This window comes from Centroberyx gerrardi, chromosome 2 (genome assembly GCF_048128805.1).
Source record: "Centroberyx gerrardi isolate f3 chromosome 2, fCenGer3.hap1.cur.20231027, whole genome shotgun sequence".
Classification (NCBI taxonomy): Eukaryota; Metazoa; Chordata; class Actinopteri; order Beryciformes; family Berycidae; genus Centroberyx; species Centroberyx gerrardi.
The window spans coordinates 22379274-22523452 of NC_135998.1; the positions used below are offsets into that span (position 1 = coordinate 22379274).

At 42.4% G+C, this 144179-nt stretch overlaps 1 protein-coding gene and 1 long non-coding RNA gene across 2 annotated transcripts; both read left to right on the forward strand.

Moving 5' to 3' along the window:
* Nucleotides 1-19566: 19566 nt before the first annotated feature.
* col27a1a (collagen, type XXVII, alpha 1a) lies at nucleotides 19567-95340 on the forward strand. Its single transcript, XM_071895804.2, has 61 exons — nucleotides 19567-19954; nucleotides 25246-25316; nucleotides 31037-32562; nucleotides 37718-37771; nucleotides 44466-44519; nucleotides 46318-46371; nucleotides 46506-46559; nucleotides 53447-53491; nucleotides 55736-55789; nucleotides 56278-56322; nucleotides 57596-57649; nucleotides 58436-58480; nucleotides 62494-62547; nucleotides 64689-64733; nucleotides 67236-67289; nucleotides 67634-67678; nucleotides 68303-68356; nucleotides 68801-68854; nucleotides 69049-69102; nucleotides 69216-69269; nucleotides 69576-69629; nucleotides 69767-69811; nucleotides 72164-72217; nucleotides 72325-72369; nucleotides 72516-72569; nucleotides 72702-72755; nucleotides 75264-75317; nucleotides 76090-76143; nucleotides 80508-80561; nucleotides 81088-81132; nucleotides 81484-81528; nucleotides 81853-81906; nucleotides 83754-83807; nucleotides 84229-84282; nucleotides 84866-84919; nucleotides 85075-85128; nucleotides 85304-85411; nucleotides 85537-85590; nucleotides 85700-85807; nucleotides 85958-86011; nucleotides 86323-86376; nucleotides 86856-86912; nucleotides 87011-87064; nucleotides 87146-87199; nucleotides 87304-87357; nucleotides 87999-88052; nucleotides 88400-88507; nucleotides 88636-88743; nucleotides 88965-89072; nucleotides 89252-89305; nucleotides 90546-90608; nucleotides 90728-90781; nucleotides 90872-90907; nucleotides 91062-91079; nucleotides 91197-91232; nucleotides 91344-91370; nucleotides 91520-91573; nucleotides 91718-91886; nucleotides 92010-92119; nucleotides 92285-92503; nucleotides 92723-95340. The coding sequence occupies exons 1-61, from the start codon at nucleotides 19902-19904 to the stop codon at nucleotides 92867-92869; spliced, it is 5313 nt and encodes a 1770-aa protein (XP_071751905.2). The 5' UTR covers nucleotides 19567-19901; the 3' UTR covers nucleotides 92870-95340.
* Nucleotides 95341-96817: 1477 nt separating this feature from the next.
* On the forward strand, nucleotides 96818-97419 carry LOC144539816 (uncharacterized). The gene is made up of 3 exons (XR_013505109.1): nucleotides 96818-96943; nucleotides 97108-97197; nucleotides 97327-97419. It is a non-coding gene; the product is annotated as an uncharacterized LOC144539816 (long non-coding RNA).
* The last annotated feature ends 46760 nt before the right edge of the window (nucleotides 97420-144179 follow it).

Sequence of the window (144179 nt, forward strand, 5' to 3'; positions counted from 1 at the left end):
GAGGAAAGGAAGTGAGTGAGATATTACAAAGACAAAAAAAAAATGATGGTAAGAGACAGCTATACAAGACCGTCATATAGGAGAGACAAAGAGCACAAGTGAGGCAGCACTGTGCCCTTCTTCCCCTCCTCTACACCTTGGAGCAACTTACCATGAATTCAGCTTTTGTGATGTAACAGGGTATTGACCCTTGGAGGGGCCCCAGACCAAAAGAGGGTGTTTACTCGAACACGCAAGGAGCTCCAAGCGTTTCACAGCCTCCTGTGCTATGAGAGGGCCGGCGTTCGTTGACTGCCACTGGAAATGGCACTGGAATGACTTGTCTCTCCTTGCTTTCCCTTCCTCCCACAGAAATAACAGAGGCACATAGAGACTGTATTCAATACAAATGTAGCCAGTAGCCACTACAGCTACAGTCAGTCACATGTGCCAGAGCCACAGATTTACATGGCTCCACATACAGTAGGAGCCAGTCCAACACAAAACAACATATATGCACTGTAGCACGAGACATTTCTGCTGTTCGTGGGAGAGAAACACATGCTCTGTAATTTGCATTGGCACTGCTTTTCTAAAGACTTTTGCTTTTGTAGCGTAGATACAGTATCACCACATGTTGATGCCTTTAAAAAGCAGCTGAAGACTAATTTATTCAAACTGGCCTTTGTCTCGCCTCGTGCTGTCTAGTGTTTGTATTTTGTGTTATGTTTTATTGTTTTCTTTTTACTGTATTTATGGTCTTATTTTTATTTTTTAACAATTTTACTCTTGTGAAGCATTTTGTGACCTTGCTCTGCGAAAGGTGCTATACTAAATAAACTTTTACTTACTTTTTACTTACATTGAGGATCATATTGGAAGCTGATTTCATGCGTTGAGGGCCAAAGTATTCTAAAGTTTAGACAAGCAGGCCAGTGATCAGAATGTTCAAATCCCCAGACAATCTGGGTTGGGAAAGGGAAAGGGAAAGGGAAGCACTTTCACCTCCCTCAGTCAATACTATTGATACATATTTGAGCAAGGTACTCAACCCCCCGATGCACCAGTGGAGCTAGTCAGAGGGCAACAGATGAAGATGGTGGATGTGCTGCAGCAGTTCCCAGGTGTGGACGTGTGTGATTGTATGAATATGAAGCAGGGCGCTGCTGAAAAAGAACACTTGTGGTCAGTTAATTTTCTCTGGTTTATAAAATATCTTTGAATTTTAATGTACCTAGTATATTGAAACAGAACAATGTCACTTAAAGGCACAATTCTTCAAAGTAAATCAAGAAAGTCTCATTTAGAAGGACGCTAAGACTAACCCAGACCATTATTAGGGTGAATGCAGAGGATGTCATAAATCTACTCATGTGTCCTTCACTGGATGAGAAAGTGGAAACAAGCAGAAAAATATAATGAAGACAATGTGTGGAGAGACGTGGTGGAAATGTACAATAAAAGCAGTTGCAGTTAGTGATGTTATGGAACAAGCTCATTGAGGGTTCTGTCCAAGAAAGGCAGTTATTCAGGCTGTGATGTAATTATTTCCTAAATTTTTTGATGATGTACTAGTCACCTTCAAGCTCACGTCTTTCTTAATGCTAAGTTTAAAAAAAAAATGGTCATCTGCAGATTCTAACACTCTTTAGAGTCATAAAACCATTCAACATTGTTTTATGAGAAGGAAATTATGCTGATTTAATTTGCTGCCTGTGAGCGCAGACAAACAGTCTTTGTCTTGCACATCATTATGCTTTCAGTTGGAACAAAAATTACCTCACACCTGACACTAGTTATTTGTTTATCAGACGTGGGATGATGAAACATTTGGAATAGGTGCTATTGGAAAGCCAACATAGATGCAATTAAAAGTTTTCGACATCAGCACAATTATTTTAATGAACTAAATAATGACATTTTGTCATCCTCCTATCCCATAGCCCTCGGTCCTATACACAGATGTCTTTGTGGGCACATCGTGCTGCGTTTAATGCTCCACACCCAGCAATTCTCTCTCAGTTCTCACAGTGAAGTCTCCACATCCTAAAGGTCGGAATCTGCTGTATCATTATCATTTATATGAGCTCACACAGACGGCCCTCTCTGCATTCCACTGGCAACATGAAAAGACAGTTCTTCTTTTACAACAAACGTTCAAAAAACAAAGGGGTTTTAGTACAGAGGAGTGGTGCCTCTAAAAAGAGAAAAAGAAAAACACTGAAAAAATTACAAGTTGCATTCTGTGAAAGAAGTTAGGTTCTGAGGAGCGGTGCAATTGGATATAAAACGATGATGTAAGTAAGCACCGCTAACTCAATTCAACATTCAGAGTAGGACCTTGGAGAGGGGAGTAGAAAACCACCGCGGGTAAGAGGCAGGCCTCAGATTAGAAACACTGAGAGAAATAGGGGGTGAGAACAGCAAGGGTGCTTATTTGTCCAGGAGGAAATAAGCATGCAGTCTGATGGAAACATCATATTCCCCTAATCCTGCTGCCGTCCCATGATGCTTTAGCAGCAGCATGGAATAGGTCTGTCCTACATAGCTAAATACACTACAGGTATAAACAGGAAGGCCAAGTGTTATCATTACTACTATTTATTTTGGCTATGGGGAGGAAATGATGATGGTGTGTTGGGTGTAGAAGACTGTTACAGTAATTGCACTAGAAAGAGAGTAGAAGAGATTGCTACGCACTTCAGTCGCTGTGCCAGTCTAGCCACAGAGGGGCAAAGTAGTAGTTCCTGATCCATATATAACCTGCTCCATAACTTGATTTATCACTCCGATTATTAAATACATTTTATTTGACCACTAATCGTTCCTTCTGTTTACCCTTAAAAGTTCAATTGAAAATGAAGAAGCTGAACATCTGTCATTTTTTCACTGATTATCTGTCATTTTTACAGTGATTATGGGCTCTATTTTTGCGAATCACTGGCACACCACGCAAAGCGCAGTCAAAGCCGCACAGCGCAAGCCCACAGGGCGTAGCAACTGATTTTTGGTAATTCCATGGCCAGAGGCGTGCAATGCACCTGTGCCGCAGTTGGAAACAGGGTTAGATTAGGAGGAATACATTATCAGTAGGTGTGGTGGGCCTGGCTTCAATCATGATCAATCAGATCACCTCTTGTCCTTTCCTTTAAATGTGGCGTGCTCTGCGCCACAGCGCTCTGACAATTTGGTGATGGAAGAAAACAGTCTGGAGCGGTTCCGCCGCAAAAGCTTCTCCCAGAGGAAACTGACGTCCTTGTGTGGGAGGTGCAGCATTGCCACGAGCAAATATACAGCACCTTACATAAACTGCTGAGGGCAGATGATGTTAAGTTAGTTTGGGAGGAGGGACAGTTTGGCACCCAGTCCCGCACATCTATAGGGGATGCAGCCGCCTCCACAATCCCCACTCTGTGCGTCATGGCACCTACTGACAGATCTATGTTGGATGACAATCATTCACACCACAGCCACGTGTATATAGTTAGAAATAAAAATATTGTAGCCTATTTTATTTTTCTGAGACACATTAAAAGCCCATATAGCCTCCAACCGACCAAAGGAAGACAAACAGTCAGTCAGATCACTATGAGTCTCACTGTGTTCTCAGAGTATTTCAATAACAATTCCAATCATCAACAGAAAGACTTTCAAAGAAAGATTACAGGTATGAATGACTATGTCATTGGTTGATACTAAATTTCAATTTCTCAGGAAACAAGTTATTTTGTCATCATTACCATGCACTATACTTTAACACAGGTAGTACAGAGAGATGATCAGAAAGACAGACTGCTGGCATGTTTTTAAAAGTCACTCCACTCCAGAAAGTGAAAGAAACAGTTTCATAGACATAGCAATTATTATGGCTTGCCTAGAGATGGTAAATTTGAGGTCTCCATGGTCTCTCTGCCTCTACCACCACAAGGCTTCTGTTGGAGTCATGATGGAGAGATGATGGCGTCCAGAATGTCACACCACCAACCAGCCATGTTCCTCATCGCCTGCCAAGGGCTTCACTGCTGGAGTAAACAACTTCCAATAAGACTCTGCCACCCCAGGAGCCACAGATAACACAGCCGACTTTATTTTGGGTTTACTTTGGATTGCTTAATAGGAGAAGCTGGCTTCATTTGAACCTCAGATTGCTTTGACAAATCACTGTTGAGTGAGGAAGGTGCAACCCAAAACCTTTGTCTCATGTCATTCCCCTCTCTCTCCCAATCTTTCCTCTGTACTTTGGACTGCCTAATAAAGGCAAAAATGCCAAAAAATAATCTTAAAAAAAAAAAAGGAGACATCACAGCTTTCTTTTTCAGTACACAGGAAATTATGTAACAAACCTTTGTGCTTCTTGGAGTGAGTGTATATGTGCTTAGTTTGGATGTTAGAGGAAAAGGGGGGTGGGCAAGAATGGGTATTTCACCGGGGTTATCAAGTGGGCACCTCAACTGTAAGAAATTCTGATGTACCAGAATGACCTGATGCCACACCCTAAAAAAACACATGGTGATTTCCAACCATACCACTGATCTCAACAACATGAGGCTAACGGCATAGCCGACCCTTCTGGCTTGAACTGGCCAACAATTCAGTAACATTTTTAAAATTGAACATTGCTTATAACGAGCTGGTAGTAATAAAATATGAATATAAAAAAACTCAAGGGAGGAGCCAAGCTAGTTTTAAAAAATGAAAAGCTACAGAATGGACCAGGAGGAGCTTCGTCCTGGAGCGAAATTTGACAACATGCTTTAGAAAATAGGTGAAAACAGCAACACAGCTGGCTCGCGTGTGTGAATATTGGTTTATATCATTATGTCCAAATGAAATCTCCACATAGCACACATTAGTTTCAGGATTGGTTATAAGATCTGATATCGCTTATTGCAGGTTTAAGGAATCTGGTACAGTGAACTAGGAACGCTTCATGTGATGGTCTCTCTTCTTGTACAGCATGCCACTGCAGGTGGTGAGCTGGTTGCACTGACTAGATTGATCACACCAGAAGCCTCAGATGTACGCTCACATTTGATAGGTCTCTGGTGTCTCTGGACATAACACTCTCCTGACTCCACTGTCATTCTCTCGAAGGCTCTTAAGTTTACTCTGGAGGGGAGCGGCGGTCTGGTCTCCCTGCTGAAGCTGAGGAGTAGCTGCTCCAGCTCCCATTACTCAACTCACACCACCTGTGCAATGAGCATCCAGGACAGCAGAAATATACTCAGAGGTAAGGGCATCCTGTGGTGATACTGAAGCGACCTGGTCAGCATCCTCTTCCACTGGCTCATGGTCACTATATGCAGGCGAGTCTGCAGTCACCACAGCGTGACATTTGGTAGTGTATCTGAATGCATCTTGCACTGTATCACGCCATGAACTTGCTTAAGCAGTCATGCGTAAAACTGTAAGAAGGCAGTGGTGATGCATGGCTGATGAACAAATGGCTAAATTGGTCACAGAAGAAACTCCTAAGAGCAAGACGTCAATATGATATTGCAGCTAATATGTTTCACTAAGATTGGGCTCTGCTGGGGAAGACCGCCGGCCTATCAATCTTCTCACCTGGTGGTATCTGAGAAAGATGCCCCAAGTCCATTAAATGAAGCATCAATAGCCAAAATGTAGGGTGTCTTGAAGTCTGGATGAGCCAGTGTGACCCTTGTCAGTTCACGCTTGAATGTCTCAAACATCTCTCTGCATGCCTTGGTCTAGTCAAAGGGTGAGAGCTTCACATACATGTTTTTCTTTTTAGGCTTTCAGCCCCTCCTACCTCGGTGTTGAGTATTGGGCTCAGCTGTGAGCCTGAATAGGCTTAGCTTTGGCAGAGCAGCCGTCTATAAAGTACTGGTCATAGAGAGCCTTTCCCAACAAGGATCTAATCTTTGCATATTATGTTTTCTCATCAGATTCTATGAGGTCAGCTTCCTATGATTCCTATGTCCCTCACTTTCACTGGGTTTGTCTGGACAGTTTTCTCACATATGATGTTGCCAAAAAAACATTGACAGAGGAACATAGTGACCTGGAGTCACTCCTATGTTCTCCTATATTCAGGAACAAAGGAGACATAGGAATTGACACTTTGTTGGTGAGAGCTTCAGTTTGTTGACAGCGAAACAAGAACACTATCTGTAGTTGATCGAAAGGAAATTGCTCATTGGGTGCAAAAAACATCAAGGCATCCAGATAGCACAAGAGATGCAGAAAGTTTTCATCTCCAAAGAAAGACATAATCATGTGCTTGAATGTAGTCGGATATAACAGGCCCTGAGGCATGCAGTAGTCATGTAGCAGAAAAAGGAATGTCCAGTGCAGTGTATTTCCTGTCCTCCAGGTATAGGACAAAAGCAAAAAGAAAAAAAGATGCCAAGTACAGCAAGGGTTTCAGCCTAGTCTGGCAATGGATGGGAATCTGTCCAGGTGTTGAGCCTACTGAAATTAGTGACAAGACAGAAGTCACCATTTTTCTTCCACAAAACCTTCCATCTTGCGATCTGCCTTGGTATGTACTGCCATTGGAGGCATTACTTTATGTAATGCATACTTTGCAACTTATTTGTTGAGTGTGTTGTATAAAGTTTTACATTGTGTTGTCCCTTTGTACTTCAATGTTTTCGGCATTATTATTTGTAAGTCCTCACTCAGCTGTACTCCTACTGGTTACTGGTTACTGCTAATGCCATTTGAGGTACTTGGAAGACCATTGGGAGGCTACTATATATAAGGACTTGTTTGCTGTGCAGTTCTGTTTCACTCTCTGACGAACGCTATGATGCAGAGTTTTTAATAGTTCATTTGTACATGCTGGTAAAATAAAGGCAAATATAAATATCCTTTTGGGTGAATGCCTTGGATCTTTTCTTTGTTGGTAAATATAAGATAGTTAGTTGTACTAATTTCACACATCTCATGAGTTTCACTGAACCCACCTTGTCAGGCACACCTCCCCATCTCTCAGTGTGAGACAGGAGTGACAGGAATTCAATGTGTTCAGTATTTTCAATGCCTGATGGTATAGACATTAATTTCCTGTAATTGAATATTCCTTTCAAAAGTCAGAAAAAGTTCCTTTCAACTTTTACCAGTGTCTTGATAGCATTGCTAGCTAGGCTCATGTCATTGGTGTGGCCTGGCACCAGGGATGGGAACTCGAGTTTGTGACTCACACTTGAGTTGCATACAAATTGACTTGAATAAACACAACACAGTTATGCCTAAACTACACAGCATGCGTAACATTTGTGTATCCAAACTTGTTGCGACCCAGTTACAGCACAGCATTTTAAGATGCTACACCAAATCTCTAAGCAGAACTATCTCCTCCACAAGGTCTGACTCCAGGTCACTTGAATACTTCTTTTGAGTTTGGCTGCAGTTGTGTGTGATTGTTGTGGGGAAATAACAGAGAGATTGTTGAGGAAAACAGTTCCTAATGTCATTATATGACATTAGGAACCTGTGATCAATTTCTGTCAATGACCTGTCCATCACAACCATGAACACATCACTAGAGAATTTTGTGTAGCCTGACAAGTGACACTTAGATGATGTGGATGTGGATTCATCAGGCTGTTTCTGCTCTGTCTGTGTATCTTCTTTGTAAACATGTGATACTGTTGGGGACATGTTTTTCACTTCTGCCTCAAATACATCAAACTGATTGCGCAAGCTTGTTACATAAATAAACAGCATTGCACAGGTCCTGTTCTAATGGCTGAAGGGCAACGCTTGTCTTGAAATTGCTGGAGAACACAGTTCAACATGTTGCATAGAAAAGCCACTTCATGTTTATCAATTTTTTTTGTACTTTGACCTACTGTAGCTTCATCTTGAGTGGTTAAATTCTGGTTAGTGTCATCTGCAATCTTCTTCAGACACTCTTGAATATTGGTATAATTTATGCAAACGCCTGGGTAGCTTGTGAGTGTGCAGTCCATCTCATGTCAGAAAGAGTTTTCAAAGTCTCTAGTGTTTGTTTTTGTTTGACTGCAACCCTGCAGCAATCACCTGCCATTGTGATGTTGATTTAGAGCAAAAAATAAAAAGGGTTTTAACAAAATTAAAGAATTCCGCTGTGTCTGTGAAAAATTGACACTGTAGACCCCAACCAAATTGAGTGTGTGTGTTGCACAAGGAACCCACTTGAAGACCTTTGTAGACGCAGATAGGAGTTTTGCTTATTGAAACAGCTTCTCAGGGCAGAAACTGTTATGATTGGTTCAATCAGGCGACCAATCAAAACAGAGAGGAGGCCAATTTGAAACGTAAAGCGGAACTGTGACGGGCAGAGCTGGCATTGTCAAAGACAGAGGTAAGTTAGCTAACGCAAATGTTTTTTATTTGTAGGTAGAAAGAGACAAGTGCTCAGGTGCAACAGTTTGCTGACTATGTAAACAAGTTACCTGTTAGCTAGTAGTTACTAAAGTTAGCTGGTATGGGCACGGCCATAGAGATCAGTTAGACATAGCCAGCTACTTGGTCACGGCTTGTGTGCTAGCTAACATTAGCTGGCTACATAGCATAGTTAGTTTTATTTAACTTGTTTTAGGCAGAAATGAACACATTCACCTTGCTTTTAAACCATGTGTAGGCATTGTGCTATCTGCCCCGAGCACACTAGGCTATAAGACTCATGCCTGTTCTGGGAACAGATTTATTTACAGTAGGCTGTAAGACTAATGCTTGTTCTGGGGGCAGATTTATTTACAGTAGGTTATAAAACTCATGCCTGCTCTGGGGGCAGATTTATTTACAGGAGGCTATACGACTCATGCTTGTTCAGGGGGCAGATTTATTTACAGGAGGCTATAAAACTTATGCTTGTTCTGGGGGCAGATTTATTTACAGTAGGTTATAAAACTCATGCCTGCTCTGGGGGCAGATTTATTTACAGTAGGCTGTAAGACTGATACTTGTTCTGGGGGTAGATGTACTCATGTCTGTTCTGGGGTAAGATTTGTTTACAGTAGGCTATAAGACTCATGCTTGTTCTGGGGGCAGATTTATTTACAGTAGGCTATAAGACTCATGCTTGTTCTGGGGGAAGATTTTTTTACAGTAGGTTATAAGACTCATGCCTGTTCTGGGGGCAGATGAGAATTTAACTAGTTCTGGGGGCAGAGAAGAATCTTTGCTTTTCTATTCAGTCTTTAGCTAGTCTTGTCCTATCTGCCCAGTGCACAGTAGGCTATAAGACTCATGCTTGTTCTGGGGGCAGATTTATTTACAGTAGGCTATAAGTCTAACTCGCCATAGGGACATCCCCATGAGAAGTAAGCCAGAAAAATTCGGGAGATATACTAGCAAGGAGGACCAACTCCCCACCCCTCAGCTAGGACACACGACCAAAAGAGGTCCCAGCTTGCAAATAGAAATGACAGTGAATGACCTACCCATTCAGGCAGTCATTGATACTGGTGCAGAAGCCACAGTGATATCTGAAGAGGTTTATAACATGCTCCCAATAGAAGGATGGAAACATCTCAGCGCGACCTCTCTCCGGAATGCTGGAGTTGGAAGAAGAATGTCTGCCATGGGTGGATTGGAGGTGACACTGGAAATTGGGAGCCGGAAATTCAACTGGATGGCACGTGTGCTCCAGAAAGACAACATTACCCTACCAACTGAAAGTGAGTGCCTTGTTTGGGGTAAAGTTGATAAGCCAAGACCTGGCCTTCCAGCAGTTCTGGAGCCACTGAACATAACAGAGGCTGTCTCATTGGGAAGTGTTGCCATTTACATGGACCCCCGAGTTCCTCTCAGGTGCCAAAGCATCCCTGCCCCGTGGAGTCTGTGTTGGTATTTTGATCGAGACCCTCCCTGATGATCCCCTTGTCATATCTGACTCAGAGAGTGACCAGTAGAAAAGCATGTCAGAGGAGGAAAGCAGCAATATAGCTAAGCCAATGGTTGGAAGAGTAGCAAGAAATGTGACAGATCCAGAACACCTGCAAGCTCTATACACAGCATCAAGCGAGGCTCTCAGTAGAGATCAGCAGGAGGTCACTGATTGAGCTCCTCCTAAAGTACAAGTCTCTCTTTACAGCCAGTGATACAGACCTCTCTGCTGTCACCCATACGATCGACACCAGAGGGTCTGCCAGACCAGTACGCCAACCAGTCAGGCGGACACCTCTGGGATTCCAGGGAGAGGAAGAACAGCAACTCAAGTAAATGCTGGAGGCTGGAGTAGTCGCACCGTCCTCCTCCGAGTGGGCATCGCCGGTCGCCCTTGTTCATAAAAAGGATGGCGGTGTCCGCTGGTGTGTCCACTATCGGTGTCTGAATGGCCTTACAGTGAGGGACTCTTATCCGCTGCCTAAAATAGATGAGTGTCTTGGCCAATCAGCTTCCTGGGGAAGCCACTGTCTTCTCCACCCTGGATCTCCAGTGCGGATACTGGCAGATTGCTGTGGACCCAAAAGACTGTGATAAGACAGCATTCATTACCTGCTACAGTTTTTACGAATACACCAGGATGCCATTCGGCCTCTGTAACACGCCTGGTACGTTTCAGAGAGCCATGGAACTGGTCCTCTGTGGGTATCAGTGGAAGATGCTTCTCATCTACCTGGACAATATAATCAGTGTATCAACTGTAACAGTTTTGCCACCTTCTCCTCGGCAATGACCAATGACATTCATCACCAGGATCCCTTGGTCAGGCCCCATGCAGTCATCCTCAACAACTACTATCCCTTTAGCTGGGACTGGTATCCCTGCCACAACAATAGCATAGCCAAGGTAGCTTTCAGTGTGAGCCAATGGAGGCGGGATGAATCATGCAGGAGGAAATGGCCGAGCCACTTCTGAAAAAAACTGAGATTGAACATGGTTACTTGAGATCCTGTATCCAACATGCATGGTATTTTGACTCCACTCACCTCTACCTCCACTTGAGGGCAGGTTCCCACAAAGGCATTCTTTTAAGGGCTTTCCTTCCTGCTGGTGCCTGCATTCCCAACCACTTGCCCTACAGTGGCTGGGGATTCCTCTTTAACGATACAGGTTTGTCTCTTTGGGTGAGGATTGGTGTAGGAGTGAGGCTGCCAAACCGGCCTTGTAGCCCACAAAGCAGCAGGTGAGTGTCTCTGTTCTTGACTAAACATGGCTTCCCTTTTTGCACAGCCATCTATTGCCCCCATGATGAGGTCAACTTGCTGTAGGTCCACTAGTGCTCGTGCCCTTAATATAGCCTCTATCTGTGCCCGCCCCTCCCCAAAACTACCCCACTACTATCATCAGTGAATTTTGGGACCCATGATGTGCACAAAAACCAAGGCATTGCTAATGGAGTATATTGGGGAACAGAACTTGAAGCAGATAAACTAGGTGTCCCTGATGCTGATGCGCTAGAGTCCCTTGACCCTCTGCCTGGTTGTTCATGTCAGGAGTGCCCCAAGAGAAGATTCTGCTGACAACGCCAGAAAGAGGTGTCATAGCTTGAGACCTCAACTCCACCCAACACAGGACTACATTTTCTCTGCACCAACTCCAACACAGAAGACCAGGACAAGCAGGAATACAAAAATATCCTTTATTAGAAATATCTTAAAAACAATTATTTGCTCCCCAAAAATTGAAATACTTGGCGGATAAATGTATTCTGGAATCTGACAGGAATGACACCCCCCTCAGTAATTTATAGGAGTAATAAAGTAATATTTATGCTGTCCAGATCGTTCATTAAAATTACTAAGATGCAATGTAACGTTACAAAATTACTTTACCAATGTTGTCCAAAACTTGTCCAATACCCCGTCTGGATAGGGAATGTTCATTCAGGACATGATAAAATTCTGGTGGTCCTGAGGTAATACTACCATTCACTAGACCTCCCCTGGTAATACTAATTCCATCCAGAGAGGGGGAAATCTGTCGAAAAAGGACAAATCTGGGGACTGTTCACGGAAAACCAGGACTTTGGGTCACCCTAAACTAGCATGGTAATGATAGTTACCATATACTAGTATAGTAAGACTGTAACTAGCTCTTTGTCACTGGAAAACCCCTTCTAGTTTTTAATAGTATCCATTTGAAGAATGCTAAACCAATATTAATCTGGTGCTGGGAATGGTGATGCACAAGTTTCTTTCCTGTGCACTGTTTCTTTGTTGTAGATGGAGGATCAGTATATGTAGTCTGACAGTCCTGACAGATACATAATTACCATTAACGTTATCTTTTTAGATAGTCAGTTGTCAACGTTGCCATCTCCAATCCACCTCCAACCTAGTTGCCACTACAGGCACCCTTACTATACACACACACACGACACAGACCATCACCTCCGCCCTATAATGGGGATTAATATTGAAGGAAAATATGAATCCCCAGTATTTGATGAATTGTTCATCATTAGTCATGACCTGACCTAAAGTAAAATATTCCTTGTAGCAATTCTTTTTCTTTCATCATTAACTGCCACGTTGACCACTTGGAACCAAGTCCCCCAATCTCCTTTGAATAAAACATGACCCTCATTTATTTGCTTTATTTAAGATAAGGCTGTTCTATCCTTCTGCAATAAGATAACTAAATGTCTCTCAGAATGAAAAGCCTCTTCATCGAATGATCCAGCCCTTCAACTGCAGGAATGAACCCAGCCCCAGATACACAGAATGACAAGCATTTTTCAGTCCCTATTTCTGCTCTTTTACATCATATAAGCCTTCCTATTGCTTGCCAGGGGAAATGAAATGTTTATTATATAGCCCTGAGGGTTTTTGCAGAGAGAGTTTTGGTGGACTTAAAGAAAGGATAAGCTTTTCCTCTCTCCCCTCCAAACTTGGCTTCCTCCCATGGCATATGAGAGGCAGGAGGTAGAGGTAGGGTCACAGCAGTAGTAAAGGAGAACCAGCAGGAGGAATGAAAGAGAGAGGGAAAGAGAGAGCATAGGGAGTTAAGATTGGCAGTCCTGCCGATCTCCTGGGCCTTGGTCTATGTGTTCCGCTGGACAGGACAAAGCTGAGCAGGAGTACATCTGCCCCTACTAAGACCTTCCAAAGACCTGGGACAGCTTATGAGTACTGAGTGTAGCACATAAAAGCCTCCTCATAACCTCTCCACTGAGAAGCTTTAGTTTGGATGGATGGATCCTAAATCTGTCCAATCTCCTTCCTCCTTTCTGATGCAGCATAAGATAGATGGAGGCTAAGTGGACAGATTTAGAGATGAATGGGCGTTTATGCATATAATGTGAGTGAAGCGGGAAACTTTCCCTGTGCCCGTAGGGCACATAATGTAGCATCTATGGGTTCACTGGTTCGATAGGGAACTCAATGTGATTTTTTTTTAAATAGCAGAAATATACAGTGCTCCCACCTGTACGCCAAGGAGATATGCTACACATATCATTAATGGGATGCTTTATGCTTCAGGCTAAAAGTGGTAAGCCACATTTTGCTGTGAGAGGAATCCTCCAATTTAGAGTCTCCTTTATTAGAAGGAAGACCATTCTTTTCTATGGTATGGCCATATTAATGGTGATGGCTAGTGTCTCTGTCCGGAAGAGGAAGTTATCTCATTTGTGTGGACAGGACCCAGGGTCACATGGCTCCATGACTCCTGTCTGTAGGAAAATCCTCCAATTTCCTGCAGTCACTGCGGCCACAATGAGTAGGATAATATCTCACTATCAGAACCAGCTGAGACTGATTCCCAGGCAGAGCCAATGGCTTGGAATGGTTTTGGTTTACAGGACAGTTATACATGCAAGCAAACATTTTTGCATAGTGTGGATGCATGTGTACACAAAAACACTAAGTATGCCAATGAGGTATACACACAAACACTAGCAATTTCCTATAATTAGTCATATGCACACATCACTACTACTTCTGCACTCACTTCTACTGCACATACAAACTTATATGAAGAGCTCAGCTGGTGTTCCCTATGTCACATTCAAAATCTAACACCTAGAGAGGCTACATCAAAGATAAATACAGGGCCTCGCTTAGTGTGAAGGGGAAACAGCCCAGGTAGGAAAAAAGATGACTCCAACTGGCCATGGGTGGAAGCTGGGATAGTAGCGTGTGTGTGTGTGTGTGTGTGTGTGTGTGTGTCTCAGAGAGAGGAGGATGGAGAGGAAGGTGGGAGTGAGGGCAGAGAAGGGAGTAGCATAGCAGTAGCTGAGAATTCTGAGTGAATGACCATCTGTTTGGAGGGGTCTGGGGGTCTGGGGGAGTGACACTTCCTGACCACTACTGAATTATGTCAGAATGATCATGACAGAGGAGCTACGGGGCTGAGTGACTCTCTCTCAAGAACCCCTAATCCCTAACCCTTCCCCATGGTTTAGCACCAGCCTTCACTGACCATCAAAAACAGAGTAAAAACGTTTTATGCCCCCTCATTTTCTTTAATATCTCTGTGTCTCTCTGTTTCTTTTTTTTTTTTCAAAACTCTGTTCCTGTGATATTGATATAGAAGAATGGTGTTTCCAGCAGCATGTTGTTATGCTTTTCCTTTCTTGCTATTTGCCTTGTGTCAGGCAGGAGACAGAAAGAGGCTGACGGGGGGTAGGTGGGCCATCCCTGGGATGCAGAACACTGGGCCCGGTGTAGCAACTGGTTCCATTGGGGGAGTGGATACAGCATCATAATGACCAAGCCAAATATTTGTCTAGTCCATATTCTGAGAGCATAATGAAGTCCTTTTAGAGAAGGCATCATTGGAATCTGGACAGTGATTTTATGCCAGAGAGAGGGCAGGTTTCACTGGGCCCTGCTGTTTCCACTTAGGCTAACCTGGTCTCTGGTGGCCCAATCCAAATTCAATACAGAGCCTTGTGTCCAGAATAAGAATGAATTATAGCTCTGTTTGGCAGATGATAGGTAGTGAATCGGAAATTGAAGTTGGATTTAATCATATAATCAGGAGATGAATTACACACTAAGGTGGGATTTAATTACACTGTGAATTGAATAAGAACTTGCTCAGAATTTGAATTAGGGTTATTTTAGCAGACTTCTCTCCTACTGTATAGTGTCAGAGTCCTCTGTTTATGGAGGGCGAAGCTTGCTGAGCGGAATTTCACAGCATCTGACCCGGCAATCTCTCTCTCTCTCTCTCTCTCACACACACACACACACACACACACACAAACATCTAAGACCTGCATACCAACACACATATGTATACTATATACAGTACATCTTCTATGCCCATGCTCATACAGGTGTGGACTAACTTCATAGTCCATTGGGCCTTTCTGATGGTGCCAAGTTCAGCCTGAGTCAATACTCCCTCTGGCTGCCAAAAAGTGTGTCAGGAGTGAAAAGAGGAAAGAAAAAAAAAAAAGATACCATAGTGAGTTATACTACCCAGGACCACTCTGCCCCACTTTTACAACCTCTGCTCCACTGTCAGCCCATACAGGTTGTAGATATAGCGTGATATTTCCCTTTTGCAGGCTAGCTAACCATACCTGCCACCTGTGTGTGTCCACTAAGTTCCTGAAAGTCATGCTGCTGAAAGTGAGAAAACCCTCTCTATAGGAGGACAGTGTCCACTGTTGGTGGTGTGAGAGCCTTGGTGTCAGAGATTATATATAGCATAGATGTGTATAGTTTCAGTGCCCTAGAACATCTGATTAAATGGTGGGATCTGTCCGTCAACTCTGAACCGCAGTCAAACAATTAAACAAATATCCCGAAATATGAGTAGAAAAACATGAGAGATAGTAAACAATTACAGAAAACAATCTAAAAACAGCACGTAGTGTGTCAACACAACTCCATATTTCACACGTAACAAGTGCTGCTCTGCGTGGTGTTGACACATTTAATCTGGGGTAGTCAGGTCTGAGATCCTGCACTAAAAGAGCTTGCCTCCCCCAGCAGGTTATTCTGGTGTTATTATGAGAACACAACATGCTCATTATGGTTGTGGCACTGCATTCAGGGTGGCTGTCTGCTCTGGTGTGCCAGCACTGGAAATGCTTGTGGCGAAGGAATGACAGGGAGAGAGAGAGAGAGAAAGAGAAAGAGAGAGAGAGAGAGTAAAGGGGGATGGAGAGCAAAGGAAGCATAGAGTGGATGGAGGGGATTTAGAAGACCAAAGAAAAGAGGACAGATGAGACAGTAAAGGGTGTGACAGATGAAAAGAGAAAGGAATAGAAAGAGGGGGTTTATACATACCATCTTCTGAAGAGATAAATTAAATATAGTAGAGACAGAGAAAGACAGAGAGAGAGAGACAGAAAGATAAAGGCATCGACAGGGACTGAGAGAGACATTAATCCTAGCAGACAGAGACCTGTTTGAGAACCTTCCACATCCTGGTTCATCACCAAACCAGACCTGCACAGGAACACGACAGAACCGGCAACCAGGAACATAAACAGCTGGATAGAGCCACCTGTAAAGGAAAAACACACGCCACAGAGACACTCCACACTCACACTCACACACACACACACACACACACACACAGTCCTTGTATGAACAGTCTACTTGTGTGCAGTGGGGCTGAGAGAGACAGCACTGTCTGGTTCACCACTACCACCTCCATAACCTCTGCCATTGCCCAACGTGAAAACACATCAACACAGAGGTGTCTGTCTTTACAACCTATTTATTTGTTGGATGACATTAGGTTGTTTTATTTCCAGACATGCCCTGAAAACGCCACTGTTCAAGTTCTTTAGTGGACACCTCTCCTAAGGTGTTTTACATTAAGTTATATACAGTCATTGTCAGAGTAAATCAGTTGAAAACTTGAGTCAGTTAAATAAAATCGCAATTCTTATTTTTACATACTTTTCATACTTAAGATCAAATTGGCATCATGAATCTATCATGAATCCGCTGGACTTAGTGCTTATTGTCACTTCTGTACGGTACGGTAACTTGGACAAACTTCTACGAAACATGCTATTTATGTAAAAGCAATGGCATCTGGATTCACATAAACTACAAACAACATGTGAACACCCAACCAAGCCTGGTGCCCAATTTTGTTAGCTTTCAGTCTGCAAAGCCCTGTATTGGTTGCATATGTGTAGGTACAGTACCCAGCTCACTGTAAACATTGATATCTAAACAGCCTGTGTTGCTGTTACTGTTGCTGTGCATCAAAGAACAGTCTTGTGTCCTCACTAGGCCCAGGCTGCAATTTGGGCTCAAGGCGTGGTCCGGCACCCGTTGGGCTGTGTCCGCCCTGCGCACCAGTAATGACCCCTTCCCTATGGGGAGCGTTTGATCTGGGCTGCCTCTGTGCCTCGGCGGGGCCTATTTCTGGAGCGTGGGGGGGATAAAGGGAGCTTTCAGACCTGGTGCCAATGACCATAATTAAGCAGCTTTAAGGGGTGGCAGTGAGCGCGCTAGCGAGCGCAGAGTTTGTAATTTGGAAGAAGGGGGCAGAGTCGCTGTGGCTCATTGGAAGTACATGGGAGGGTCGGGTGGCACCCAGCACTGAAACACAAGGGACAGAGTGTGTGAAGGGGACTGTAAAGAGGATGTTAATGACTTGGGTCCATTAGCACCCACCTCTGGGGCTGGCTGACCAATGGCCTTAGGCAGAAACACAGAGAGGTCGCCATGACTGACACGCTCAGTCAGCCCCACCCTAATAGTGTGTCATTCATGGTGACCTCTCTGTGCTTCTGCCTAAGGTCAGCCAGCCCCAGGGATGGGTGCTAGTGCACCCAAGTCATTAACATTATCTTTATATCCTCTAGACTCCTCAGCTAGTTTGTCCATTGATGTTGTCCACTGATGTTGGTGTGTACAGTATTCATCTGAACTGGCTGTTTGCTGTATTATTGACTCAAAGTGTGTATGACTATTCATTCAGAAGTAGTGAATTTGAGGTGGAGTATAGGTGATAAGGTCCTGCTATCAGATAATAACTCACCTAATTATCCACTTTAAAATATTTTTTTAAGGCCAAAACAAGATTGCTGACAATTATTAATTATTCCTAACATAATTAAGAGAATTAACCAAGAGTTGATAGGCTGAGGCCCAGGCCAGAGGTTTGGGTTTCTCAGCAACTGAAAAAGCTTTAGTTCAGCTGATATGGGAGAGGTTAGTACCATTCATTCATTAGTCCCGTTCTTTCATTCAGTATAGGCAACTGCTATGCTTACCTGTGTCATGTTCCAAATAATTTTATATATCATGCTGTTTCATGATTAAATGCCTACTAAATAACATAATTAAATTAAAGGATTTTTAAAGAATCTTTACGTCTGACCATACTTTTGTTCTCTTTGTATACATTTCCCTTTCTCTCTTTTTCTTTCTCTCTCTCTCTCTCTCCCATCTCCGTTCTGTCAGTGAACTTTTGAACACCTTTTCCAGTCCTTTAACACCCATGAATGCATGTTGTTTCTCCACTGACGGTGAGAGGGGAAGATGGATACGCCTGTTGTCCACCTACAAAGCCTCTGGCGACCCACTCCCACTCTACAGGAGGTGAAGCACAATTTCTCAAGCAAAGACAAATATCTTATCACCACCTAAGTGTACATGTTCGTGAAAGCTCAAACAGATGTCAGGTTGTAATTACTGTCTCTCGTGGCTGTGCGGAGGCCTTTGGTAGGTCCGATCCTGCACCAGGCCATGACCCCTGTTGAGGTTAATGGGAGCTGGTCCAGGTGTGGCTCCCTCTCCATGACAGAGAGTGCCTCCATTAACACTTCTCTAACAAAAAGGGTGATACTTCTGTTGACATTAATGCTGCACATTAGAGAACGGTGCATGATTGATCTGTATGAACAGAGAGGTTTACATGAGGTTCACACTACCTCACAATTGTGTGTGTGTGTGTGTGTGTGTGTGTGTGTGTGTGTATGTGTGACAAAAGAGAAGGAGAGATCTTTCACATAAATCTTCAATTTAAACATCTTCAGTTAAAGCATCATGCTATATAAAGATGGATCTTCATACTGTGCCTTAGCCTCTTGTCTGTATAAGCATTACTGTATTTCAACATTCTGTAAAGGCGAGAGTTACCAAAGAATGTTCCCTTATCTGACTAAATCCACCCTCATTACCATCAATCTCTGTATCGGTGTGCTTTGCAACATACCAGATGCCCATGTCTTTATAAAGCATCACCACAGATCCTTCACGTTGTTTACACCAATATTGTGTAAGGGAGAGGAGACACACCTGCCAAGTTTACAGTAAAGTCATAAAATGTCATGTTGCTGGGAAGTTGTCTAAACACCCCCTCCAAAAAAAAAAAACGACCCAGTTCATCTCCTGAGAAAATCCAAAGAAGTCAAGTGGTTTGAACGCTTAATGGCTCCAGGCTATCATGGGTAATGATCTCTTGGAATTACCCCAATTATTCCACCTATTGACGGATAATAAGGTGGACAAACAAGGAGAGACCCTGTAGCTGTAGGCGTCCCTTGTTTGGCAGTTTCTGTCTATGAAGTGCTGCCCACCATATGACACCGTGGTTTATGGTTTACCGGGGCAGGGGTTTGAGTGGGTCCGTGTGGCCACCCCCTGGAGAAGGCGTGTAGTTGCTCGGCACAACCGCTGGGCTTGTAACTTGACACCTGACTGTGCGGTGCGTTTGCCATCGCTTTACCCACAGAAAGCCTATTTAAAAAGGAAAGGGATGAGTCCTGCGCTCCTGACTCCGTAACCCCCTCCAAGAACCCAGCTTTCTCTCTGGCTGCGCGTCCCTAAATCTGGATCGGCATAAATGAATGAAACACAAGGGAATATCGAAAGACAATCACACAGGAAAACTCTCTGTCAAACCATCCAACAGAACGACCCAGGGAGTTTATGTCGGGCTTGATAGGCAAATCAATATGAGTTTTTTCCTCTGGAACTTCATCTCAAGCTTCTCAAATGTGTAAGACGGCGACTGGTGCCTTCTGCCCCCCTTGCAAAGGAGTCACGCTGTGATTAACGGATCAGGTTTTTGACTGCCAGGACAAATGAATACAAATGAATTTAGGCACCCGAAGGAGAGATTGCAGAACCTCTCATCTCGACACAAAGTAAGTGGTCTTTCACTCTCATGCTTCTGTGTGGTTTGATGATAGGATGTTGGAAGTGGGAATGGTGAGATCGATCAATGGCAGAGATGGAGTTAGAAAAGAAACTCAAAGTAGAACCGACAGCAGCAAGAGGGTTTGAATGGACCTTATCAGAGTAGGCTACTAGTCGACCTCCATGTGCTTACCTGTGTTGTGCCGGCTGGCAGTGGTCCAGCTCACCATGCAGGAATGGTGTCCGCTGGTGACCATTGACGCTCTGACGTCTGTTTGGACCATGGGCGGCAATTTATTATTCTAAGGTATGACACTCGCCATATACCTTAGCATAAATGAGTCCAAATGTGATCTTGTAGTTTTTGTTTTTATAATGGAGAGAAAAGACCAAGCAAAATCGCCAGATAGCCTATTTATTTGGAAGCCATATAAAATATAGAATATAAATATATATAATATAAATCACATCAAACTGTACATCTGTGCAAGGTTGTTTGGTGACCTATGTCCACTAATTTATCACACTGACCAGATAATATGTTGTCATTGGTGATTGCTCCACTTGTCCATAGAAATGTAGCCCAGTTGATCTAAGCGGGTTTTGAAGTTTTGGTGGCAAAATATTGGTTATTAGATGCAGGACTTTGCCATACCTTAGGCTACTAAATTGACTCATCTGATTTGGACGACAACTACAAATATTATGTAGTAGACCTATCAAGTTTCAGTGGCTGATCAGCATCCACTGCTGCGTTTGTTGCACATATAGCCAATTTTGTTGGGATAATTTCCATTTTGGCCCTTTACGCACGAAGTGCGCAAAGTTCACAATTAATGGCATTAGGAGCCATATGAACCTTTGAGTAAATTAGTAGAGTCAAATATTAAAGTCATTTTTTGCTGTCGGATTGCTCATTCCCACGACAGCATAAAGCGAGACTGCTGCTTTTTAATTTACGCAAAGAGACATCTTAAGCATGTGAGTGATTTTACCACTCAGTGCCACAAAATACAGACGTTTTATGCGTAGCTATATTTGCTGCATGGGGTTTCGCGGAGAGTGAAAGTAAGTTATGAATGAACTAAAACATTTGGTCTTGACTACGTTGTTGTGATAAACATCTAGGCTATGTTTTGAGGAAATATGCAGCTGCTCTGTTCCCCAGATTCATTCATTCATTCATCCATGCACTAAATCATCATCGTCTGTTTACATTGGCCAAGCTCACCCTTATTTAAAAAGAGAGTAAATTAGACCGGACGGAGTATCACAATTAGAAGTGCTTTATTCCCCAACTGAAGTAACTAGCTTAACAAAACTTCTCTTGACATTCAAATCATAATAGTGTGCAGGATGAAGTAGCAGTGATGGATAGTGACCCGTGCGCTACAGGCTGGAGTCGGGGGAGAGGGGGGGAGGGGGGTAGTCAGTTCAAATGCTGGTCTGTTATCCCCTTCATTCTTACCTTAGATTTCTGTTTGGGTTTACTACGCCTGAACATCTGGTTAGGCTACTGTTCAACATCTCAACGAATGAATGGATCAGTCATAGCGAGGAGGAGGGGATACAGAAATCTAGGAAGTAGTCCAAGGAATGTCCGGAGATATGACCTAAGACCGGCGTTTTCCCCCACAACTTTGCTCTTCATTGAAAACAAGTTGGCCAAATGGCATGAGCCTGATTTATCATAGCCTATCTGGATGTTCTTCAGGAAATTGTCTGTCATGAGTTAAAGAGAAAAGTGGGTCTCAGATTTCTTTCTACATTCATTAAGCAACAGTTCGTCAATGCCTATAAATTTTATTCAAACAGCAAAGGTATGCAGGGATTGCTATCTAGAAATGAAACTCTACCTGTGAAGTGCCAATTGCATGGAGCATGATTCACCATTTGTCCACATGGTGTCGCCCTCTATGTCTCACTTCAGGGCAAACCAGTGCTTCAGTATTTTCTCCTGCATTAATGCTGAGGCAAGGGAAAAAAATTAAATTAATGCTTATAATGATAAAATGATGAATACGATTTTCATACATTTTCAAAGTGAACAAGTCTCACTCTAGTGAGTTTTAGCTTGGTTCATTGATTAAATAGTTTCAGTAATCTCTAAATCCAGGGAGAGCAAATTATCATGATGAGCCATATAACATTTTACATTTCAACATTTCAACTTCAATGTCCTCTCAGACATTATAGAGTGAAATGTGAAACGGTCAGGAGATAAACTAGTCTGAAGTGAGAGACGGCTGGACAGTGGAGAATAGAAGATGTAGGTGCGCCACTGGTATAGGAGACGTTAGTTGCACCCTCCTCCTCATCAACCCCTGTCAGTGTCTCTTCACACCTAGGAATGTTCCACTGTGTGTGTGTGTGTGTGTGTGTGTGTGTGTGTGTTCAGGGCAGGGTTGCCTTTGAAATCCTTTCAGGGAATGAATGAGTAGGCCAAGTCAGTGAAAAGGAAAGGAAACCATACTAACTCCCAATGACATTTGGTTAAAGTGGCTCTTTCTCAATCTTTGACTGGCTGCCGGCCTCAAGACATCGGGCTGCTGTTTGTGTACATATGAATGGCTGTGTGGGGGGAGGGGGGGTCGAGAGTTAGAATCGGAGAGCTTACATAGGTGTAATGCAGTTAAGGTTAATGAACAAAGAGGATGATGGCAAAATTATTAGAGGGAGAGAGATGAATGAAAGAAATACAACAGGGAAAGAGAGAGATGGGTTTGAGGAAATGTTATTACATGGAAGAGTGAGAGAAGTCTCATCTGACAACACCATTATATCCTTGTTCAAAATGTCTTGTGACTGAATGTCTTTGCCGCTTGACATGTAGACATAGGACAGCAAAAGGTATTAACTTATGAAATCTTTTTGTGAATTAAACATTGTAAGTAGCAGACAGATATTCCAAAGTGTGTTGGCCATAGGATGTATGTATTCATCTGACTAGCAGGCAATAGTGATCAAATTCACAGAAATGGCCATCTCTGTTTTTCTAACTCTCTGACTCTCACTCTCCATCTCTCTCTCTCCATCTCTCTCTCTCTCTCTCCCTCTGTCTTGCTCTCTCTCTCTCTCTCTCTCTCTCTCTCTCTCTCTATCTGTCTGTCTATCTCAGTGTCTATTTATCTATTGCTCTATCACTCTATTGCTTTATCAATCACTCTATCTCTCTATCTGTCCATCTCTTCCCTATTTATTCTAATTTGATGACTTGGCTGTTTTATTTATTTGTTATTTAGTGTGCTAATTACTCAGTTTCCCAACAGCTTTGGAAAGCAAAGATCAGCTGAAGTTCAATGTGTAGGTGTCCTGTAAAAGATGATCTCAGCAGTGCAGAGTATTTGCAGGACCTTTCCCCCGTCTGCCTTTGAAGTGTGAGTTCAGTGGCTGACTGTACAGTATATAGGTTAGGTCGTCTGGCTGGTAATTGATGAGTTAGGAGGAGGTGTCGTTTTGCTGGCCTGTATTTTGTCCACTCAGCTCAGCTGAGGATTCCCCTGAGGAGTCATGTCATGGCTTGGTGTTGCAGTGTGAAAACCGCAACAGACAGGGTCGATGTGCCGATGTCAGCCCAGCCCTATTGATTCAAATCTCCATTGCAGAGTTTGGCTCCTAGCCACCTCTGCTTCACTTCAAAGCAACACCCCTCACTGCTCCATAGATGGAAAACCCTAACCTGCCACACACACTTCAAAAGCACCTCAAAGAAAACCAAAACAAACTACTGAGAACTTTTTAAAAAATATGAAATGCCAAGGAAAACAGCGATGTTTCCCAGGCAACTAGGCCCAGTTCACACAGAAGTAAACAGCCAGGGGGGCAGATTTGTCATTTGCGCTGCAGGAAAATTCTCAGCGTTTATGACTCATTTTCAACACCGGATCCCTGTCCAGCTGATAAGATACCAAATGAGACTACCCAGCTGGCTGACTGGGTGACACACACACACACACACACGCACACACACACACACACACACAGACAATACACAATACATGAACACACCCACAAGACTTGTCTCCCTCATTCACAAATTTCCTTGAATTGGTTCGACACACACACACACACCCACACACACACTTGAGTAACCGCAGCCAGCTGCACGTGGTGTTTGGTTGATGGTGATGAAGCTGTGTTGTGTTGCTAACTAGGAGGTGGGAGAGTGATTTTCCAGCCTTGAGTGGCTGTTACTGGACCGCAGTCAGACTGAATTCTAACTAGACACCACACACACACATATATGTAATCACGCCCTCACACACATACACATATGCATATGCCCCACATGCTCTTTTGAAAGTCAATAGGGGACGTTGCCGTTGGTTGATGCAGAGGTTGTTTGGAGAAATATTTGTGTTTGCAAGATAGAGAGAGAGAGAGAATACCTCTTTCTTCTGGTATTTATGCACATTTTCACATAGGATAATGCAGGTAAATATGTTTATACAGTAGTTAAATACTTTTTCTGTCTTTCCCACGTTTCTGTATTTGGGGCCTCTGGCCCACCCCCACCTATCTGCCTGCTTGTCTGTAGCCCTCCATCCACAGCTGCTTTACACATTTCCTCCTCCAATGTGTGTGTGTGTGTGTGTGTGTGTGTGTGTCTGGGTGACCTCCAGCGGTAAACAGTGGCTGCCCTGCCTGTCACCAGATCTTGGTCCCCCACTGAGCTACCAGTCCACTTGCCAGTCACTCTCCTCAGCTCTGCTGCACACCTGGTGGTGGTGAGGGCAGTGAGAGGGTCTGTTTTGTTTTGTGTGCGTGTGTGCTGGAGCATATGCATGTTGGTTTTGGGAAGAGGGTTGATGGATAAGGCTGTTATTGTATTTCAATACTACAAGCCACAAGTTGGAGACTGTGTGTGTGTGTGTGTGTTTTGGAGAGAGGACCCTTCTTCACTCTGAGCTGTAAGTGCTTCTGCAGAGTCCAGTGCCCAGTTGTGATCCACATGGTAGATATAGCTTAACTACAAAGCATATGGGCTTGTTTGAGTCCGTTCTTTGTTGTGGTGGCAATGTAAACCTCTGATGAAAACTCTAGACAATCGACATTTGGAAAATTAGAAAATAACCTACAGGATGCATTAGACATCAATCATTTTGCTCCTGTGATCTTTGTCTATTACTACAAGAACATGCTGTTTATTCCCTAACGACAGCATTTTTGTCTTCATTGAAACATACCTTGAGATGCAAGCTCCTGAAATTATTTTAATGGTTACAGATTAGAAAATGTTTGAGTTAATGTTTGTGGGAGTGCTGCCTCTTTCTAATGTCCTCTCTTCTCTTCCCCACAGGAGAGCCCTATTGCTCTGTACCGTTTTATATTGTACTTGTTACCTGGGACTTGCACAAGTACACTCTGAAGGTAAGACATGGCATTCAGTCATTTCCATTCATCTCCGTTCACTCGCCACCATTCTTTCCACACTCTTCACCACTGCATATTTACCAGCGGAAAAACTGTAAAACTTATTGGAGCATTGGGAGTATTTGGGGGTTATTCTGTGCCTGTTGGTCATAGCACAAGCATGTAAACACATTGCTTTGAGATTTGGACCAACCGTTTCCATGACAACCAGTGCTGAGTCAGCCAGTTCAGTGAGCGAAGGAGTGATCAGATCACAGGTTCAAAGTTAGCCATTAGGCATTAAAGAGAAAAGCCACTCTAAAAGAAATCACGTCTTATTCCTATGACTTGCGACATTCAGTAGATGGAACATGAACAAGTCTCTAAACCACTGTGGTCACAACTAGCCACTCTAAATGTCAGGGTATGTTAGTGTGGCAGGAGCCTAATGATGACAAATGGAAGCTTGTGACTAGAAGACAAATCCTGACTGAGATAATCTAACCCTCACTATTGCTGAGGTTCCTTTTAGCAAGGCATTTAAAAATTAACTGCTAACCAATTAACTTCCATTAAGGAGGAGCAGGGGAGGCTAGTTAACTGTTATGGGTAATTAATTAATAATTATGTAATAATAAGACAACACATGAATCCATTTAGAAACCTTCAGTCTTCAGTTCAAATGTAAAGTGTAAATCAAGTATATGGCCAAGATTGTATGCAGGCCCAATCACATGTAATGTACAATTAAAATAACTAACTCTGTTGGGTGTTTGGACAACTAACACAAATGTTACTTTTGCCAAGAATTACATCATGGTTTGGATTGAAATGGACACCAAATCAGAGCAATCAGTGTTAAAAGAATCAGAGGATTTATGAGGCCAGTACATCAAAACTGACAATGGAGTACAGCATTTATCAGCATTTATGTTTGGCATGTACACACACTACAAATGAATAACAGCGACATCTTCCGCCCGTTCAGGCGACTTATCTTCCAGCTGCATCTGGTGGCAAAAGGTAGCCTGGAGTAAGAGCTTTGCCAAATTATTTTTTATTAGCGCATGGCAGTAAATTTAAATGTCAGACACTGGAAATAATAATACACAGCCAGCAAGTGATTTAGCTTAGTTTTTCCAAATCACTATTATTTGCAATGATTAAACCAAAGGCTATTTGTTTATTTGTGCATCCTAAACTGAGGGAAACGTCTTGAAACCAAAACGTTCAAATAAGAGAACAATCCAAAAAACAATTTCAATTAAGTTATATTTACCATATCAATTTGTTGATGTTTTTTCAGAAGAAGAGTTTTTGGGAGCCTATGTTATGTAACACTGAGGTAGTAGTGCTTTAGACACTTGAGGAAGGAAAACAGGCAACACCACTTCCCAAAACACCGTCTGTAAGTGTGAAGGAGACCTGAGCTTCTTCCCATTGTTCAGCAACAGGTTGTAAGGACTCTTGTCATCTGCCTTCGGCATCTGTTATGCATTAATAGACTTTGTATCTTTGTGAGTTACAGTGTTGTTGAATGTTGAATAGGTCAAGGTTTGGCTTGAATGTCCAGTACACAGACACCTGGGAAGCAGTGGACTCTGAAGGGGCAATCAAATGGCAAGAATTAAATATTCCTTGTAATGGAGTTGCTTGTAACTATTGTTGGGGTGTTATTGTTCAGGGAGGTGGTGGTGAGGGCACAGAAGACAGCAGGGTAGGTTGATCCTTTCCCTCCCCGACCATGGTGCGTCTTCAAGGGGGCTGAGGTGGTTGCCTATTTTTACTTGCTTGAGTTTATGCTGTGCCAGCTTCTAGCATAGTGGCCCCGCTCACCGCACGACCACCAGTACCAGGCATAGTGGGTAGAGGGGAGAAGCTCAAGGCAAAGTCAGTGTTTATGGAGGAAAATGTTCCCTCCCTGTGAAGAATGAGTACAGTCCCATAGGATCACTCTCAGAGCCCTTGGCAGCATCTGGCCCGAATGCTTCCATTGGATTCCCTGTGGAGTTTAGCTAGATTTGGAAGAAATGTGTTCATTTTCACAAATCTTGAATGTGTATCTGACATTTTCGGAATAAAGTGCATTTATGGGTTTTGTTGTAGGGTTGATATTCAGTTGAAATCTTGAAATGAACTAAGAAATGGCTTAGTGTTAGGCAAGCTGTTGTTTCAAACAGAGATCCTCTGAGTGTGTTAGAATGAACCAGTGACTTCATCCATTAGACTGGATTACAGAGTGAAGAGCCTTGGACTTTCTCTCTGTACTACTAGAGTGACTTGGCAAAGAGTGAGGCTATGAACTGCAGCCATCCGCTAAACACAAGTTTGTCTGTCTATGTTTTTACATACATACAATATATCTCTAAAACCACATGGTTAGTGTATGCCCCAGTTAGAGTGTACAGTAAAAGAGTTAAAAAACAAGCAGTTTGGAGCCAAGAGTCTAGGTACAGAACAGATAAACGTAATAAGCCCTGTGCCTCACTGCCAAGTCCTGATGCCCTTTACTGTAGAGGAGACCACACAGAGAGGCACATGCACTGTGTGGATGGGTCTAGACCTATATCTCAAGGAGGTTCTGGTTTCCTCAGTCAAACCATTTTATAAAGCCCTAATGTTTTGATGTAAGGGAAAGTCTTACTGCCTTATACATTACATGGAAAGACCACAAAGAACTGGCTGTATAACAAAGCCATGACTACATTTGGCTCATTCCTCACTGTGCCTTATCCTTTAGGAAAAAAAATGTTTTCAAAACAATGAAATGAATGAACTAATTACGGTAGTTACTGTTGCTTGGAACATCATATAGGCTCAAGGAAGAGCATGAAAAGCCAAATATATTTTTCATCTTACCCATGCAAACGATGGACTTGGATACACTCCAAGTAAAATATGAACCAGCTTAGAATCAAAGCATGCACTTAATAGCATTTAGATCGTTATACGCAGAGATTAACAAACGTGTAGTTGAAGTGAAGTTTTTGTGCTGACTATATAAGAGAACAACAGAAAGGAGCATGTTTGAGACCTTTATTAAATGCCGGAAAGGTTTGCTCATGATGCATGTGAGTACTCTGTCCTCCTAGAGCATTAGTGTCTGTTCTGAGCTTCCTCCCTCTCCCAGGTCCAATATCTCTCTAGCTGCTGTTGCTTTCTTAGCTAAGCAGGACAGCAACTCTGTCAGGACTCTCGATCTGTCTTTCTTCCTCTCATCTGTCCCACCTTCTCTGTATCACCCCCTTAGGTCAGAACAAACATTGCTTGCCCTTTTAAATGTCATATAAAGAGAGAGATGCACTCAGTCTGAGTGCTTTATTCACATCTCTGTCATTTCACAAGCAGGACTACTATACACATGCCCCCATTAGAGGAGGCCCAGCGACCACAGGCCAGAATGGGCCCAGAGACAACAAGGATGGCGAGGGGCCCAGTTCTGAGATCACAGGGTAATCGCCTCCCTGATGTCCGCTCCCCTAGCCTCCAATCCCCTGCTAGAGAATGAGCGGCTGGGACTGTCCAGACCTGAACCCAAACCCCCAAACAGAGAGCGGCGGCTGGCTGGGATTCTGGAAACTGTAGTTTTCCTCCAGGCAGAGAGATGATGCTCTGCTCCCCTGTGGTTACTCTGGTCATGTTCTGGAAGTTGAAAGACTTGACTCAACTGGCCACAAGGACAGAGAGAGGAGGGGAAGAGGGGAGGCTGTCTGATAAGGCCAATGTGCTACGGTCCATTTATCGCCTATCTCTGCAAAACAAAGTCACACCCTGATGTATCTGTAATAAGAGTTTCCATCGCACATCATCAACATACAGCAAGTGCACACAAGCACTAATTGGTATGAAAGTGTTATTCTTTCTGCCCCATCTGCCCCTTTTCTTTGTGGGAGTGTATGTTTCCTTGTGCCTTAGGTGGTCACTAGGAGAGGATTAGTTCCCTTAGCCTGGTTGTGCGATCCTGGTACAGGCCGCTCTGGCTGTGACTGAGCCCCCTCACAATTACCTCCACTAGCCTTCATGTTGCCTGTCTCAGCTCAGGGTGAACTACCAACGACATGGCCTCGCCTCTCCTCAGCGCCTCACATGACCACAGGGATGAAGGGGCCAGTCAATGGGAATGGAAGCTGGTGTGTGTTATTTGAAAAACAGTAGAGTGTAATCAGTTCATTGGGTTAAATTAAGTTCTGGCATTCATTTCCCTGTGTTGCAATTACAACAAATAGATTTTTGGTGAATTGATGTGATTATCAGTGGAATAAAGCATAAACCTGCATCAGAAGCTGGAAATTAGGTAAAATAGGTAAACAAGCAGATAAGTAACCCAGAATGAGAGCTTTCCAACACCAATTGCTTTGCATACTGTTGCAAGCTCAAGTCAGACTATCTTCTCATTAAAGGACTATTCTATGTAGGCTGAAAGATCACGCTGACATGGTGTATGGCTGTGATGCTGCCAGGCCTGACATGTGTGACATTGATACATAGAGCTGCTTTTATTTTGTCGATGGGAACTTATAGGAAAATTGGCTGGTGTGCCAGTGTGGTCAATCCAACTGCCACTGGGGGAGAAAGCTAAAATGTCTCCCTGCTCCTCCTCGCTTCCATTCTTTCAGGAAGAGCGTATTTCCAAATCTACCAAAAATGAGTCCGGCATGTCCCATTAATACTTTTAAGAGGTTTAGCAGTTTTCCCTTTGCTTGACAGTGTCTGGGCATGGCTCTTGTTCTGCCATAACTTCAAGTTAAGTTTGTAATCATACACTTCCTTGCAGACATCTGTTGAGTGTGTAATGTTATGTAGCGTGTGTGTGATTATATGCACATGTGTGCATATGCTGTACCTTTGTGCCTGTGTCTTGTGCTTGCGTACATATGTACATTCGGACATGTGTGTGCTCTGTGTGTGTGTGTGTGTGTGCTGGCCATGTTTCCAAGTATTACCACAAAGACAAACTGGGACTAGTATTTCTGTCCCTCTCTCCCTGTGTTTCACTCACACTCACTATGTGATTTCTGACGTATGAGTGTTCAGGGACAGCACAGCTTGGGCACAAACTGCAGCAAGAGTTCCTTGGCACTCCAGATGCTCAGCGTGACAGTCGTTTTTATCCTCTTATCCTCTGTCTTACAATTTGTGTAATGCTATACTTTTTAATACTGAACTGCTCTTGGCCTTTACTTATTCAGCTGTGACGGGATTGTCTTTGCGTGAAAAAGCCTCCCGATTGGTTAATGCTCTCTTGTAACGCTCCTTCACTATAGCCAGTTTTATTCCGCATAACAATTAATTCATTCCGACCCTACAAATGTGACAGGTAGAACCTTGTTCATGATTGATGCAGTACTGCCAGACTCCTACTGGCACCACATTTGATCCTAGTTAATGAACACAGGCAGTAACCAGCTCTCCAAACGGCACTGTCCACGGTTTCAATTCATTAGCGAAATTTTTAAATGCAATCCTTGTTTTGTCAGCCTATTAAGAAATAACGTCAGATCAAGAAGCAGCTGTGATTAAAAATGTTTCATTAATATAAAAATCTTTCATTAACATTAACTTGACTAGTACTAAATTGATTGGCTGGCACATAGTAATAGGTTCTCAATTTCACTTTTTGATAAACCTTCGACAATGTCTAGCTGCAGTGGTGTAACCTTAATAAACAAGTCTGTCATGATATGTATATATCAATATTATGTATTTTCTGCTCTAACACCACTCTCCCTCCTACCCAGATGTGGACATCCTCCAAAAGTTGGGGCTTAAGGGAGAGAAGCCGTCGCGCTCGGTGCCAGCAGGGGTCATTCCATTCCGATCGGGGATCATCCTCACCCAGCGGGCGCACGTCGAGGCTCCGTTGCGCTCAATCTTCCCAACGGCCGTCTGGCCCAACCTGGCGCTGGTCCTGAGTGTGCGCTCACATCGTGTCAACAGTGCCTTCCTCTTCACCCTGCTCTCAGGCCGCAAGAAGCTCCTTCTCGGTCTGCAGCTCGTCCCGGGCAAGCTGCTCCTTCACACGGGGCCCAAGACCTCGGTGGCACTGCCCTATGACCCCCATGATGGCCAGTGGCACCAGCTGGCGGTGGGAATAAGCGGACAGAGGGTGACTCTATATGCCTCCTGCGGAGAGCAGAGTGTTCATGCAGACTTTGGGTGGGACAGTGAGGAGGGGCTGGCTCTAGAGCTCCAGGGCTCCTTCCTGCTGGGGAAGATGAGCCAGCAGCAAGCTTCGGCACACTTTGAAGGAGCCATCTGCCAGTTTGACCTGGTCCCCTCTGCACAGGCAGCTCACAACTACTGCAGGTACATTAAGAAACAGTGCAGGGAAGCTGACACCTACAGGCCCAACCTTCCTCCGCTGCTGCCTATCCTACCCCGAGAACCCAACATCACAGCTACCCCAGCTGCCCCTAAACCTGGGGGTCTGGACACAGCCAGGAAGGCCCTGGGGTTGAGCCTGGCCCAGAGAGTTGCCGCTGCTGCCTCTGCTGTCAGATATGTGGCCTCCACCATCACGATAAAGCCCAATCCTGGGACCATTTCTCTACCCTTGCATGGAACTGTGGCGCCAGTCACAGCCCAGGCTGGGCTAGCCTCCCCGCCTCCCAAGGCTAGGACCGAGACTGTCACAGCACCACTCAGGACTGGAGTACCCCCCACAAAACCACCAACCCCCAAACCCTCCACTCCTAAAGCCTCTATTCAGAAACTCTCCAAGCCCACCCCACCAAAGCCCACTCCTCATGGTAGCCCCAAAAAGACCATAGTGGGATCGGACAGCAAGAAGAAGCTCACTATCCCAGCCACTGCCACCACCAAACCACCCAAGACAAAGTCTGACTCTGCCTTGCCAGACCAAGGTGCAGTCCCAAAGAAACCCCAACCCACCACAGCCAAAAAGACATCTCCCAAGCCTAAAGTTACCACCTCCAAAGCCACCCCATCCAAACCTACAATGTCCAAAGCAAATTCTGTCAAAGTATCCCCTTCTAAACCAACCATCTCTAAAGTCAACCCATCAAAATCCACCATCTCCAAAACTACACCTTCGAAAACCACCAAGCCAGTCTCCAAACAAGTCACCAAACCACCAAAGCAAGCCAAAACCACCAAGGCTCCAGTCACCCAGCGGCCCAGCAGATCCTCCTACTCCCCAGTCACCCCGCCTGCCACTGATGGCTTCCAGAACTGGGATGTGGCACCTACTCAGTTCTCCCTGCTGGCTGGACCTCCAGGACTGAAGGGAGAACCAGGCACAGCGGTAAGAACGTCTGCTTGCTGTTGGAGTTGGTATGTGTGTGTGACTGTGTGTGTGTGAGTGTGTGTGTGTGTGTGTGGAATGTGGATGACAATGCACATGTTCCTATAAAAGGGGGTATATACGTGTATGAGAGTTTGCGTAATACAGCGCAGTATATTTCAAACATAAAGTAATAATTTGTAATATAAAGGTCCGTTTTGCTACTGTCTAACGCCGATTGATACAATAGTGATTCAACCTATTGCCAGTTCATGAAAGCTTTTACATTTGCTGTGCTAAACACCCGGTGTCGGATAGGACTTTCCCAGAAAAAATCCTCCGCTGCACAGGGAGTGATGTGTTTTGCAATTCCTGCAGCAGCAACAGCGGTTTGATTAGAATAAATAGAAGAAAAACTATGCAGTTTGCATGAGCAGTGATAGGCACCATGACTGAACAGACACAGAAAAGCGAGCTAACTACAGAAACTTCATCAACAGAAAATTCAGAGAAACAGATTAATCGCTCTGAGGAAGGCAAGTGTGCTAAAAAGGAAAGCAACCGTCTCTGAGGCCAAACTAGAGTGAACATTGGCATTGCCTTTGTTTATAACCACAGTCTACATTGAGTGCCTATATCATTATGTCTGGCCAGTGCCTACACTGACTGCAAAACACTAAAGCATTGACCACTTGTGTCGTGAAATCAAGAAAAACAAGAATCTTGTGGATTATCACTTTAACACTTAAAAGACTTTGTTTTGGATGTTCATGCTGGACAAGAAGCAGTCGTGCGTGGAGGTTGGGTGCTCAAGTCAGTGAAGTGGTGAAAGCGAAGCATCTTCCTGGTATATTATCTTTGTCTCTTTACATTTTTGTATGTAAACCTTTTCCATGCAAAAATGTAAAGAGACAAAGACAAAATACCAAGAGGTAGATAGGTGGTAGAGAGCTAGAAGAGTAGCGGTTGAAGGAATCTGATTGATAATCTCATAAAATATTGATATGTTTTCAATTCATTATTCTTGTTGTTGTACGTTGTGATACCATATTTCACATTTCAAGCTGTTTCTATAATCAAAGCTTTTAATGGAGAACATAGACGACCAGTATTGGCCCTTGGTCAACAGTGAAAGACCAGGTTTAACTCCAGGGCAGTATGGCTGGAAGTCAGAGACAGTGCAGCTATGTAAGCTAATGTGCCACTTCCTCCTTTCCCACACAGGTTAGAAATCCTAGTTCTTCTCGCTCCTTCCCTCCCTCATCCCTGCACAGACCCCTCCAGGCCGGGCCTGACGTGTCAGGTCTGACGCCTTGCCGTCTCTCCACCAGATTCCTCTGTCATAGAGGGCAAGTGGGGGTCGCACCGCCCGCTTTCAAAGCCAGGTCAAGGGTCAGAGCAGGCAGTAAACCCCTTCATTCAGCTTCCCAATGCAGCCATGAGGACAGGCGAGGCCTATTTCACCAGTGGAGGGAACACCTAGGCAGGCAGGGCCATTTTCCCTGTTTCCACAGATCTCCCAGGCCTGATATCCAGTCTGACTGGTGGGCTGCCGGGAATCTTCAGGAACCTCGAAGTTTAACACTCAGCACTCCTGTCCGAAGTCCTTCACAAACATAGAAGAAGAGTGCAGAGGGGGAAATCTCCTCATTTTATCATTGAGAGCAGAAATGGGTTAATAGCTAAATGTTCATTTTCACTGGTCTAACAGATTCTTTTAGATTCACATGAACTGCCGTTGTGTGGCCCCTCTCTCTCTCTTTCTCTCTCTATATCTCTCTCTCTCGCTCTCTCTCATGGTTTTGATGCAACTGTCTGTTTGATACGTGTGCCTTGCTTTTTCTTTGTAGTGGCTCTGTAATTTGGGTCTGCAGATTGCAGAGTGCTGTGTGTCTAGGGCCGGCTAATTGACTTGTGTGCTGATGTCTACAGCAGACATGACTGTCATTACAGCAAGCCAAATTACTGCCATGAAGAATGCACTGCTTAATACTCCCAACACAAAGCACTGTAATCTACCACAGAGACAAGTCACTTAGTAAAGAAGGCTAAAGGAAGGACTATTAAGAGAGGGTACTGGTTCATTGGAAGACTGTCTGACACCATACAGGTGCTGAGACTGTGCTGAAGCCTAGCAAACACATTTATGCAGTGTGTCACTAAACAAGCGTTGTTATCCCAAAACTGAGGCCAACTGAAGCTTAACCCTCAACCTCAGTGACACCCAACCCCCCCAAAGGAACGGAACGGAAGCTGTGGTATTTGGTCAAATCATGGGTCATGTGAATTGAATCTGTGTATGTACTGTAGGCTTCGCAGTACGTGTGTGTAAAAATCTGTGTCTGTTTGCATTTTGATTTAAATGCAGTCATGGGATAGGAGCACATGTGTTAGACTCATGGCTGGATTATTTATTATGAGAATATATATCAGGGATTATTTTACACTGACAGGTTCTTCCTGTCCAAGTGATTGAGTGTGTGTGTGTGTGTGTGTGTGTGTGTGTGTGTGTGTGTGTGTACGTGAGTGTGTATGTTGAACAACCCAGTCATGTTACCTCTTCAACATGCTTAGGATTTCATAAACAAACACACATCCATGTGCATAACCTTTCTCTCTTTCACTCTTGCTCTTACTCTCTCTCTCTCTCTCTCTCTCTCTCTCTCTCACACACACACCTACACACACACACACACACACACACACAGACACATGCACACCTGTTGATTTCTGAAGAAAAGCATGGCATTTATTCAGGTCTCACACAATAGCCTGTCATTCTTGGCTCTTGCTGCTCGAAGCGTTTAGGTTCTTCTATTGAAAGACACAATAGAATGGTGATTTGGAGGCTTGTTGTAGGAAAAGCCTAAGTTATTTCCACCATGCAGCAGCTGCACTCTGGCTGTCAGGGAAAAGATCCAGTGCAGGCACAGATATAGAACGTCCTCCCCATCTGAAACACCTTTGGCTCCTGAGTGCTGCTTTAACAATGACTCTCTTCACACAACTTCCTATGGGGTGAGATTTGTGGAGGTCTTAAAAAAATTTTCATTATTCAGTTTCAATTAATTGAAAAACAGTTTCAAAGTGATGATTACAATTGATTGCAAAATCAACTCTTGAAAAGCTTCCAGATTGTGGCAACATCCATTTTTATAAAGTCATTCATATACCAACATTCAATTTCACTAATAACATACAAATTCAGAACAAGTAATTCAAATTGTCAGTTGTCTGGTGGCACAAATCTCACCCCAGAACTCCCTCACAGGGACATTCAGTGGTCTGAAGTGTATCTTCACCATTAGACAGGCTTTGACATGACTGGAACAGAACAATTTGCTCACTGATGTGCTGATGTGAGAATTACATGAGCCTGTTACCTCACTGGCTAGAGAGCAGTCAATGAACACATTCTCTGAGAAAGAAAGGGAGAAGGAAGGAAGGAAGGAAGGAAATAAGGATAAATGATAGAAGAAAAGAAGGACAGATGGAAGGAAGAAAATAAACAAACAAACAAGTGTAAGAAAGGAGGGGCGAAGCAGGGAGTGGAGGTGTGAAGATGGACATGGTTGTGTGCTGGTACTGACGGCTCCTGAGGCCACCACAGAGCGCACCACCTGTAACAATAGGGGTGGTCTCAACCATGGAGGTCGTCCTGGATTGGGAAGGGGGGGGGGGGGGGGCAATTACAATCTTCTGTGTGATATAAACCAGACCGCAGACAGACGTGTGTATACAGGTAGGGGCTAATGAGCTGTCCCTGTCCCTGAGCATCATGCCTTCATAATCACCCTTAGAATTGTCTCTCTGTGTGTGTGTGTGTGTGCATGTGCGTGTGTGTGTGCGTGTGCGTGTCAGATAACTGGGTGGCTTGGATTTGTTTTTGCCCCCTTGTCTCTTGAAGTTCACAGCCTTGTGTAAGTTGAGATGAGGCAACACTGTAGAGAGGGTAAAGTTTTCATTGGGCATTAACACGTCAATAACTGTGTGCTTTATGATGGATGCTGCTGCTTGTTTAGTACAACCTCACATCTATGCTATCTCAGGCATCCAGTTTTACAACACAGTAATGATACTGTAATGGCTCAATGCATTTCTATCAGATTTCAAGAACCTATTTTAGTTCACTGAGAAGAAAACGTTTTAAAATGCCCCTCACCCATTTCAGGCCATTTCAATGTGTTTAAAAATACCCCCTGGAAAGCGTTTAACCAGCTAAATTTGGGATATATTCAAATATACTCTTGCAGTGTTTGACTTGTAGATGGAATATATGCTCTTTTAAACTTTTGGGATGTGTCACAACTGAAAATACATCCATTTAACTCCAGGGTTTACAAGCAATACAAATGTAAATGCATTTTTCAACCTCAAAATATATACTGTATGTAACGTATGTTTACTTGTCACATATGGTCAGTCCTTGTTTCAAATGCCCAGAAAAAAAATTCAGAGGGAAAATGTGTCGTCAGTCTAATAAATCACTATGTAAAACAAAGCAGTAGTGGTGCGACAGCTCTTTAACAGGGGGCTTCATTCTGTAATTATGGACTGGAGCTTTAATCCACATTTACAACAGCGTCCAGGGATCTGGGCAGTCCGTGGATATTCTTGGCTGGCCCTGGGTGCCCACAGCAGCCACAAGCCCACTGTTATTCCTCACTTCTCCTTTTCCTCTTTTTTGATGAAAAGAAAACCAATGAGCACAGGCCTGATAAACCAAACAGGGGCATAGAGTGGGGCAGGAAATGACCTGTTATTTCTAGTGTTTCTACGGTTTCCTGCCACACAGGCACACAGCCCCCTGATTGATAGGCTGACCTCTCATCACCTGGGGATGTAATTACATCAGAGGGAAAAGGTGTCACTTTTTACCCTGCCGCAGTGCAGGCGATTCTCTGGACCGGAGGGGGGGTTCGACTGTGGAAATGCACAAAGGAGCTAGTCTTGGAGTATGGTAGTGCGAGGCTTGATCGGGTTTTGAATGTGATCTTTTTCTGTATGTAATCACTCAGCAAATATTTAGCACTGACGGAATGCAAGATGGAGCTTTAACTGGCATGGGGGATGTAGTTTGATTGTTATGTGAATGAGGATAGAGGTGCAAGAGGCTGCAACTGATTTGTTTTCTGTCTCTCTCTCTCTCTCTCTCTCTGTCTCTCTCTCTCTCCAGGGACCGCCAGGACCTCCAGGGAAGGCAGGCCAGCCAGGCAAGAGGGGTCCTCGGGTGAGTCTGGGTTCTTTCTCACTGAGGATTGTTTTGTTTGATTGACCTTCCTCCCTTCCTCCTCAGCTGGTTGGTCTCAAACACCTCCAGCCACCTCAACCACACGTCCATTCATAACCTCTAGACACCAACGTCTGTGCCCCAACGGCTCTGTCTGGTGTTTGATCTCAAGATGACTCCTTATGCCTTATTGTTAGTGAGAGTGTCTCTCCGTTTAACCATCAAGTTGATTGTGTGCATGTCTCTCTTTCTCTCTCTCTCTCTCTCTCTCTCTCTCTCTCTCTCTCTGTATGTGTGTGTTGGGGCGTGTGTGTGTTTCTGCTACTACTTTTTGAGGTACATGTAGGCTGAGAATCCAAACACAAACAAACAGTCACTAATCACCCCCCAGGGCAGGGAAGGAACAGACAAACAGACAGACATGTAGAGACAGACAGACAGACAGATACAGAGAAGACTGTCTCTGTGTGTCCCAGCCTCGCAGTCCTAGACCATTTTCTGTAATTACAATAATAGGCCGCCAAGCCACTCCCCCATCACTCCAAGTCCCTCCCATCACCCAGCTGACACACATATACACACACACACTCACACACACTCACCCAAAGTTTTCCTATGCAGTCAGATTGACCATATTCAGCACGGGGCTGCGAGTGCTGACCTCCCACCCCTAAGCATAAACAGGAAAGCTCCTATAAAGACGGCCTTTCAAAAGGCTGCCTGTGCCACAGGATGCCTAATAAAAGCACTGTAAACAGACAGAGAGCACATGGCTTCACTGGACTTTCTTCTTCTGACTGAGCTGTTGCAGCAGGCTACACCGACACTAAGTTCATAGGAATCCCATTCTGGACCAATGAAAAGCCTCTTTCACAAAGGCAGTTAAATAGATGTAGTCTCTCTTCTGACCATTCTTGGGTCTTCTTTTCATGAATTCTCTCTCTCTCTCTCTCTCTCTCTCTCTCTCTCTCTTTCTCTCCCTCCCTCCCTCCCTCCCTCCCTCTATCTCACATACTTTTTCATATTTGAGAAGATGTAGCCTCATGTATAGTTTCAGATGAGAGCATTTTTTTTATTAATGCCGACTGGGCTAAGCCTCCAATTCCTTATATTTAAAAAAAAACCAACTTGATTATCAATCAAGTATTACAAACAACACAGTACAGTATTAGGACAGCTGGGTGGCCTAGTGGTAAGAGTACCGTCAGATAACCAAAACAACACAGGTTCGATCTCCACAACAGCCATGTGTTGACAAGTTGTTCTTGTGCAATACACTGACCCCTACCTTCTCATTCCTACTCAGTCACTCTGGAGTCATCCAAATGCCTAAAATGTATAAGATGAGTGTATAAGTGTGTGTGTGTGCGTGCGTGTACACATACTATGTATTTTGTCTCTGTCTATGTCTGTGAGACTCCAAGCGAAAGTCTCAGAAAGAGCAAGCGATCCCCCACCACTAAAGAGGCATAAGGAGGTCTTTGTCTGGCTCTAATTAAAGCTGTTTAAGCCGCAGCAGCACCACCCACCCCATCTCTAATAGTCGTTTCACCACATCAGTCCCACTCAGGTACATTTCTTATGATCCAAATCAAGCCTACCTGGAATAAGACTTGACTGGGCCTAAAAATCCAAATGCAGCCCCGCCTGAGCCTGAATTGGTCCAGCCTGACCTCATCCCAAGCCCGCATCTCAGCAGTATTTCATAAGTCTGAGCCCAAATGGAACTATTTTTGTATAAGCAAGAGGCAGTGTTTTTCAGAATATAATATTCAGCCTGAGCCTTTTAACAACAATTACACTTTTCAAGAATAACAAGCAATGAAGCCTTATAATAAATAACAATGCAATATCGCCCCTAGAAATGAACAAACAAATTAGATACAACACCATAGTTGAACTTAAAACAGGCTATAGTCTACACATAAAATTGAACTGCCTACATTTTGTGGATGTGATGCTGGCAAGATGTCAAAGGTTTGGGCATAAAATCACAACTCACTCCAACTTGAATACTTCACAAAGCTTCTAGTGAGAGGGTGTGTGTGTGTTTTTGTGTGTGTGTCAAACCCCATTCATCAGCAGTGTGTATCGACCGACCACCTCATACTGATTTACATGTTGGCGGCTCAGACATGGCCTTTGTCAGCCACACCAAACAAGCTGGTGAACTGGCTGTGGCGTTGTCGTTGGAAGTGGTCGGTTTGCAAAGGGCCAACAATGAAAACAAGACTCCTCCATAAAAAAGCACTTGTAAAGACCGTTGGTTTTGATGCCGCTTTACAGGGGTCATTCACAAACACACCACCAGTGTCTGACTCTAACCTCACAGTAATTTTGTTTAACCCATACACAAGTACACATCAACGCTCAAAGAGAAGGGCATACACACACAGGATAGTGCTAATCCCTCACCATGTAGCAGACATTTGTGGCTCTCTTTATGGCCTGCCTACATAAAGAGTGAGACAGATATGGAGCATTCCTGTAAACAAAAGCATTTATCAGCTCTAATTGCCGTTGCCATATGTGTGTGCAAACACTGCAAACACACACACACAAACATGTATTATCCAAACTCCCCCCTCGGGGGGGCAGAGGAGTGATTTCAATAGGAGTGGTTTCAATTTGGGAAAAGAGATTCACTTGTTGCTCGTTGAAATAATCAACTCAGAATCCAATTTTACGCTGCAGGTTCAGCATTCCACGCTACATGGGACCAGGCTCGCTGACAGCTGTGACTTGTTAACTTGTGAGGAGTAAGTGAGCAGCAAGATTTATGAATTACCACAGTGGAAGAGCACGGTTTGATGAACAGCATCATCTTCCACATGAAAAACTAAAACTCCAATCACAGGTTTTCGTCTAGGAGAGAGAGCTATTCGCAGCTCGGCCGGTAATTTGTGTCCATGTGACCTTCTGTAGCTTTTTACTGGATTACTGGAAGCCTGTATGACGACACACAGAGCACCATTGAGCCCACCGAGCACCACCCATGAACCTTGACCTCTGATCCCACACACGTGAGTGTGAGACGCCATCGCTATGGTAACCTCTGTCAGTACAGAAGTGGTTGGTAGGGGCTGGTGTCAGTGAATACCTTGAGGCCGTCTGAGTTCTTGTGAGTCTGTCTGCTGGTGCGTAATGACGACGGTGGTAGGAGGGTGTGAGAGAGAAGGTGTGGTGGATGCAGGGTGGCTATCTGAGAACTTGCCCCGCTTCTCTGACTGGATGTGTTTGTCTGGAGCCAGCTGGGTCAAAAGAGTCTTTGTCTGGGTGAAAGACACTGTCGTCCATCATTCTCCGTGCTTCCCACCAAACCACTCGTCAGTCACCAAACATAATTCCCCCGCATCGCCTCACCTAGACATAAGGCTAATTCAGATCAGATGGGCCCTGTTAACTGCCCATACCTGCAACATTGGAAGACATTTCACTTGGAAAAATATCACTGCAAACGAAGCACTAAATTATAAAACTGTGGCCAGTGTGTTGGGCTGTGTGTTGGGCTGCTTTGGTAACAAAATGGCGACAGATCAGCTTTTTAAGGGTCTGTCTAATCCCCAGTCTAAGCTGCGTCTGTGGATCGCTCTCCTGTGGAACATAACTGTAATATGCTCCAGGATATTAAAAGCACAGACCCCGCTCCAAATCACTATTTTTGCAGTCCCCCTTTGGGCTGATGTGCTGCACGGCACAAAGGCATCCAGTTGGCACGGTTGACTGAAATGGGAGCCATATTCTGTTTAAATATGTTTATTGATTTGCACTGAATTCTGATGAGACCGATTAAAGTAAGCCAGTCATAGCATTTTAGTATTTTTCTACAGCTTTTAATACGATATTTTAAATGCCACTTAAGTGTATGGCGTAACGTTAGGGTTAGCATGGGTTTCCATGGTAATTTTCAAACTTGTCACTGTCATTATCTAAGCTATTACTGTTATTGTTGTAAATGCCTAAATATTACTTTAGATTACTTACTATTTCCCTTTTCATGTAGTCTGTACACCACATAATCTATTTAGCTCTACAAACTTTGGCTTTGAAGAAAAAAACAATTTATAAGGTTGGATTTTTACCAGTGCAGCTTGAATAATTTACCCAGTCTCCTGTTATTATGGAGTTTTACTGTACTTTATGTGGCATTGGGCTGCAGATTCTGCCCGTCACGGACTTTAGTAAGTCTGTCTCGCCGCACCAATGTGCCAGTTTGTTAGTGGTGGAAAAATCAGGATAATCAGGAATTAGAACAGATATTTTCCTGATTCCTTAGAGGCTAAGTTTCTAATAATTTGGATCTTTAATTACGAAAACATCCAGGGGTTTCACACTTGATCTAGTGTTAGTTAATCGGGCTTTGCCCCTTCAGCTCTCATTTGGCACAGCATCATACAGAATGTCTTTTATCTTTATATGGCGGCTGTATACATTCAAACTGCCTTTACGAGCTAGTGTTGAAAGTCAGACTATGTTTACAACATAGCCCATTTAATGAGCTAGTCTTAAATATTCTGTGGGAATCTAACCTTGAGAGTGATGTCATACATCCAGATTTAAGATCCACCAAGCACATATTTGTCTTGGCTTTAAGTTGCACATATGGTATGGATGTACAATTATAAGTAGATTCAACAACAGATATTTATATATCTGAGAGCAGGCAGTATGCATGTTGCCATAACATGAAACATTAGGAGCTATCATTTGTTTACATTTTGACCATTTTGTCTCAATTTAGAATCAGTATGAATTGCACAGAGAAAGCGACATTATTACCACAGTAACCACAGTAACGCCCTGCATCGCTGTTCAGAGGTTGGTGGTTTCTGGTTTGATATCCTTCCCTCAGCATGTGTGCGCCCCACCCTGGTCTTCTCTAATTAGACACCTGTTGTGTGAGAAAGGGACACGCAGGGACAGGCAGGCAAGAGTATAGTACCAAATGTTGGTGCCAACAGTGCCTACCAGTGTACTGCCCAAACTGTGGTAAACCACAGGTTTAATTTTGAAGCATGTAATTCAAACATGTCTAGTTTGTTGAAGTTTATTTAGGGTACAACAGCCTCCCTTAACACTGTCTGGACACACTAACTCCCTGGGGAATGGCAGCTGGATGCAGACTGAGAATGAAAGGGCAAGAGAGAGCGGGAGAAAAATAGGCGAGATAAATAAAACTTGAGAATCCTTGGAATGACAATATCACATATGCAAAACATACAAATAAAAAGTTTTCAAAATATTTCACACCTTTTCAAATGCATATTTTTAAGGTCTGTGGGCTATCATCATTAGAAATTTGACAAATGTTCTTTGTTCTCAGGAACAGCAAAACTTTTCCTACACCCTTAGTGATCTCCTGTTCATCTGTAAGAAGCTCAGTCTCTGAACATCTCGCCAAATGAATCAGACATGACTGTCATCAAAGGGCTCTTTGACAGGAACAGCAGTTACAGCATGATGTGTTTATGTTGTCATGTCTGCTGCAGACCAGTATGTCTGTTTTTGAACTTTGTTCAGTGGGTTTTTGTTGTGCTGTATAACCCAGCCCAAACCCCAAATGACTTTTTTCTCTGTGGGATACTAGAGAGCTGCGTGACTGGATTTTGGCGTGGACCAGATCACTAATGTAATGGTTTGCTGATTAGTTTTTCCTCACCTCAGTGAAACTCGCTGACCCGACTCTTAAAGCAGTTGTGACTCTTTTTCCGCCCTCCCTGACTTTCTTGACCCTTGACCCAGTGCGGGGGTAGGTGAAGGGGGCCGGGGGTGTCACGCCACGTGGAGGGGCAGGGGTGAGGTCAGGGATCCATAGGAAAAACTTCACTCAGAGGAATGGAAGGTAGACGGGACCCCTTACTGAGTCAGCCTCCACCATATGGATAGATGGATAGAGAGAGAGAGAGAGAGAGAGAGAAGCGAGCTGTCATCACCCCCTGTGCTGCTCTGTGTAGATGAGCAGGGGCTGCTGTTTATACTATAGCATCACTGGGGTAGATTCATGTAGCCCTTCGATCCCATTTCTCCGTCTCTCAAAGGTTTTCCGCTAACCATTCCCATGGTGGCTGATGGACGGGGCGAGAGGGTTCACATTACCAATATGCTGCTACTGTAGACCTCGGCTTGTTTGCTTTCAGACACAGTTGTGTTCATTTCCTCAGCAACAGCCAATGCGGACAGAAACACACACCAGCAAAGGAATTCAAAATGTTATGATATGAGATGATCTGCATTACTCATTAAGATGCTCAGCAAAAACGTGTGCGTGTGTGTGTGTGTGTGTGTGTGTGCGTGCGTGTGTGTGTGTGTGTGTGGGGATGAGGGGGGCTGTGGAGTGTGAGGCAACAGGGGGCAGGGAAACCACATCCATATGGTGACGCGGTGGAGCTCTTCCACTCTACCTCCAGCACAGAGCCCCATTTTCCATAAGCTGCTACCCCCACCGCCAACCCCAAATACCTAACCACCCAACTCACACACACACACACACACACACACACACACACACACAGTTGATGTATAGGAAAATGGGTTAGAGTAGCATGAAGGCTGAGGTTCTCCAGACAGCCTTTGCCCCACCTCTAGTCTCACTAGCGGTAGTAAGCCACAGTTTGCTCTATGCCAATATGAAGATTGATTAAGATCTTGATCACCATTTGATTATGTTTTCCCCCTCTCTCTGGCTTTCCCACAGGGTGCCCCTGGTTCCCATGGCAACCCTGGCCGACCTGGTCCACCCGGGCTCAAGGTATGTTACACGTACGCACTCTCAGTCGAACTCATGGTCACATGTGAGGATGTTTTTTTCAAGTCCCCGGCAGCCATCTCGATTTTTCCACATTAGACCACATCATTGTTTATGTATCTGCCTGTAGTATTAATTTAATGAGCACGTTATGATGTTCCCTTGCCTCTAACCTGGATGATAATCCTCTGATGATGATGTGTTACATTCTCAGTTATTCTCTATCAGCTGGAATCCATAAAGACCAACAAGGGTAATAGAGTTTTATGGTTGTAGAATCGAGGCCATCTAAGTTCACGACAGTCCAAACCCACCTGGCAGTCTGAGACACTAGAAACACCACAGACTCGTACTGATGAGCTGTATCACTTTAGCATGTGTGCTGCAGAGGTCAGTGTCAGGATCCCCCTATATATTTTAAGCTCAGACTTTTCAGACTCTTGCAGATGTGCTCAATTTGAGCTCTCTGTGTAGATAAAATGTGCTCTTGCATAGACGCTCTTGCTAATGTGTGCATGAACATGTATACATAGGCATGGATTCATAGGCCTATGCCTGTGTAAAATGGGAGAATCTGTGTGTCAGCTTCCACTGTAACCCAGGGGGAGAGAAGGAGAGAGAAGGGTAGCAAGACACCGTGCAAGTTCAAAGTGATTTATCAGAGCTTCGGGGAAACACATCAGGAGATGGAAAGTGAGAACTCCAAATAAAACTGTCTCGTTTTAATGTGTGAACAGGAGATGACCCCGCCCAAGACAAACTGCCTGCGTCACTCATCTGATTGTCTGCGCTGAATGTACACCTTAGCAAACATCCCTGACCTCTGGCACTGTGTACTCACGGTACACAGTGAGGAGCACTACCTAAATTTAAAGCTTGTTATAAAAATGTCATACATAAATGACAACCGTGCAGCTGAATGCAGACTGCCTTCCCCAGGTCACTGAAGAACAAGATTGCATTTTTCTTTGTCTCCCTGACACAAGTTCTAGTATCCCTACTCTGAATCATTGTGCATAATTCTGACATTTGCTATTCTCTATCATTCACCTAAAAGGGAAAAAAGTGGTCTTACTAATATGGATTTTAATATAGGCTACCCATAAGACCTTTAAGAAAACCTTCAGTGTGTGACCCAGATTCATTAACTAGTCTAATTAACCTGTCTAATTAAACAGTAATGTCAATTAGTCTAGATTTGGCAGTTCTATGTATCAGAGAGATGTGTCCACCCTCTCAGAAATGATGTCAGCTAACTTCTGCACAACAGTGAGCCAAACAACATCAACACACATTCAAGAGGCCTGAAGCGATGGTAATGGAATAGTGATAATGAGGGCAAACATCTGAAACCCTGCCTCGGTGAATGCAACCCCTCTGAGGCTGCCTGTATGGGGCAGGTGTGTTGAGAGAACGTTTCCAAAGTGTTTGATGTCTAGGGGTGCACCTCAGTCCTCTCTCTTTCATCGTGGATAAATGAAGAAAAGTTGTAAATAGCAGGGGTCCCAGGGGGAGAGGGGGAGTCAGCGCACTGAGTTTAATTTCCGACCCCTGGCTTTGATGTGCTGAAGCCCCATTATTGTTCCTTCCTGACAATGAGGCTTGGTGTGTGTGGCTCGAGGGACACCCTGGCCACATATATACATTGTGCCAAGGAGAAACATCTACGGGATTTGTCCTATGCAAGTCTGTCAGCCACTTAGTCTTAGGCTATTACTCAAATTAAGTAATTTATGAGAGTAAATTGGTCAGATTGAATGCACTGACTGATTTGCCTTCCTTTGTGTTTTTGTTTCATCAGGGGAGAAAAGGAGACCCTGGCATGTCACCTGGGTCAGCACCTAAAGGAGAGAAGGTATCATGTCCCGCCTTTTCTGTCACACTGCATTAGATTGTAACGTTGTTCTGTTTGTCATGCTCTTAGAACTTGTTGTGTATGATTACTGTTTGTTTGCAACCAGACATTGACATTCTTGCCTTTTGTTCCAGGGAGACTCAGGGATTATTGGCCTGGTTGGGCTCACTGGCCAAATAGGTCGAAAGGTAAGACTTTACATCCCAGTTCCCTTCTTAACTTCTCAGACTCTTTTTCCATTTTCCTTCTAATAAAATAAAGTGTCATGTCCTCAAAGTTTGGCCCCCACCTTCCATAACAATTTAATACTCGGGGCCAAGAGGGATCATAGTGCTGATATCTGCAATAACTATGTATGACATACCTCATCTCTCCGCCAAATATGGCAAAAGGAGGCCAATGATTTTCATGACCCCTGTGTATGTGTATTATATGTGTATGTGTTGTGTTGTATGTGCATGTGCGTTTGTATGTGTGTGTGTGTGTGCGCGCGCACGCAACTCATGCAACTCGCTCGTCTTTGTAAGGAAGCCATCTCTGTTTCTCTCCTCTTCCCCCTCTTTCTCTCCCTCTCTTTCGTTCTCCTTTTGTATTTGTGCTGTGCTCACCATTTCTCCCATCTGTGTCAGCTGGATCCAGCACAGGGGGTCCCAGTGTTGGCAGGAAGGATGTTGGAGGGATGGTGGAGGAGTTGGAGAGGGGGAAGTTTTTGTTGTGGGGATGGGAAAGCAGAGGGGGAGCATGAGGAAATCATATACTGCAGAATTACCGGTGTCTTACATATTACTTAAGACTCAACTGGAGTGATTCATGATTCTAGGAAAGAAAATTGGGACAGGACTGTAACAAACGCAGACCAAGATCAGTTCCAGGGGAAAGTGTGAGTTGTGTATGTGTGTGTGCAATGCGTGCAAGCATTCTTGTGTGTGTGTGTGCGTGTGTGTGTGTGTGTGTGTTTGTTTGTGGGAATGTATGACAGCTTCCTGTGTGAATAGAAGGTAGCCTTGTATATAGTGGACAGCGTAAACTCATCAGTTTGATACTATGCAGGGACACGATCACTCCAAACCACAATCAATTTGTCATATTTGCTCCCTTGGGCTCACATTGAAATATACTGTTTCACTCTGGCCCAAAGAATCGGATCTAAACACACGGTCCTACGACAACAGAGCTCACGTCTTGCACTAGAGGAAGACCACACAAACAGCACAACGCAATTATTCCAATCACATCACGCCAAAAAGAAAAAAGCTTTGCACAAATTACAAACCGTGTAGAATAACCGGTTGCGTATGTGAATATAGCATGCGTTGGTAGGATGTATGCAATGGAACAGAGGTGTAAAGTGCTTCTGCATGTTTCTCTGTCTCTCAGAGCCACAGTGCTCTGTAACAGTGTGTCAGACCCTCACTGGATGGCTGCCTAAAGCCAAACATGTGGCTTTTGTTAAGAGTCTCCGTCTCTCTCACTCTCTCTCTCTCTCTCTCTCACTCACTCTCTCTCTTTCCTCTCTCTGTCCATCTGTCTCTCTCTCTCTCTTTCTCTCTCTCACACACACACATACAGTCACAGTGGAAAATGTAAAGCTGGTGGAAAAATATTCACAGCTTTCTTTTTGTACCAAATGAGTCTTGGCAGTGATTAGACGGCCAGATCAGAAGGTTAGAAAGTGACAAGTGAATGAGAGCTGTAGGTGAGAGTGTCCAGGTCGGGACAGACAGCTGATTGGCTGAGAGGCCAGCTGGCGGGAGCAGCCCGACCTCTTCAGGTTCTGAGATTAGCCTCAAATTATCAATTAGCATCAAGGGTGAAAAATCACCTTGCATGGAAGAGAATGTAGATGCAGACGTACATATGGATTAATCTAGACACCCTAATGCACATGCCTCTCTCTCTCTCTCTCTCTCTCTCTCTCTCTCTCCCCCTCACTCTTACTCTCTTTCCCATTCTCGTTCTTGCTCCCTTTTCCCGCCCCCACATTGAGATGTGTGGGGCAGAGGCGCAGTTTTGTGTTGATGAAGCCCCGGAGAACATCAGCTGCTACTCAGGAGTCTATTGGAATGACATCATACCCTCAGGTCTGGGAGGTTGTCACCATAGTAACCTCATCAACACACACTCTCTGACATCATCAGAGCATGCCACAGGTATTGGTCAATGGACCACAGACATGATGACTCTAAAGGAAACTTGTAAAAGTAACCACAACGAGTCAGCTGGCTTTCCGTAGACGCACGCGGAGACACTCATTAACCCTTTTCATCCTGTATTGCACAAAACAACACAACACAACTCAAGTGGACATGTTCCCCACCATGTTTTGGACCCTTTCTATTTATAATTCTTTTGTCAGTGAAGAGTAAATATTCCTTTAACTATCTTCTTAAATGCTCAACCATCTTACATGCATACATATGGCACTGATGTCAGTATGATTGATGCATGAGTCAATGTCTGGCTAGAAACAGGAGGCTTTGTTTCGTTCTGTAGGCCGAGTGTCTTTTTCACCCGACTCAGGTGGAAAGTCCCGTGGCCTGTCCTGTCCTGTCTTGACCTGATGACTGAGACACGGAGGCCCAGACCAAGGTCTTAGCAATGGCTTATAAAAGCCCTGCTGACTTTTAATGCAATTGTATTGCGCTGGTGGGCCCCCTCCAAACACCCAGGTGCTGTTTCTTCCTCCTCCTGTCCCTCTAGCTGTGTGTCTTGCTCTGTCTCCCTGTTTTTCTTGCTCTGTCCCGCTTGATTGGCTTGTTACTCTGGAACTGTGGTTTAGGAAAACGGGACAACAGGAGTCTTTCCTTTCTTTTCCCCTCTGTATTTTTTCCTTCCTCTCTCTCTGTCTCTCTCCTCACACACACACACTCTCTCTCACACACACACACACACACACTCGTGCTCTAAATCAGTCCTGGCCTGACACTCCGACCGGGAATTCTGGAATTTGGCCGCTGGTTTTCCATGGAAAACTTTAATGGAGAGAACAGCCGTGCTTTGAAAGTGTGATAGGAGAGTGTGATTTTACAGTGTCAGACAAGCCAAGCATGTTCCGTTCTGTACAACACGTGTTCGACCAAGCAGACTCTCAATGGCTTTTCAGTATGGCAGGCAGGGTCAAGGAGAGGGGACACACACACAGGGCCAAACCTCAACTACAAGGCTACATTACAAGCTACACGTCCCAACTTTCTCCTCACACCCTTTCTTCTTCTGTGTCTGCTCCCACTGCTTGTTTCATCCATCTCTTTTCTCACTGCTTGTCTCTCAGTCTTTCCACATCTGTCTTTCACACTACCTCTGATGCCTGGTTTATTCTCTCCTCTTGCTCTCTCTCTCTGTTATTCTCTCTCCCTTTATCATCTGCCATGTCCCTTCTCATAGTCTCATCAGTGCAATTCAGAGGTCTCTATCTGAAAATCGTAATTTTAGGCCATTGTAGAAGACAGTAATGACGACTAATAGAGCAAGGTGAGAATCCGATGTAGTGCCATAAGGTAGGTTAGAGAGTCAGTAAGCGGCTAGACAGCAGTCAGCTGATTCACACTCATGTAGACTCAGTGCTTAGTATGCTACTTTCTCAGAAGCTACGACTGTCTTGGGACACATTATGTTGGAGTCTGTGAGAAAGTGCCTACATGTCCATGTGTGAATGCGTGGGTTTTTTTGTGTCCTTGTTCATAGCATGTGTCCATGCGCGCTTACATGCTTGTCTGCACACACATGTGCCATATGTACATGTGTGAGGGGTTTACGGTCAGTGAGGGCTGTCAGTGATCCCTGCACTCCAGCACACATCCAGTAACAACACAACAGTCTGCACGGAGCACAGTGAAAATGTATTGTATGTATTGTGAGATTTCATACAGATAATTCCCCTGTCAAGACATCCAAACCAGGATTCTCCCTAGCCAGAACATTCCACACATACAAAGTAGAATGATAGACTATAATTTTCACGCAGCAGCTATATATTCATCATACTCACCTTCTCCATTTATACAAGACAGTTTATAGTATCAAGTTAAACTGTCTGTCTGAAGCTCTCCTAGACCAGTTCCAAACCAAACTCTCTCCCCATTTAGATCCTGCCCACTATTCAAACTAACAATCCACATCCTCATCATCACTGTAATTATGGGACAATTCAAATCAACCATCAGTTTCTTTGCATGTTTCGCAGGAAGTACAACAAATCATCGCTCTGTCTTCCCCCTATTAATAGTTTAACGGTGATACGGTACGGAAGCAAACATGCTCTGCTGAAATTGCGGTTCAGACAGCGCAGAGATGAGAGACGTTTTTTCCGTTGGGTAGATTGCAACTAAATTGTCCAGTGAGGTCCATGCTGTTGTTTGTTATGTCTGTCCTAGCCAGACAAGTTTACATTCTACTGTACATCTAAAACACACCAGCGGTACGTGCTCTGAGCGATCATCCGGCTCCCTGCAGCAGCTTGAATTTGGGGGGCGAGAGGTGGAAAGATGAAAGCAGAGATTAATGAGGTGAGAGGTATAGTTCTGCTACTAGGGCATTCCATGGTGTCCAGTGGAGACAGACACAGTGGCAGACACGGCGTATTCATCATTTGTGGTGTGTAGTTGTTAACGGGCATGCAGCCTGTTCTCATATGAGCGCCCACAATGCTAAGTATGTACAGAGTAGATGACTAGTCCCACTAATGAGTGCAAAATGAGGGAAAAAAAAGGCAGAAAGGAGATTTGTTTTTTTTTTACATTATGCCACTAGGGATAATTTGATTATTAATGTAAGTGGTTAGGTATTTTGTCTAGACTGTTATGTTTTTTTTATTGTCAGATTTCATAAATTGTTCCCCTTACACATTGGACATCATAAAACTTACAGTTTTATTGTATTGTATTATTATTATATTTGGCAGTTTTACATAGTAACATAACAGCTGCTTAACTTGACAGAGCTTGCCTATAGCGACACATCCTGCCCGTGGCAGTGGTTCACCAACAGTGCCAACTCTGACTCCCATCATTGCTCCCTCAGAGGGACAACGTGTCGTCAGCAGACACAATGTGCCAAAATGCGCTTAGCTTGCCCTGGAGCGCTCCTGAGCTTAGTGGGGTACGATGGGGAAAAAGTGCTTACAGGGTGCTCCTGGGGAGTAAATGAAAGGCATTCTGGTGGGTTTATCTGATTGAACACACATGCTCGTTAAGCAAGTGGCATTGTAAACACAGGCGGGCCACTGGGAATGGCCGCTCTCATTAGCAGGCTCATAATGAGGGAGATAAGGATCTGAGATGGCCTGGCTGGGACTGGGAGGCTATGGTTAATACTCAGGACCCACGGTGTGTGTGTGTGTGTGTGTGTGTGTGTGTGTGTGTGTGTGTGTGTGTGTGTGTGTGTGTGTGTGTGACTAACAGACCTCACAGCTCAGCCTGGGAACCTAAGCCTCTACACATGTTTGTACTATAAGTGAGCCATGTACATGACCATGCACATGTGTGTGTGTGTGTGTGTGTGTGTGCGGGTGTGTGGGTGCGTGTGTGCATACGTGCATATACTGTATGTTGGACAACAACAGGCGAGAGCATGGTCTGGGGTCACTACTTCTGAATAGAGGCTTTAGGTCATGGAGGGGATGGAAAACAGAAATAAACATAGAAGAGAAAACCGAGCTAATGGGACGTAAAAGGTCCATATGAACAAATGGACAGTCACACACACACACACACACACATACATTCACTGACATGGTATTGTAATTGCCCAACGGGCCAATCATGATGGTTCAATTTGCAAATGGAAACTTTCAAACGTCAGGCACAAGGGCCATGTGTCTGCAAGTGCATCCATTCCCATTCCCACCGGAGCATTACTTATACAAAATACTGGAAACACACACAATCACATACACACACACACACACACACACACACACATACAAAACTGGGATTGATGATGTTGTATTTCCATTTCTGCTATGACTGGGTTCCACCAGCAGTACAGATTGACAGCACCTGGTTATGTCTATACTTTTTATCTATATAGCTTATATATATTTTCATCACAGCTCTACGAGTCTCCACCTAGTGGTGTTTTGAGGTACGGTTCCTCCACCCTGTGATAGTGAGGTACCGAAGTATGCCGACAGGTAGCTTGGTGAAGCCTCTGAGATGCTGAGAGAAGGGTATTGAATTCATGATGGTTTTATGATGAAAAACTATTTTTATCCAAAACAAATTTATTGTTGGCACACAGTTGCTCCACTATGGAAGTTCTGAATGTGGAGTACAATGCTGACAATGGCATGCCACTAAGGCAGTCGGTGTGATTGTGTAACATAATGAGGGATGCTGTGTCCTCTTCCCCTGCCGTAGTCAGATGACAGGGCTCAAGCACGGTTTACAGGAACTCTGGGAGTCTTGGCTCGGCCCTCTGGAGCTGTGGTTTAGGAAAACGGGACAACAGGAGTCTTTCCTTTCTTTTCCCCTCTGTTTTTCTTTCCTTTTTTTTTTCTCTTTGCTTTCTTCTCTTTCTTGCTCTCTCTCTCTGTCAAAGTGTGGTTTGGGCAGGCATGTGCTCCCACCTTTGATTTTGTTTTTTTCCGTTCTTTGTTGGAGGCCTTGTGTGCTGCTGGAGTCAGCAAAACTCTAGAAACGTACTATGTCAGGCTGTGTCTGGTGTAGTCTGCTGTGCTGTTAGTGGGGGGAAACCTGCTATCTGACTCAAACAGGAAGGCATTTATATCCTCAATGCGCCGTGATCCTGGCACGGCCTCCCCAGCACCATTTCTCTGTGAACACCACCAGTGGAAAGTCTGATCCCTTGACAAAAGAACAGATTGATTCCATGCGTACGGCACTGACACCTGTCCGTTGATGCTGTTATTGTTAAGATGCATATTCTGCTCTGCACAATACTCCGCTTGTCATTCCCACACCGAGGGAGAGCTTCTCCCGTGCTCGTCAGACTTTCCCATGAGCTGTTTCGTAATTCCTGCGTTTTTTTTTTTTTCTCCTCTCCTTTTTCAGTCATTATTTTATGCCTCATCTCTTTGTCCACATCTCGCTCATCTGTTGTGTGTTTGTCTCCTTAGGGACAGAGAGGTCATCCTGGTCCACCTGGACTCCCTGGAGAGCCTGTAAGTATCGTTCTCCCTTTCATAGCAACTTCTTTACATGGCTTGAATACTCTGTAAGTCCTCCTTTGTCTCCCCTTTCCTTCGCACTTCCATTAAAAACACTCTTACAGATAACAGTCTTTCCCAAAGCTCCAAAATCTTGCAACTCAAGACAATGCAACAGATGTCATAATATTATACTGCAATACTTCATAGGTACATTCATTTCAAAATCCCTATTAGCACTTTGGTTGTTGCTTGCAAGGTGGTGCATGCAGCGGCCTACACCTGATGCACATGCCATTAACTGCTATGGGATTCTGTTATGCATTTGAATTTATAACTACATAGCAGGTTTTGCAACATCTCAGCATTGTTTTGCTCTTATAGTATCCGCCATCAAGGTCCTTATCACTGACCCAGAGCCAGTCCCTCTCAGACTCTCCAATCTCACCACAGTCTGAGAAAGATGAGTCGTCCTTCACTCCCAGGACCCAGTGTGCATGTGTGTGTGTTTGTGTGCACGCGCCAAGCATGCCTGCAGGCAGCCAGATTAGATTAGCCTGTTATGAAGCAGCGGTGAGGAGAGACATCTGGCCAAAGCACTGCGCCACAGCGATGCTCTCCAGGATATCAGAAAGCAATGCCAAAGAGAGAGAGAGAGAACAGAGAAAAAGAGAGAGAGAGAGAGAGAGAGAGAGAGAGAGGAGAGAGACAGGACCAAGCCAACATGGCCAACACTGACACATTCAGTCATTACACTGCAGCTTTGAAGAAAAACCTCTTTCTTTCTTTCTTTCCCTTCCCTTATATTCTCTCTATTTATTGACCTGTCTCTGTGTGTCACTCACCACTCAGTGCTCTGCCTGTCTCCCTGATGCTGTCTTAATCTCAGTCTTGCATGTAATCTCTGTCTCTATTTCCCTCCCCTCTATCTGTCCCTCTTTCAGTCTGTCTGGTCGAGTGATTAAACTGGAGAAACACAGTTCAGTGAATATTTCCTTCCCTGGAACAAGTGGGAGGAGACATGACTCTGGCTGTTCGGTCCAGGCCAACAGGACTATTTTAAGTCTGGAGCATCCAGCCCCATGTCCAGGGCTATTTTCAGTCGGGCTGGGTCATACTACTGTGGGTATTAGGAAAAGGCCTTAGTCAGGGAGTGTGGAGTGGAACATTTTCCTCATTGTCACACAGTTTGAGTGAGTCCCCGCTCTCTCAGGGTGATGTCACCAGCACAGGGATTTCCCTCACTGCTCACCACGGAGGAGGAGTGTGACTTCTCTCTCACTGTCATGTCCTCCTCCTACTCTGTCCATCCTCAAACGCCCCCTTCTTTCCCACGGAGCTACTGCTGCTGATCAGGGCCCCGAGTCTGAGTCTGAATCACCGCAGCACCAGTGATTGAGTAATAAGCACAACTGTTTGGCAGTGTGCACTTTCCAGCTATTCAGAGCAAAGGGCATCTGGTCTGCATAAAGTGATGATGACTCTTGGGGCTCAACTTTGTTACTGTACTACACCATGGGCCGTCCGCGGAGCCCCTCCTTACTGCAGGGCAGTTAAAGGTCCAAACCTCAATCCCTCCAATTTCCAAACTGTCTGGCTTTAACTGGCTGCATTATGTACTATATTTATCAAAGTCAGTGCACATGCATGGCTGCACGTCCGGAGCGTGTCAAAGGAAGTTATACATGAACACACACACACACACAAACACACACACACACTAAACTCTTGATTAGGCAATAATATGGTCTATACACAGGCCACATCTGAAACTGCTTGAAAAAACAACTCTTAGCAGCCTGGGCATCCTGGTATCCAACAACAATACTATAAGCTAACACAGTGACAGATGCAAAGAGATCTCCCTAAGAGACACATATTGGGGACACACTGGTATGAGAGCAGCGGTGCACCAACACTTGTACCACTCTACTGTAAAGTATGTTACACACCTCCAAGAAACACCTTCATCTCCTGCCCCCCTGGGCTACTGGCTTATTATAGTTCATCCCCTCTGCTCTCTCTCTCTCTCTCTCTCTCTCTCTCTCTCTCTCTCTCTCTCTCTCTCTCTCTCTGAAACTATCTGCTACTCTGCACAAAGCCCTGCCTGTGTGTTTGTGTTACTGTAATTTTGATCAACCCCCCCCCCCCCCCCCTCTCTCCCCCTCTCCCCCCCCCCCCCCCCCCCCCCCTCTCTCTCTCTCTCTCTCTCTCTCCCTCTCTCTCCCTACTCTCTCTTTCTCTCTTTCCTCTCTGCAGGGACAGCAAGGTCCAGACGGAAGTCCAGGTGCCAAAGGTTATCCTGGCAGGCAGGTGCAGTAAATCCTCTGCTGTGACTGGTACAGTAGGCAGGGCAAGGGCCGTAGTAGGGGCAGAGGGCCAAGTGGAATTAGGTTAGGCTGAACAGCTGACTTGCAGCAGCTCAGTTTGAGGAAAATATTTGGGGGAATGTATGTTAACCATGTAGGTCAGAGTGGGCTTATTAGCATCATTCACATGTGATTTGTTGAGTAAATGAACTGAAGAGAAGTTTACATTTTAAAGGTTCTAATGCATTTAAAGGCATTTGCAAATTGTGGATCCTATATATTTATCACTTTTTTTTATTATAAATTGTAAACTGTAGTCTCAGAACAATGGTAGCAGACAGCTGCTTTTAAATGCCTTGAATGTTCATTCATGATGCACAATGACACACACATTCACAGGGTGTTTGTGCAAACAGGGTTTCAGGTTGTTTACCAGCTAGACCAGAAATAGTGTTGAACCACAGAATTAAAGTTTGTCTTTTTGTTTTTCAGGGTTTACCTGGGCCTGTAGGACCATTGGGGCCTAAAGGCGCTCGGGTAGGTCAACTCAAGTTCTTCCTTTCTGTCTCGCCTGTTCTATTTCCTTTCTATTGGTCTGACTGACTAACATTAGTGCTTTGACAGGACCAGAGCTTCTGAGTTATACGCAATGCTGTCAGCCTAACTGCTTTACTGACAGTTTTACTATGCGCTGTTTATAGAGGGAGACTCTAACAAATCTCAATCAAAACACACGACAAGTTGTTTAATCAAAGATGCCAAATTATCGGTATTCTGTACTGTAAACCTGTTGTGTACTGTACAAATGCATGCTGGCAGCGTTTACACACACACACACATACACACACATGCACTTAGATATATAAACACATGCATAAGAACATGGCACCGGCATCCACCTAAGCACACACAAACACATTCATGCATGCACACTCCTCAATCAGTGTGTGTGTGTGCCACTGCTATTAGTAGGCTAAACTCAGGACCCCTCTCTGTGATGTAAACACTTGTATTACTGTATACAGCCGCTAAGTGAGAGACTGTGACCGTTGATAAGCCTCCACATACAAACACACACCCTTTAGGTACACAAACAAAGAGACGCACACACTCGCTGACACAAACAGTGATTTTTGTGTTGCGTTCCAATAAAGGTTCTTTATCAGCTCCCCTTGGCTGCTCCAGAAGCCTCCCCCTGCCCCCACTGGCTGGAATTTCCTGTTTAAGCTCCGTATGAGGCCCTGCTGTCTTAAGGAGGCATTCTAGTCCCCTTTCTCTCTCTCTCTCTCTCTCTCTCTCTCTCTCTCCCTATCCGCATATCCTCCACTCTCTTCTGCAGACCACTGTATATCGTGAACACACCAAACAACTCAACTCGGGCACACCTAAAACTATAATCAACGCCTCTGCCTCTCAGTTGTTTCCTTCAGTGTGCAGCTCTTGTGCTTGTTGTATTTGCTCTGCCTGTTCTTGTTTGTTTTCCGGTCATGTCTCCTTGTGCCGACAGCCCAGTGTGACGCCCTGGCTATCTTCAGAGATCCCTGGCGTGAGGGTATGTGCCCTTGGACTACATCGTGGAAGCCAGCACCATGCAGTCCATGGGCATATACACTTGCCTCATGGCTTGGTTCTTCGAGGAAAACCCGCCCCCCACCACTCCACTGGACCCTCAGCCCCACTGAAATCGCGCCTCGCAGCCCGTGGAAGTCGCCGTCGCTCCCGTTGCTCGTATGGTGTCGGAAAAACTCACGTCCCGTATTCCTTCCTCTCTCCTCTTCTCTTGTCTTCCTCTCCCCTCTCCTCTCTGCAGGGTTTCATTGGAATCCCGGGGCTTTTTGGCCTTCCCGGGCCTGATGGTGAAAGAGTGAGTTCTTGTTCATGTGTATTCGCTCCAATATCATGCACGCTCCACGTTATGATTGTAGAATTTGACATTAAACATCGGAACCCAGCTAACGACCCAATAGAGATGACAGTGGTGCTGCCTCTTGTCGTTTCATTCAGCTGTCTTGTTATTGTTTTAATGTGGGAACAGCCCCCAGCTGTCTGAGATGCTGCTGTATAAGGCTGTGTGGGAGTGTTGATGACTCATACGATAAAAGCCCCCTTTTAGAGCCTTTGAACTGGCTGAACTCCTCAAGGCCTCCTCCTCCGGCACAGCCTCTAAAACATGGAGCGATTAGCCTACTTATGACATGCTCCAGAGGGTTGCGTCAGCGCGAGGCGGGCTGCAACCAGGACCCCCCCCACAGCCAGCCAACCAGCTAGATGGGTCATACCCTAGCTGCACAGGCGGTGTCTGCCCGTCTTCTCCTGGGGGGGGGAAGAATGTTTATCTAACACATATATGAGAAAGGGTGATAAATCCCTCATAATGAGCTAGAGAGAATGTTGGATAGGCTGCAGTCAGCTGTTTCTCACATCTGGCGAAGCTGGAGCTGACAGAGGTTTACAGCTACGGCTTTTTAATTGTGTTTTTTGGACCTGAATCGGCTATGCCTAAGAGTGTTTTGTTTTGGGTTTGATACGGTTTTTACATAACGTCCCTCTGTCTTTCTCTCTCTTTCTTCCTTTCACCCTCTCTCCCTACATCGCTCTCTTCTCTATTGTCTATTCCACCTCTGTCCTTCCTTTCTATCGTCATTTTCAGGGCATTCCTGGCGAACCAGGGAAGAGGGGCAAGATGGGTAGGCCGGTAAAGTTTTGTCTCAACATACTTTATAGATAATCAAGTATAATGAACTGTTCTGGGGGATGATATCAATTGAACTCGAATGTAATGTATTCATGACTTTTGAATGACTGGAAAGAATTTGGTAGATTGTGACACATTTAAAGAATCATTCAAATCAATATGATTTTGATTACAGATCTTATTGCTGTACGCTCACCACCCCGCTCCAGTCAGACAATGTCGCGGCTTCACATTACATTCAAGTTTTATATTCATTCCTGCTCTCTATTTAGACCACATTGAGAGATTTTGGTGCAAAGACCCCAACACCTACACACATGTGAAAATTTATAAGGTCTGCATTTGCGTCATTGTTTGACTCGACTCAATATTTCCATGACTATTGGAAGGGTTAACTGGAGTTTGAATGCTGCGGAGTCCCACTAGCCGCACGTCGGACTGTTGGACGCAACAAGAAAAGGCTTTTGTTGGAGTGACGGGCTTTTGGTCACCCCCAGCGTGGAGCCAAGCCATTTGGAGGCAGCCATAGGTCCTGTTGTGTGTGTTAGATAGACAGTGTTCAGAGCCAGTTTGACAGAGTGTTTCAGAAAAGAATATGCAACCCCGAAACACTGCTGAGATCATTCCGCAGCTGTTGCTTATTGGCTTTTCAGTAACTAAGGCATTTATAGACCAAACGCCTGAACACACGCAAGCCAATGTCCTCTTAGTGTGAGGTGTGGGTGTGTGAGGGTTTTAGAATCGCAGCTATTCCACAGTAAGACAAATGTTTATGCAGTAGCTGCGGATGTGTGTAAGGTATACATTCAAATGCATCATGTGTGAGGCATTGTACATGTTTGCATTTGATTTGTTTTTTGTGTGTGCTTGAGTGTGTGTGTGAAAGACAGAGAGAGAGAAAAAGTGCATGCACATGCAGTTTATGTGTGTGTGTGCACTGATCCCCACGTAAACATGGCTGCATCATGGCTGACTATTCCCTAGGGACTATTGAGACTCATTAATTGATTCATCTTCTAAGATACTGTTTCCTGCAAAGAAACTCATTATGGTGACTTCACAGTTTTGGCACCGGTCCTACACTGTTCAAAACTATTAATCTGGCGGTGCTTTCATCACACCCTGGTATTCTCCTGCCCCCAACACATCCCAGTCGACCTGCTGACAGCAACTGGTCTGCTTTTAAGGACAGGGAAGCCAAGAATGACAAGATAAGAAAACAATGCGTTGTGTGTCAGTAGAAACATCTGATAATGACTTCCAACATGGCCCTTTTTGGTCATTGTCTGTAATATGTATTACTATGCATAACTATTCAGAATACAGGCGTGCACACAAACAGAGGCACACTCATACAAACTGGCTTTGTCCAGCAGCATAGTGGTGTCAACTTCAAAAACTCTAGGACAGTGGTTGTCAAAGGGGGGTCTAAGGACCCCAAGGGGTCCTTGAGGGGATTCCAGGGGGTCGCTGACAAAATGATGAGTAGTATAATTCACCAGAAATTATTCCAATTACAGAATGTATAAAAATGACTATTCTGGTCATAATTTCACTGTCACCACTGCTATTTCTCCACCTACAGTATAGACAGTTATTCTAAATCAACAAGAAAACACTTCCCATATGGGTCCCTGGGGCAAAATCTTATCAAATGGGGGTCCGTGGCCTGAGGTGGGTCTATCTGTGGGTCCTTGACATGAAAATGTTTGAGAACCCCTGCTCTAGGAGACCATTTTAACCCTAAAGCCACTTTTAACAGATTATACAAATGTGACTGGCTGTTGGCAAACACACCCGGTCATCATCATCATCATCCCATTCCAGTCCTCCCGGATGGAAAATGGAAAGCCAGGCTGCTTACAGGAGGATCCTTGAGAGATCGACCCCCTCCTCCGTGACAGAGGAGAAGGAACAAAGCTGGAGAAGCACCTGAACCGCAGCCAGAGGCAGTTTAATGGCCATAACCAGAGCGCTTGTACTCTGTCGAGGATAAACACATGCAGAGAGTCATCCATCCAGGGGGATCAGGGAAAAGGTTTAATATCTAAAACACTGAAGAGCATACAAACCCTAGAGAATTTTTCCAAAGCGCGAGGGCCAACGGTTCTGCGCTTCAACTGAAGTCTTGTTGAAATTGTGGAGCTGTTTGAGCCATGTCTGTTTCTGTTTGGATTTTTGAGGTTATCTTTATCAGGCTCATCAGTTACACTGTCCTGTGGTGTTTACAAGCCCTAGTAACGTCTTGGTGCGCCTGTGAGTCGCCTTCCCTCACAGCATCCCACTAATCAGACTGACAGAGCACACTGCTGCTCACTGATCCAGTTTGATTGTGCAGAGACAATAGCTTAAGAACAAGGCTTCCTAACATCATTTCAATTCAGAGAGCCACTAAAAGACATAAAATACGCTTATGTGCCTCTCTTCAAAAGCTCTGCTGCCTTTTTTTAAGCTCTTTACTTGGCTAGGCTAGGTTTTCCACATTTGTTCCATGTTCTTACGGCAGCGGTTATGGCTTTATGGTTTATCCTCTGGGTCACCGTCATGCTTCAGTAAGATTTCTGTTGGGCTTGTGTTTCCCCCAGTGCGCCTGAATAACAGAATGTGACCTGTGGACTCAGCAAGCATCAGTCATGCATGATCCACTCTGTGTGAAGCATCTACCTCCTGACTTATCTGGAGTCTAGACATCTCATTTTCCAGCTAATTCCTTGGCACCATAAAACAGTCCCAGTTTTAATATGACACTACCGTGTTATGGCTCTTTTTGCCTGTGGGATCCCAAATCTTTTCCAGTGGCCTGTTGGTGACATTATCTAAGATGATTCAACAGGACAGACAGTATGCTCAGACTGTACGCAGAAGCATTCAACATTCAGTGTATCTGTTCATTAACCTGATGCAATGTGTCAGTTGTTTGAAGGCTGGGTGTACATTTACATGCCAGCAGTTATATATATATTTAAGTCAAAACTATCCCAGACAGGTCTCCAAAAATAAACTGTCTTGAAACACAAAGAGTAGCATTTTGTCAGCAGGATATATTTCCAGGGGAAGTTAGAAACTTAAATAAATACACACAATCTAAAGCGTCTCCACCCTTACAAAAATAAGAGCCCTTTTCCGGAGGCATCTACAGTAGTTAGCGTTCTAAAACAATGCATGGAGGCCGCAACAGCAGAACCTAGCCATTATGATAAGTGTTTCTGGATGGTCTAGCCTTAGTTACATTAGCCCCTGTGCTTTCTGGAGATGTGGCTTCCCTTAGCAGCACCGTCATCCGTTAGCATAGCTCAGATTAGCCCCTCATTTACTGCTAACTGGACTAAATAGCTACTTGGCTGCTGGGTCTCTGCATTTAGAAACCGCTCAGCCTGAGTAGAGTCGTTTACTGTCCGCACCCGTTCTGCAGCTGTTAGATTTAATGCTCATAATAGGGCAATTATACTCATAATTTGCACATATTTCAAATTACTCTATGTCTAATGTTATTTTTAACAGTGAAATTGTTATAATTACTGTGCAATTACAGTAGCAGCACTCTTGGTTGTGTAATAGTCATATTTGTGAAAACTCAGTAAATGTTACCCTGTGTTAAAATTCTGCAGAGATGAGATACACAGTGATTTACATTTACCATGGTGACATGTTTACATACTGGGAGATCCTGAACCTACAACCTGAACGTGCCATGTTTAGATGAAATGCATTTTTGTGTCAGATTTTACACTGAGTTGCTGTAGTGCTGTAATAGAGGAAGGTCAGTCTCTTCTTACCTCAACAGCTTTTGCACAATATAATCGTGTCAGCTAACAATTGGCAACATGTTTAACAAAGTTTACTGTACATTAATAAAGCAGACATTACTTATATGAAGCAACTCAATATAAAGTCTTTGCAATTGCCGCACTATAAAACAATGTGACACTTTCTGGGTTGATCAGATGTGTGAGGCTGAGTGTGTCAGACCGGTAGTGCTGAAAAAAGCTAAAAGCAACTCTTTCTCTCCCCAGGGATTTCCAGGGGACTTTGGCGAGAGAGGACCACCGGGACCAGATGGAGAACCAGTATGTCACGCACCCAGTTACAAACACGCTCACACACACATAGATAAACATGCACACACATACAGGTACACCCACACACACATGCACGCACGCACAGAAAAAGAGAGTAATGGTTTTGCTCACACGCTCTCCCCTGGCGTTTTACACACTGGGAATGTTGGACTGTGACATTTCGGCAGTTGCTGATGGGAAAATCATCTGTGAGTCCAGCAGGTCGGCTCTGTTTTTCTGTTTTGTTTGAAGCGAGTTTTTAGGAGCTCCGGACAAGCTTTACTGCTGCGTTTTATTTCATCCCCTCCCCTCCCCCTTGTTATTGATCATTTTAATTGGCATTCATTTTCACAATCTGCAATATAAAGAGCAAAGCGCAGTTAGTTGGCTTGGCTTTCAAACTCAATCGTTTTCCATTCACCACTTAAGTGAAATGGACCACCAAGTTACATACACACACACACACACACAGATACACACACACGCATATTAGGAAGTGATATCCAAGAACAGTAAATGATGTAATAGGATGTCATTTTGAGTAATTATTCTCCCCAATACAGTAAAGATAGGTCAGCAGAGACTATTAGCCAGTCCGCTGCATGTCTCTGCCCATATGGAAGAGATCAAATTATTTCATCGCAGTATTTTTTCATTCACTGCCATTCGTGCAAAAGTGACACTTCATCAGTCAGAGTGGAAAACTCTAAAATTAAAACATAAACACGTCAGAAAGTCGCTCTTTAGCACACTTTCAAATACATAACAAACATATAAACACAGAGGAGCACACAGCACAAACACAGCACAAACAGCGCATTCATGTTTGAAGAAACGCTCCCTCCCTCATCCCGCAGTTTTCCGACGGCTCAGTGGCTGAGTTGACTCTCGTACAGCAGGCTCCCAAACGCCTAATAAATCCATTCTGAACTCAACAGTAATGACAAGCAGGAGATGACGCTTTTTCTTAGCTGCATCCTGGGGGGTATTTCACAAAGCAGGATTAAAAAGTTAGCCAGATAACTGTGAAAAAGATTATGCTGTATCCTGGTGATACTGACTTGAGTCTGTAAAAATAAATATATGATTCAGGCATGATTGCTAATAAACAAACTACATTTTTATAAGTAATTACATAACATTTTTAAAGTTAACTTGCTAATCCTGCTTTCTGAAATACCCCCTGGATATTGATGAAGTCCCATGTTCCAGAGGGTGCAATGTCTATCAGGCTATTATATAATCAGGCTCATTTTATTTATGTATTTTCACCACTGATCTGTAAATGCATAATGGGCTTATGGGGCTTAGAGCCTCTGCTCCACAGTCCAAGTTCCTGTATTTCCCAGTTTCCCCCGTGACCCACTCTTTCATCTCTCTCCATGTAAGAAAAGGAAGTTTGACTATTTTGCTTCCTGCAAGGCGGAGTGGATACAGTAGGGGAAGGAGACTCCTCCGTCTTTTCTGACAAAGACTGACAAAGGACACTGACTGAAAGCTTAGCGCTCTTGTGAATAAATTACGTGAAACTTGCAATATAGTGTGCAGGGGCCATTCTGTTTTTTTGGCCTCCAGTACCTTTCAGAGTTTTTTTTTTTTTGGTGAATGTGTGCAGTAGTCCCACTTCTCTACTTCTCAAAAAAAAAAAAAAAGTTAGCAGGAAAGTGCTCCTTTTATCTAGACTGCATAGTAGGAGGAAATGGGCATGGCATGTAGCAGCAGAGCCACATGGGGACAACAAACCTCTCAGTGTATCTCTCTCTTTCTCTCTCTATCTATCTCTCTCTCTCTGCTTCTCTCTCTGTCTCTCTCTCTGTCTATCATTCTCTCATTACACGTGTTCTGTTGCTCTCTATCTGTTGGGAGATTGAAGCTGCAGATTGGACGAGCCACAGAAGGACGGTGGGCTCAGACCCCCCCCCCTCCACCTTCACTTCAGGCACACACATATATATACACACACACACACACACACACACATACTTACACACACACACACATACACACAGCCCCCTCTCATAAGCTCCGATGAACACTGAGCCACTCTTCTGAGCATGTTTGTTTAAAAAAGAGCCAATAACCCCAGAAACTTGCTCCTTCTCCCTCTCCCTTCATCTCACTTGCTCTTTCTCCTCCTCTCTCCTCTCTAGGGTGAGATGGGAGCCCCTGGTCCAAGCGGAGTTCATGGACTTATTGTGAGTATAAGAATCTGTGTGTCTCTTTGTGTGTTAAACATGCTGCATATTTTATATTGAGACTGTGTGTAGTCTGTGTCCTCCAGGGTTTAAACATCCCATTATCCCAGACACATGGCCCATAACTACGCAGCTATAAAGGGCTATATTTAAATGCAATAGCTATGTGTAGAATATGCCTGCTCAATTAAGAAAACGCTTTCAATTAGCCCACACTTTCTAGCTGTAAGCAGTGCAGGAAAATAACAGCAGCCGCCTGCCTAATGCTGGTATGTTTTGCTCCTCTGCCAGCCACTTTGGCAGGTAACTAACCATCATCTGGAGGTTCTTTACCACTTTAAACACATTTGGCTGGTAAAGCAGTGAAAGTGGCTGGTGGATTTTGGAATCCATCAGGCAATGTAAGCAGTGGATGAGAAAGTTATTTTCCTGCCCTGGCTGTAAGGTCTAGATGACAGTGTGTCCCTCCCACTACCTCACATGACAGACGTGACAGTGATCTATAAATGATCCAACTGTCAATCAGCCGGCCCTAACAAGGGATCCTGTTTTCATCGTAAATCTCTCTCTAATTTACCTTTGTTGAACAGCAACGCCCCCCCCCCTGCCACCACCGCCACCCACACGTCACCTAGCCCTCCATGCCCGCCCAGCCCAACAACCGCATAATTGTGTCTGATTATAATGTGTCACTGGTTTCTCTTGTCGTGTCCCGTCTTCTCCCATCGATGCCGCTCCTCCCGCTCTATTCTAGGCCACCGGCGGTGGTAGTAGGCCTGTAATTGGAGCTATGGAGGCCTTTCTGATTACAGCTCTGCTCTGGGCTCCGTGTCTGCTGCATCCATCTGACCCGACAGTATACACACCAGCAGCGCTGCGCTGCACTTCGAGGATATAAATATACAAACAGCCAGAGGGGCCTTCTCAGGAGACTGCAGGCCTCCACTCTGGGTGAAGGCAGGCCAGTGTTGAAGACGGGATGGTGTTAGTGTGGAGAGGACTAGCTACGATTAGGAAAATGCATGATATGGAAAAGAGGTAGGGGGAAAGAGGAGGAAGAGAGAAAGAAATAGAGAAGGAAAGGAAGAGGGGGGCCTTCTGAAAAATGCAGCAGTACCACACTTTCTTTCTTTGTCTCTCTCACACTCTATCTCTCTATTGTTCTGACTGCCTGTATTTCTGTCTTTCTCTCTCTCTCTCTATGGTATGACATCATTCTGAACACCCTAGGGCTCTATAAACATGAAGTGACCCCGCTCATTCCTCAGTAACAAAATACACAAAAATGGCCAATTTAACAAGTCATAAGTCTTAATCTTAAAATCTTATTTTTCTGAAGTGAAACAAATGAAAAACTCTACCACTGGGGTGAGATAATCCCATTTGATTCCAATGCAGTTTCACTTTTTCAGCAATTTTCTAAAGGCAAGTTTCAATATCTTGCAACAAGGCAGATTAAGGCAGAGCAGAACAGGACACTTGATCCCTTTGTGTTGTGTTTTATGCCCTTTGTTGCTCTGTAAAGCACTTTGACATGAACCTTTTAAAAGCATTTTATACACAGATTTGATTTTATTCTAGAAACGTGTTTATTTGCATTGGAAACAATTATCTCCCCCCCATTGGCAGGTTTTTTTTTCACTTGTTTTAAGGAAAATACGATTTTAAGACTTAACACCACGTTAAGTGACTTGTTAAGAGGGACTTTTTTGCAGTGTATACTTCAGTAAGCACTCTCTCTCACACACACACAGGTACTACATTATGCAGATAGATAAATATGTAACACACTGCGCCAAGGCCACCCTGGAGCTCTTTGCAAGCAGAGAATGCAAGATGAGGTAGTTGTTAACAGCCTGCTGAGTCGTCTCTTCTGCCCATGTTCTCTGCTGGGATGAACACCACTCCGGAGACATTTCATAAAGGCGTCCACCGTTTGGTCTCTCATTCATTCTGTCACGTTCTGAAAAGGAAGCAGATAGTCCAGTGAAGTCTTGGATCAGTCTGCTTAACTGGTGTGATCATTGAGGAAATGCAGATTTTCTTAGGATACTCCCCTGCCCTGATAATTACAATCTTATCCTGTAGCTCTTGTTCTGCTGGTGAGCCATGTAGCTCATCGCTGGTTCTGTTTTCAGTGACGGCACAGATGTTACCCCAAGCGTTTATTCATTAGATTCACAGCAGGCATTTGATGAAATGGAATCTACCGCAGAGACTTGGCTTCAGATCGCTGGATCCATTTCTGCTCTCCTGAATTTGGTTGAATATTATCATGCATTATTATGTGTTGTAGCCAGTATGATGACAGTGTGGATGAACTGGAATCATGGAAATGACATTGTTATTCTCACATTACTATTGATGAATGCCAAAATCATTTGTGTGTGTGTGTTTAATGAAAGTCAATGAAAAGGACCTGAGCCCTCTGTTCAGCTGTAATTTGTGCATGAGGTATCACTGATAGGTATGTTTTTTATTTCTCTGCTCTTCTGGTGCCAGGGTGATATGGGACCTGTTGGAGAGATGGGCCTTGCAGGACCTAATGGACTGAAGGTGATCACTAATCACACACACACACACACACACACACACAGAGAGAGAGAAACTGTTATCTATCTTATATCGTCTGTGACCTGTAGAAACCAGAAACTAGAAGTTCCTTTTCCTGCTGCGCTGCGATCAGAGAAGGACCAGTGAACAGGATTGGGGGGTCGGTCAATACGGTTCAGAAATAGCTTATGAGAGCCAGATTAGCTGTTGATTGACTTGCTCACATGTGCCGCCCTGCTATGCAGTGCACACAACAGTGGCCAGTGTGTTGCCACTAAGTCTGAACATAGGTGGGGTTTGGTTTTGTGGGGGTCCCTTCCTAACCCGTGTGTCCGTGTTTTTTGCAGGGGGTGCCCGGCAACCCAGGAGAACCAGGACTGAAAGGTGATAAGGTGATCTGAATATTCCCGTTATTGGCCTGTGTTTGAGCAGCATGTGATGGATATGTGCATCCTAGCCATCTCTCTCCAGCCTTTAAACATAGAGCATGCTTTCATTATGTCCCACCTTCGGCCAAACCAATACAAAGCCTCAGATGGTTCTTACTACCTGTATAAAGCATGAGATTTGACAGGCTTTTGTAATTGTCACCAATTTGAGTCCTGCCACTGTCTTATCAATGAAAGCCATTGTACAGTAGTTTAGACCCACATCTTTCCTCCCATGCATTTTAAGCTGTCACCGGGGAGCTCATCTGTTGAACACTGGCTTACTGTATAAGACATGGGGGTGATGGAGCAATCGGCATCAGTCCCTTCCCTAAGACAGATCGACACCACATGAAGAAGCTGGCTCATGTTCTTGCCATAATTTGTGCTGTCAGCACTTTCGTAGCTCGTATGTTAATTTGTGCAGACTTGTAATTCCTGTTGTCTGTTGAAAAAGCTGAATGTGGCACATCAAAGTGAGAGTTTAGGACCCTAATGTCCTTCATTGCCATCTCTGTCTCTCTGTCCTTTGTCCATCCTCCTGCTTCTGTTCATCCCCACCTCTCTGTCGCCCTCTAACTCCATCAGGGTGAAGTCGGGATTCCTGGAGAGCAGGGAGAGATCGGGTTCAAAGGAGACAAGGTAGGCCACCACTGCAACACACACGTACACACACATGCACACTATACTAAATACTTACACATCCACTTCCCCCTGCCTAACCACCCATCCCATTCTCTCCCCCTCATCCATTGCTGCCCCCTCCCCAACCCCACCCCCAACACACACACACACACATAGATAGCCTTGGTTGCAGAACTGTGCCTTTGGAGAATGACTTAGCCAGATGTCTGTTGTCCAGCTTATGGAAATTCTTATGTAACCCCCCCCCCATTTGTCTCTGTGTGTCAGCAAAATCAAACCCTATTTGTATCAGAGAACAGAGTCGTCCCGTGAGACAGTGGAGATACTGAGCAGAGTCATGCATGTCTAATGTCTTTTCCCATAGAACAGAAATCAAGGCTCTGCTTTATGCTTCTGAATCCTGTCTGTCTTAGCTCTTATGGTTGTGTATGTGTTGGACAGGGCATCCAGGGGGTTCCAGGGTTACCAGGCATACGCGGGAAACCAGGACCACAGGTAAGCCCTCCAACTATACTAACTACACTATACAGATTAATAACCAAAAATACAAAAACCCTATAAGGCGTTATAAGACCCTGTAAGGATAAAGTGTAATAATAATGCTCTTCTTTGAGGACATTTCACTGCATTCTCAGCTGAAGACTAGTGAGCATTTCTCATGTTCTCCCGTGTGTTTCTCTCTGTCACAGGGCAGGACAGGAGAGAGAGGCCCTGATGGTGCACCTGGCCCCCCAGGCCCTGAGGTCACTATTTGCACCTGAGACATGAACAAAAATAAGTACATACAATGCACAACTCTGTACTGCTGTCTTATAATACAAATCAATTCTTGAAACTTTTTCATTGATCAAAACAGGGTTTCCCTGGTGACATGGGACCACCAGGAGAGAACGGCCTTGAAGGACCAAAGGTGAGCAAGAAACATCATCTAGTCTGAGTTATCTATCGACTGTCATCTACACTTCTAATAATAATAATGATAATAATAATAATACAACAAAGATGTTACATGTGTGCAGCAGTGTATGCATGACTATTGAAGAGGTAAAGTGAGTATTAGTTACAATAACTAGTGGTTTAGTGTAACATGGTCTAATTGTTGTTTCAAAGACATTTCCACCACCCTAAGAATAATTTCTGGGAAAGGCACTGGCATACATAAACAGTTTATTCTTACGTGTTACCAGTCATTTGACATGTTGTTCTACTCATCCAGGGAAAGCCAGGAGCCAGAGGTTTGCCAGGACCAAGAGGGGTTCCCGGGTTAGAGGTACGACTCGCAGACACAGCCCACATTACAACAACCCCAAAGCAGAACAAGACATGAAACGTTATATGGCACAAACCCTGTTTTTGGTCCCAAAACATGATCAATGCTCATGACATCAATTTCATCTGTGTTTCCAGGGAGATGAAGGCCCTCTCGGACCACCAGGGCCGACAGGACTGGAGGTGAGTTGTGATTAGATAAACACCTAGAGTTGCTCGGCTGGTGGAAAGGAAGTAGAGAAAGCAGATGACAGGGATCAATCAGCCATGGCTGCTTTTTATTTAGGCTGAGCTCTTTATCTCAGCTGCCCAAGCCTTCAGGCCGTGGCTGCTTCGCCTCACTTCTCACTTTCTCACTTGTGTGTGTGTGTGTGTGTGTCCATGTCTGCATGCGGGCGTGTGCATGTGCACATCCGTTAAAGCCTGTGTGTTTGAACTGTGTTTCTTACAGAACAATCAAACTATGTCTCTGTGTGCACTGATAGGTCTCATTCATCCCCTTTACATGGTCTCAGTGCAGATACTGTGCAGACAGTGCCGTCCGCTGGCAGCCAAGACCCTGTTTAACTCACTGCCAGAAATAGGGAGAGAGCGCAAAATGGCACTCAGTCCATGGAAACACAACTGTAACATGAATCTAATTCCACTCGCATGCTTTGCAGTACGGCAAGCTAATTCATATTCAGCTGAAAAGTCTTGTAGTTAGCAGAACAACGGAACACTGGCATGCTGTCAGCTGCCGGCCTGCGACGAAGGCCCCGTTATGTAACTCCATGAGAGCAAAAGGAAAAGGCAGTGGGTGGGTAATATCATGTGAAATTGAGTCCAAAGTCATGTTCAACTTACGTTGAACAATATATGGCCTTGTCCAAGTCACGTGTAACTGAATTTTAGTTTAAGACTAGCTGAATCAGTCTTATGCAGCCTTTATGCAGTAGTATGCAAGCAGTATGCAGTGCTTAACTTAAATTAGGCATTGCAAAGTGTGTTGCACTGCATGGAAGTTATGAAATTTATCTAAGGAAACAAGTAGGTCATCGTTATGGAGTTTTCTTTGCTTGTATCAGGGAGAAGCTAGTATATCCAACTCCAACTATACTCTGCATATAGCTGGAGGTTTATGCGCTTGGTTAGCGTTTCTCTAGATGATGTTGCTCTCTTACAGTGAAGGACAGCATGCAGTCCCTGCTCTTGGCCACCAGGTGGTGATAACTGCCATCACCCAGTTTATAGCTGGTTGAATTTATAGCTGACATAAAGTGCTAGAAGATGTTAATGGACTAGAACAGAAATACAAACACTTGACATCATTTCTCAAGCACTTTATTGAATAATTAAGAAAACTTCAATGATTCAAATGCTTTTTTTAAAAGTTTGTCTCTATCAACGCTACTTATTTTTCAGCTGTCTTTGATTTTTTTTTTTTTTGCTACATGTTTTACTACCTCTCGCTTTTTTTTCTTCGTGCTCCCTGTCACCCCTTTCTCTCTCTCTCACATTCTCCACACTCTAGCCCCTTCAACTCCCCCCCCCCCCCGTCTCCCACTCACTCCTCCCTCTCATTCTCCGACCCCGACTCTCCCCCATCAGAGGGGAAGTGGTGTATGGCTCCTTCAGGAACTGTGGCCTGACCTCTGGCCAGGTGCCACAGGTCCTCCACCTCCTCCTCCACCTCCTCAGCCTCTTCAGTCAGCTGTCTTTTAGTCTCTTTCCTCTGCTCAGAGATACACCCTCTCTTTCTCTCAGTCTCCCTTTTTGTCATCTTTCTCACACTTTCTCAATCCATTTTCCTCCCTCTCTGTTGTGCTAATTCCACTTTTTCACTTCTCTCCTTTTAGTCTTTCTCTTAGTTTCCCCTGTATACTCCTCTCTTCTTTGTTTCTTTCTTCCTTTCTTTCTTTCTTTCTTTATTCCTTTCTTTCTTCATGTTATGTCAAGGAGACACATGGTTAGCGTGGTCAGACCTAGATATAAATCTAAATCAGGTGATAAGAAGTCACAAAAACAGATGGCTGCGGTCAACCCTGGAGAAACATGTTTAAGTATATATTTCACCAATGTCATATTCATTCTCATATTACTACACAAATCTGCTTTTACTGTGTGCTTCTGAATGAAATACAGCGTGAGTCTGTACTGTCTCGCACAAGCTGCCAACCATTCTGGAGTAAAACTTTGGGCTTGTTGAGTCATTTAATTCCCTAAGTCTGTAGGAGTTGGACACAGACTTTTCTGACCCAGAGTTGCTGCTGGTTAAAAAGCACTTAGCCCTCTCTTAACCCCAGAAATTGCTCTCTCTGCAAGAGGAACATTTGAGCGCCACTTACAGTCGCTGATTACTTGCACAGCCTGCCAAAGTGTCATTATTACCTGTGCATGCGGTTGCAATCTGTAAGCAAGAGCTGCAGACAACTTCTCAACTCTCTCTTCAAACTGTCATCTCATAGGAAAGAGGTCTTGTATATTCATCCAGACATTGTGAAGAATGTTGATGACCCCATTATTTATTATTATCACTCTTATTTGCTTTTTCAGGGTAGAATGGGAAGAAAAGGTTTTCCTGGGAAGATTGGACCAGAGGGAGTTAAGGTGAATAAAGAAAATCACAATACTCGAATACAGCTTGTTCTCAAAACATAATAAATGATTAAGTGATTGTTGTAAACAATTGACTAATAGCACATTCGTCCCTGCAGGGAGAACCCGGTATCACAGGAAAAGTTGGATCAGTGGGGGAAAGAGTAAGGAAGTCTGGCATGGCCACTTACTGTATAGAATAATTGCATTCTCTCCATCCACCCACCATCCATCCATCTATCTATTTATCCATCCATCCATCCATCCATTCATCAATCCATCCATCCAACCTTGAGTCTCTGTATTTCAGGGTTTGGTAGGTTTCATCGGACCTGTGGGAGAGACAGGACTGGCAGCAGAGAAGGTGAAATGGCTTGTTCTTTCCTTGCAATTTCATTGTAAGAAAGAAGCTCCTTTCTTATAGGAGCCATATGGACTTATCCTGCCTTTATAAGGGTGACTTTACAGACTGAATGTTGTGCATATGTATTTCTAGGGGGATCGAGGGGAGATGGGCCTGCCTGGACCACCTGGAGAAAAGGGATCAACGGTAAGATACAAGGAATTAGCGAATTCAACTTGATGAGGAATCAAAGTGCAGTGTTTTTTCAAACAGACAGAGCTCAGATAAGGTCTGGCGGGGCCCTGTGGTTTATCATGAAAGAGAGCCTAAGAAATGGTCATCTTACACTAAAATGTGCATGTTATTCCCATGGGAATATAGTGGTATCTGGGATTAAGTCAATAGCACAAGAATATGCAGAAGGGAAAAGCAGACACATCAGCTCTGAAGATGACTGAGGGCCGTGTTTACTAAGTGTTTGCAGTGGCATTAAGGCAGAGGAACTAACTTCTCACCCGGAGAAAGCCATGGCTGCTGTGTTATTTGTCCAAAGGCACAACATCTGCATTGACAAACCTTGTGTCAGCTCTTCATCTCGTCTCTGGCTCAGCTGCAGTGGGGAATCACAGTCTGCTCTCTCACCTGTGTAATGTTAAAAAGCCTTGCCACACATGTTTCACCTGGCAGACATGCACACTCAGTACAATACCTGAGGTGTAATGCCTCAGGTATTCTAATTGGAAAACTGCAACATACTTGATTTGCATATGTGGTCTTTATAAATCAGGGACTAAACTGGAAGCTGCGTCCATTAAGTGTTTGCGCTTCTCTTACTAATTACGGCCCCTAGAGTCGAAAAAAGTGTTGTCTTGGCTCTAATCAGTGTTTGACTACATGAAAGAATTAGCTGTTAGCAAGTGCTTTTATCTTTTGCAGTAAAGTATTTATCTACATTTATCTTCCATAGCTGGAATCTTGTTTCTCTGTCACCAATTCAATATTTTGCATAGTAGTTTACTTCACAAACAGTCCTCAAAGGCCAACTTGAACGAAAACACCTAGTTTGCTGTTTTAGGATGCCCCCTAACCTAAAAACTAGTAACTGGAGCTGAGGAGGATCACTGCTCTCCCAGAGAGAGCTTCATGCAGCCTTTCATAAAGTCATTTATTATTTCATCTCTAGTGCACTTGACTGGTTTCAAGACAGAATGGAGGTTGTGTTAAAGGCCCTCTCCCATCCATCCATACATTCACCCATCTATCCATCCATCCATCCATCCATCCATCTATCCCTCCAAAGCTTTTGAGGGTTCATGGGAAATCAGATCAGGCCTTACTCTACCCCTGTCCCACCCTTAGTCTGCCCCGTCAACCAAAGAGCGAGAAGCCTTCATGTAGTGGCTTCATTCAATATGGCCATCTACTGTACATGACTGGCTGGAGTGGAGAAGAAGTCAGTCATCATTCTTGTTGAAACACAGTGCAGTGTCCAGCTGGATTCCTCTGAGGACTTAACCATGCACGCGCATGTGCTCACACACAGCACACACACACGCACACACACACACACACACACACACACACAAGGAAGTGCTCTGTTGGCCCTTCCTCTCTATTTCTCTCAGCTGCAAAATAGAAACAGACCCTCTGGAAAAGACTGCATCATACAAAAGGAGCAGAGCTGACCAGCAGACATCTATATCTCGTAATAGAGAGCTCATACTGCTGGCTTTTATGATTTGTTTTAGAGTGTGTTTTGTGTAGAGGTACAGCATCAGAGCTGCCTACTGTGCTATATGAATATATGCATATTGGACAGATTTTAGTGGACTCTGTTTGTCTGAGTGAAAATAACCCCCATTATATATTTATCCTTTGACAAATGGTCTGGCCAAATACTTCTGCAATTTCCTATCAGATGAAGGAGAAGGAGAAGCAGCCAAATGCAGTATGTTTGCAGATGTAAAATCACCATCTCCTCAGTCTGTCTGTCTTTCTTTTCTCCCTAGTGTCTGTTAATGTTACAGTAGACGTACTCCCCAATGCTCCGAGCATTTCTGCAGATGTGTCTTTGTGCGCAAGCTACCCATCCCACAGCAGTGCTTCACTGTGTGTTCATCACACGAATGTGACCACCAGCAACCTATGCTACTCTATTACATATTCTATTTTTCTTTTCTCTATCCTAGTACTATTTGCTGCTGCAATGGCCCGATTTCCCCTCAGGGATGATTAAAGTTTCATCTCGTCTTACTCACCTAATCATTCACATCATGTGTGTGTGTGTGTGTGTGTGTGTGTGTGTGTGTGTGTGTGTGTGTGCGCGCGCCTGCCTGAAAGCTTTCCAGTTTATCTTCACCTCACACATAGCATTTCAATCTAGACATAAAATGAAACAAAACAGTTTGGAATGGGCTAATGTATTCAACACCTCTTGAATGTAAAGTTATTTTTGGAACAGAATTGATTTGGACAGAACTTCATCCCACAGATTTCAGACTCATATGTGTTTTGGAGGTATCAAAGGCTTTTGAGTTGTAGAAACACAAATAACTCCTGTTTTCTTGCCATTACTCATATTGTTTATTGGAGTTAATCAAGAGCAGAATGCGCTGTGTTGTTTCAGATGTATAATTAATCTATTGTGTGGGTGCGTGTGTGTGTGTCTGTGTGTGTGTGTGTGTGTGTGTGTGTGTGTGTGTGTGTGTGTGATAGGGTCACCCAGGGACACCAGGTGAGAGCGGGCCTTCAGGACCTCCTGGAAGACCAGTAAGTCACCAGTCTTTTACTTAGTTTCCTCCTCCTCCCTGTCTTTCACATCCAGCAGTATTTTGCAGTTGATATATGGGATGAGCTGTGATTTGGTCTACCATAGAGACTCCAGCTAGGGTTTGTCCCAGGCTTAGGTGACGAACATATGTGTCCTTATAAGTCACATCAGGAACCTGCTGGGTTGTGATCCCAAATCATCAGCACCTTTGTCTATGTCTGTGTGTGTTTACACAATGTGTCTTTTTGGTGTATAGGTATTCTAGCCAATACCCGCTTTCAGCACACGATAGTGGTATGAACTGTTAATAACCCACAGTCTGCAGCAGAAGTTCCTCCGAGCGTTATGAGAGCTGGCAGCCTCCCGCTGAAGCTGCATTACCCTCCTGTCAGTCAAAAGCCCAACACCTCCGACCAATTAGAAGTTGCCCCTGCCCCTGTTTCCCCTTGCTGCGGCCTTGCCACGGCCAGCTTTGACAGGGTGCGGGGCAAGCATTGGTGGAAGCTGGAGGCCACTGAGCCACCAAAACAAACATAAATACGGGGCTCTGGGGTGCGGAGGAACGGGATTCCAGAGCGGGCCCGTTAATTGGTGTGAGTGACAGATCTGACAACAAACCCCATAGTGTGTTCCCGAGGTCAGCCTGCCCCCCAGGGTCAGCAAGCAGGGGGCTCTGTGCTCTGTCAGTTTAAACCTTTGTTTTATCTCTCCTTCCCCCTCTCCTTTCCCCTTCTCTTTTCCTCTTCATCCCCCTTTTCTTTTGTTCCTCAGGGCCCCCCTGGATCTCGTGGGCCGATCGGTACCAGAGGACCCAAAGGCAGACGGGTAAGCTTTAAGTTTCACACCTGCAATTCCTGCAGCTTAGCTGTCAAGTGGTGTTCTGCAGTCAGTATGGTGCAGTGCCCAGCCTGTGGAGTAGTCCATACACCCGGCAAATGGTCTGTCCTCATATACATGACTGGGTTTGTTTATGTATGTATGTGTGTTTGTATGTGTCTGTATATTGTCTGTGTGTGTGTGTGTGTGTGTGTGTGTGTGTGTGTGTGTGTGTGTGTGTGTCTGTCCATCTATCTATCTATGTGTCTATGTGTGTCTGTATGCATGTGTGTGTGCCATGTGCCATTGCTGTCGTCGAGCCATAGGAAAAAGTTTAGTGGGGCACATAATGAAGTGATATGGAACTGCCTCTGCAGTGATGTCATGTGTGTTTACTGGACATGGGTGCTTGCATAACACATTCTTGGGGTCAGAGTTACAGAGAGTGAGTCTTTTTCATCCTTGTCAGAAGTCAGAGCTCATTATAACTGCTGGAAGAGCTCCAGTGATATAAAACAAACAGCTCATTTTTTTATTCCATAAAAACGGAACAATGACTAGTTATAGCAAGGACCAGCCGTTGGTCCAGCTACATGACATTTTTCATGGAAAATGTGACCTGGCTGTTGTTGATTATAGTGACAAGCGGCTGTTCTGGAGGCCATTTTACAGACAAATGTACTGTAGTGATTAGGGAAACAGGCTGTGCTCCCAGTGTCAGAAACCTCCCGGAGGGCAAACATGGGCTCATATCTACTCTGAGCTGTAGGACATGAGTCCTGCTTCCAGGCTGTTCAGTCAGTCTGGGTCAGCACAGGGCTCCACACCAATAAAGCATGGTCCCTATTAGTGCAGCAGCAGCTTTTGGCCGTGTAATCTTTTCAGAATCAAAAGCTGTTGATCTCATGGTTTTCCATTTGTCTGAATAAAGTATTAGATAATGGTGTAATTCCTACTGTATAGGAATTCTGATATTGTTGCCATTTTTCCTTGTTAGACCCAGAAAAAACAAGACTTTAAACATTAACCTTGATTGAGTACAGTCATAAATACATTTTACAAGTTCCTAGTATGAATAATTCTACTGTAAAAACATCTCTATGGTGGCCTAAAACATTTGTCATATTGAGAAATGGTAGGACACTATCTAGGTAAACTAAATTAACTGTGAATCAAGTGTGCTACATTGTGTTTCTAGCTTTTTAAACAAAAGGAAAAATAATATAGACACAAATTACTGCTACGGCTCTCTAGGCTGGGTGAAAACAAAATCAGAGGACTCCTTTTTCTGGGAAAATGAAAACAAAGGCGAATTTCAGCTGGAATTTTTACCTGGCTAAATATCACTGACAGAAATCATGACTTTTGGGAGCAGATCAAATTTATGGCGGTGCTCAGGTATCGTTACTTAGACCTCCCCTGGCAAAACTAATACCGTCTGAAATGGCTCAAGTTATGTTTACCATGCAGTTCATTATCTATGGAGCAGCAGCAGATTGATGACATTGTCACAGATTCTAGTCTTAGTTCTCTGGTTTCTGGTTTTGAAAGAGACCATAAGAATAACATGCAGTCTATGAATTCTTCAATTCACAGTTCATTGACAGATTTAAAGCTGATTCATGGAGAATGAAGTGGCTTTGGTTCATAGAAAAAAATAGGGTGATGATGATGATGAATGTTAATAATGATGATGGTGATGGCAGTATTGCACGGATGCAGTTGACAGTAGAGATGATGTTTTTGATGCCAGAGTAGCTAGATTTGGTGCATTGAATGGAAACACTTCAGCTACTGCTGGCAATATAATTCTCTCTATCCTTGATATGCTCCCTTGTGGTATGCAGACCCTGTCTCCAACCTTTTTCAAAGCCTTTTAATGGATGTCTTTTATAGCTGAGGTCCATGGACTCTCCATGGAGCCAGCTGGCAGGTGGGATGAAATAGCATTGAGCTTCTTTGTCTGGGCCCTCCATGGGAGATGGGCCTGACTGTGTTTGGCCTGGATACACTCGCATGTCTCAAGCTGTGTTTTCAATTAATGCTAATGTCAGCAGCTTCCACTGCCAGTAAATCTGCCTGCTGCTCCATGACCTATACTGGGTAGTCTCAGCCGAGATACCTGAGTGTAGCAAGGCAGAAGACTTCACATAAAGGTGGTTCTACCACACACATGTGAATGTGCGCAAACACACACATACACACATGGATGCCCACACACACACACACGCACACATACATGCAGAAACATTCATATAGAGGACAAGCTCTATGATGTGTTTGACACCAAAAGCAGCGGGACTGTTAACCCAAATATCTCATGTTCATGCAACCAACTTAAAATGTATATAATAAAAGTCCCCCATATCTAAAATATTTATCTCTTAATTCACCTGGCCAAACAAAATGTCCCATTTGTGTAGAGATATAATAAGATATAATAAAGTGCAATACAAAACTTCATTTCAGGACTGGACTTCATTTCAGAGGTTCTTAGAGGGCCAATCCGCTTGCCTTCTGATTTGTCTGTCCATGACAAAACACTCTTGGGTCTAGATGCCCCCACTGAGACGGACAAGTCACCATCTCTTTTGATGAAACGGGGGGATAAGGAAGGAGGATGATTTGTGTAAATGCCCTCATTGCTCCACAGGAAGGACTGTGTCTCTCATTCATCTTTCATCTTAGAATCAGATGATTTCAACTCTGTACACTGAGACTGTACACCCAAATCCTTTTACGTACATTTCAGATTGTAATACCATATGTCTTTTAGATGTTAGCTCCCTGGCTTGAGGCACAGGGCCTTAACATGCTGACAGAAACGTGATATTTGTCCTGACAGAAACATTTTCTACCGTGGAAATATTGGGGCATAGAGGACAGCAGGAGATGAGACTGCATGTGGGCATCAAACCACCAACACCTAGGAAACCGAAGGAGAAACCACACTACTCTCTCTCTCTCTCTCTCTCTCTCTCTCTCTCTCTCTCTCTCTCTCTCTCTCTCTCTCTCTCTCTCTCTCTCTTTCAAATGTCCATCACATTTCCAAAAACCAAAGTTCTAGCCATCTAGTGGATGTCTGCCATGAAGAATCACCAATCTAACCATGCATTATATCTAATAACTTCACTCACGATAACCGACCTACAAATTCTCAGCTAATGTTTTCCATATTGAAGAACATAGTGATGTCATCATGCAAATCATCTCTCCCTCTTGGTGGTTAGCGTTAAGCTAGTTCACGTTGATGTTTTGGATTGTTTTGAATCCATGCTCTTGGTGTGTCTTGTGTGTTTTTCTGTGGCCTGATAAGGTGAAATAGTCTCCCTACACATTAGCTAATCAGGCTATGTAAACGTAAGCAGTGGGTAGTAGGTACCCCAGACAGGAATGTTAATGAGTGCTGCTCATCCAGCTCTATGTATTAATAGGCTTATAGCACTTCAGCTAGCGGTGTTCTCCCTGCATGGGCCAAACTCCCACTGTGCCCAGTCATCAACCACTCACACTCATGCTGCCTGTGTGGCTGCGTCATATTGAATTCTCCTCCTCCTTAAAGATTACTAACGGTCCCGAGAGAATCATGGTTTCCCCTCTTGTTTTTCATAATCACTATTAGCCAAGCATGACCCATAGAGTGTCACATCACTGATCATCTGCCAGTGAGGATCTTCTCAGTGTCAGTGAGCCGGCCCGTCCGGAGCACAGAGGAGGAACCTTCTTCAGGCGCAGGTGCAGAGCAGATGGACTCTATTGGTCCACTGCCTGGCTCCCATTTATTATCACTGCTCATTGGCCTAGTGGGCCTTTAAGCACTTTAGATTGATTATGTTTGACAGATGTGCCCATGTAACCTAAACAGTCAGACTGTTCTGAAGGTGTGTGTGTATTTAAGTGTGAACAGTATGTATCTCTCTCTCTCTCTCTGTGTGTGTGTGTGTGTGTGTGTGTGTGTGTGTGTGTGTGTGTGTGTGTCCTGATTTTGGTGCTAAAATGCAACTCAGAGAGACCAGTGACCTCTGTAGATTAGTGCCATGTGTGACACCCTGCAGAGAGGCCAATAGCCTTCTTTTATGTAGTGTCTCTCAGTCAATCTCGCACACACACACTCACACATACACACATCAACATATGCACACATACACACACGCGCATGTGCACACACCAAGATGTATTTACTGCTCAGTGTACATTATGTACTTCCGTATTTATCCTGAGAAGTGTGGTTTGTGGCACAGCGGCGCTCACGCTGCCTCTGACATGGAGCTATTATTGGTGACAACTTAGTTACATGCAGTGTTTATGTTGTGGCTGTCTGGCTGTGTTACAGTGACCTCTGTTGGTGAAGTGACAGTTGTCTTGTGTTTCAGGGAGCAAGAGGGCCTGACGGTCCAACAGGAGAGCTGGGGTTAGAGGGCAAGAAGGTAAGAATTATGGTGGGGTCAAAGGTCACTTCATCAACTGCATTATATCCAAGTAAGGTGTAAGAGCATGGCTTAAGAGTGTACAGTAGATCTATATTTATCCAATGTAACTGCTCCGCTGAATGGGCACAATGACCAGAAATGCCATAGGAAAAGTATTGCATTGATTGTGTATAATTATTGGAATTTCCTTGTTTATATTTAATGCTGGAAACATTCAAGTAAATCAGACTGTACAGACACAAGAGTAATGATCATAATGTTGGACAGGAATTTTAAAATGACTTTGAATATTTCATTTTCCCAAACAAACTCCATCGGCGTGGGGGATGGATAAATTATAAAAATTCTAGTGCATTAAACATAGTTGATCCAAAATACACAAATAGACACTTAGAAGAAATGCATCTTGGAACTCCAAACAAATTGCATGCTTAAGCTCCTCTGCATCCATCAGTCAAGGCAGGGAATATACATTGGCACGGTTCAACTCATCGCTTTCTCTCATCCCTCTCTCGCTCCACAGGGTCCTGACGGTCCTCCAGGAAAAATAGGTTTCCCTGGACCAGAGGTAAAGCACTGGTGTGCTTTTGTAGTTTTCCACTCCTCTCTCTCGTATATTATTGGTGCTTATGTTCCTCTGGAGAGGCTGGGCAGCAGCCTGATTTAGAGGCACTACATGATGCCTACAATGTCTAAGACCTTAGTCTAAAGCAACGTATTACTGTGAAGGAGACTGGGAGGTTTCTGTCTTTGTCAGGTTTCTACAAGTGAGACAAAGAGACTATGTATTAATTTACTTCTTTGTCCGTTCACAAGTCTTGGACAACAATGGTTTTGTGAGCATCTCAGATCTTATGCAGATGAATCCTGCTAATTTATCCTATTCTTAGATATTCTTCTTTTTATTCTGTCACTCCAGGGAAAGATTGGAGAGCCAGGGGAAGCTGGGCCTAAAGGCTTTCCTGTGAGTACTTTATGCTCTACACACACACACACACACACACACACACATCAGCTGATATGCAGGGGAAAACCACATACATACACCCATGAGACAATCACTCACATCATGCGAGGAACAAGACTTAGTAACACTGATGGCCCCCAGGCATCAGCCTCATATTTATGTATTATAGTCCTCTATGCATATTGAATTCAACGTAATGCCAGACCTGTGCATCCATACTGCAAATGCCTGAAGATGGGGTTTGTTCGTGTTGTGTGTGTGTGTGTGTAGGTGTGTGTGTGTGCATATATATTCTAAACTCACTGACCCCTCGATCTCTAGGGTGTCCAAGGGCCCTCAGGACCTCCAGGGGACAAAGGAATAGCTGGCGAGCCGGTAAGACCCTCCATCCCTCTCTCCGTCCCTCCATCTTTTTCTTCATATGCAATGTGTGGGAGGAGGGGCTGATATCTGCTTGGAGTGCATTATGTCTTGCTGTTGGCTTGCTATTGCTGTTGTTGTGCTGGTGTGTTGGTGTGTGTCTTTTAAGCAGATGTTTCATTAAAGAACATCAAAAGTCAAAGTCTCTTTCTCTCCTCTTTGTCCATCTTCTCAGCATCTTTATACCTCCCCCTGTATCCTTCAATATCCTTTACTCTCTTACTCTCTCTCTCATCCTGCTCTCTCAATCACGGCCCAATCTTTCGCAATAGTCTCCCTCGGACTTACCATCGATCCATCGTCAACCTTTTCCTCTCCCTTCTTATAACCATACTTACCAGTTTTATTAGAACCTCTTTGGCAACCAACAGCAGCCTGATTCTCTCTGGCCAGCCCTGTTAACACAGCCAGCAGCTAGTTTATAAGACATATATTAACATCTATTAAAAATTTATTAGCCTGTATTAAATGTTTCCTGCAGGGTAGCCAGGGAATTGTCTCATCCTTCACACATCTGTTCTGGAGTGGCAGGCAAGCAGACGGCAAGCAGCAGGCTTGCTGGCTAGCTGGGTGACTGGATGGATGTTTGAAAGAGACACAGCTCACTTGGAGAAGTGCTGCATCAGTGAAATCCCAGGGAATAGAGATGTGACAGTTAGAGGGGAATCTCTGTATAGTGTAAAACCGTTATTATAAAACAGATTCGCAATACTACGACTGATTCTACTTTATGAGCACTGAGAGGAGCAGAGGAGAAAGAGATGGATAGAAAATGTGTGCGGCATTATGCATGCACACTAACTGTAGCACACCAGTACTAGTTGACAGTCACCCATGCCCTCTGTTTTCCACATGAATAAACCACAGGACGATGCTCCTGTTTCCTATTAAAGCACGTGCATCTCTAACCGTGACTATCTGAAGAAGACACTCAGGCCTACTGTATACAGTTTACCTCATACAGTTTACCGTTTATACCTACACAGCACAGTAGACCTGCCCAGTAGAACCTCCAACCTCTCTGGGCTGGAGATTGTTTAGGAGAATGAAGTGTGTGTGTAATGGTGAAATGTATTAGAATTCAAAATGTATTTTAGTTTGCAGTGGCCTTTTTTTTGCATTTTAAGTGGTAATATCCAATCCAACAATTATTTACAAGATATATAATATATGTTTTCATCAGCACAGTTTTAGTTCAACAGTTAGTTTGAATTCAGACAGGCTGCTATGGTTAACTGTAAATAACATTCTACCACAGTGAGAGGAGAAGTGGAGTTTCCCCAACACCAGCAACTATAAATACTAATCCCCCCTTTTGTTGTTCATGATGATCTCTTTCCCTTCCTCCTCATCCATCTCTATTTCCCAGGCTGTGCAGCTGCTTTCATAGACTAAACGGTTCTGAGCTCTGCTGTTAACTTGTGTGGACTCACAGTGAATGAGAGATCACACAGGTGACCTCAAGTATAACCTAACTATTGTTTAGATTGGATGAGAATCAACCAAGGAGCAACTGACATTTATATGCATCGAGACAGAGAAATATTCTTAGCAAAGCACCAGTGTATTTGAGCAGCATAATTACTCCATTCAATCCAAACTCAGTACAGATGTTTTATGGGCTGATCTGGCACTGGACTCGCAATCCACATTAGCCAGAGCCTCCCTTTTTTGTTTGTTTGTTTGTTTGTTTGTTTCATAAATGTATAGCGCTAAATGGGATCTGATGGTCATTAGTATGAAATAGTACTGGTTGCTTTTTTGTCTGACTGTCATCTCAGTGTTTGTGTTGTCGTCCATAGGGACCCTCTGGGCCACCAGGGACTGTGGGACTGCTGGGAGAAATTGGTTTGAAGGTGAGAGAGGGAGCAAACACACACTTGCAGACACATGCATGCGCCCATATCCACATACATAAGTACACACACACACACACACAATCTGGGTATTGTGAAGTCTAAATGGTTAAATATGTCTAGCTTGTTGATACTGTGCCAGGGAGACATCTGTTCACCTTACTCCAATGAATCATTAATGCTCTCTGATTCAAGTAATCTGTCCTATTAAACTAATTAACCCACATTACGAAAGAGTCCTCTCTCTCTCTCTCTCTCTCTCTCTCTCTCTCTCTCTCTCTCTCTCTCTCTCTCTCCCCCCCTTCTTTCTCTGGAAATCACCCATGATGTATTGTATCTAAAGCCAAAGAGTCATTAGCCTTCAATCGGCCAAGTCATTCAACCCTCTCCTCTCTCCTTCTCTTTCCTACTAATTTCCAAGGGTCCTCCGGGCAAGGTGGGCGAACCAGGACTGCCAGGCGAGCCAGGGGAGAAGGTGAGACGTAGTAGCAATATAGTTTTTCAATATATAGCAATATTTTTTTTGCATTCCACACTAGCCTAGGATAGCGGTTCACATCAAGGTTTAGTATAAACGAATGCATGCATTACATACGCATGTGCACGCACACACACACACACACACACTTGGATGCACACACAGATGAGCAAGCTGTGATACAGTTGGCTGCCCCTCCATATAAATTCAGTAGTGTGTGTAGTTTCATTGTTCATAAATCCCTCGAGGCCCGTGAATGAGCTTGGGGTCACTGTGAACACAGCAGCCCCTTCACTACTTCACTATAAACCACCGGCAGGCCGGCAGGGACACACAGGCCTTTTGATCAACCCCAGAACAGTCTGTGACAGCTTTGATGGTCAATTTTTCCCTGTCAGAAATTGTCCACGTTTAAATGAGCACTTTGTTAAATGTGGGCCATCGTTTAAGATGTATGCTGTCATGTTAAAGAAAATATACTGTCTGTCTCTTGATTTGTGTGTGTGTGTGTGTGCTCATGTGCGTGTGTGTGTGTGTGTGTGTGTGTGTGTGTGTGTGTGTGTGTGTGTGTGTGTGTCAGGGAGCCATCGGACTCACTGGGAACATCGGAGAGCAGGGACTGATAGGACAGCGGGTATGTGTATCAGCTTTAAACTATCAAATATTTTGCATTCCTAACAGGTAGAGCTGCTGTTCTTTATTAGTCATTAGTGGCTTAACCCCTAACCTGTATGTGTGTTTATGTGTGTTTATATGTGTGTGTGTGTGTGTGTGTGTGTGTGTACACAGGGAGAGCCAGGCCTGGAGGGGGAGGCTGGTCCAGCTGGTCCTGATGGAGTCAAGGTAAGGTGTTTTCCCCAGATGTCTTGGATTATTAGAACATGGGGACACCAACTCCAAAACTACTAACTGTAGGGGGCAGTAATAACTCAACCTGCCCTCTTTCTGAATATTTTAGTTAAAGGAACTTTAAATATAGTGGTATTCCTTAGCCTTTTTTTGTTATGTGTATGCCTAGGGTGAAAAAGGTGACATGGGTCAGGAGGGCGACAAAGGAGACAAGGGTGAAATTGGACTAAAGGGAAAAGAAGGCCCACCTGGAAATCCTGGACTCACTGGCGTCAGGGTAAGTGACCTATCTTGTTGCTAACATTCATACACACACACACACACACACATTTCTTCTAAATTGATTATCATTGACTCTGAAACCACGCCTTTAGCTGTTCTTGCCTCTTTTTCTTTCTATAGGGTCAAGAGGGTAAATCTGGCAAGATAGGAGAAAGAGGCAAACTAGGGTCAAAGGTAACGACCTTAAATCATCTCTGTCACCAGTTTCATGCCAATATGTTCACTCAGTAGCCATCAATATTCTTGTAATTGAGAGTTCTGTGACTCTTTTTTGTATGTATAGGGGGCCAAAGGTCACCTCGGTCACCTTGGGGAGACTGGACTAGTGGGGAAGACAGGACCACCAGGGTTCGTCGGGCCTAAGGGGTCCAGAGGAACCATTGGACATGTGGTAAAGTAGACCAATAATGCTACAGATATTTATCAATGATGTTTGAAATCACAAGTACTGTACAGAACTACTTAGAAAGCCTTCTAGGAAAGTCTAATGTTCAAAAGTGTTGATAGTGTGACTGAAGAGGCAACCTGTTGCTCTCTCTAGGGCGCTCCTGGTCGAATGGGTCAACAGGGGGAAATTGGCCTTGCAGGTTATGAGGTGAGTTACTGTAAACCCAGAGCTTTTTACAGGTTGGCTCGATGTGGATGGATATTACACATTAAACATGCCTGTCATGGGGCGTCCTGGTGGCTCAGTGGTCTAAGGCATGCATCACGTAACCGTCCTGGGTTCAAATCCGGCCCAGGACCTTTGTCGCATGTCATCCCCCTTTGGCTTTCCCAATGTTTCCTGTCTCTCTACTTGCCCAAAAAAGAATCTTAAAAAAAAAAAAAATATGCCTGTCATGTTTACGTGCAAGTATGAGTTCATTAGTCATTCAACCTTATTGTTTATGTCTGTCTTTGCAGGGCCATCAGGGACCCCAGGGCCCCATGGGGCCTCCAGGACCAAAAGGTGAAAAGGTACTCCTCGCTCACTTTATGTCTAACACTGTTTGATCTTTGTCCTTCCGTCTTATCTTCAGTCAGATCCTCAGATCTTTTCCCAACACCACCCAGATACCTGCATACTGTCTGCATTGACCTCGATTGACCTGAAAGCGAAATCACCAAATGTTTTTCATTTGAGCTTTGAAACAAACATCCCAAAATACACCTCTCTCTGTAAGCAGTTTATACTCATCAAACCTGCTTTTAATGTCCTAGTGCCTTCATCAAAGACAACCTGCTGTAAATACAACATGGCTTTTATTTTACACAAAGGCAGAAAGATACAAAAGGAGAATTGTCAGGGCATACACAAGCTAAACCTTCCAACATCCATGAGATTTTAGGATTTAAACTTATTTATGTTTAAAGGGCTTAATACAGTTCACTGCAACAAGGTTGTGTTGTCTGATATAAAACATCTCAATTTTCACTGTTTTGATCTTCATCGGCAGGGCGAGCAGGGGGATGATGGGAAAGTGGAGGGTCCTCCTGGTCCTCTGGGTGACTTAGTAAGGAACTCCTCACTTACTTTTCTCTTCCTTGTATGGTATGCTATAAGCTTGTAAAAATAGTCTGCATTTTACTCATATATCTCCTGTTTTACCAGGGACCTCCTGGTGACAGGGGAGAGAGAGGTGAATCAGGAGATCCAGGATACATAGTGAGTATCATCGCTTAGCCTGGCTGATCTGAAAATGATCCATGTGGGTTTATGTGTTAATATACTCTGACTTTGTTTCAGGGTCAAGTTGGTGTGGACGGACAGAGAGGCAAATCTGGGGCTCCTGGACTACCTGTGAGTATGAAGACTTCGACTTATTATTGCTGTCCTGAACTTACACAACCTACATCAGCAGTCACGCTCACACTGGTTGTCATTAACATAATTGCCGATTTCAGGGACACCCTGGACCTCGCGGGCAACAAGGACCCAAAGGGGCCAAAGGAGATCAAGTAAGGATGTCAAAACAAAAACATTTTGGGTGCTCACTGTGTGTGGAAGAGGGTGTGCCTGCCTGTGCATGCATGTATGAAGTGTTCCACTTTGATATGCGGTCCTATTCATCATCTGCAGCACATTAGTTCAGTCCAAACCCTTGGCTTTTCCCATTGTTCAATCTGTCATCAAACCGCTGAGCTGTGCAGAAATACACATTTAACCACTTAGAACATGGACTGCCAAACATGAGGGCTTTAGATATGCTAAAGCCTTTACAGACTGTAAGTTAACACTGTCATCCCTGTTTAATGAGACTAAGATCAATTCAGTTAAAGGGACATTAAGTAATCTGACTTTTACTGACCTCTATTGGTGACCAAGGAACATCAACAGGTCTCTGGCACAGCTTACGGTGGCCTGTAATTGACATAAATAGTAAAGTAAGCTAGCTAATTAGTGCAGAGATCCAACAGAAACATCTAGTAAAGAGGTAATAAATCACCAAGCTAAATACTGGAATGATAATACTGCGTTGTTTTTTGCTTTTTTTGGTACTGATCAACAACCCTATCAAATCCCTGCAGATATATTATGGGACAGTAATAATCTTACTTATTGCATCTTTAAGACTGTGTTTCTTTCTCTCTCTCCTCAGGGTCAGAAAGGCAAACAGGGACATATAGGACAAAAAGGAGCCAGAGGGTCACTGGTAAGGCAACGAGGCCCGTACATCCACACCTGCTCCAATGTCTATTTCTGGGGTTTGTTTAAGTAACACTTCATTGCAATAGACAGAGGTTTGGCTTACTCTCAGCTATGACTGTAAATGGTATGTATTCTAGACTGGAACTCTTGGAAACAAGGCAAAGACAATATACTTATAAAGAAAGTCATAAAGAGACTAACCTACACAGAAGAAAACGGAAATTTACAGATTTTCTCAAGTCAAGACAGATGAAAAAGGTGTATCAAAGAGAAGTCAATAACACACACTCTCCTGCTACGTATTAGTGTGTAGATTTCTGATGAGCTCTCCCCTCTCCCCCTTCTCCTCAGGGTGTGGTTGGTTTCCCTGGTCCCAGAGGTGTGGTGGGCCGAGAGGGGCAGGAGGGTGTGCCCGGGGTGGATGGAGTCCCAGGGAAGGATGGCAGCAAAGGCATGCCGGTGAGACAAAGCAATATACGCCTAATTATCACTTCTTAACCGATCTTCCTTAAAAAAAATGTATGTGCTGTTTGTTTTATGGATTAGTTGGTGTCACTATTCTTCTCACTTTCTCGATATGTCTGTAGGGAGAGCATGGTGATGATGGGGTGGTTGGTCTTCCTGGCAGTGCTGGTCCACGTGGTAAAACTGGCGTTCCTGGACTTCGAGGCGATCAGGGGACCTTTGGGCTAAAGGTAAGAGGGAAAAGTGGTACGTTGACACTGTACGAAGGGAAACAAATGTTAAACGCATAGAATAACTGTAACAATATACTGTAGTTGCTAGTGGGCAATAGCTTACTCGTTCTGGAAAGAACTGTGTGTTACTATGCAATGGTTGTATTGGGATCACGACTTGAAATATTTTAACTGCACACCAATCACTCAATCATTAATTTATTCATTCATCCATCCAGGGTGAGCGGGGTCTTCGAGGCCAGGCTGGACCCCCAGGGAAGAGAGGCTTCAGGGGTGGGATGGGACTGCCAGGGCCACAAGGAGACCAGGGGCCTAAAGGACAACCTGTAAGTAGCAGCTGCAGATCAATCTACGCACAGTTAAGCAAATGTAATACTGTTTGTACTGTACTGTCACTTGTTTAAGATTTGATTCCATGACATTTCTTTGTGTTTGTGTTTCTCTTGGAGAATTGTGTTGAAATTGGAGATTGTGTAACTTCATGCTTGACTGATTTGTTGTTCAGGGTGACACAGGGGAAGCAGGTTTTCCAGGCATTCTGGGAGTTCTTGGACCAAAGGTATGTTCAGCACCCAACTCCAGCACACCTTCTACATTCCATCCTCACCACATGTGCACAGAACAGTCCCATAAAACACGATTGTTAAAATCCCAAAACAAACCAAATGCTGTTTTGCAGTTTCGGTGAACATGATCCCTGTGCTCCGACTGTAGCTCAGATACCCACTGGGTCATTTAACACCAGACTGTGTTTTGATACTAAATCTCCACCATTAAAAAGTAGCACTCATCCCACAGGGGTAACGGAAGATTTGCGGCTTCTTAGCGAGTCAGCCTCTGAATCACCACTGGTGCTCTTCATACAGCAGTAAAGCTCCTCCAACATGGCCAAATACAGCTGTTTAAATATGACCCGCTCTGCACTGGGTCGGGGCACCGTAAATCACACGCATACTTACAAACACATTGTGATGATATGCATGGATGCATGCATGCACAAACACACACACACACACACACACACACAAAAGGGATTCAGCTGTCACTTTGAGAGATAACTAAAGATCATATGAGTCTTTGAAGTCGGGTTTGGTTTATCTTTAGAATGTGATTTGTTAGATTTTGCTAGAATGTGATTTGTTAGCCTTTTGGGAAGAGCGGTATGGTATTCATTTCTGAATGGTTTGTTTGACCACTTCACCACAGGTAATCACACTTAGGGAATCTTTACAGGGAGTGGGCTAATCTCTCACTATTGATTTTTTACAATGGCTTGTTTTTTGGATTCACATCTAGTCTGGGCATAGCAGCCATTGGCTGTGGCTAAGCTGTGTTCAATTAAGAATGTCATGGTGTCATGATGCAACTTTATTAATTACATTTCATTTTGATAATTAGACAATTAACAATTACACATTCCTCCTGTATGAGTAAAGGAGGAGCTGATTCTGTGTTGGGGCACATCTTGCATGCATGTGTGTGTGTGTGTGTGTGTGTGTGTTCTCTCTGTTTGCAGCCTGTCTTACTATAACACTGCCCTAAAGACACAACTAATGTTCTCAGTCTATTAGATTAACCACGCAGAAACCAAAGCCAGAGTCTATCAGGACAGTTGGAGACAGCGTCTTCAATGTGGAAACAGTTATGTCAGATGTTCCATAATGAGACGAAGAGATGCTTTGAGATAGGGGATGGTGGGAAGAGAGATTTTAGAAGACTGATGTCAAGTAATATGTTTTTACACAAGTGCATGGAGTGTAAGATGAGTGGATATGAATATTTATCACTTTTGTTTTCAGGGGCCTGCAGGAGACTTCGGGCCAAAGGGCATACTGGGGCCAAAGGGGCCACAGGGCACAATGGTAACGTGTCTAATGATCTAGACTAGACCAATGAAATGTATTAAACTCTAATTGATCCTATGGAGCATACACATTCCCTCTATTTCATGCTTTTTTCCCTCTCTGCTTCTCTCCTTCAGGGCAGAGGAGGAGGAGTCGGTCCGATGGGGATTATCGGTCCCAATGGAAGCGCAGTACGTATTCTACAGATTGAGATAAGCTTTTACGTTTCTCTCCCTCTGCTTTCATTCTTCAATCAGCTGACTGTGAACGTCTCTTTACAGGGTCCTAGAGGAGAGAAAGGCAATCGCGGAGAGACTGTGAGTCTTACAGAGGTCGAATCACCTCTACACTTTTTTACAGACTTAATCAGTTTTTTACACTTTGTTTACACTGTTTACTCTGGATGGAAAAAGGAGGGTTAATGGCTATATTGAGACTGAAAATATTTGTCCTTTCTTTTTCTTTAAACAGGGGTTGCAAGGACCAATGGTATGTTTGCAATTGTCACCTTTTGTATTGCTGCTACAAGCAATTAGTATTTTATTGTAAACACTTGATTGATAACACATAACTCCATCTAACATTTATGCTTTTATTCTTTATCAGGGGTCTCCTGGACCTCGTGGGCCCCCTGGACCACCTGTAAGTTTCCAGTTTTAATAGGCTTAGCCAAATGTGAAACAAATGTAATGTCACATTTAACAATTGCGTAATTTCTCCTCTGAATTACTTTTTTCCCCCTTCTCTTTATAGGGTCCCCCAGGTGTCCCTGCCTCATTTGTAAGACATTTTATGTTTGCTGATTTTTATTGCATCCATTTTCTTCAAAGGAATTATTTAGTTTGCAAAGTATGATGATAGTTACTAAACAAGATATTATAACAGCTGAATCTCTCCATATCTGCATTTGTTTTGTTATTTTGGTGCAGAGAGAGGACGGTCTTCATTTGTTTGTGGATTCACACACCCCACTCAGGACTGAGGTCAGTGGAGTATGATTTCAACATTTCTCTGTATTGTTCAGGCTTCTAATCAATTGATGTGCGTCTGTCTAACTACTGTATGCATAGTGTGCAAAGTCATCTTTTCTCTCCTCTCCTCTCCTCTCCTCTGTCCTCCATCTCCAGAATAAGCCAGTGATGGACCTGCCGATGCTGGACCAGGGCGCAGAGATCTTTAAGACCCTCCACTACCTCAGTAACCTGATCCAGAGCCTGAAGAACCCGCTGGGCACTCGGGACAACCCCGCCCGCATCTGCAGGGACCTGCACAGCTGTGAACAGAAGATGAACGATGGTGAGTGTGTGTGTGTGTGTGTGTGTGTGTGTGTGTGTATGAGAGAGAGAGAGATAGAGAGAGAGATAACTTTTATGTTTACATAGACTGATGATCCCATTGATTTACTCATCTCTGTCTCAGGCACTTATTGGATTGACCCCAACCTGGGCTGCTCTTCGGATACAATAGAAGTCTCCTGCAACTTTACTGGAGGTGGACAGACTTGCCTGAAACCAATCACAGTATCCAAGGTATCTCAGACACAATAACAACTCCAGTGAGATCAATAAAGCCCACATGATTATTATTATTATTATTATTATTATTATATTAAAACTCAGAGAATAGTAAATGAATACATTTTTGAGCACAGAACAGTCTTGTTAACCAGCGCCGTGTTCTGGCTATTCGAGCAGCCAGAAATCAGCGTTGGCCGTGTCCAGATGAACTTCCTGCACCTACTGAGCTCAGAAGCAGTGCAGCACATCACCATCCACTGCCTGAACGTCCCCGTGTGGAGGTCAGCTGAGGACCAGCCGGCCGCCGAGGGGGCTGTGAGCTTCAAGGCCTGGAGTGGGGAGATGATCGAGGTGGGAGGAGAACTCGAGCCACAAGTCATGGAGGACTCCTGCTGGGTAGGAGCAACATGTTTACATCAACAGTTTATATCATTCTTGGGTACTGAGTATTGGGTATTGAGTGATAACCTACAAACTGCCACCATTTTCATTGTTAATGAACATGTCCTGAAGGTGTCTATCTCATTTTGTTGAGTGGCATCCTATCTTCAGGTTGACCTATTTATGGCTTTCATGTTTTGGACTATTGAAATTTCTTGTGTGCTTGCGTTTCAGATGAAAGATGGCCGTTGGCACCAGACCCATTTTGTGTTCCACTCCCTGGACCCCACCCTGCTCCCTGTGGTCGACATCTACAACCTCCCGAAGACTGCTCCTGGCTCACATTACCACCTGGAGGTTGGCCCAGTATGCTTGCTGTAAGGGCTGCTGTGTGAGTCTAATGAGTGTGAAGGGATGGATCATCACCCCTGGATGACACCTCCATACAGGTGTGGAGAACGGAGCAGTCCCCTCCTACCCACCCCCAAGCACTGTCCGAGCGGGAACAAGCCTCCCCGAAACACCCCCGCCTCACTCTGCCAACCTCCCATTGGACTGCAGACACAGAGGGAGGAGGCGCGGGGAGCCGGGGGACAGAGCGGGGGACGAGGAAGAGCTGAGGAGGAGCGGGGGAGTTCTTGCACTAATAGCTTCTCAACATGGCAATAGCTTCTTCAAGCTCTTCAAGAAGGATTTCCCCCCACACCAAGCCATGTACGCCCGCTTGGAGAAAAAAGGCTCCATGCCACACAATCTCTCTGGAACAATGCTAAGTGAAGGGAGAACAAGGCCAAGTCAATATTGCCAATTAACCAATCAGCGGACATTATAGTAACTTATTGTTTGTACTGTATACTGTCTGTATACTGTGTGTACTTTATATACCAGGAAAACCATTCTGTCAGAAGAGAAGAATTAAAGTAATTGGGATCAATTAAATGTACATATATATGTATGCTTATTCCTTAACTTTTATACATGTATATCTTATGTAAAGAAATAATCTTCAAGTGCAATAGAAAATGAGAAGATAATTTTATATTCTAAACTGATATTGAAGGCTTTTTCAGGGGTGCCGTTTTATTTGCCTTTGGTGCTCATCTCCTCTCAGTCTTGCCCATGTGAATTTGTCCAGAGGCACGCTCATCTGTTTAAATTGAGCAGAAGTCACGTCTCTACTTACTAGTACTCCTCCCTAATGTGGGAAAACCAGTGGCACGCAGTCAACTCCTAAAACATAAACCACAAACTTAACGGAGTCACTAATGCCACACCAGCCATCGATATGGAGAGACTCAACGCCTTAAACGCTTGTTACTATACTTAATCCTCACACATTGTTAAATATGTCTTAGACTCCCTGACTCTAAAATGACTGGATGCCACTGGTGATTAGGGAGTATATCTGTGGTTCTGGAGATGAGAGATCTGGGCTAACTATCTGTGCCTTTCAATTATAATGCCTATAAATATGGAGCTCCACTTCTCATCAGTGTTTTATTGATTTCCCTGCAACTGTGGAGTGTGAAATCAGGCCTAGACACCGATATTAAGTGAGCTCCTTCTTCCCCTCCCTTATCATAAAAGATAGGATGGTAAACTTTGTGTTTACCCAGCACCACATGGGACCAGGATTCTCTCCCCCCCTGGTTACAGTAGACAGGCTTCAGGTGCAGGCATTCCCAAGAGGAGAACTGAGCCACAGGAGAGAGTGGGTCCAGGAGTCAAACTTTTCATCCCATCCTCTCTGTCATGCATGGTGCTAAGAAAATAATCTGAGGTGCTAACCTAATGCTGTAATTACACCACTCTGCCAACACTTTCTGATGCTTATAGTGCATGCTTGCTCAGATGGTTACAAAATCTGTATAGGCATAATATATTGCCATAGCTTCCATAATGCACTATTATGGTAATATCCCATCCAGAAATACTTTACATAGTTCCTGAATAGTCAAACATCTGTTCTTTATTCAAACCTATTTTGTTCTATACTGCAATTTACAGAGATGCTTATTCTAAGGGAATATATTTTAGAGATAACTATTAAAAAGAAAAAACAGATTTCTCCTTTTGTATCCATTATAAATCACAGGGTTTGAAGTATTTTTTAAAAAATAAAGTTTTCTTTTCTGTGTACAAAGCCCCCCCACAGCTGTATGTAATATCTTTAGAAACACAACTAGTGGAAATAGTTTTAATTAAAAAAGAAACTTTTCTTTGTTGTAGTTGAACACAAATGTGTATAATTGTGCAAGCCTTGCTGTATACAGTGGATCCCCTCTTGATAATTTAATGTTATTTAATGTTGTAAACGTGGTTGCCGACTGAGCAAGGTTCTGTTTGTCGAAGCAATACTTCTCTTTCTGACAACTTTATATATCAGTTTGCCCAACTGGTCTTGGAGTTTATAGATTTTTTTATTTTATGTGTAAATTTGGGGCTCCAGAGAACAAATTTATTGCAATGTTAATTGTCTTTTATTTTTTTATTTTTTGTTATTTTGCTTTTTGTTTGTTTGTTTTTCCTCTATGATAATCAACCATGTACTGTACCAGGACTCTGTTCTATTATAACTTGTGTTTTAAAGAAATTATGCCAATATGTGAAAATTATTTTTTCTTTTTGTAAATCCGTTGTAGACATTAAAATGAGCTAAGAATACCTCACATTTTTACATATGACTTGGAGCAAAGATTTTCTATTGTCTTTATAATTAAAACCTGTTTGGAAAATATCAGCCAAATAAGTCATGAAACTCTGAACAAGACCAATTCTGGTGCCTATCCTTCATCTGTCTACCCTTTCTTCAATGTTCAATGTCCATTTGTTCAATAAATACTTTAAATTTGTGTGTGGACTATTGATTTTGAACGATTTGTAAGGCTTGAAGACCCAATAAAAAAAAATGTATGTCCTCTGCTGGTCAGGTATCCACTAGGGGGAATCATTCTCTTATTAATTAGACCAGTCATGTTTAGATATGCAGACCTGTGAGACTAAACAAAACATACACATAATGTTGTATCATTACCTGTCTTGTGTTCAAAAATCTTACTTCATTTACATATGAAAGTTACTAAGCTCATGAAATCTGCACTTTTTCTGCTTTCAGTCTGCTGACTCATCGCAAATACACCATGTAAAGGACCAGCAGGCAAGAGAATGGGAGTGCTGATTAACAAAAACAGGGAAGGGATTCGTTTGAGTTTATGTCAATCAAGCTTGTAACCATGCAAGGATAAATGTGATTGGATGGCTGTTGAACTAATGCTCCATTTATAAAAAAGTCATTCCACGATCAGCTGACTGATTAATTGCAAAATTCCGTGCACCTGCCCTAGTTCATCTCCCTCTGGGTGATTTTAAACTTGATTTTTGAAGGAAAATAAATTGTTTATTTTTATACTTGAAGTGATGTTTCTGTTTGATTCGAGAAAGCTCTTATAATATAGCAGCAAATATCATGATGAGTTCAAGCCCATATCAGCTAACACTGGCAGAATAGATGTTTTAACATTTTTTTTTACAAAAATGTCAGATTATCCAGCTAAGAATAAATTAAATGGTTGAAAAAGTAAGCTACATCTACACATTCACAACCATACAAGTGACATTTCACTGTATTTGTTTTAGACTTGGTAATACTCCTTTGCTGCATGATGTTGCCAACATGGCAACAGTTAGTTTTGCTTAACCTCCCTGTTAAAAGTGATAAGAAATTTATTTTTTGTATTTGGTTGTGAAGAGGGACCCTTTGCATGTAATTTGATCTGTTTTGGTCTGGTCACATGACCTCCCACTGCTGTCACTACAATGAATCTTTATTTTATGGCAATGGGGAAAAAAGAAAAAGGTGAGTATATGGAGTGAATATAGTGCAAATACTATTTACACGTGTTTTCCAAGATTCACAAATAATAATGAATAAGGATGGGAAGTGAAAAAAAATCCTACACTTGTGATTTGAAGATTTGTGAACAAACAAAATTCCCACATGTAAATGTAGCCCTATATCCACAAATGCATACTGCTGTGTCTCACAAGTACAAAACCTGTATTGTGACTCAATTTAACTTTATGGCAGTGAAGTGTGGGCCTCCTTATTAAGGGAAAAAACATTAAAGCTTCATTGAAAATATAGTTCTTTTTTTTTAATATATATATGTGGATGTTTGCCTTATGGTCATCGACTGGTCGTGATTTACCCGCCTGTTCATTTGCCACTACATCTTTGCACTCGGCACTAATGGCATTTCAGTAATGCAGTTTGAAAGTCGATGCATCCGATGTGTTGGCTTAAACCTGATTTTGTCTCATTCTCAGGGTCTACCTGTTGTATCACTCTTGGAGTCAGGTATTCTACGGCGGAGTGGCCGGTAGTGCTATCGGCATAATCTGGTTCTTCATCACGCAAGAGGTGCTGACACCGTTATTCCCCAAGATAGCAGCATGGTAAGGAGTGGTGTAAGCTCAGGCCCTGTGTGCTCTCCTTTCCCTGCTTTCTCCTCTTGTCACTGGGAAAAGACAAATTATTATTAAATGACTGAATAAATAAAACCTCCCTCATATGTTTTCTCTAACATTCTGTCCTGTCATTACCTTTTCACAACTGATAGGCCAGTATCGGAGTACTTTCTGGTGCGAGACACAAGCCTGATCCCCAACATCTTATGGTTTGAGTATACAGTGACCAGATCAGAGGCAAGGTAAGATACTGGTTTGGTGGAAGCAGGTGGGGTTAAGGAGTGCTGTTATATCACGCACTATATTACATTTATCACCATGATTATGTTTACAATTGTTGCGTGTTCAGAATTGTTTTTCTTCTCTTCCAGGAACAGACAAAGAAAGCTTGGCACAAAACTTCAGTGATCTATACAGTTCTTTTGTGAAACTGAGTTTAGGACCACACACACTCATGTACACACGCAAACAAATGCTCACTCGAAAAAACACACTGGAGAACCATCTTTTGGACTGACGCGGTTGCAAGGAGTAAAGGGCAAAACCGTTTACAGATGGCGAAAGAGTGCCTGGACCTGGCCCGGAGCCTACAGCCTGAGCAAGTCCGTCCACACGCCTCTCCTTCTTGTACAGCTTGCCCAAATGCTCTCCAATGCATGCAAGACTGTGCAAGAGGCATACTATTTAATGATAGATTAATATATATTTTAACTGTAAACGCACGCTGACAGTAACAGTGCACTGTAAGAGATTCAAGGAGCCGAAAAGGAGGCTTTGGTCAAGTTTCAAACAAATTGGTGGGTGTCATTACAGCATGTATTTAGTGATTCTTTTTTAAATACTGATGGATAGCTGGTGGGTGTGGGTGTGGGGGAGGGGGGGTGGTTGGTTGAAGTTAGTCAGATTGGGGAGGGGGTTTGGTTATGGCTAGGATGGGGGTAAGTGGAATTAACCATTTTTCATTGTTATATAATAGAACATTTCTAAAATTGGTTATAATGTAATATAAATGAAAATTTGCACTTTGTGAAATTTACAAGTTAACAAAAAACTAATACTAGTTAAATGTTAAGACCCCCCTCTTTTCCCTAATCAATCTTCCCTCTGTGTCTATGACTGTCAGTCCTAATATATTAGATTCCAATACTGATTTGCAAGCAGTGTAAATTTAATGTACCTTCTGTACTATTGAGCATCAAGGTTGTGGTTTCTGTTCATGTCCACATTTGAGGATTATGAGACGGTGAATCGCAACACAATTCGGTTTCAGCTGTCATGTTTCTTTGTTCTACACAAAATGGACTGAGACGGTGTTTTCTTAATGCCTCACACACAGTAGCAGCCTGGGAACAGAATTCTGGGAATCAGTCTTTTTTTTTTTTGTTGCTCTTGATTCAATTTCTTGTGTTTTCTGCTGTTGTAGAGAACAATTTTATTTTTACGTGCAGTTCCAAGATTACATTCCATATCATTTAGTGAGAAAACATACAATATGACTGCTGAGGGGAGATGTTTTGTTTTTTCTTTTGTTTTTATTATTTTTGACAAAAAGAAAAAAAGCCTCAGGTCAGTCGTAGCATGTGATTATGCTTTATTCCTCACTACCAGGGCAGCTAATGTTCAAGGCTGTCAAGTGGGGATCTGAAGCTGATTTGAAACTGTCATATCATTAGATCCACAAAGGGAAGTAGTTCTCTTAGAATTTGAATTTTTTTTCCATGTGTAACCATATCAGGCTGAATAAAAAAAATGTGTTTATGTACAAAAGAAGTGGTTCATCTCCTACTTGGCGCTGGAATATAGTGGCAACATCAAACATTTTTCATTTTGATATCTACCTTTTTAATATTGTAATGCTGGTGCATGATAGTATCACATTATTTATAGAGATCTGAACGAGATAAAGGTTCAACTGAACTAGTTCATCAACCCACAGCATGTTTCACTTAATCTACATCAGTCAGCGTGGTATCTGTCTGGTGGTGGCCGGCTGTGCGTGTGTTTCCAGAGGCGTGTTATCCCAGAAAAGCGCCTGGATGGTATTTGTCCTGGTGCGTCCTGTCATTCATGGACGCCCTGTGACAAAGACTCCATTCATTGTCTGTAAAAGCGGGGAGGGAAAGAAAGAGCGGTGGAAGAGAAACACTATGAAAAAGAATTCCAATAGCCTACTCCTAATATGATTTTTATAGGATACTGCACAAATATCTCAGACAAACTAAAGTCTGTATAGGAATGTTAAAGTGATACCATATAGGAGATAAGAAAAGCATTATGTATCCTACTGTAAGGTCACTGGGAACTCACTACTGAGCCACTGCCATAGACGGTCCATATACAGTTCAAGTTCATATAGGCTATTGTAGGAATATTGATTTTTCCTTGGGGGAAACCTACAATACCATTCCAGCTTTGTAGTTATTAACAACTATTAACAACCATTCAAATGAAATTATATAGCACTTTTCTGTCTAAGTTACTAAATGTTGTGAAATAAAAGAATCTAACCTAATACTGACTTCAAAAGTTTGCTAAATTATTTGCTAGAGAATGAAATAGGCTGTGTAGAATGAAGGATGTATTGGTGACGTAGGAAAATAGCCTGCAATTCAGTTCAAAGTATTAACAATATCCATGTCATGGGGTGGTCGACATGGGCAAAGACTCCTGAGAACACCTGATTGATTGCATTAATATCTGTGCTGTGTCTGACTAGTGGGGACTGATCATTTTCTCACTGATACATGTGATCATTGTGTTTTGGAAATGCCAGCTTGATGATTAGATACATAGCGTAAGGTTGGCGGAACAGTTGAGGCACAAAAGAGCTAGTTACATCTGTTCAGCAGTCCTGAGCTCACTGCCATTGCCTTAACACATCTGATTTGTATTGTAGCTAACATTAAGCAGTAGAAGGCCCACCTAATTGCTACTTGTTAAAATTAACATGAGTTTAAATTTACTATGTGAGAGTAACATCATCAGCCACAACTTGTATCTTTTACAGATGTCTCTTCTCATGGGTTCCTGACCTGGTTTTTAGACATTTAGCTATTATTTGCACACAGCCTTTTCTCCATTGGACCTCCGAGATGGTGCCAGCTGTGAAGAAAATTTCAGATGTTCTGAGATTGAATTTATACCCCAAGATTTGACCATTACACTGAACAAAAGAAAGCCAACATTACAGTGTATCACTATGACAACATATCAACAACATATATTAACAGAGCATTTGCAACAACTGTGTAACCTGCAACAATTTCTTTTGAGTTAGCAGCAGTTCAGTCACTAGTGTGTATGGGTTAGCAGCTCAGTTGCTGAATCGGACTCAACAAACCAACAAACCTCAACAGACATCTTACCAGTAGCCTGCACATACTGAATTGAACTTGGACAGCGCCACCTTTTGGTCAAAAGGCATGGTACAAATGTAAATAATTCATTTAATGAGTTAGCAGCTCACCTAATGAACCAATTCTGTATACCCGTCAGTGAGCATTTAATGCGGTTGTGGCTTTTATATGAGACAGTCGATTGGACACAATATTAGCAATGGCTATACTGAACTGGACAGACCAATGCCCAAACGCTGCATTTTGAGTAGACCTAGGTCCAGGGGAAACAGGGTTTTTTGGGGTGACCACCCAAAAATACACCATCATATGTTGCCTCTTGTGTCACTTTGAAAGTTGTGAAGTTGCAGGTTTTATGATGAGAGGGGAAGAGGCGAGATTGCTCAAAAATCTGTGATGGTATTATTAGTTGGAATTTATTTAACCACTAAAGATTCACCGTTTTCCAGGAAGTAAAAGTAATGGGATTGTGACATAAAAATAAAATAAAATAAAAAATGTTTTTTTATTGTTAAATAGGTGTAAGCTATGTTATAATCAAGGAGTTATGATATGGAGAATTAGCTAACAAGGTGAAAAAGTCATTTCTCATTTTCATTGTGACTTTCATTCTGCTTTACCTCTGAAGTAGGCCTTTTGTTTCAAAGAAAAGTACTAAACAACATACTTTTCTGTGTTTACATGACAACTCTGGAATAAAACACCAGTATACATTATACAAATACAACAGTGGTCATATTGCCTGTTTACAGTATTAAAAAGAATGTCCTCAGTAAGTCTGACATAATTTGTCAGGAACAGGTTTTTCTTATATAAACAAATGCATTCACATATTGACTCCATTACATTTAATCATAATAAACTGCCCAGAAAGAGAAAATAAAATATTTTTTCCACATAAGACTGGCACAAAATTCTTGATCTAACAAATGAATTGCCAAAAATGTCCAAACTGGCACAGCCTCCCACTGGAGATGAAGCCTGGCCTGCCATCTACTGGATAAAGTTTGTTACTGCACCCTGTAATAATGTAACAAAGATACATGTAAGGAGGCCTATAAAGTAAAACAAGCCGACAATGTAATAAAATCTTAAAATACTAAGTTAATATCATCTTTGCCAATAATGTAATAACGTATCACATTAGCCTATTAGCCAGTTATTACATTACTGCCTCGTGAACCATTTTTGGCTGAACATCAGACACTTAAATTGTTACCCTTAGTAGGCCTAGTCTTATTCATCTTAGTTCTACACTGCTGTGAATTATTTTGCTATGACAGTGAAAACATGTAATTAATATGTAAATACAGAGTGTAATGAAGCACTAATTCAATGGGGAGAGAATTGTGCCACCAGACAACTGAAACCTGAATTACGTGTTCTGAATTTTTGTGATCAGTGAAATTGAATCTGACTTTTTAAAAATGGAATGTGTATTTATTTGTTTGAATATTGTTTTTCAATATTCAGCTTATATTTAATTGAAAAACAGTTTCAAAATTACTGCTACAAATTTACAAACTCTACTCAACCTTTCCAAACCATGATTTCAAAATCAACTCTTGGACGCTTTAAGATTTTAACACCTACTGAGGAAAAGCAGTAGATTACAGATATAATCAAACTGGCTACAGAAGCCCTGAGAGGCAAGAGGAAAAAAAAGTTTTGTCTAATTTTTTTCTCCTGTATTTATCTAAATATAGTGACTTTATGGGTGGGAAAAAAAGCTATCAGGATAGCAGATAGCATATTAAACTGTATCAGCTCTGGAGGGGCCCACTAGCAGCTGAATCAAACAGCATAGCCTAGTTGATGAAGTGGTAATGTCAGTGCTTGGGGACTGACAGGTCCTTAGATCACACTGAGTTACCTGTTTGACTCTATAATCTTTTCAGCCACAAGACGGCAGGACCACACCACTGCTCTGTGCAAAACGAGCCTTAGCGCTGTTTTGTTTCAGGAGGAACATTCACAATCAGTTTATGAATTCCACACCTTGCACTCATTTAGTGAAGCCAAAAAACCCTCAGACTGTCAGACTGGACTCGCTCAACAACCAGAATGAACCTCGGCTTGGCTTTCACCTGCTGGCAGCTGAAGGACCAGAAGGGGAAGAAGAGCCATGTGGAGTTGGCATGTTTTCTGTTGGACAGGGAACGTGGCCTAATGGTAGCTACACTAATCTGCATGTTGAATTAATGATTAACAGCTATTGATAGCTGTTACCATTAATGGTTATTATTATGCTGGGTAATGATTTTTTTTAACAGGTGGTGGAAATGGGCTGCCATAAGAACGAGCCTTGAAAGTGATCAGTAAAATCATACAATCAATTATAATATTTACTGACAACCAGTGCAGAGAAGCTAAAATAGGTCATGTGTCTTAGATTTGGTTAAGAGCCTTGCTGCAGTGAAGCGCCTTGGTGGCTGTGTGGTCTGAAAGGCACCATGTAACCGTGATGTCCTGAGTTCAAATCTGGCCTGGGACCTTTGTCGCATGTCATACCCCGCAACATGTGGTCATCTCAATAAACTTAGTGCGGGGGGGATGTGATTCCAGTGTTACACCTTGTATCAGAAACTGTGTTTATTGTAATAATACATTCCTGGCAACCCAAAATAGGTTCTTGATTTATTAGACACCAAACATGGCAATGTTATGTGCATTAGCTGTGAAGATAATTAAATGAGCATAAAAAGGTGTTGTTTTAGGTATGACCTATTCGGAGAGGGCTGGAGTCAATTCAGCACTGGGACATGAGTCACTGGAATTAGAGAGAGTGAGGCTTGTACATTCTTTAACATCGTCAAGTGGTGGATTCTTGTTATGTATTTGGAAAAAGTACATTATTTCAGTATTTAGAATAGGCATTTGGCACTACTTTTGTTAAGTGATACAATGGTCAGTATACCTTTAATAGGTTAAGTGATACGTCAGCGTAGGGATACCTGTGTGATTGAATTTGCACTTGAACAGTAAAGACCCTAAACTGTATGTCGTGGTTCAACTCACCATTTTATTGCTGTTAGTGTAAGAGAAGAAACACAACAATTCTGTATAAATTATAGCTACAAACCGATGACATTAAGAAACAATGGAAATGGAAACTATTTGCTAAACAAAGGAACTATTTTGGTTTTAGTTTTATATTGCATTTCATTTTATACCTTTATTTTTATTTTTTAGATTGGATTATGCTATACACATTCATCTCAGTGAGGTCACAAATGCAATTTCTCCCTTGAAAAGGTATGTACATGCAACTGTACAAAAGCAAGTTTTGAAAAATGGGAGCATCATGCCCTCTGACCTCCCTAGAATTTCTGGGTAAGTGCCTTTAAAAGGTTATTTCAATAGCACTTCTGCTTCATGAGAGAGTTCACAGTAAAAACAGACAGAAACAATGGGATGTAACAAAGCGTCCAGGTTGATTTTGAACCCAAGAAATGACATTACAAATAAATGTACATGGTAGGCACATTAGCCAACTGAGCCACAGGACAGTCTAGAAGTTGCCCTTTTAGAAAGTTTTGCCCCTGCCCCTTTCAGAGTCTGTGCACTCCACTGATTAGACCCCTACTGGTCTGATGACACCTAACAACATCCATACAATGTAGTGATAACGTTCAAATCGGGCGCTTGAGTGTCCCTTATATTATTTTGGGCCAAAGTTAAACCTTGATAGGATGTTACAAATCTGCAATCCAGGGCATGACAGTTTAATATAATTTCAACATCAAATAGGCCTAGTAAAATTCCAAATTCCAATTGGGCCAGGCTAGAATTGGTTTTGAATATTGTAACCCATATGGGCTGCACTGCAAAGATCATTGAGACTATCTGACTGATATTAAATAGCCTATTATTGTTATTCCACATAGACAAAGTGAAAATGTGTATGTTCAAAGTTTTACAGGATTTGAAACAAATTGATTTCCCTTAACTCGCAAATGATGTTGTGAAACGAGCATCATCATAGACATTCAAATCATCAACGGTTTCGAGGTCTACAAGTTCTATTACTGTCACGTTCACTGAGGTTCATACAATAACAAAATCGTTAATCAAGGACAGTCTCGGTATCTGGCGTTAACCGTTTAATTTTGGATCGGTGCATCTAAACGGGACTTGGTTAACAGAAATGGAGACACAGGTAAGTCTGAGCTTGGCTGTCCAGCTTTTGAATGTTTAATTCTGGTCTCTAGCAGTAGATAAAACACTGAAACTTAACGGACGAATTTGAATATGTGTGGTATAGCGTTGATGAATTCAGTTGAACCTGTTTAACGTTAGCCTGCTCTTACTTTTGTCTGCAGCAGTCCATGGTGCTGAATTTATACAGGCTAATATCCTGTATAGTTTTAATCAACTGTTAAAATTCAGGAAATATAATTCACTCGCTTTTTTTTTTATACATAACGTTACATCTAACGCTATCCAATAATCAGAAATATGCATATTATCATAACGTTAGTCCTATCTGACTTTGAGCCATAGTAGCTAGCTTGTCTATAATGTTAGCATATTTGATTATTTGTACCACAGACGGGGCAAAAACAGAAAGTGGGCAGTAACCAATATGATCAAGAATGAACTAAAACACAATATATATATATATATATTTTTATTTTTATTTTATTTTTTTTTTATTTATTTATTTTTTTTTTCTTCAAACATTTAGTTCATTCTTCAGTCCACTATGTTAAATCCTTCATGGAATGCATTTTTATTTAGCACTGTCTTGTTTCCTCTCTCATCTCTGACCAACACAATATATAACGCTACTCATTCAGGTTTTTGTAAGCAAGTCTCACACACAAGTCGATGGCATTTCACACAGACGTTGTCCTTTTTACCATACCTCTTACACACCTGACACCATGGCTTCTTTACTGGAGTGATGGCTGCACAAGTTGTCAACATTGTCAAGTCACACAGACACAGACAACTGTCATTTCTACTGGTAATTTTTGTTTTCGTATAACGGGCCTAATGTCCCTGTGACATTATTAGCCTATGTGAAGGCAGTCTACCAGGTTTTACATCTTGGTGACTGGGCTCCCCTAGACCCCAGAAACAAAATACAGTACACAGGTATCTAGTGAGTGATATTCCTGCTGTTTTGTTTTATTGCCTATACACTATATTTCCAATGAGTGAACTTCTGAAGATCTGAAGACACATTTCAATTGCTGAACACAGTATCTTAAACTCATACATGACTAAACTTTCTTGTTACCCATTTTTGAAGTCGGCACAGCACTACTGAACGCACATATTTTGAATGAAACAAATGAATTGCAATTCACAATATAGGCATTTAGTTGGCAGTCTTATCCGGAGTCGCTCGCGATAATTGCAACAGCAGAATGTGAATACTGCCAGCCTAAAGGAGTGCAAGAAAAAACAATAAAACATCAAGAACTTGTTCTTCATTTCAAACTGTGAATCAACCGGTCTTCTTTGCCACAGGGCGCCCAGCAGAAGACGGTTCGGTCCAGAGCAAATCGGATCAGGAAACACAGGATCAAGATTTTCAAACTGGACCAGCTGCAGGACGACCAGGGGAGCGTGACCACCGAAGATGTGTCCGGTAGGCTGGTGTTTTCTTACCCAGTAGCTATTTGTTCAAGTTTAAATGGCTTATATTATCTTTGTCTAAAATGTGCCCAGTGGGGTGCATTTAATAACTTGTTCTAACACGAGGGATATAGTCTCCTATCATCATATTATCAAATTATCAACAGGCTTTTGCTGCTTGGTAGAGTAATGTTGTCATGGCATCTTAGATAGATTTGACATTTTTGCCATTTCATTGATGCTCTAATTCAGAGTGACTTACAATGAGAGGAACAAATCAAGGTAAAAACAAAAGGCTAGTCATTTCTCACAAGGTATTACAAATGAAAAACTAAACCACCATTGTTGTGTACATACTTCATTTATTAGCTAAGTAATAGTGTATAGTGAATACTTTGATTAAAGCAAAGGTCTGGATAAGTCTCTAGCAACTAAGCACATCTGGATTTAATATCTTTTTTTTCATTCTTCTTTGCAAAAGAGTTAAAGCTCACTCATATTGGAAAGAGACCTCCACACTTCTCTTAGTCAGCCCACATTTTTATAGGATTGAGGTGTTTAAGTTTTCCATTTTAATGGATTGTCAAAAATTAGTAGCCTTTTGTTTTTACCTTGATTTTGCTACATTCTCTATTCAAATGAAAGTGAAAAATGTCTGATTTGATGGATTTTCATTTCAGGCCTCAGGACAATACAAAATTGAAAATGTGAAATGGCTTGTAAATATTTGATATTCACTGTATATGTTGTAACTCCAATTTTGCTGATTTTCATATTTTAACTAAAATTGAAGGATTACATGCTCCTCTATGGGTTGAGAAAGTTGTATTACCCTCAGGCTGATGAAACCCTTTCAAAACCTACTTGATAAACTCAATAATGCATGGTCGTCAAGCTAAAAACAAGGAGGTTTTTCTTAGTTCCTGAAGTTGACATTTTAGTGATACAAGTTTTCACCCCACAGCAGTGATATGTATGCACTTAGCTATGTATTGTGGTTTGTTTTTTTTGCATGTTTTCCCTTGGATGTGTGTGTGTGTGTGTGTGTGTGTGTGTGTGTGTGTGTGTTTGTGTGTGTGTTTGTGTGTGTGTGTGTGTGTGTGTGTGTGTGTGTGTGTGTGTGTGTGACAGATGACAAGGCCTCTTCCAGTCTGCAGGCTAAGCACAGAGACGAGGTCTGCATTAATGTTTTGCCTCTGCATGACACCACCAACAGCAGACAGTCCCGACGCCTTGGGCGACTCAGGCTCGACATGATTGCCCATTCCATTGTAGAGAGTATCCTTCAGGGATGTGTTTTTTTGAAAGGTTTTAATTTTATTGAACACAACACTCCCAATACCTTCTTCCTCTCTCCCTACTTCTATTTTGCATAGCGGTATTTCCTATTCAAGCTTTTCTCTTTTACTTTATCATTGTGGGGGCACTGAAATTTTGTCAATGCATTGTGGCCCTTGTACCACCGTACACCCTTGTATTCTTTACTATTTGTTGCTTGTGATGTTGGTGATCTAGGAATTAACACATTTTCTACTGTTGTAGTACTCATTTAAGTCGCTCTCAACAAATGTCCCAAATGTCAAGATGAATCTATACATTTTTAATAGGCATTTCTCTTCTACCTCAGTGTGTACTGGTTCCTGAAGAGAATCATCAATTTGCGTGCTAATATCCTACCTGTTGACAGAAATTATTGAATTCATTCTTGTTCTTAACAATAGATTTTTGGAGAAAAGATAGAAAAAATGGATTTCCTACCCATCAACACCCCCCCCCCATTTTTGTAATTTGAAACACCATTGCCTGTTCCACAAGACCAGACTAAAAGCTGTGTTACATGGGTAACTTTTCTGAAGCAGTGCAGACAGGCAATTTTACCAGCAATTTTAATTAGATGTGTTTTCATACTTTTTCTTTCCTTTGTAGCTACTGCTTTTGTTTTATTTGTCATTTTCCATCTCTGCCGAAAGTGATGCAGTATAAGTAATAAATTACATGAGTATCGTAAACTTACACTCCCAGGACGAAGTATCTATCAGCCCAGTAAATGTGTGGCCCTTTATAGCTCTAATCAGCTTGGCACTAACACTGCTACAGTTAGGGATTCAAGTCCCACTGGGGCCCCCTATACTGAAAATATATACACTCATGGTACCTGAGTTTATATTGACATGTATTCTAGTATAAATGTATAAATGGCACCAAATGGTGCCATTTGGTGAGCAAAAGCGTCCACCAAATGGCATGTTAAGTTGGATGCGACACTTGTTTGTGTCTTCTGCCTTCTATCTTAAAATATGACAAATGTATCAAATCAAATGTATCCATAACTCTTAACAAGTGTGTGATGGCTTGCCTTGACAAAATGCTCCCAGACACATACTTCAGATGGCTTGCACTCTTCATCACCATTCTGAACGCCATTGTGCTGGGGGTTGAAACAGGTTAGAAACTTTGACATTAGTAATTAACTTATAAACGATAGATAATGCCAAGAAGCATGAAATCCACCTTTTTTGTATTGCTCACCAATTTGGGCATGCCATTTGGGCATGGCAAGCAGTGGCACTTGCAACACAGTAGCATTTTAGAGGATGTAACCATCTGTGTTTTTTTTAATGCATTTTGGGATGAAGCCCTTCATGTGCTCTATCACTGTCTTTCTTCAGAAATTTAATGTTCTGTCTCTCCATTTATCCATCTCCATTCCTCCAGAGCTGCCTTACTACACGGCTCCAGAGAAGGAGAAGTACATGCTTGCTTGTACTATATTAAACTGGTGCATCCTATCCTTCTTCATCGGGGAGTTCATCCTTAAATGGGTGGATGACTTCCATCTTTTCTGGAAAAGCTCCTGGAACATCTTCGACTTTGTAGTCACTATGGTGGTGAGGACAGTGGGCCTGGGATTTCCTCTAATTATTTACATGGAATAATAATAACAATAATCATTTAATGGAATCTTTCCTTTATTGGATGGTGTTCATATTCACATAACAAAGACAGGAGGGTGAGCAGCACCCCCCCTTTTCATTTTTTTCGCTTTCAGCATTTCACTGTCATGTTGTGAACATGTTGCTCTGTGGGTTGAGAAAATTCTACCACCCTTGGACTTATGAAACCCTTTAAAGTCCCATTAGATAAACTAGACAGCAACGATTTGTTTCTGTGAAATGCCAGTGACAGGCCAGAGTGGTTGGTCATCTAAAAGCAGTCCATCAGTCAGTTTTGTTGTGACCTCTGCCCCCCCAGTCACTTCTGCCACAGCTGATTATGGCCGTCAGACCAGACACGGCCAAACTGCAGGTTATGGAGCTCCTGAAGCAATTCCGCACCCTTCGATGCCTGAAGATTATCTCCAGGTGCACCCGGGCTCGACTCATTATGATTCCTCTCTCCAGATCTTTCAAGGTGGGGGACATACAAAATTATCATGTATTGATTTGTATTATCTCTCTCTCTCTCTCTCTCTCTCTCTCTCTCTCTCTCTCTCTCTCTCTCTCGATTTTTGGAATGTGTCAAACATATGATGGAGTACCCAGTGTATAGTGAAGAAGCCTTCTATGTGGATTCTCATCTGTGTTTATGTTTCTGTGTTTCAAGGCCATTGGCAACCTCTTGGCATTGCTGATGATTTTGTCCACAATCTATGCTGTGGTGGGAGTGGAACTGTTCAAGAACTTCTCCCGCTCAGAAGTGGAAGACCTGGCCCTCAAGGATAGCTTCAAGTGAGTTTTTAATGTGTAGCGTACACACTTGAAAATATCAAAATTTGAATTTAGTAAAGGTATGACAATATAAGGTTTTGATGAAGATATCAATTTACATTCATTGGGCCACCACCTCCTTAGAGGAAAGAAAACAGACCTTTATTTGGTTATACTACTGTTCTGTCAGTTCAGGGATTACTTTTCTCAGAAACACAGAACAACCGACTTTATAATAAAGGATAAATATTTATTAACTACCTACTAGACAAAATAATGTGATCAATGAAATGAGAAAAATATGGGACAAAAACAGATGACAGAGCAAAATACTGAAGTTATTATCTGAATAATGAAATGAAAATGAAATGAAAATTAGGAATAATAATTGGCAACAGTAAATGGAGTTATGTCAGTTTGGGTCAATAAACCAGAGAAATGAGGCGGAACGCTATAGGGGATAAGTTAGACTATACTAACTTTCCTGATTGAATTAGGTGATAATTTTAGTAAAGTTTGCATCAACTCTCAGCAGAAAGACATCGAAAAGGCAGAATAAAAATGAATGGCAAGGAGCGTGAAAATGTCTTTAGCAGCAAGGTTTCAATTTTGGTTCTTGTTGTCTTAGCTTGTGGCTGGTCTTGACTTCTTAGTACTGGCGTTCTTAGACTCTGCGTTCAGCTTGGGTTTAACAAAAGACAGAGAAATATGTAGTTTTCCGAATTTCCAGGCGGGGTTTTGCAATGTAAAAAGATAGTTTGCGCGGTTTTGAGGTTATGCCTTGTTTACTAATTCAATTCTTTGTTTGGAGACGGGATCCGCCCGACATGAGAGAGACACATGGGGGAAATGGTATCTCTCTATCTTACTTTGGTCACTATGTAATGATAAAGATTTAGCGAACAACATGTTTGTATTTCACATACTCAACCAATTACTGTTCAGTAAGTGAATTACTGTTCAATCAGTGAACATCATGAAACCTGTGGATTGCATAAAACATGAATTACATGAATATAAAATAAACCTTCATTGTTCAATCGTTAGCTATGAACTACATTCTTATAGCAGAATAGTCTAGATGCATAACTTTATACTCTTAATATTTGAATCACAAATGCATAGTAACTTTGGTGATTAATATAGGGAAAACAATGAAATCAAGTATGAGCTTTATCAATGTGGATTAATTAGGTGTAAAATATTTAAATGGAACATAAGTGGCAGTGTGGTCCCAGGGAAAGGGGTTGGTCCAAACTATTGTGGCTTGGAGGTAACTGTAAAGACCAGTTTACCATTTCCTCAGATAAAGTAAGTGACACTGTAACATACAAAGGATACTATTGATTAATCAACTTAAGCATATATAATTAACCAATTTGGTATATAATTCACACCATTTTAGAAACTCATTGAAGACATTAGACGACACAAGGTAGAACAGAACCAAAACAAGAATGTAAGGAATTTATGGAACTTATGACTTGCTCCACGCAGAGAGGGGGTGGGAGAGTGAGACGGGGCGAAGGAGAGGGTAAACAAAACCTTATCCTTATCCTTTTCTTCATATGATACAAAATGTATTTCATTCTCTAATGTGATGAATGTCCAACTTCAGCTCAATAAAACTCAGTCCTATAGCCCAGATAAAGAGAAATCCTCTATTTTAATTTGTCTGATGTGGCTGGCAGATTATTTGTAGATTTGTATTTGACTGGTGGGGTATACACTGTCAGTGTGCCACTTTTGCAAGTAAAGGGCCATCTTTGTGCCTGGGAAAAGAATGTTACCGGCCTGAACAGACTTCATGTTGTGGAGTCCTGGTTTGGCTACAATGCGGCTGAGACATTTTTTCGAAAATGGCTTGAATCCTGTTTTGCGTGATGTGTTCTTGACGGCTCCACAGCAGCTGTGCAGCGATGGAGTTGAGACATGGATTTGGAATAAGTGTGAACAAATAAGCCCTGTGTCCTTTCCACACAGGAGGACCTAATTTGCATTTGAAACATTTTGATATTCTGCAGAGAGAAGATAAATGGAAGTTGAGATTTGACTTTTTGGCCAAAACACTCACTTTCATTTCTAATGTTTTTTTTTTCTTGTTTGTTTTGTTTGCCTGTTTTACTCCCATTGTGTTTTGTTTGTTTTTGTTTTGCCCTGTTCACATCCCAGCACTCTGCCACAGAGACATTGTGAGTTATGAGACTTAATCCTTGTCTCTGTCTGTCTGTCTGTCTCTGTCTGTGTCCACCTGTATAAAACAGAGACTTCATCAGTGCCCTCATCTCGCTGTTTATGCTGTTCACTATGGACAGCTGGACTGCCATGCTGGACAACATTCAAAAGGTCCAAGAACTCAACCAGTTTCTCTGCGGCCTCTACATCATCCTGTGGCTGATACTCGCCTCCTGCATCTTCCGCAGCATGATTGTGGGCATGATGGGTAAGGTGGTAGAAAGTGCAGGCTTTGTAAATTGTCCCTACAGTGCAAATTTCTATCACATTGTAGTAAGAATTACATTTGTTGAAGGCCACCCAAATGCATAAATGATGCATGAATTAATTGATGAATTACTACTACTACTACTAATACTACAAATTCAATCCTGGTCCCAGAGCCTAGCCATCTAAGCAGGGACTGATTACATCTGGGATGCCAGGCGATTAACGAGCTGGAATAGAAAACTAGCAGCAGAGTTCTGGGACCCAAGGACCAGGACTGAGAACCACTGATCTATATGAACTTGAATTAATAATCAAACTTAATATAAGTAATGATGAACTAATTAATTGAATTGAATATATTTTCTTATAATGCAAACAAAAGATGATTTCCCATATCTGAATAGCACCATTAATAAGCACTGACATAAAGTTAGTCTGACATAAAGTGCAGACTCAGATGTAATCTAAAAACGAGCCTGCCTGCATTTCTCTCTGTCCAACAAGTGAACAAATTCCAAGAGTTTCGGAGAGACCAGGATAAAGAGCTGCAGCAGATTGAGTGGCAGGCCAGAAAAGATCTTTTCAACGCTCAGAATTTGCACAGGTGAGAACACAACTTCCTATTGAGTTTAGTTTCATTTAGTTTAGGCAACAATCTTTAAAGTGCATATACAGGAGTGCAAACCATTTTCAAATGATCAAGGATGACATGTCATCGTCACAGACCTACTGCTGTCTAAAGTCATTATTGAGTGGCCAGTTGGTGGCAGCAGCCAATACAGTAATTCAGCATTCTCACTGTTAAGAAGTAAGAAAAGTTACTTCAGTTTAATGTCTAATGTTACACATTCCCTACCAGAAACATTTCAAAGACCACAAGAAAATTAAAAAAATTATTAAAGCTACCCACAATAGGATAACAGAAATACTGATAGTCAGTGGACACACACACACACACACACACACACACACACACGGGAGTGGATGGGATTCATCTTCTGAAATGTTGGTTAATTGATGATTCATTCATTGCTTTTGAATTGAATAAAGAGCAAGAGAGAGAGAGAGAGAGAGGTGAAAAGTGGACAGTAAACACATGTATACTTTACTGATCTGTTTGGATGTTGGGATCACGTTCCTGTGGTCAAATGTTGCTATGGTAACATCTTCTAATGAGCATGTATGTTTCCCCCTCTGTCCACAGGACACCAAGCCATTTATTGTTAACCGGGTAACTAGTGTTTGGTACAATACTGTTAACTTAAAAGTGTCAATTTTCCCTTTGGGCGAATGAAACTAATCTCATTTCGTGTGATCTCATGATCCCGCCTGCCCGCACGTCACCTTACGTCATCTCATCACAAGTTGTAGAATCTTGCAATATTGCTCCGGTGACTATAGAGCAGAGTCATACACAAGGACATGACAAAAGACGGAAACACATAAGAATAACGAGTCGTGGTTTACATCTCCAGGGCAGGAGAGATGTCAGGGGAATCAGAGGAGTCAGACGAACCTCTGCAGTCTGCGGTTACATTTACCACAGAAGGTTGGTTCCATTACAGTCTATTACATGTGTTTATGCTCACAACATTATCTCACTATTATTTGGCCTATTCAAGCATTCCGATTGTGAGTTTGCACGTGTAGAAATCATATTCCTGTTTGCAATATCCCAGACAAGCTCTTATCCCAATTTTTCCCGAGTGGCCTCAAGATGCCGCTGCAATTCATTTGCATTTATGAGCATCTTGAGTTTGAATTTGAGCTACTATCTGAAGTGCCATCTGCGTCAATACAGAGGTGAGACTGGTTGGCGTACAAAGTGTTTTGATGAACTCGGTGTGATCTCTGTGTTTGTCTGTGTGTGTGTGTGTGTGTGTGTCGGTGGGGGTGTAGAGTGGGAGACGTACGTGATGGAGGCCATAGCAGCGATGAAGCAAAAGAAGCCTGTGAAAGTTGAATGGCCCACGGACAAACTCTTCAGGTAGAACAAAACGGGGCAGATTCCTTTTTTTAAACCTTTATTTTATACATAGTAGGGTTACTGAGGTCCTTTTCAACCTGGTACACACCTGGTTCATGCCTGGTTCACGCCCGGTAGCTGTCCAGTACAACCACCGTCTTGACTGGAGCCCACTGGAGCAATTACCTGCTGAGAGCCTTGCTCAAGGGCACCTCAACACAGGTTGTTAAGAGAAGTTTCATTCAGTGTCACTGCTCAGAAGTTATTGATTTTCCAGGGATTGAAACCAGGGACATTTCTGTCACAAACCTGCTTCTCTAACCTACCTACTGCCTTGTATGTAGCTATATCGGAGGTGGAGAATTAAATATTATAGTATTATATTAGTATTATACTATTAGCAGTGTAGTACTGTATTAATAGTATAGCATTATTGTGCGTGCAGGCACAAAAGAACAACATAGGCAGTATTACATGAAAGTGAGGTATTAAAGGATAATTCCAGTTATTTTCAACATGAACTTTATTCTAGGTTTTGCCATCATGACGATTGATTGTGTTCAAAATGTTGTCACTTACTTCACTTCACTTCCAGATCGCCGGGAGCGCTGCTGTCCAACACACACCCAGAGGGCCAACGCAGCCTCCAACAGTTGAACCCAAAAAATTAATAAAACACACCCTTATGCTTTGCCCCTCTGGGTGTGTGTTGGAGAGCAGCATCCCTGGCAAACTGGAGGTACGTAAAGTAACTACAGTGAAGCAAGTGACAAACTTTTGAACACAATCGTCATGATGGCGAAAAATAAACTGAATTATCCTTCGAATGCTCAGGTAGCCTACTAAGGCATTGCTTCTTCTTTCCAGATACTACGAGCTACTGGAAGAGTTGGAGCGTAATCGTGAGCAGATGATGAGGCTGCAGAATGACCTCAGTAAGGTTTCCTTTGTACTCAACATTGCTATCTAATCTAGCACACTCAAGCTATTCCCATGATTTCTTTATTACTCTGTCCAAATCTGTGGACTCTAACCACTTCAGTGTACTTTCAGCAATAGGGACTCTGTTCCAGCTTTAAAACGTTCACGTTCTTTGGGAGATATACTGATGTATTCAACTTTAGGCCTACACTTTACATACTTTGCTTTTATTCTCACTTTTTTCCATATAGGTAAATAATGGAGAGTCAATAGTGACATCTGGTGGTCAAATTGTAAATGTTTTTGTAAATTAGTTCAAATTTGCCACCAGACTCTATGACATATAACACTAAGTCGTTCTGTACACATAGCTGTATGTACTACAGTCATACACAGTGCATTTGACCTGGGTGATGGAACTGAGCTTTCCTTCATTATTTGCCTAGTAGTTTAATTGTGCTGCTGGTGTCTATGTAGGTTACTAGACACATTGTGGAGTGACAAAAACACAACTGTTTATGAAATAATTAAGTAAACTTTATGTGTAGTCTGTCTTCTTTCAACCATTAGAGACTGCTGTGCATTTTGTTTACATCTAAATTTTGGTGCAGCTAACAGCAACACGTGCAGCTTTATTTTCTTCTAACTGCAACTACTTTAGCTTCTTTGTTGCACCTGATCAAATTTCTAGGCAATATTTAAGATGTGATAGGGCAAGAGATGGCTTTATTTGTTGTTTTCTGCTCCCTGGCTCTTGTTTTAATGTCTTATCCCTGCTCTGTCACAGACCAGTGTCTCCGCAAGCTTCACAACTAGGTCCGGCTACTGCCATCAACACAGTGGCAGAGAAAACTTCCTACTTGGAACAAAATACAGCATTTTTCTGATCAATATTTGTTTGGTTCAGTGTCGTTTTTTTCAAGGATGTGATTTCTCTGTTTGGGTGTTTAATTTAAGACACAACACGCCCATTCATTCCTTTTGAGTATATTATTTATAGAATATTCCATATTATGTGGTTGCTATTTTGTGTTGTCCTGATCACATAGTCAGCCAAGATCTTAAATGACTACAAACGGGCCTGTCTGTATTAAGTTGTCTGATATGTACCGTCACAGGTTTCCATTCCTGTGAGGCTCTGATTGAAAAGGCAGATTGACGAAATGCACTTTTTTCGGAGGGATATACAGTCCCCTCTTGTGGCACCTGGTCTGGAAGCCCTTGTGATACCGAGCAATGCTGCCCTCTACTGGCACACAGGACTCACATGTCCCCTTGTCTGAGCTCTGACAGTTCTTGTTTAATAGAGATAGATTTGGTTCTGAGGTGCCTCAAGTGAGCATGCTCCATTTATTAACATAAATGAAATTAAAGCAGACAATTTCTTGCAATTATATTACAATTATTTTAGCAATCTTCACCATAAAGACTTCTGTCCATGTGAACTCCTTGAAAAACATGTAAATATTCTTTTGAAATGTGCTGTACAGAGAATATCAACTATGTAGCAGAATAATGTTCATTTAATTATAAACAGGTTAAACTGAAAGTTGAATTTTATGTGGGTGACTCCTTAATATGGTATGTAGTTAGTATGTAGGCAGTTAGTATGAACTACCTGTATACCTTGTTTTACTTTTTATATGACTTAGTTACAACTGACTACATTCAAAGTCCACGAACTGAATCCTGGCTGAGTGGAAGGACATTGAAAGCCCACTGGACCCCCAGACAGTGTTCAGCATGAAATTAAACAGCAAGCGCTTTGCAAATGATGGTGATATTGTTTATTTGTTTTTTTATTTATTTGTATTACTATAAAATAATCTCCCAGGTGTAACAGGCTGTGGCAACTGCACTGTAGAAGTGACAACAGACTGGTGTTGTCTCTGATTTTTATCCTGCCCAACCAACCAATCAGAAATCAGGACAGTTTGAAATTGTTGATGCCCCTACAGCACAGGCAAGACACTACAGGAGCATTATGTAAACTAACTAAAAGTGATTGCTGGATTCAAAATATGCAGAGCACAACCAGCCATTGGGTGGGCAGAGCTAAAATTTGGGCGGGCGATGCCGACCTCTGCCCACTTCTAGATCCGGCCTCCACCGTATCCCTTCCATACTGTTGAGATGGCCAATGATTTTCTGAAGTTATTCCAAAGTGAACAGAATGACATGTTTTTCTAAAAAAGAGGCATCAGCAGGGTGCTGCCCCACCTAGACTTGCATTGAAAAACAATAAATTATTCTATTTTTTTCAACATTATAGGTCTAGGGAGTGTGTATAATACATTACTTTCCAAATACTTTTGAACATTTTTTCCAAATTGTCTGCCTTATTTCTGGTATAGTTTTGTTACTTCCTGCCTAGTGGCACTGGCCCGTTGCTCCATTCACTCAGAGGTGCAGATTGTGTAGTATTTTAATCTGGATTAGTGAATTGTGAATTTTCAATCAAATCCATTTCACCGATCATTATTCTACTTTGGGGAGGGTGTGGATATTACACAAAGCTCTCATTCAGATACTGAATCTGCTTCTCCCAAATGCCTCCACGTACGTGTCATGTATGAACACATTTTGTACATTTCCATTCATTTAGCAAACGGGCCAAAAAAACCTGGGAGGAGCACTGTTTATATAGTAAGATAAGATGAAACTTTAATGATCCCCATGGGGAAACTGGGTCATTGCAGCAGGAAAATAGTAGGATACAGCTAAGAAGACTAGAATATAAATAAGAATATTAGAGGTATATGCACAGATCAGAAATTGTGCAAGCTAATGTATAAATTAGCCCATTAGGGTATTCTGGCTTAGAGATTCTGAGGATGAGCATTAAGATGCAGTCAGGACAGAAGCAGCTGGTGAGTTTCGAAATGTCACAGCGTAACATATTTAATTACAGGCAGGTTGTCAGACGAATATTCTTGTATTGATTTTAGGGAAAGAGAGAGACAGTGATGAGGTTGTTTGGGTGCAGGGAGAAGGTGAGGTAGCTGCTGAGGTTGAGTTAGAAAGAGAGAAGGAAGACACAGATGAGATGAAGGGTGAGTAAGAAATCATTCGGCCCCCACCAGTAAGGAGGCGATCAAATGGATTCATCGACCATTTACAACTGCCTGCACATTTACTTCATCTTAAGTAACTAATCACTGAAACAACCAAATTACAACCACTGAAAACTATAGCCTCTTTCTCAATATATGTTCTTGTGTCCTCCATGATGTGTTTTACGTAATATTTAACTGCTGGAGGAGATGGAGGAGGGATAAAGATCACGGAAGTTTGCTTGCCAGTTTAGGATGCATCGAATGGTGACTTGACCGATAAGAACAAATGGAAAGCCCAAAGATTTGATGTGAGAACAACACATCGCATCTGAGCAGCAAACAGCTGGGAAAATGAACAGCTGTGTGTCTTACAGTCCATCTCAAACTGTAAGGAAGCGTCTCTGCTTACTTTCATGAGACGATCATTCTATCCAAGACAACTTGGAAAGAACTTTCTCCACAAGGTCACAAGTATCGACTTGGCATTCCTGGATTTGATTATCAGCCATTGATTATCTGTCCATTATAATGGATATATTATTTAATCAAACTGGTGTTTGAGCCTTGTTTCTACATGGCATAGACCACAGATACTCATGTCCCTTTAATCCCTTCAGAAAGAGAACATTTCAAAGTTGTGATTGAGTTTAACCATGAGGAGTGCACTACTGTTATCAAATAGTGAATGAATGCTGTAACTCAAATACCTTTCTATCAGCACACATTAGCCAATAGTTTTGAGTTTGTTCACTCATAGAAATGGAAGCTGTCCAATCTCTCTGCCCAATTTGATTTCAGTAAGTTAACTGTTAGATCAAAGATTCAAGAAAACTCTATTGTCCATTATTGTAAGCAACATGAATTTTTTTGTGTCAGGCTTGTCAAACACAAAATGAGAAGACAGCAATAAAAGCAAGCACTTAAAACAAATGCTTTAAAAAACATGAAACATGGTAATCCCTGTGTAGAGCCTGGAGCATCTCCTCTTTTTGCATGGAAAAACAATACTTAGAACAAACCCAGGATATTGCAAACCATTTTGTGTCAGTTGAATAGAGATTCAATAAACAGTAGTAACATACTGCTATGGTATTTTCTATGACCTACAATTAAAAACTAACAAATAGCAGGTACACATTTACATCAGTGCTAGGATTCTGTTTGTCTATAGAGATGAAATATTAAACACCATGAATAAGCAGATATTATACACCTTTGACCTGCTATGAAGGTGCAAACAGTTATTGGTGGCTACTGATGGTTTCCAGTGTCCGTACCTCAGGGAGAGGGTGCTGTGGGGTGCGGTGGTGTGGGGTGTGGTGGTGTGGGGTGGGGTGGGGTGGGGTGGGGTGGGGTGGGGTGCGGTTGCTGTTGGGGCCAAACTAAAAGGGAGAAAATACAATCTAAAATTTTTTATTTATACTCCAACAAACATATTTCTGTACAATATTTAACCTAATAAGTTGAACAAGATCTGTATTTTAGATTCTTATATATAAAAAAAAAATTCATAGTAATTCATACTTCTATTTAGACACTCGCCTGTAGCCATTTTAGACTATGCAGCATCTCAGCATCAATAACGCCTATATAAAATTTTACTGACAACTAGAAATGTTGGGTTTAATCCAGATACAAGAGAAGATAAGTGTTAGGCAGATCTCATGAGCTCTAATGGTTTCTCTGAGTTGATCCACATCAAGGTCAAAGTGTAAATAGGACAAAGAATTGACAGTAACTGTGTGGCTCAATAAACAGTCCCCATTGTAACTGGGGGATAATGAATCACAAATGCACTGTTATTTACTTACAGTGGGTTATAACTTGTCAAGTAGAGCAAGTATATATTTTGCTGTCTTGAACAAGGGAAGTCTACCACTAGATGGCACTCAGCTTCCATACATCTGCAGTAAGGACTGTATCGAGGCTGCATGGCCCAGATTTGCTCAGTGACTATCACACAGAGAGACGGGCCTACTGTAGCTCAAACCACCAACCATTACATAAACAAACCAGCAAGATGCATGTGGCATTCTGTCAGCTACATTAAGCCATGTGCAGGCCAATCACTGAAGTGGGTTTGTAACTAGGGGTAGGTCAGAGGTCAGATAGACAAGTCTTAATGCCATTTGATCATCCATACATATTGCCTGTGTTTGGAGGACTGTGTCTTTTGTCAGTATATTGAATTCATTAGCCAAATTTCTTTTAGTTTCACTCCCTTCTCCTACACAGTCTCTGCCATGAAAATATGTTTTTAAGAACTAGCAGTAATGCTAACTAATGCTTATCAAGATACTTGTAAATATACATTTTAAGTGTATTGACATTGTGCCCATATTTGCTTCATTTTTATAAACATTAGAAAGATTTCCCCAGCAACCCAAAAAATAATCAAAAATATACTGGGACATAAATAATCAATATCAGTGAATAGCCAAAGAAAAAGCTTCCACATACTTACTCCAGTGTAAGTTTAAATTCCTCAGTAAATACTCCTTCAAACGGAATGCTTAGTTAAAATGTCAGTTAAGGGAGTGAGGGGTGCGGTGGGACAGGAGCGGCGGGACACATCAGTGCTGCGATGTGGCTGTGTGGGAAGCGGTTTACACGAGTCAGGTCGGGGGGCCGAGCAGAAGTTTCTCCGAGCCCCTAAGGAGGTTTCGGATCGGCACTGCATTTATAGATCTCAGTGCATGTAAGACTTCACACAGTCTGAACCGGCAGTCTGAACCGGGCCCACTGAACTTTAACTTTCTTTAAAACAGTTTGCTCCATGAAAATAAGTATACAGACAAGAGTGAGTTACAATCAAACACATTTTTGTTATTAACACCAATCAATAAGGGCAATGAAACTGTAAGATAACATTCTTAAGATTTATGAATAATTATAATTAGGTCAGGAATTGTACGATTAATGAAGAATTACAATTAAAGTACAGAAATAAGAAATTATAAAAATAAATATAAAAAACAATATCAACAGTTACCTAAATACAATATCAGCACTAAAAGCAATCTAATTGCAATACAGCTTATTTTGAAATAATGATGAGTCTTTGCTAGTACTGGTTGATGATCCAGCATCTCTGCTGAAAAAGGTTATCCATAGTTTGATTTTCCTGATGTGAATGAAGGAGAAGGGCCTGATGCAATTTACCAGTGGTTTTCAATCCCAGAGTACTGCTGGTTTTCTGTCCTACCAGGTAGTTAGATGCAGTTAATTGCATTCACCTTGCATGGTGCATCATCATGCTGAAACAGGAAAGGGCCTTCCCCAAACTGTTGGAAGCACACGATCATCTAGAATGTCATTGTATGCTGTAGCGGTAAGATTTCCCTTCACTGGAACTAAGGGGCCGAGCCTGAACCATGAAAAGCAGTCCCAGACCATTATGCCTCCTCCGCCAAACTTTGCAGTTGGCACTATGCATTCGGGCAGGTAGCGTTCTCCTGGCATCTGCCAAACCCAGATTTGTCAGTCGGACTGCCAGACGGTGAAGCGTGATTCATCACTCGGGAGAACGCATTTCCACTGCTCCAGAGAGCTTGTGTGGCCTACCACTTCGCACCTGAGCTGCTTCTCTTAGACGTTTACGCTTCACAATAACAGCACTGGCAGGGCAGAAATTTGACAAACTGACTTGTTGGAAAGGTGGCATCCTATGACGGTGCCACGTTGAAAGTCACTGAGCTCTTCAGTACGGCCCATTTTACTGCCAATGTTTGTCATTGCATGGCTGTGTGCTTGATTTTCCTGTCAGCAATGGGTGCGGCTGAAATGGCCAAATCCACTAATTAGAAGGGGTGTCACATTATGATTGGTGCCCTGATGTGTGTGTGTGTAATTTGGGGATATTTAAAAACCATAAAATAATTAAGTTAATAATGACTTTTTAAAAAAAATAATATAACAGCTACCTGTAAGACATGGATATGGGCTGGACCATGTAGACCAGTTCAGGAATGCAGGTATGTGTGTGTGTGTGTGTGTGTGTGTGTGTGTGTGCAGGTGCAGTGTGCCACCAGGCCAGACATTCAGCATCGCCCCGCAGCACCACAAAGCCAAAAACAGAGGGAGAAGACATCAGGGAGACAGCGGCGTGCAGCAGGAGCTCATCAACAGTCGCACCTGATGTCAATTCCAGCTTGTCAGTGGCTCTATAGGAGAGGCAGCCTGGACCACAGAGGAAGGTCAGGGTGGCTTCAGCTTGTCCCCAGGCCTCGTTTGTTTTTCCTCTTCCTGCGGACGACAGGAGTCGACTGACTGGCTGCCTCTCTACTAGGGGTGTGTGGATGTCTCTTACCCCTCCGTGGGAAACATTAAACATTTATGGACTGGGAAAAAGATTAAGTGCAAATTAAATTTAAAAGTTTATAGTTTTTAAAGTATGTTTTTGTATCCTCTTTGTTAAAAGTCTTTTCATTTGTGTGTATGTAATACATTTGTGTGTATGTATGTATTTTACTCATTATCATCTTCAGATTTTAAGCCAAGCCATGGTGGATATGATTATTACTTTTATTGTGGTTGTTATTGGTATCATTCATATTATTATGTTGATAATGGTGATAATTATAATTATTGTAAATGATACATATAATGTATGCCATATACAGTATGTACTGTATATTAATTGTCATTATAGTATAGAATACACTGTACTAATCTACACATGCTATATGAATTGCATCTATGTAAAAATTCTATATTTATCATATATTGATGTAGGTTCTGATGTATCATATGCTATGATAAGTGGTCTACTATATGAACATCATACAAATTAATGCTGTGTACAACGAGGCATTATTTTTACTTACACATAATTATCAGCAAAAAAATATATGACAAACAATGCAATAAATTATGATATTGATTAGTAATGATAACCATTTTAATGGATATCTGTGGCAGTGTAATCTTTATTATTTCATCATTATTATAACAATATCATATCAAAACAATATCATCAATTTAAATGCACATTCTTACACATTTTGTAAACACACACAGCGACGGAAGCTTCCCGCGGGCTTCCGTCGCTGTGTGTGTTTACAAAATGTGTTGCTGTTTCTTTCACCCTGTAGTAGTCAGAAAAAATCACTTAGTGTAGCTTTAAAGGATAAGGCTGGTGTTTTTTAATGCATTTCTTACTGTCAACAAATCCTATGAAAATAACAAAATCAACAATGTGTTTGCTCTACTCCTGTTACTTTCTGACTTCCCACATTCCCTTTTTAGCCTTCAAACCAGAAGTCATTGGCTCCAATTGTAAGATAAAAACCTTGAAATACAGCTCACAAAGACATAGTTTCAATTTTAAAAATCTCTAACTGTTACCATGAAAAGTCAGGCTGTTGTAGTTATTACCAAATCAAATTCAAATGGGAACAAATTCTTCATTACGCCGGGGACTATTTTCGGTGCTATGGAACTACTTTCCTGAGATCGCAAATGTGTTTACAGCCGGCTTATTAAGTTGTTTGAGGAAAAAGTCGGCTGGCCCGGTGCATCGTGATGATGAAATATGTTGCCCAGAGCAACGGCATGGCTCTGTGATGTGTTTTTAATCATTTTTTTAATACAATGGATTTCTATGTCTACTGAGACATGGCTGCATTGGGCATCGGCTACATGGACAAGACTTGTTAGCAAAACAAATTCATTGCTGATTTTGTTATTTTCATAGGATTTGTTGACGGTAAGAAATGCATTAAAAAACACCAGCCTTATCCTTTAACTGCTCCCTTGTTTCCCCACCAATGCCTGTCCCTTTCCCCTCCCCTTTTTCAGAAAAAATAAATATGCATCCTGCATATCTGCTAAAGCATGTTAGTGTTTGTCTCAAGGATTTGGACGTGCAGTTTTGTACATGAGACCTGGGTTTTTTGAAGCAGGATTTCTGAACCATATTCCAGGAAGGACATTCCAAGAAGCAAAGTAGCTATTTACTGAAATGAAATATTTCTATAACACATATACAGTAGAAACAATTACAACAAAACATATTTTATGTTAATGTCCTAATCACAAGATGAGGCACTATTGTTAATGTTGTAACCTGTGATCATATAAGAAAACAAGCTGATGGAAATGAACAGCTCCTTTGAACCACCTAATCGGCAGAGTTAAACATGCATGACCCTGTGAGAGAGAGGTAGCAGGAGCACTACTGGTGTCCCTCAAACCACCGGTGCTCATGGAAGGGAATACTTCAGAGAGAGAGGAAGACTGATGACCAAAAACAAAATGGCATAAGAAATCCAGGTCCAGGCACTCAAGGAGGTTTGAAAAATGTAAAAGGCCTTTAATTCAATGGGCTACAATCATTAAAAATACACCAACGCGTGTCGGCTTGCGCCTTCTTCAGGGTGTAGTAACACACAGAAACAAACAGAGTAATTATAGTTGCAGTCACCACAGGTGTGCACAGGGTGAAAACATGCAACATTTTTTCTGGCCTCTAGGGGAGGCAACTTTTGCTGTGGTAATTGTAACTACTGTGAGAATATGGTGAAAACTGACACTTTTAGAGATGTGTTTAGTAACAAAACCTATCCTATCACCAGTTTCATAAATTGTAATACTACCCATGTCGTGTACCGACTTGAATGCATTTGTGGCTGTTTCTATGTAGGCCTCACTAAAAGGAGGCTGAGGGACAGAGTGGCAGAACATAGGTATGCCATTCGTACTGGGAACTTGAATTATCCTATGGCCAAACACTACATGGAAGCCCAACATGGGAGTGATACAACCCTAAGAGTGTCAGGTATTGAAGTCATCAGCTCTAATGCCGGGGGCGGGGACAAAATGAAACGCCTCAAACAAAGAGAAGCATACTGGATCTATGCCCTTAAGGGCACCAGTTACCCTGGTCTCAACGAGGACTTTGACCTCTCATCTTTCTTATAGTCATTGTCTTAGTCCTGACATATAGTCATTGGTTTTCCTCCCTTTGAGGTGTTGATCATTCCCAAAAGTTTTTCCTCTAAAAATCCCCAAAATATGCCCAAATTGGTTTCCTCATTGTAGGTACTATATATTGTTATTGCTTGATCATATCTACAATATTGATCTTATTTGATTGACCATTGTTGACTTAAATACTGCATTTTAATGTTTGTTTTCTATTGTGGATTTTATCCTCCTTTGTCTACACCATCCCAGCCTGTGAGAGGACCTTGTTTTTGTACTTCCTGTATTGTATTTATTGTGTGATGCCCCTAGAGGCCAGAAAAAATGTTGCATGTTTTCACCTGTGCACACTTGTGGTGACTGCAACTATAATTACTCTGTTTGTTTCTATGTGTTACTACACCCTGAAGAAGGCGCAAGCCGACACGCGTTGGTGTATTTTTAATGATTGTAGCCCATTGAATTAAAGGCCTTTTACATTTTTCAAACCTCCTTGAGTGCCTGGACTTGGATTTCTTATGCCATTTTGTTTTTGGTCATCAGTCTTCCTCTCTCTCTGATGCATGACCCTGTATTGACAAAGTCTGACATAATTTAGGCTATTCCACATTTTTGTCTATTAGAAATCACTGAAAGATGTATCATTATTTGAGACTGGACTTGACCAAGCTGAACATTATGCAACAGCAAAAAAGAAAAGTTAGCCTCGGTTCAGTTAACCTCTTATTAGACCATCAGCTATTGATTTGTCTTTATGAGGCTGTGTTCTGTTCCACTGAATAGGCCCTTTTCACGTCGTCATGGTAACAGCTTCCATGCTGAGAAACTGGTGCATTACAACTTCCTGTGGCAATCCAAGGAAACTATAAAAGAAGGAAGGGTCATTACGTCATGTGACAGCAATCGAATTTTGCATTGGTGCCAGACTTTGGTGCCGCTTCTATTGAAGTTAATGGGGCGGGCATGGCAAGTCCCACTATAACCCATCATATCTGTGTGGTTACACCTTTGACTGAAAAATGCTTCCACAAAATAAAAAAAAAACACATTACCTGATGTTTTTTATCTAAATGTGTTATTGGTCTCCAAACAGATCATGGCTCTGTCCAGCAGCTGCATATAGCTCAACTCAAGCCCCTGTTTGGTCCAAGATAGCTACATCATGATACATGACCAAACGGGGCAGGTCCGACCTATTATCACTGACCAGACTGCAATTATAACCAGATCAATTTATTAATGGCTCTGATTATAACTGGCTGGACTCAATGATATGGCCTGTCAGAGTTAGGTAAATATCCTTAAGCCAAACTAGGACTTGACCGTATGCTACAATGCCTTGCAGTTTGCCTCAGTGATTTACATTCGTACTAGTCATCTAGCCTATATTATTAGCTAGCACACACATAAGTCATGATGACAACAATTAAGCTAGAGAGGCTGTAACATTTGCTATCACTCACCAACACCGCAGCTCCCTGACTGAAAAAATAAAGCACGTTCTTCAAACCCTGTCTGTTTCTTTTACACCTTCACGAGGATTATTTCTTACTAACGTTAACGGTTTTTAACGGTTTAAAAACCCGACGTCTCAACAGAGGAGATGGCGATCCCATTCACCTCAACGTCGGCCGAACTGAAAGTTTTCACACTTGGCACCAATGTGCGTTCACGCGCTACACAGTGACGTAATGACCCTTCCTTCTTTTATAGTTTCCTTGTGGCAATCCAACAAAAACAACAAAATTGTAATGGTTACTAGCACTAGATACATAATGTATCAAATTATACATTTTGGGCAGGTTGTGGAGCGATTTAGTGACGGCCATAGCTGGCAACAGGAAGTTGTAATGCACCAGTTTCTCAATGCAGAAGCATTGAGAAACAGAATGTGAAAAGGGCCTATTGCATTACACTGTAGGCTTATTTTGTAAAGGCATTGCTCTTTGTTCGTCATGTTATTAGGGCAGGGGAGGTGGCGGGGGTAGCCCAAACTGCTGCTGGCAATGAAACTGTCTGTATTACAAAAGTGAATCAAATGAATTGGTTGTGAATCAATTTACTACTGTCTGACAGCCATGAACAATCAAGTCAGTAAAAATAATCAATCTTCGCACCACTACAGTTGAGCTTCCCCCACTTGCCAACCCAGGGATGTTGTTAGCCAAACTGGTGCTGTGCAGTAAGCTATGGCAGTTCAGGGGGATAGTGGCTGGCAGCAGGTAATTGCCAACCTTTGCCGCCCTGGGTCCTAAAGCAGCCTTAGGCAGCTGCCTAACTCTGTCTAATGGACAGGCCAGCTGTGCAACTGCTTTTTCCTCAGCTCACCAACAAGCCACTCTCCGACTGCATTGCTCAGTGCATTGAAAGTTTGTGCAAATGTAACCAGGTATCAAGAAAATCCTAAAGTTGAGATAGGCTACTGGAAAATGTATCTACTGGCTCTGGGATTACTACACTTGTGCATTAAAGTTGTAGCATCCTGGTTCGATTGATGAATGATAATAGTTCACTATGAAATTTCTGGATTATTACCTTCTTTGGACAGTGGAGGACCAAGAAAACAAATCCTATCTAGCTGTAGCGTAATTTATAGCTCATTTTTGTTTTGTCAAAAAAAATAAATAAATAAATAAAATAGTCCTTGACCGTGCCCCTTTACTCCATAAAAGGAGTGATCTTACTTGAAGAGAAGCATAGATGACTGGAATAAATTATTTGAATCCCACTATGCCTGCAGAGAGGTCCAATCGGCACACAGTGGAGAAGACACAAATCACGCTGGAATTGTCCTTTAGTGACTCAAGTCTCCTAAATAATCCTGTTCTTTAGTTAGAGGAGAATGAGAAATCCATGTTTAAGTCGTACATATTTTTTACTTTTTTACTGTTTAATTATGTCTCACCAGTGAGAAAAGAGTCTCAGCTAGATCAAACACCATGGAGTTGCGCAACACTCAAGCTGGTATACACTGCCAATTCATTCAGTGTTGATGTTGGTGAATCTGTTGATGGCAAACAAAAGCAACATAAAATGTATCTCAGGATAACAGAGGTAGGTGTGCGAGTGAGAGAGAGAGAAAGAAAGGATGGGACTGAGAGAGGAGGGAATCTTACCACACATTGGATGGGGGTGTTCAGCAATAACTTGCAATCTAATGGAGTGGGTCCCTTTATGGTTGTAATAATCCTTTGCCTTTTTGTATGGGGCAGTAATGAGGATGTGTGAGCGTCTACTGTTCCAGTGTATTGGGGGAACCCCCACCTCTCTGCAAAAGCAACAACAATCTCCGGGAGCCAGTACCCTATTGGCAAAGAATTGTACTGGCTTTGCAGTAACTGCAGTGCACAACACACCTCCCAAATACAGTTAGAGAAATAGCCACCATGACTTGCCTATCCAATTGTATGGCTAAGGGCAAGTAAGATTTTCAAGTATCTGTACTTTACTCGAGTATTTCTTTCACTTAAGACTTTACTTTTACTCACAAAATTTCATTGGAAAAATCTATACTTTCTACTCATTACATTTTCAAAACAGACTTGTTACTCTTGGGAAATCATTAACATTTTTCTTTTTTTTTTTTTACACGCCACAGCCGAAGGCATCGCAAGGCATATTCAGGTCAGGCATTCAGTCAGTCATCAACGTTTCGTGAGATGGCCACTAGAGGGCGTCTTTGGCTGTGAGGTACAGCGTTTCCCATAAGCGGAATAATAAGTGTACATTTTTATACATTAAGTAAATTTAAGACCATGCACTTTTATACATTGAAGTTTGGGGATGGTACTTCAACTTTATATTATAGCAGTATTTTATATATATAGTATATTTTTAGATGAGTATTTGCACTTTTAGTAAGGAAGTAGTAAGGAATTTGTGTACGTCTACCACCTCTGCTGGATAGTAGTGGCCACAGTCTCTTAAAATCAAATGTTTGATATTGATTGAATCAAGTTTTGATAGCCAGTCATTTTCACTACTTATAAGTTCTTCTCTCAGGCAAGTCATAATTTTTTTTGTTGTTGGCATTAATCACAGTTATAATGACAACAGCTGCATCAAACAGCCTCCTCCTCAGCAGATGCGTTCAGCATGCTTGTTGTCTTCAACACCTTCTTCCTCTGTTGAAAAGTAAGGACAAGTGCACAAACAAGACACCTTCTCAAGTGCTTGCATTGTCACAAAAGGACGTACAAATTGTGAGAGGAATTGATTTGCGTTATTTAATCAAGGAACATTCACTACTGTCTCCCATAGACAGAAATGAGGATTTGTCCCTTGCGTGACTTTGGCATACCTGACCACAAGGTATTAAAAGCACTCCTGCCCTGCCCCTGTTCTCCTGCTGTACTCTCTATACCCTCTGTCTTCTACATCCTTCATGCAAAAAACACAAGATCTAAGACTAGAAACCTATTGAAGAGTAGAAACCTGACACCTGGTCTGTAATGTCATGGCAAAGTGCACTTCATTGTTGTTCCATTGCCAGTTAATGGGAGACTGTTACTGATGAGGTGTGACAGGAGCCCAAATTAACCAGCATTACAACAAAGCTAAGCTTTTCGCTGTATGACAAGCATTAACATGCTCATGAAGCCGCCTTTTATATCTGTCTTTAACATGTATCTCGTAAATTATGATTTTCACCTGCTTGCTTTGTGTTGTGCTTTCTGATTGGATCCATTCACAGTTATTTATCTGAACACCCAGAATGCATGTTTATGGAGAATTTTTTCATTCAATATTCAAATGTAACAGTTAAATAATTGCTTTACTTTTTTTTAATTGTAGCACTATGAATGATCATACCAAACTAACATTTAAAAGTGAAAATGAAAATTGAAAAAGAAAAAATTCAAAGTGAAATCCAAAAAGTGAAATGACTATTTTTCTTGCCTCTCATTTCCATTTGGATTTTTACAATTTCCATTTTCATTTAAAATTTTTCAAGCTGTATATGAGAGGCGTAGCCCTTCTGTCAGTCAGCGCAGCAGGGTGGGTCTCAGATGGAGGAGTCACCTTAAAGGGTCTATGTGTAATTTCTGGTCCAATGCTGGCCTCTATCGTTCAGCATTGTCATTACAACAACACTCTACACTCAGTAGAGTGAGACCATCATCAGCATGGTGGGCAGGTTGGACTGTTTCAGAATCAACAACAAGGAACACTGTATCATGTTTTAGTGCAGACTTAGCACATTTTTTTTTTTTTTGTTCAATGGACACTTGCTGTGATTAGGAGCCTGACATCACCACGATTCCTGTTGTCTGTGGATTTTTGGAACATATCGAAGGTAAATAGTCGCTATTTGGTGTGTGAAGTAACACTACTTGCCCGGCGCATAAATGGACCGGTCCGTTAAAATTTAAGCTGTTTGGAGGATTATATATGCTGAATTTTCCAGAACACCGTACCGATTAGTAATAAAGTCTCAAATTATATTTTCCGATGTGTGTTTTTGGACAATAATTAAGGCAAAACAAATTGCCAGATTTTTCAACGGACCTTGCCATGGTAGGAGGGCCTTCAAACAACAACAAAAACACACAGCCTCGGCCCGCTCCTGTGTTTTTGAATGCAGAAATCTCTGCAGTGTGTGTGCCGTGGCTGTTCCCTTTGTGTCACTCACGACCATTTGGGAACCTCTGCTGATATTTATTACTAGTCATATTATGCTTTAGTAAATCAGGAATACTACACACCTTTAAATAGGGAAATGAAACATCATTCTGTAGTCTTGGAAAAAAATATTTTAAAATCAACATAACAGACAGTCTTTTTTTATTATATATTTTTTTCCTCCATAATTGCCAAGTGTAAATAGCTATCTATCATTGCAAAGAATACGTACAGATATTATAGTTCACACAACACAACTTGTTGAATTTCCAGCTAGGTGCTGGGCTTTAGTAGTTTCATGAGAGCTTTAAAAAAAAAAGGAAATATTTTACTTACCTTACTTCCTCTGGATAGGAACTATTTTTTCTCAAAGAGCCACGAGAGCCAGAAGAATCCAAAAATAACTGCTGACAGAAAGCTTGGTTTTTTACAATTTTTTTAAGGTAACATACTGCCACCGCTATGATTGTACTGTGAGCGTCGTGGGGGCCGCCCGGTGTTACCGGACGGGCGGAGCAGGCAGCTAGCAATAACTTCGCTAGCCGCCTGCTCCGCCCGTCCGGTTTCTACTAATAGGGATCATGACAGAAAACATGTTATTTGGGCCCAGGGTTCAAAATACCGAAGTATTCCTTTAATTGTAAAATGTGCCAGAATTAGCCTAGGGCTAATTTTCATCCCTAGTCCATGGGCAGATGAGTGAACAAAGACAAATCTTAAATTCTTACATTCACATTAATGTCAGAACATTTGGGAACATTTGGGAACATTTTTCTACGAGCTTAAAATCCTTTAGACTCTAGTTTGCCTTTGTAGTATATCCCCAGTTTTGGCAGCAATGATTCCAATTGGCCACCAGGGACCTGTGAAGGACATTGCACAAGGAAAAAGACAAATTTTCACCAAGCTGCCATAACTCCTAGGTGGCAGATAGAACACTATGATTTAAAATGCTGACATCTGCGTTCCCAGTGCCAAGATCTTCTCCCTGGGCCAGTTTTCCCAAACACAAAAATGTATCCATGCAGGGTGCGGCATAAGGATGATAGCTATTGATTTGAACGTAGCCTATAAGTCTTTTAGATCCACATTAGGGTCCGGTCATTACTCAATGGTCATTGTTGTGCGGTAAGCAATCGCCTGGTCGCTCAATGTCACACTGAAATGAAAAATGACTTTTACGTCTTTTTAGCTCATTCTATCTATCATACCATACACCTATTTGACAGTTGATGCCAAAAAATGACAAAAAATCTCCTTACTTTTACTTCCTGGGAAATGGAAAATCTCACCCCTCTGCCCTTCCCATCAAATAAAACCAAAGTCCCTTCGGGCACCAAGTGTATACCAGAGTGGAGGAACTAATCAGTGAAATCACCTGGTGTAGTCTTTGGTTGGAATGAAAACCTGCATACTCAAGGCTCCCCGTGACATGCTTGTCCACCCCTGTTATAAACCACTCTCGTTATTAAGGTGGGGGCCAAAATCTTTGCCAAATAACAAAGGAAAGCGTTTAGGGCCATCAGTCCTACTCTATATGCGACAGTTGTTGGGAATAATTCAGTACTAGTAGTGAATAGTGGAATCTCTTGATGCAAAGAAAGTAGAAACTCACTCTGACATCTCTAGTATTAGAACAAACTTAGAGAGCATAAGATTTCTTTGTATGCAGACAATGTGTTGCTATTCCTGACCAATGCATTAGTGTCTTTCCTTGTTGTATTGGAGGTGATCTGAAGATTTCAGTTCTACCTCCAGGTATAAATTACAGTAAATCTGTTGCTCTTCCTTTAAAAAGCTGCAGGAACCCAGGGGATACACCACCATCACCCTTTATAATTTCCTTATACTGTATTAGGGAGATCAATTGTTCTTCCTGCACTGTAATCACAATGGGAGTTCCAACCATGAACACAAAACAAAACGGACATCTCTGCTTATTTTACCATATGATTTAACAAGGGAATGGGTGATATTGTGAACAAAGCAATTAAATCATTTCCTATTCACACTTATACCTCAAAATTATTATCGTTTTATTTTATGTCAGAAATTATGCTAATTTGACTCTGATTGTGTGCCTTTTTTGCCTGTGTTTAAATACTGTACTGCAATTAGTCATATCATTATAAGAGAACCACATACATTAAACCATAAGCCTACATTTATGACAACAAAGACTTACTGTGAAACATTGTAGAGGTAAATGGATTGTTAGAAAGTTAGAATTAAGTGCTAAGTGAATGGCTAGTTACTATAAATAAAAAACTAAATGTCATTTAAATGCAGAATTCTGTGGTGTTAACTTGAGGAGGTTGAGGAGAGAGAGTGAAATTGAGGAAATAAAATGCAGAGCAAAAGAAGTGGCCAGAACAATAAAACTTAAGAAAATAAGGCCCAGGTTGAAAAGGCCCTTCCTTCAGACCTGACTTCACTGGTGAAGTTGGATTTGGCTGTCAAGGGTATCAATTACAGGGGGCAAATCTTTTTGAACTAGACTTCTATCTGTTCACTCCAACACGTCAGATAAGTGATGTAAGGAGCAACGTATAATTGTAAGATTTACCCTCTGCATCTTTCCCATTGAGTTGGCACTAAATAGCGTCTATAGGTGATTAACATCAAAATTGTATCTTTTTCTGACCAGTATGTTGCATCTTCTCTTTCATTTAGAGTTGCCTTTAAGACATGTTGACCACATGGCTCAATGAATTTGCTCTGTCAGATGAAAGATAATGGGTTCATGTTTTTAGCCCCGCGACAGCAGGGGCTCTATGGATCGCACTGTCGGTCGGTCGGTCAGTCGGGCGCTCTGTTCACCACTTTATGGGTCACGTGGGTGAAAGTGTGCCACAGGGAGTTAGGCTGCAGATTCTCAATCAGGAGACCTGAGTTGGATTCCCAACAGGAACGACAATTAAATGTCGTTGGGCTGTTAGATTTTTAGTTTAGTTTTTTTTATGTTGGTTCTCTCTTACTTTTGTAAAATAAGCCCTGAATGCCATATTCCTCAACACTGGATGCAACGTAACACCCAACAGCCTTTTCAGTAACACCTTATTCTCTATTTCTGATTGATCTTAATATTGCATTATATTATCCAGTCTCATTGTTTTCATGTCTGTTGGGAGATTTTGAGATTAACAATAACTATCAGTAATAGGGGCTCTCGTAAGTGTAACATGCACAGTTTCAGCTTATCAGTCAGTCATTTTCCTGTCCACAATCCAGGCTCATTAGAAATGCCATATTGTCTATTTTACTTGAGCATGCATCATCTGTTTCAACCTACTGCCTGTGCTCAGCTGCGGGTCGTCCTTTCTCTGCGGGAATACTAAGTCCTACTGTATCTCTTTCATCACCTTCTCTTCTTGTCATGGGCAGATGCTGCTGCTGTGAGCACCTGACTTTTGATGAGTTGAAAGCATCTTGGTACTTAACTAGCCAGCAGAACAAAAGAACGCAGGCATGACAACCATTGGTTTGCTCGGAGCAGACTTAGTAGATCAAAGCAGATTTACAAAACAGGTGAAATTTAAAGTAGCTGTGCCCATCATCAGATGATTGGAAGATCTCCGATGGTAAATTTTCTTGGTTCTGCATGCATCACATGATATAAGTGTGTGATATGTGTAATAATTTCCAGAATTAAATGAGCTGTAAACCATTTAGATTTTATGCAAAGTTTTATGTTGGATACATCCTTATTACGTTTCCTATATAACTTAATAATATATTTCTTACAATAATAATTTCTTATATGTTAAATTTCATATATTAAGTGTTGAATGAATTAATATTTGAATGAAAAACAAAGCAAACACTTACTTCATGAATTATTTTAATCCAAACAGACGTAGGTAAGTGGCTCAATGCAGAGATACATACTGTACACAATTTCAGCAGCCAGACTGAATATTCAGCTCCACTCTTCTGTCAAAATATAAAATATTCTGTCATTAATGCATATCACACACGTTTTTATTCATTAATACATACTTATCCTACAAAAATTCACAAGTTCCTACTTATAGCACCACTCATTAAACATTCCCAGATTCCAAAATAGCCACGGTCAGTTCTCAATCAAATACAGATGATCACAACTGCAGAAGAATTATGTTCATAGTGTTATGTACATATGCATCAAATAAAGGCTACTATCTGCAAAAAAAAAATTCCTGTTTTCAGTATTTTTTTTTCTTTTCACTTTTTTAGTGTTTCATTTGTTAACAGTAAATTAATAGATGTGTAAATAGAAAAGTAGAAAACCTTGCCCTTGAGCATCCCAGTATGAAGTTCAGTTTAAGAATGAGACTGCTGAACGGATGCATTATCATGACTCAGTCTCGACTAGAACAACTCTTGGTCTTATCTTGATGACAACGTGTCAAACCCTTTTTAAGGATGTCAATGCGTCACTTTAACTCTCAAACCTCAAATCTCTCTTTAGTCTCTTTAGTTCAGTCTGTCCACTTGGGGGCAGTACACACTGTCTTGCCTTTTGTCAGGATGATCAGAGTCTCAACTGGCAACAGCTTGGCTTTGTCAACAATAAGTTTTGTATATCCAAGCCTACATCTACAAAATAATATATTATGCTGAAACAGATGAACCATCATTTCACTATTTCCTAAACCAAACCACTGAAACAACCCATTATGTGGGAACATAATGGGTTGTTACAGTGACAAAGCAGCTATTCCCAGAACAAAAATTATTTTAAAGTCATGTTATGATCATATATTGTGTGTTATGTATCTTATGTGTAGCACTAGCCAATTAAAATAGTCAAATCTCTTTTCTGACCTTATTAGCTAAGAGCATAACTAGGCTAAGCTTGAGGATTTTTTTCTTGACCCCAGGCCAGCTGGGGGACACATGAGGTTCTGGAGGCAGGGGACACAAACAGTCTCCACATGCAAAATGCTGAGAATATTTTCTAAATTGAATTGTTAAATAATTTTGTTACACAATGTGAAAATGATCTATGTTATGTTGCACCAGTTACAGTGTATTAGCACACAGGATTGCAGAAAAAATATAACACTGAAAAACACTTTTGAGCTATAATCCGGCATTAAATACATACCTACAAATTACCGAATAGATAAACTACCTATATGTTTAACATTTGATTCATCAGCTTTTTAAAAAAAAAAACTGTCTTCTTGTTTCTGTGAAATCATTCTTATTGTCTCTATTGAATTGCCACATTTGTGTGTCAATTTCACATCTCAGAATGTCATCCCAAAGAAAGACCTGTTAGTCTCTTATGCTGGAGGATGAAATCTGCACTGCAGTATGATTGAAGCCATAGGGGACGGTTCCTTGGTGCCATGCAGTCGCCTACATCACGGTGAAGCAGTGATGTGCTCCACAGCCTCATCTTTCCAAAATTACAGATCATTTCTTATCCTATAACATAAAGCTTTTCATCAATAACTCCCCTCAGTACTTTGTCTTTATCTTGGGTTCAAGGGACTATTCATTCATCAAATATAATAGCAACTTGGAAACTATATTTTCCCAACATTGTCCCTCACTGACACTTTGAGCAGTTTTCATCTACATCATATCATTTAGCTTTAATTAACACAAGGTTTCCTTTTACTGTGGATAATCTCATAATTAAACTTAAACACTTAAAAACACTGTTACTGTTCCTCAGAAAATAAAGTTGTACAAGACTTTATTGGGGGGTATGTGTGAGTAGGGTATGTGTGAGATTATGTTAATATATCAGCTTTGCGTGCCCCTTAAACAAATTTAATTTTGATTATTTTATGTATGATGAAATGATCAATGTTGGAAAAACTATCCTGAAACTGTACCAAATTTGTTACTTGTACGGCAAAGTACATTTTAATGAGTGAGTTAGAATTTCATGATTCCAATCACTGTCAGAGTAAGTGTTACATTTTTCAAATGATAAATATCTCCCCAACACTGGAAATAACACATCATTTTAGATTTAATTTAAATTTGATACATTTTCAAATTCAGTGAAGGGGACTAATTTACTTTGTCTGAGACATTTGGATGAGACAATGTTATTCCATAGATTATAGCTATTGAGATATGCATAAAGATTGACAACCCAGATTGTTTTAAATTGAATCCTTCTTTTAAGAACCACATTTGAGTTTGCATAGTGATAACAGGTGTGTGTTTGTTTTTGTGCACGTGCCAGTGTGTATGTTTGTGCATTTGTGCAGTTGATTTTGAACCGTGTGTTTACATTGTTTTGGTCAGGTCATGTTTATCACTCTTTTGCCAGGAACAATCAATCAAGCAATCCGATCCTCCTCTCCACAGTAGACTTTAATTGCTTACAGACGCTACCACTTTACATTTACATTTTAGCCATGTAACTGACGCTCGTATCCAGAGCAATTTACAAGTGCAACAGTAGTGTGAGCTTCAATGCTCAGGCTGCTAATATTACAAGTAACAAAGAGCAAGGAGTGCAAGGGTCAACAGACATTTGATGTTACAAATATTCTTGTGTCAGTGTGTATACACCCTTAGTTAGGTGTGGTATAATAATAATAATAATAATAAATGTTTTCTGTAACCACATGGCCACACTGCTGCCAAATACATACATAATATACTGTATGTTTACCTCATTAATGTAACTGAGTCATTTCCTTAATCACATTTCATTTAAAAGACTAAATGTAGCTTTCAATTCAAATGAGATGTTTGATTACTTTTTATGACGACTCCATTCCAATTTTCTCACTGCCTTGAGATGTTCCCAGTGATAATGTGTTGTTGTGGCTTATCGGCTTCAGTGATTCTTAAATTATTAATCAAATGTTTTTTTCTCTTGCCATGATCATTCACATAAAAAAAACACCTTTGCCCTTTTTAAAATATATTTATTGGAAATATAGCACTGAAGTTAAGGCAAAGAAGGTTGCTTTGTTCTTATGTCACATGTGAATAATTATTTTTAATCAGACGGTAGACTTGCCATCCATGAGCCTGGCTGTTGCAGTTGTTGTTGTGTATGTCCTTTTCTTCTGGTACTCATTTTCCTTCTCTAATGTATTTTGGCTTCGTCACCTCCCCATCGTCCCTCTCTTATCCCCTCTTTTCCAATTCTTTCTAGCTGTTTCCTCTACCCCACACTTACCTCCCTGCACCCCCAGGCCCTCCCGTTCCTTTGTCACCGTCTAACCTTTTCTCACCTCTCCGTCTTCCAGCTTTCTCTCTCTCTTTCTCTTTCCATCGCTGCCTCTCCATTTCACACCCAGACCTTTTGTATTCTGCTACCCTCCACTCGCTCCCGGTTGTCACAACAGCCTATACCTAGTAAGTGTTTCTGGGAGACGACCACATTCTTGTAAAGAGCCTGGCATTATGGCCGAAGCAGAGGCCGAGCTGGAGGTGTTGGCCAGATGGCAGCATGCACCCAGGGCCACGACCAGCTGAGGGGTACAATAATATAACAATACAAAATCATTTTAGGTCCAAAACGTATGTTGCCTTACTTAAGAATGCAGATTAGGATTTTTGCCATTACACAATAGAATATTCCTAAAAATAAACTGTATTCATATAGCAACAAAAGTTAAATGATGAAAATGCATGAATTTTCATCATAAACATGAATAAAAAAACATGAATAAAAAAAAAACAGGGTTACAGAACAAAACCTAAATATGAAAGAATAAAATGGATAAAAAGTGTAAAAGCACATTTTGAGATGTGACATAAAAGATGAAATGAGAGGTGCAGATGAAACGAGAGAGAGGATGTAACTGCGATTCTATGAATCCTGGATGTCTGCCAGAGGCAGTGCACAACACTGAATATCTTCCTTCTCGCGCACATGCAGGTTGAGAATTTATACCAACAGTCACTCGTGACCCAGGATGACATGGTGATGCTGATAGGATGACATGCTGATACTGAGTATAACAGCTACCATCCAGAAAATAGCTCTTACAAAATCTTCTAGCAGGTTCAGGACGTTCTGAGAGATGGAGAACTCTGGCGGTCACCCAGGATTCATAGAACTGCAGTTACATCCGTACCTCTTGTTCTGATTCATCCTTCCTGACCACCAGAGGCAGTGCATAACACTGGATGACTCAAACAATAGGGTCACAAGGAATACATACCTCACAAAGGTGAAGCAGAGGGTCTTGAAAAAAGGACCACGCCCAGTGAATGGGGAACAGTGACATTTACTGGAGAATGTGCATGGCGTAGCCCTAGAGGCTGCAGCACAAATGCCATCCAAGGGCACCGCTCTCAAAGGCTGTTTTATGGTTATAAGACAAGTGTAGACAAGTGTCGACAGGTGTCTTACAAAAAGTGTCGGACAACACTGAGGCATTTATGCTCAAACAAAGTATCGGGAGACGTCTGCACTTAAGCTGTCAGCTGTCAACGGTCATTGGTCAATGGTCTGTCAAGGGTTTACCTCGTGACTTGAAAGAATTGTAAAAAAAAAAAAGCTTTCTGTCAGCAGGTATTTTTGGATTCTTCTGGCTCTTGTGGAGCTTACACCAGCTTAGAAGGTGGTGCGTCTTTGAGAAAAAATAGTCCCTATCCAAATAGAACAAAAAACAATTTTCAAGATGACAAACTAACACCGGTACCGATTATACTGTGAGCGTCATGTTTTGCAAAACAATGTTTATCACAGTTTTCAAAGACTGTCGTGTATGCCCCTAGGTTTCTATTGCAGTAGAGTGGGAGGGGGCAGCCAGGTGTTACCGGATGGGCAGAACAGGCTAGCCGCCTGCTCCGCCCGCTAAGTTATGGTTTCTACTAATAGGGATCATGACGGAAAATATGTTATTTGGGCCCAGGGTTCAAAATACCAAACTATTCCTTTAACGTTATCTGTCATGAAGACCTCTCCATTGCTGTTTAGCTGCCAATACGTCCGGCTGCAGCAATTTCCCCCCAGGAGATTGTTGTGCGTCTTTAAAATCCCTCCAAGAGAGGAGAAAATATTTTCTCTCAAAGCCATCCATTACTATTTTTACTAGTTCTATCCTACTACTTTTATCCCGCTCGACCACAGCAATTAGTTAGACAGCTGTTTCCATCTCCATGGCAACGACAGAGCGCTTGGTCCACTGAAAATGTAAGACAAATCAATGACGGCGTCTGCAACCTTACAAATTTCAACAGGTACAAGACGCTGTCGGACGACACATACTTCTGTCTTTTTGACGGCATTTTTGTCGTCAGACACTGTCGACAGACACTTGTCTTATAACCATAAAACAGCCTTAAGGCTATGTTCAGACATTTGTGGCTGAAACACCGCTTCAGCCAGCCAGTCTCTTCAAGTTAAGTTGTATCCTTCCTCTGAAACATTCAGCCTATTGGGTTCAAGTGGGAAGTGTTGGCTCCATTTTCAAAGATGGTTTCAAAGAGACAGCGGAGGAAGATTGCCCATCTAGCTTTACGAGCATTTAAGCAAAGCCTGCAAACTCGCCAGTCGGTTTGGGTCCATGACATTGCTAAGGCAAGAAAGCAAACAGGCGAGTTCCATAAACTTGTGCTCACACACCGTTAAAATCAATCTCTCGTCCATCATTTGCTCTGTTCACGATGAAAGCCAGAAATGAAATGACAGCCCTGAGGATGAATGTGTTGTACCCCCGCTTCCCACGTCTCCCATAGGTTTGCCGTTTTGTTTCAGGTTGGGCTCTGACTGGCAAGTCGCATCGCTGCAACTCAAAGAAAAGAAGAAAAAGAACACGGTCAATGTCAATGATGGTTAATGCTTTGACTTGCAGTTTCCAGCACGTTTCAGCTGCAAATGTCTGCATGTAGCGTAAGAGTTGTAGGCACAGAACAATGCACTGGGTCTTCGTTCTCGCCTGTGCCCCAGTCTGACCCCAGTTTCCACTTGTTCTCATATTGTAACTGGGTAGATGGTGTCCTGGCATTCACTCATAATTTGAACTCAGGGTTTCAACTCACAAGTGGGACAGCCCCTTCAGAGGCTAAACCCACCCTGGGTCAGGGTGCCAAATGATGCCTTTTTTCCAGTAATAAATAAATAATAAATGACGATGATGTAAATTGAAACACATCTGTCATTCCACATTTTTTGCCACTGCACTTAAATTATTTAACATGTATTAAAGTCACCTTTTTCAAATTAAAAATCTTGCCACATTTTTTTCATTTCTTTTTTCACTTTTTCAGTCCCTGTGTTGGTTGTGTGCAAGTATTTCCTTCTCTATATTTCAGGCATGAAATCCGATGGGAAATTAGTAACTGGTGTTGGTATTTACAGTCGAAACAGTCATTGTTTTTTGTGACGTTGAATCGAAGAAAATTAACCTCTATAGAGATAGAGAAAATATATCTTACACAGTAGATGTTACTGCTACATTCATGCCTTGTGATGTCAATTCTACACGCTTCTTTTTTTTGCCATTGTTGCCTTTATTGGACAGTTCAAAGTCGAGAGAGACAGGAAAGACTGGGAGAGAGAGGGGGATGAGATGCAAAGGGCACAGGCCGAATTTGAACTGTATCCTCTAACAGATTAATGAGGTTTATTTTTTGAAACATACTGACTTGGTCTATGAAAAGCAAGGGGTGGCTGTGGTAAGGAAAGAAACCTTGGGAGGAGCCAGCAACTCTGTGGGAAGCCCATCCTCTGTGGGCCACCACTTGAACTCAGGTCGTGGCGGGTAGGGCTGGGCAATAAATCGATTTTATCAATTAATTTGAATTTATGGTTTAGGACAAAATCGAGATTCCGCAGTTGATACGCCCACCGAGATTTCCCCTCAGACACAGACACAGTATCAAGATGGCAGCACACGCTTCTACAAGTGGGGAGCTCGTTTCCAAAAAAGGCAGCGTCTCCTCAGTCGTTTGGAAGCGGTTCGGTTTTGCAACGTCCGACGTTGAGCAAACCACTGTCTGTTGTAAAGTGTGTCTAAAGTCTGTGGCAACTAAAGGCAGCAGCACGACAAATTTATTCCAGCATCGCCGACAGAGGCAGCAGCCGAGTGGAGAAGTGTGTGGAACTGCAAGATGCACAAGCTAGCGGCAGCCTCCAAACGCCTGCTAAAAAGCAGGTAACATTAGCGGCATCATTTTCCCGTGGCATCCCATGTGACAAGAAGGGGACCCGGGGGAAAGACATTACAGATGCGGTGGCGTTTTATATATTTTTCATACACTTATTTGAATAATGCCTTTGTCTTTTTTAGTTTGTTTTTAAGAAAAAAAAATCGATTAAAAGCGTAAATCGGATGTAGGTGTGAAAAAATCAGAGATTTTATTTTTAGGCCATATCGCCCAGCCCTAGTGGCGGGATGCTTCATTCTCTTGGGCAGGGTGAGGTCCTGGTCTGAACAGGCCACTTGATGTGCTGGTAGTCCGTCCAAGTCTTCACCCAGTGACCGTGGCCTCCACCTGAAACACTTAAGCTGGACGATTTACACACTGCAGAGAGATGATGAGAGAGAGAGAAGAGGCAGACTTACTTTCGCAGCTCCCTGTGGTTATTCTCCTGGATAATTTAGGAAGCCTCAAGTGCAGCATCTGGGTCATGGCGGGTACAGGCCCATGCTTTTGGCACTGGGTCATTGGGTTTGCTGGTGGTTCATCCAACTATCCACCCAGTGCAATGCAGGACCATCCCACTAACCTCAGTGGTCTACTGCTGAGAATATAGACAACACACTGAAGTACAGTATTAGTGCATTTAATCAAAGTTAGATTCCAAAAACTTTTGAGATCACTGTCCTTCTGAACTTGAATCAATGCGACTGACAAATGTCTACTGTGAGAGGTATCATTAAGTACAGAGTATCAATGTTTATGGTGGGCCTCTTTCTGTCTCTCAAACACAAAACATGAATTCAGATGATTTCAGATTTTCATTGTGTGCTTATGAACGTTTCCACAAACATTTTGTTGTTCATCTTTTTCTTCTCACCTGAACTTGTTCTTTGGTAGGCTACCTGATGAAGGTTGAGTGACCAAAATGTTGATTCATTAATAAATTCCTCTGTCAGTGAGGACAGTGTGCAGCCTGCCAGCCTTGTCCCTCCACATGTTTAGGTCATGTCTGCTCTCACCTCCCTGGCCATCAGGACAGTCCAGAAGGAGACAAGTGACCAGGCCGGCATGTCATAGCCATCCATTAGCCATACGCTCCTAAATGTGGTGGATGGTATCATTGAGCTGCCACCATAATATCAAATTCCTAAAAATGTCTCTAAAAGTCTTTCCCTATTTAAATTGCAAGCAGTAACCCAACCCACTATAATTAATTAATAATGAATCTGTGATGCCAGCTAAACCTCCTACATGTGCTTTCCTGCTGGCCAGGAGGGAGCCACGACTCGTTGGTGCTGCAGAACAGCAGTGTGGTCGTGCGTCTTGACCAGGTGCTGCTGGAGACGCACTCAATGGTTAGTGACTTTTTCCACTGACTGAATGGAAGTTAAATTAACCAGGGTCTCATGGCAAACTAGTCTGTCTCTAGCCCCGACCACAAGGCTGGTGACACCCTTGACGAACCCTCAGACCCCTCAGGAGCGTTCATAATTATCGTCCTGCACACACTCGCTCCGCCACAGAGCGCACCAGAGGTTTGCTGAAAGGCTGTTGCATGAGCTTGAACACTGCAGGCAGAAAGCTGCTGTCCAGAGCTGCAGTCAAAATCAAATCAATTATTATATAGCCTATAGTCTCAGCTTACCATCTGATGGAGATGCTGCTTGAATTAAATCAGTGTCCAACTCCACTGATGACTGGACACCTGACAGCACAGTCTCTCATATTATTCCCCCAGTCCTTTTGTCCAAAGCAGCTAGCTCAACAGTGCCCAGCCCCGAATGAAGGAATTATTTGGACAAAACTACTTTAATAAATTAACTAATAACTAATTAAATAATTCAATTGTGAAATGTCATAAATAAATAAATGCAAGCATCATCGAATAAATAATAAAATTCATAAATAGCCAATAAATTAAATCCATATTATTTCAGTATTGCCAGGTGTAGTGCGTGCAGTGTCAACTGTCAACTTCATCCATCAAAGTTAGACAGCTGAATGATTGGTTGAATTTTACAGAGACGCCTTCACTGGCTGCAGTCTCAAGCAATCGATTGTTGCGCACTAGATTGCCATTGACAATGATTAAACATGCTGTAGAGGGATAAGCTAATAGCTAACTGTAAATTCAAAATTTTGTTACTTTGGGAAGCAGCTACCTTGATACATGAGGCTACTTCATGAATTTCCAAGCCACAAAGCACATAATGCTCAACTGATTCAGCAGGAATATCAAAAGAGGACACAGCTCCTATCTGCAGCCTAATTTGCTGCAGAAGTTCCTCCACGTTTGCAAATACGGCATCATCAATGTCATAGTCAGAGAGGGCCGATATCATTGCAAATACTTCAGAGAAGCCTTCAACTTACTCTAATGGTACGTTCAGATTATGGGCCACAAAGCAACAGGACGTCAATTATTTTCAGAGGAAGTCAGTGACACAAAGCTACAAACGGCAGCATGTAAACTGTAGCAGCGTCTGCCGCTATACTGAAGTTCAGCTGGCTTCAACTTTTTTCCACGCTGTGATGATGCGGTGAAGCACGAACCAATCAAAGTAGAGGGGAGGTAGC

Coding starts and splice junctions, on each gene's coding strand:
- col27a1a (XM_071895804.2), top strand. CDS start 19,902: ATGAATTTAGGCACCCGAAGGAGAGATTGCAGAACCTCTCATCTCGAC. Junction 81,907..83,753: donor AAGGAATAGCTGGCGAGCCG/GTAAGACCCTCC, acceptor TGTCGTCCATAG/GGACCCTCTGGGCCACCAGG. Junction 89,306..90,545: donor TGGGAGTTCTTGGACCAAAG/GTATGTTCAGCA, acceptor TTTTGTTTTCAG/GGGCCTGCAGGAGACTTCGG.